Source organism: Scaptodrosophila lebanonensis, unplaced genomic scaffold (assembly GCF_003285725.1).
Source record: "Scaptodrosophila lebanonensis strain 11010-0011.00,11010-0021.00 unplaced genomic scaffold, SlebRS2 tig00000138-arrow-arrow-pilon, whole genome shotgun sequence".
In the NCBI taxonomy this organism is placed as follows: Eukaryota; Metazoa; Arthropoda; class Insecta; order Diptera; family Drosophilidae; genus Scaptodrosophila; species Scaptodrosophila lebanonensis.
The window spans coordinates 42,927-169,313 of NW_022060587.1; the positions used below are offsets into that span (position 1 = coordinate 42,927).

Below are 126,387 nucleotides of genomic sequence, written 5' to 3' on the forward strand. Positions count from 1 at the left end.
TTAGTTAGTTATTATGTGTCCGTATGCCAAGTTTCACTACGATAGACCGATTTAATAAGAAGTTATAGCCATAAATATATTTGCTGCTGCAGCGCTGCTCAAGTTGACTGCTAACATATGTATTTACACAGACACGAATAGGCACATACGTGCGCATAGGCATACATACACTCACACAGACGCAATTGCTATGTAAATGTGCAATTATACACCCTTTACGTGAGTTCGAATACCGAGAGAGGTAAAATCGATTAACATTTTTTTTTTTTAATTTTCTTAATTTTTTTATTTTCTATAATTATTGTAAACATATTTACAGAGTATTTCAAAGTCGGGACACCCGACTTTAGCTTTTTTACTTGTTTTGTATAAGTAAAAGTTTCAATAGAAGCATTCCGTAATAGTAATGGTATTTTTTGTGAGATGCCTTTTCGTGAAATAAAAATAGTTAATAAACGGCAGTTATAGTCAACAACCAAAGTAGATTATAATGTTCTTGTTCAGGTGCTTTTTTTCTTCTCAAATACAATACATATGTAATTTACTACTGTAATAGTCTGCAGGTGCTGCCTGAATATGAATCATTTATTATGTTGACACATTCAAAGGGTACTCGTATAAAAATAACAATTTTTTGACAGAATGCGATTCTAAGTTCCTCTGATTCTGACCCATAATAAGAATATACATATGATTGTACATACAAGCACATGAACCAACTGCTGATATATTCCCGTTATGAGGTTCTCATTTATACGATCATGTTTTATTTCTTCTGAATTTCCGGGCATAGTTTAATATCGCACGTGTTGCGTCTAACCAAGAATTGTTTGAGTTTCGACTTCATTGGCAGTTCAACAGATGAATCTGCAGATGATATGAATAATGTTCAGGTAAGTAAATTATAATACATTATTTTACCTTTAACACTTCATATAAATTACTCATTTACAGATACCCACAGCCTGGCGTCCCGCGTTCCTTGACTCAAACACACTTAAACTGTTTTTTGATTTGTACGAAATTTTACCTAACGGCCTAGCTAGTTATTCACTGTCGTGTTTGGTGCAAATAACATCAGTTCGGCGCTCGCTATTTAGCAACTCTGAGCGCACGAAATTCCTCACACACCTTGTAGAAGGTGTTAAGAATATACTCACCAACTTACATGTAAGACCCAGTACCTTCGTATCAAATGTACACATTCGAAAGAATACAATTTACTGCTTTGCGGTGTATGAAGGCGTAAATTGTGTTGTAAGCAATATATATATATTTATATACATAAGTACTATATATACATAAATATATATATATAAATATATATATATTATTATAAGGTGGCCGCCCAAAAAATTACTTCTAAATATTGATAAACGTTCTTTAAAAAAGTGCTTCAAAGCTTAATACTCTCCACTTTTTTTTGATACAAAAATGGTTTTATAGGTATGGGCTATTTACATATACATATGACCTTTTGTGTGTGTACCACCGTGTCTTATCCAATAAGGAACTTATATTTTATTGCGGAGTATAACATTTTTGGTAACTTTTAAGAAATGTCAACATACTGTTAAAATATTTGTATATGCTCTGTACCTAAAAAATCAAGATATATTTGGTTTGTGCAAGCTAATATCCGCCCATCTGTCCTTCCGTCTGGATAAACGCCTGGATTTCTGAAACGACCGACAAAACTTGGTAGCACGGGGTGTTTTTTATTATACCCTATACTATGTACTTTAATGCGAATGTCATGTGTCACACATAGAATATATATAATAGTATTTTTATCGTGTCCCTCTGCCCGACATCTGGTGACTCAAGCACTTACAGATACTGTCCTGAATTGAGACTTGTCGTGCTGATAAAAATATATATACATACATATGTACTTATTTACTTAGCTGAATCTGCTATACGTATCAGCATTTATAATGTTGCAGAAACTGAATGCCTTCTCTTAACCTCCGGGTACAGATTATTGACATATCGTACATACATGTGTATGTATATTTGCTTCACAGCCTTGGTTTAAGGAACTGCTTCAAAACTATGAGAGAAGAAGCAATTTGGACAACAGTTGTTTTTGTGTATGATCCTATAGTTAAGATCAACCGTGTTTCCGTGAACTTTGAACAACTGACATCTACTTACATACGTACACACATATTAATCAAAGCACAAACCGTAATGAGAGTTTCCAAATCGACGGAGAAACGCTACCGAATAAAGCAATGTTACGCTTTCGTTGGTCACATACATTACATACGTATATACTCTATTACTTATCATATCACTCTATTACATGCATATCACAAGCATTGCTTTAGGGCGAGTTTCCAGATCAACGAACCATAATTAATTTCCTTGATAAACTGAGCTGTTTTTCAATTTTATTAAACTATTGAAAAAAAAAGAATGATTTGCTGTTTGGAACAATGAATATTTTTTGTTTAGAAAACTTTACAAAATGCGGTTAAACTAGTAGTTGTACCTTTTAGCGCATTCTTTTACAATTCATCAACCTGATTTACTAAAATACCACTAATAAGTACTTGTAAAGTACATATGTATATTTGTCCGAGAGCACTGTTTTCAACTTAACATAGAAATTCGATACGTCGGCATGTGTGTATTGTATCTTTTTTGTCGATATGGAAATAACATTTCGATACCGAATATCTTGCAGCGTTTCGTATATTTGTGACCGTATTTTATGTTCATACGTAGTATATGGAATATTTCGGTAAATGAGCGTTTCGTCGATCTGGAAACAGTCTAATGCACAAACTCTTTTTTTGTTTTTTGAATAAGATTATGAATACTTGCGAAAAAAAAACAAACACAGTAATTGCTAACATAAAATTGCCGTTGGGATTACAGGGTCTCAGCGATCCGGACAATTATCATGAGTTTTGCCGCTTACTGGCACGGTTAAAGTCAAACTACCAGCTAGGTGAACTTATAGCAGTGCCCTGTTACCCAGAGGCTATCGAATTGATAGCAAAGTTTACGGTGCAATCATTACATGTAAGTGGTTTTAGTTTATTCGACTCAAATTTATTAACATCTTTAAGCTGGTTTGTAGATGTGGCTTTTTGCTCCAAACAGCGTCCACTATCTATTGACACTGTGGCAGCGTATGGTGGCTTCGGTACCGTATGTTAAATCACCGGATCCCCATTTGCTTGGAACGTACACGCCTGAAGTAATCAAAGCATATATCGAATCGCGGCTCGATGCTGTACCCGTAATTGTACGTGACAATTTAGATGATCCTCTTGATGATCTTTGTATGGTGCAGCAACAGTTGGAGCAGTTATCCGTCATCGAACGTTGCGAATACAATAAGACTTGTAATCTGCTTGTACAACACTTCGATCTGAAAGCGCGAGAATATGAAAACCTTGTGCAGACGCCAAATGTAAACGTAATAGACATCACAGTGCATGAGCTTCAATTGACCTGGTTAGTGTATATAATTGGATCGGCTATTGTGGGACGACTTTCCGTGACGACTAGTGATGAGCACGATACGATGGATGCGGAGCTGGTTATACGTGTCTTACAATTAATGAGTTTAACGGACGCACGCTTACCACAGGCTGGTTGCGAGAAGCTCGAGTTAGCTATATTAAGCTTTTTGGATCAAGTGCGGAAAATGCACAGCAGCGAGCAAGCACAAAAGGCGAACGTATACAAGCGGCTGAGTGAAGTTTTCGGCTTGAGTGATGAACAAATGCTGTTAAGTTTTATTAATCGGAAAATGTAAGTATCTAGTCTTTAACAAATATTTCGTTTATCATAAAACATTACTTACTTGCAGCATAACCAATTTAAAGTTTTGGGGACGATCTGAGCAAATCATTACAAAAACTCTTATGTTACTTTCGGATCTTTCGGTGCACTTCAACTCAGTGCGTAAGCTTGCCCGCCTCGAGGAGGTGCAATTTATGCTGACCCATCACACGAGTGAACATTTCCCCTTTCTTGGAACGAACTCTTCGTTAAGTGAAATGCGGTGTCGAACAATGTTCTATACGTCATTGGGGCGGCTGCTTATGTTCGATTTAGGCGAAGATGAGGAGCGTTTTTACAACTTCTTAACACCCCTAACTAGTAAGAACCACGCAGCTACAGCTCTGCGTACTTGTGCAAATATACTTAATATTTTCTCATTCTCTCATTTCTATAGATCAATTCGAGTCGCTCGGAACAGTGCTCATGGACACCAATGGGTATCCTAATGAAGAGGCGAAGAAGGCCGTTATTGGATTGGCACGAGACTTGCGTGGCTTGGCTCTGCCATTAAACGCACGTATTCAATATACTATGTTCTTTGAGTGGCTGTGCGTTCATTTTTTGTACACCGTCCCTTTTATGAATGATTCGATTTGCTTAGCTTGTAAAAATTTATTTGATTACAGATATTATACGGACTATTTGCCGATATTACTACGCGCAGTCGAGTTGTGGGCGCACGATCCGGCCGTCACTACACCTGTTCTTAAACTATTCGCTGAATTAGTTCATTGTCGCACTCAACGTCTAGCCGGAAATGTGTCCAGCCCTATGGGCATATTACTCTTTCGAGAGGCATCGAAATTAATTTGTATCTACGGAAATCGTATTTTGCATCTAGATGTACCTCGTGATCAGCTCTATCCAATGCGACTGAAAGGTATTTCAGTGTGTTTTCTGATCTTGAAAAATGCTCTAGGAGGTAACTATGTTAATTGTGGCGTGTTTAAACTCTATGGCGATGATACATTAGATAACGTCCTTGGCATTATTGCCAAGTTAATACTGTCCATACAACAGAACGACTTATTGGTAAGTCAATTGAAAATCAGAATAATATACTACTATGACACAAATTTGTCATAATTTTTGTCTTTTGTTTTTTAAAGGAATACCCAAAGTTGGCGTCAGCATATTACAACTTGTTAAACTGCCTATCCCAGGACCATATTACTTATTTTGCTGCTTTGGAGCCCCCTGCATTTTTATATATATTGGAAAGTCTGACGAAGGGCCTTGCCGCGTTAGGTAAGTATCAGGCTGTTACACATTTTATAATGATTTCAATCATTTTTATATAATTACAGATTCAACAATTTATATTAGTTGCTGCACCATATTGGACAGCATAGTTTCATACATCTTTAAGCAGCTACAACTAAAAAGTAAGTAACTTTTTTAATATTTTATGACCCTTTTTATCAAATTATTTGTACTCTTTTAGTTTCGACATTTCCCAATAAGAAACTCCGCAGCTTGACCCAGGAGAATGCACAGTTTCTAAAGGTGTAGTTGGATGTTTATCATTCGTGTGTTCCTGCTTATTTAACATACCACGTTCTACACTTTCAGGTAGTAGAAATGAACTCTGAGCTGCTGCAAAATATGATGTCGTCATTGTTGAACAACGTACTTGCAGAAGACTGTCGTAACCAATGGTCTATGTCACGTCCCCTTCTAGTGCTTATACTTCTTTACGAGGACTACTATAGGTAAAAACGCTTCTTTTTTTTCATTTGTTTCCGGCTGACAAGTCTTTTATAGATCACTTAAGGAAAGCATCATTAGAGCCCAGCCTGTGGAAAAACAGCAAACAATGGTACAATGGTTTGACGATCTGATGCTTGGTATTGAGCGCAATGTATCTAGTAAAAACAAGGAGAAGTTAGTATGAACCATTCTTTATGTATTAGGCATATATCGTATGGGTATTCCAGCAATGTCTAAAATTTTTGTAGTTTCCTTTATTTATGTATAAAACTGTAAGGAAAAGGATCAAATCCAAAAAATTTTTTCTAATATATAAATTCATCAACAATGGAAATATTTAAATTGGCTTAACGATTTCATAACAGACGGTTGTGCTTTAGGTGTTCAATAGTTACTTGGTTGAAGGGCAAACTAATATTATTGAATAGCTCTGAAATAAATTTGATAAGAACAGAAAGTTTAATATGAAGATGCTGTATTAGGTCCTTAAAAATTCTAACCTAAATAACATAACCTAGTCAAAGTTATACCGCTTCGACAAACGCTTTAGGCATTGAAGCCAAAACAACTACTAGTTTTCGCGGTCAACCCAGCAAAAGTTTAAAAATATTGTGTTTGCTAATATTGATCAAACTTTGGTCAGTTCGTTTGCTGCACCGCTGCTGTTCTTCCACGATTGGCAATGCCATTCACTACTATCTAATAAAGAAATCCATTCCTATGTGCTCGTCAATTCTTTGTCAGAGAGAGACAAACATGCGATCTTCAAAGTGGGTTTGACTCTGGCCACCTTTGCACTTACCCTACTCCTCCCACCACTGATTGTGTTTCGTGAGAGTAATTGGCCCGTTAGCTTTGATTTGTCTCATCATGTTGATGGTGCATGTTTAGTAGCTACATCGCGTAGTGTTGCATTATTCCTTCTGTTACACACCTACATATATATTTGAACATAACAACTACTTGACGCAGAAGTATGAACGTAAGCGGAACTACGCCACCAACATAAGAAAGTCTCATAATTCGTCATGACTCAGTATACTCGTATAAATACAATTTTAAATGTATATATGTATGTACGTATTACCAATAAGGCGAGGCAAACTGTCAGTATATCTTTTCGGAAATACATAACTGCTTATACTACTATATAGTTTTTCGATTTTTGAAGAATCTTCTAGAAGCTTCACTACACAATCGATAGTAAACCCTTTTAAACCTACTATACCTACATCATGGGTATGAGTATAAAAACATAAGCAGGAAACTATATGTATTTGAAATATAATTTGATCCTGAAGCGTAACAATTGTTTTAGTAGTAGCTTCTTAAATTGAAAAAGTATTTGTTATATACTTTAATATTCATTATTTATAATAGATACCATTTATTCCATTTTATTTATTTATTCTAGATTTACACAAAACTTGTCGACGTTCCGGCGTGATGTGGTAAATTTACCTAAGACGACGACCTATTCAACCGGTTTGTAATAAATTATTATACGACACAGCTCGAATACTGGCACTTAGGTCGTAAAGCTTATTCGTAAATTTTTTATTTATGTAAATAGAAATGGAAAAACCAGCGAACATTCGCATACGCATCTTTAATTGTTATTCGTTTTTACTCAGTATATATTAATCTAGGAGACTGTTCTCCCCGGTTTATATAGTTTTGTGAATACAACTTCCATCTGAACTGAGAAAAGAAAAACATATTTTCATCGCTTTGAAAGCTTCGCCTACCCTTTTGGATATGGTGGAACTAGCCTGATTTTTAAATGTCCGGCACGCGTTTAGTATTCAACCACAGCGAGAGCTGCCTTTTTGCAATTATGTTCATAAATCCCTCTAGGATGGAGGCATTAGCCAGGCATTTCCAGTGTGGCTGCATTTGGGTGTAGAGACTGCTTATTACACAGAAATAATGCGAAATGTGGGAGTTATCGAACCACGTTGTACATAGCGGGCGAATTGGGGCGTATCGGAAAAGGAAACACATTTAGGATAATTTTTTTTTGAATGGCTATATAGTTTCATTATTTTACAGATTTACTTTGCGGGTCTGCTACGCCTGATTATGGAACTTATATATAGGTGCAAAAACTTAATCATGCAATTTATTTGGTGTGTGCGTCCGAATAATAAACCAATGTCTGAGCCGTAGACGTGTTGTGAAATGCTTCTGCCGAAGGTTGCGTGCCTTATATTAAACTGACTGTTAAGAGTGAGGGCATTAAAACAGTCTAGACGAGATACGAGATTAACGCCGATTTAATATACTACTATATACCTCAGGGAAATATTCATATGTACAGTTTATTCCCGACTCTACTCTTATTTTTACGGCGTTTTTATGTTGCTGAGATTTCTTGTGTTATCTTTATTTTGCTACTTGGAATACGTTCCTTGATCTTCATCGTTAGTACTATTATCAAAACTAGTACAAAGGCATAATTCTTGGGAAATATGTATATGTCAAAATGGAGATTAGTGTGTATATTAATTATTAATGTGGGTGGGTACATCAAAGTTAAGGAAACTTGTGATTTTTGTTATATAGAAAAGAGCATGCGAGAGGTAAAAGTAAAGACTCTTTTAAAATAGCAATTACAACTAATTTAAGTTTTTACGTATAAATGTCATGAGAAACGGATATCTCAGCTACTTACAAAATCGGCTTAATAACAGATTAAGAAAAACTGACATCAAAATTGACCATATCGCTTGCATATTTAATCGATGCAGAAACAATATTCCAAACACCTTCAAAAACCCCGAAAGTTAGGGCTTGACAAGATTTCTAATATCAAGAAAATAATATCAAGAGGCTTAGCAAATCGGCAAATAGCAAAATCACATGACGAATCACCGATGATTCGGGTTGCAGTCTCCATTTCGCTGCATACTTGTACTCACACTGATCACCAAAAAAAATGTTGACATGCAAAAATGTTTCCTTTGTTTGATTTAACTTATAATATTTTAAATGTTAAAACCTAAAAAAATTGTAATTAAAGCGTGTTACATGTATAATTTGAAAACATTCTACTTTTCATTTCAAATGTACATTCGTACTTTTTTAAAAAAAAATTTTAATAAGAATAAATGATATTTTGATATGATTTCTCTCAATCTTAAAAAAATATGTGACTTTTCTTCTGGGTTAACGGGTAAAAAACATGACCATATGGACGGTCCTTTCCTCTAAAAGAACGAATGCGCATCAATATACATATGTACTTTAAATATGTATAGGAACAACAGTTCAAAGCATTCGATGTAAAACACTTAAACGCACGTATTCTTTACCGCAAACGGATTTATTTCCTTCGACACAACAAAGATCTCCGTAATTTTGTAGTCTCGTAGTCTTGCTTGCCCTATTTACTTCGTCAGGAGGTTTTCATAAGGACTACTTATACCATCTTGCTTTGCTCGCCAACTAGCTGCTCTCGTTTGCCTTCTCGTCGTCAAGTCAAAGTTATGTTCCGTTAAACATTGTAGCCACTCTCCAGGTAAGACCAGTGGGTCCAATTCTCTGACGTAGTGGCGAACCCCAGGATTTTCCAATTGATACGAGCCACTACAACAAAAAATGGTATGTATACTCTTCTGATTGAGTTCTATCTTATGAGCCGACTCTGAGTTGGTTATCATATCATTACCAGAACACAGCCATGTTCGTTACAGAATATCCTAATGCTATCCAGGGGTACGGGGTATTTAACTGTAACACCCTGTCCTCTTTTGTTTTTACCTTCATTCGTAACATGATATTCAATTACTGCACCATAACCTAAAAAAGTTAAAAAAGACATTAAAAAATCTTAAACATGAACGGAATGCAGACCCAACTCTTATATACCCTGTACCCAATACAACAACAAAATTTTTAAAAATGTATGTAATTTTTAAACCCTGAACCCAAAGGGTAAAAAGCTCTACATACTAGTTTAGTGCGAAACCATGTAACACATATAAGTATATATATTCGTGATTAGCATGACAAGACGAATCGATATTTCCAAAAATCTGCATGCGTTTGTCGATATGTATTTTACTGTTTCATAAAAATATAGTGCCTGGTCTTCATGGCCTATTATGCAAAATTGTTAATCAATTGAAGTCATAATTGCAGAAAATACCTATTTTTAAATTTTATATTTACAAATATTACATATTTATATATATATAGTTTATTATTGTTACTTCTCTCCCAATATTAATAATTCGATCGGTCCGTTAAATCAGATTACTTCCACACAAACCTTCGCTCGATGTTGAAATTGGTGTATCTACTAAACATATGTATGATTCAATTTTTAAAGTTTATCTCGGACCGAAAGAACCCGACCAATGCCCATGTCTAGTTGATATGTGTTTAAAATTTCTGCTATGTTTCAAATCTTACTTTATCGTTTGTTGGTCTTGGAAGAACTGACAAATTTCTACACCAATTGAGCTCAGGATTGATTTAATCTACTATTGTGTCAATCAGAAAACACTTTGTATTCCATATCCAAGTGGTCTCTTGCTATTCTCCCAGGCTCTGCCATGTTCAGGCACTTGCCGAGGAACCAACAGAAAGACGAGCAGCCACTGCTAGGCCCTAACGCTCAATAATGAAATCGAAGGGATGTGCTGCGCCGGCTGAAACAACAAACAAAACTGGAAACTCAAAGGACAAATTGTTCATGCTCATACAAATTTTCTACTCCTGTTCCCATATGGCCAACATCAATTCTTTAAAATCGATGAAAATAACTACGAAGTCAAAGCACGCTGCAAAATCTTCCGCCGTAAAATATCCATGCTACTTGAAGGGAACAATTCGGGCGTTTATCTACGCGGACGAAGAGCACGCTGGAAAAAGGGTCCGGGAGATAAAATGCTTAAACTATAGACGAAGTGGCAATTCTAATATAGTCGTAAATAAATTCCAAAGGTCGCCGAATTTTTAATCACACCTAACTCTGCTTCGAAGAATACTCTTACATGCATCTGCGAGATGCAAACGTCGACAGTCCACGTCGTATGTATGGATGAGTAGGCTCAAGATGTAATTGCATACTTGTATGTCTTGCATCTTGTCTGTCTTGTTTGGGACAAGATATATCAGTTCTAATTTCCTGGTTAATCGACGATTGGTAGGCCCTCACAGCACCTGTTTTTAATTTCATTACGCAAAAGATATTTATAATCGATCGAAAGAGCATTTCCTAACATTCAAATGCATTATATGAATCTCGATTGAAGCAAATGATGCGGATGATTATCCAATAGAATTTTTTAACTTACCTGACCTGCCAGGGATTGCATTACCAAATCTCTGGAACGGCATGCGACTTGCAGTCAAAACAAGAAAATAATGCTAAAGTCGAGCAAGCTCAACTCTTAAATACCCTGTACATCCCACCAAAAAGGAAAAAATGAAAAAAACAATTTTTTTTAATAATTAAAAAAATTATATTAATTAAATTATTTAATTATATTAAATACATGTTCATGTACAGTTTCAACAACATACATTTACATCAGAATCGTGCAGCACAAAGTTAAACCCCAGCAGCAACAACAACAACAGCTGCGAGCAGCGCTGCGGGCACCGCTACAAGCAGAGCATGGGCAGCGATTTTATTTATGGCTATAACTGTCTTCAGAATTGACCTATCATGATGAAACTTGGCAGACAGGCACATAATCACTAACGGGATGTAGTTACCAAATTTTAGTTCGAACTATTGGAGTTATAGAAAAAACACGAATTGCGGGGGAGTTGGGGGCGGGGGGGAGGGGTGTATCAGAATAAAAAAATAAACTTGACCTGCCTAGGGCTTATGGGAATCTGGATACCGAGTTTGGTTATTCTAGCTCTTGTACCTTCTGAGATCCTTGCGCTCATACAGACGGACGGACGGACAGACGGACATGGCTATAACGACTAGTCTTGTCATCCTGATCAAGAATATATATACTTTGTGGGGTCTGCCACGCCTCCTTCTGTGTGTTACATACATTCGCCCAAAACTAGTATACCCTTTCACCCTTTGGGTACAGGCTATAAAAATTATATGCAACGTTTTTGACGGGACCTTTCAAGATGATGATGTTCTCATCTATCGAATGACATTGATCACGACCGATATGCTCTTGCATATGATTGAAACTCCCAATTCGATTGGCTTTGGAATTGTGCGTTTTAGATTTACACACGGATTGTTTCTCACACGGACAACCATGTAGTATGTTGCATGTACGGGTATCTACGCAAACAATGGAGAACAAGTACAGAAGCTAAAGTCGGGTCTCCCGACTTTGAAATGTGTCTGTGTATGGCTTGTGTGCCTGTGCAAAGCAGTAACCACAACAACATCTGCGGGCACTGCTTGATGATATATGTATGTATGTATACATATATGGGTATAACTTCCTGTTAAATCGAGCTATCATTATGAAACTTGGCATACGGACTCATTACTGGAGAGATTTTCCGAATTTCAATTTGAGTGAAAATAAGTGAATTATGAAAAATCAGTGATTGCTGGGGGATGGGGCAGGGAGGGAAATTCAAAATACACATATTTTGCGTATTCACATAAGTCATCTGGGACTAAAATTTGGTGTCCCTAGGTCTTATAGTCTTCGAGATATAGGCGACTATACGAATGGAAAATCGGGTAATCACCCATAGGTGAAACTTGCACAGAGTACACACATAAGGCATCTTTGTGCAAAATTTGGTGTCTCTAGTTCTTTTAGTCTCTGAGATCCAGGTGTTCATACGGACGGACAGACAGGGCAAGATCGACTCGTCTTGTCATGGTGATCACGAATATATATACTTTGTGGGGTCTGCCACGCCTCCTTCTTCCTGTCACATTTTTCAGCTCGCGCAAACCTGATATACTCTTGTACATTTCATATACAGAGTATAATAAGAAATACGATATTGCATAGGTATTTCGGTATTTCATACAACAAGTATGATTTATTTTATTTCTTATCCATACAATAAGAATTAGTCACAGCGAACCGTGGCGTATATATAGTATTGATTTCAGGCATTTAATTTTGGGGTTTACATACTACTTAACTGATTACTTTATTGACAATTTGTACATATGTATATACAGTAGTGTAGATTTTTTTCTGTATTTAAAGATTTTTTTTGAAATATTTTTCATTTGTCCATTAAAGCTTCTGACTACACTTGGCTGTGACTCGGGTCATCGCCGGCCGAATGCCAAATAAAATTCCCCCATGGATTTGATTTTGCCTACATAGTTTTTTATACCCTGTACCCAAAGGGTAAAAGGGTATACTAGTTTTGTGCAAATGTATGTAACACATAGAAGGAGGCGTGGCAGACCCCACAAAGTATATATATTATTGATCAGGATGACAAGACGAGTCGATATAGCCATGTCCGTCTCTCCGTCCGTCTGTATGAACGCAAGGATCTCAGAAAGTATAAGAGCTAGAATAACCAAACATCCAGTTTTAGGATCCAAAAAAGAACACGTTTGTGTTTTTTTAGCCTGTTAGTCCATTTGAGTCCTTATTTCAAGTTTGAACTCAAAAGGAAGTTATTGCCATAAATATATATAGTATGTATATGGATTATCTTTGCCCATGCTCCTCCACCGGCTGTTGTTGCTGCTGCTTTTACTCAACTCTGTACTGCACATACATATAGAAAAACACGCATAGGCATACATGGAAGTAATTCCAATAAAAATGTATGTTATTGATACATTTTTTCTACTTTAATAATTTTACATTTATTTTTATACCCTGTACCCTGTATATTAGTTTTGTGCGAGTCTACATGGTACACACAGAAGGAGGCGTGGCAGACCCCACAAAGTATATATATATTCTTGATCAGCATGATAAGCCGAGTCGATATAGCCATGTCCGTCTGTATAAAAGATGGCGCACCCTGTATGTACAAGTACACCAACACGAATAGAGACGATTCTAATGTAAATGTATGTATGCATGTATGTAATATTTTAATTTAATTTAATTAATTAATTAAATTTTTTTAATAATTTTTTTTTTTTTTATGGTGAGGTGGTACAGTGTATTTAAGAGTTGAGCCTGCTCGACTTTAGCATTCCTTTCTTGTTTTTTAATCGATTATCGATTTTAATCGAGTTAATTTGTTGCATGGTTATTGGTTATAAGAGATCGTCATCATGGCCCGGATAGAAACATTTCCGACTGCCCTCGTAAAATGGAGAATGTTTTAGGAGGTTTGCATATGATATTAGTAGTAGTCCAGCTTAGTTTTAATTACAAAGCACATTATATCACAATTTATAAAACAATTAAATTTGGTTGATAAACCAAGAGAGATTTTGTTCCTTATTCCCCAAATTAACAGTATCTGTACAATACAGGACATCGAAAAAAAGAAGAAAAGTGTTAAAAGGATGTGCGCAGTTGTTCGTGTTTTGAATATAATTGGGTGTAGTAGATTATGCACATATGTATAGTACTTCAAGACAGATTACGCCAAGCACCGGCATGTTAATTTGAGTACCTATTGTCTTTGCTTCATACATAATATGTATGTATGTACGAGTATATGCAGCATATACATATAGATAAGTTCATTTTATTTGTGAGTGTAATTCTCGGAACTTAAGCATAAGAGGAAAGCTTCCTTTTCCCAAATATTTCTTCCTTCAGTGATTTATGGTCCATCAAAAAAGGATTTAACTAGTAAGCGACTGATCAAAAATTGGCGCAAAACTAATGGAATGATTTATTTTTATAAATGAGAATGTGCACACCAACACTTAAGGCGATCGGATAAGATGTTCACGCTGTTATGGATAAATTATCTCCGATCAATTTATTTATTTATTTAGTAAATCAACAAATAGTGCTTTCGAAACATATACAAAAAGTATGATTTATATTATATAATATTATAAAATAAAATAAAGACATTTAATATTACAACGTTATAATTTCAACTTAAAAGATAAGAAAGCCTAAGAAAAAACTACACAATAACGTCTACTAATGCCTCCGACCCGTTGGGGGAATTTTACTTGCCATTTGGCCAGCTATGCCCTGAATCACAGCCATATGTGGTCAGAGACATTATAGACCTAACAGGCTAAAAAAAGGTTTTTACAAAAGGAAAAGTAATCCTACTTAACAGCTAATTAAGCATAAAGAGAAAGAGGAAAAGTGAAATCTCCAACCCGGTGGGGGAAATTTTGAAAGCCAGTGCGGCAAGCTATCAAACAACAAAGTCTTAGTCTGACGTTTGCATTGTCAGCGAATGGCTCCCTACTCTTTTGAAGAATGGTACCAGAGCTTCCTTGCTGCTAGATCTGCCACCGACAAATTTCGTAAACCGGCTTTTGGTTTTTTTGAGAAAAAAAAAATCAGAAATGGCTTGATATGCCGCCCTTTCACCAAAATTTAATAAGTAAGTCAAAAATGGGTCTACCTATGAAAACAGTTAATATACAAGTATTTGTCGACCCATACATATACAAGTACTTGGTCTTACTTGCCGTCACTGTGCACAAAGTAGTAATACATAGTGCAGACATTATGAACTATGTAGTTCTTCCTTTTGGCATGATGTGCGAAGAAGCCCTTGAAGCCAGGAATAAAGATTTCAGGGCAAAACCATTACCGTAAGGACAAGAGATGTACAAGTAATACGATAGAAGATGTTATGAATGCTTTATAACATCTTCGTCAAAAACATCAAAAATATCCAAAAATATTTTAAGAAGTTAAAGTTGTTGCTGGGTTTCTTGATAATTTTAAAATACTTTAAATTATTAGGATTCACCGGATTCTGATTAATTTGATAGTTGTAAACACATGTTAATCTTTTTTGGGCTTCATATACTAATAAGAAAGGAATGCTAAAGTCGAGCAGGCTCAACTTTTAAATACCCTGTACCTCCCACCAAATAGGAAAAATGAAAAAAAAAATTGTTAAATAATTTTAAAAAATTATATTAAATAAATTATTTAATTAAATTAAATACATTTTCAACAGCATACATTTACATCAGAATCGTGTCTCTGCGTGTTTAAAGGCGTGTATGTATGCAGCACAAAGTCGAACCAAAGCAGCAACAACAACAGCTGCTGGCAGCGCTGCGGGCTATAACTTTCTTCAGAATTGACCAATCATGATGAAACTTAACATACGGACACATAATCTGGATGTATATGCCAAATTTTAGTTTAAAATACCAAGAATTACAGGAGTTATGAAAAACACGAATTGCGGGGGAGTGTGGGGGTGTATCAGAAAAAAAACACAAACTCGTCCTTTCTCGGACAAAGGAGAATCTGGATACCAAGTTTTGTTATTCTTGCTGTTGTACTTGCTGAGATCCTTGCGTTCATATAGACGGACGGACGGACATGGCTATATCGACTCCTGATCAATAATATATGTATATACTTTGTGGGGTCTACCACGCCTCCTTCTGTATGTTACATACATTCGCACAAAACTAGTATAGTCTTTCATCCTTTGGGTACAGGCTATAAAAAAAACAAACTTGGAAATTTTAAATAAGAATTTAAAATATTAAATGGGAGCTATGAGATATAGTTGACCTATAAAATTGAAATTCAGATAATAAGTGATGAATGCGTTAAAAACTTTAAGATCCAATGTTCATTAAAACAGCAGAGTTGTTTGGCCAACTGTGGGACATGAGTAATAACTCATCTCTTCATACTGATCCAGAATGTATACGTATAAATTAGGGGAACAGATGCTTTTTCCTTTAGTTACATATCTATTGTGTGTCCGTTTGGAGAAACCTAATAAGCTCTTTATCTCATCGGGTACCGGGTATAAAAATGTCGGAACTCCCAGAATGCACATACCAAGTTTGGTGATTTTGTTCCTCTACTTTCCAAAATGCTTGGACAAGGCTATATCGACTTAGATTATGGGTATTACTATATTCTATGCCAGTTATGTGTGTATGAGTATGTTAGTATAAATCTAAAATTCTGTTATCTGGCTGACTTGGTTCAAATCACCACACATCCCACAATCACAGCTTCTGAAGACCCGAAATTTGAAATGAAAGTCTCTCCGATGGCGAAAGAAATTACTTTTAGACTTCAAACTCTATAGAAGAATATTTAAATTGTTCTGAGGACACCACAAGAGACATATTACCTATCCAAAAGCCGAAAAGAAACAAACAGCAATGACGGTCCAAACGCCAGGTACCCGTAGTAAGGCACCCATGGACATGCGCAAATACGTGTCTTGGTGTTCTCTTCCACGAATGGACGAAGAACGCAATAATTGTATGTACACAGTTCGTGTTCTGTGGGAAAGATACAGCGTCCAGCGCGTGTTACTTTAAACAATCGAGAGCTAAGCGAAAACACGAAGAAAAGTGAGAGCTCTCATGTACGCATACACATCTACACATGTAGTTTGGCACGCATGTATGTACATATGTATGTGCATGCATACGTACATGTATGTGTGCATGTGTATATTATGCGCGCTTACTAAATCGCATGTATTCTTCATATTCAACATGTGACGTACATGCGCAGTGAGAGTAAATAAGCCGGACACTTGAAGACCACACCTTTACTTGTACGCGAGTATCATACAGCGTGTTATCGTGGTATGAAAAAATTAAATGTATATACATATGTATATATATATATATATATATATTTAAATATATATATATATATATATAATTTACACAGTAACTTACTTATTTACATACATATGTATGTACATACATTCATTACGAATGCCGGGGGGTTGGACCTACACACATACATATGTATGTGCATATTAAATTTAGTCATGTAAATATGTGAGTCTCTATACATATACATACATACGTACATATGTACACACATACAGACATACATACATATGTAAGTACTTATAGGAGCGTTAATTTCTTAGCCTGGTTTGTAGCCTAATCTATTAGTTATTGGCGTATTTAACATTTCTAAAGTGAAGTGCTTGTGGTAATTTCATCTAACATCTGTCATGATGATGAGGGGGATGGGGGCGGAGGACGGAGGGCAGAGGAGTCAATCACGGAGCACCAAGTGTTGTCGCGGTTGTGGATTTTTGTAAATGCCATTGTTTTTGTCCATCACATTTGCTATGTTGTTGGTGTTGCTGAGAAGTGTTGGCCTTGTGTACGTTTTTTTTTTGCTGTAGATTTTCACTTGTTGTTTATTGTAGCACAGCGAATTTGCCGGTTTCTAAGAGAACTTCGAAACAAACAAACACCACCGATTTGTATGTTTTGGTTTCTTCTTTTTCTTTGTGCATTATTCGTTTTTTATGTACAGTCAAGTGCGGTGGTACTCATAATAATTTATTTTAGGTGTTTTGAGTAACAGCTTAGTAGTCTGCCGGTTGCTGTTGGTCTTTAAATCGTATAACAGCGTATTTAAATGTATTGCCATTTCTAGGGGCGATTATCTTTCATTTGTGTCCATCTCAATCGCGAATCGACTAAATATACAACTTTAATAGAACTACCTTAAGCAAACTATGCATGTACATACATACATACATACATATGTATGTAAATATATATAAACTCGTACATATGTATGTACGTATACGTATCCATGGGGAAGTCTGCGATGCCTGTTACTTAGGGTTTAGACCTTCTAGTATACCTTTAACCTTTAAGCTCAGGGTATGCATACGAGTAATTGTAATTGTTATATGAAGTTTCCCGCAAGTTGTAGCTTCAGCTGACTTCGCTAGAGATTTCTCATACGTATGTATGTATGTATAATTGTTTGTAGTTTGGCAGCGCTCTCTTTAATTACTATACATGATCTGGTAACCAGTGTCCTTACATCCGCTGTTTGTGAATGCAATTTAAATGTATACAAATTTAAAGCAAATACAAAGTTTGAATAAAATTTTCAATGTTTCCGACGGACTTTCATGTGCAGAATAATTAGTTGCCAATGTAAGGATAAGCTCGCGGTGCATACTTTTTATTAAAAACACAGGCCCACGGTCGGTATAAGGCCTCTAAGGACGGTCGAGAGACCGCTATAGAATTACATACATACATACATACATTCATATATCGTTGTTGATGACTTTCAACTTTTGAAAAATGTGGCGTACAAGTACTTGTATGTTTAAATATGAATTTATAACTACAAGCACAGCGCAGGCATCGTCACCTAGAGAGATTTTATTAATTCATAAATTGGAGAATTGGTTACTCTATTTGTCAAAAAGTTTCCTTTTGGACTGAACTTTTGGAGAACATCATTTCCAAATTTATACATACTTTATTGTTACCCATTCCATTTAGAGTAGAAACTCAAAATCTGATTGCCTTTAAATTTTTATTAGTTTGTTTTAGAAATCGAATTGGTTTAAAAATTAGTTTAAATATTCCACATTGAACATTTTTCAGCGTTGTTGTAGAAAGAAAGACAATTTAAGGATTTCGATTCTATATTTTTAAAGATGCTATGAAACACTTTTATTAGAATTGGCCCTATGTATTTGTATAAAATTTAAAACAAACGTAGATTAGAATATACATATCTTAAGAGTGTAAAGTTAGGAAATACGAAAGGAATGTGAATTAGAATGATTAATATAATGCGAATTTTGTTAAGTCCAATCATCCTTTAATATTTAGTTGTATTCTGTGTGGGAAACAATTATGGGTGTTCCCATTCAACGACAATTAATCACTTGAAATTTCAGATATTTTTTAATGCATCGACTATGTTAGTGTGCTTGGTTTTATTGACATAAATATTCTCTATCCTAAGAGTTTTATTTGTGCAAAACACATACGAGTATTTTCAAACACTTTTCTTGATATGCCATTTTAAGTTGGTGGCGAACAGTTGTTACATAACTTTTTTACACAGGCCTGTCTCACTGCAATTAGATTAAATTGTTTTTTATGGAGTAAGTTGGGTACAAGTACTTGTACTTTTGCGTTGTGCACATATTGTTTCAGACATGTTCATTTCCTTTTTTTTAACTTATTCTACACTTCTTCCATGGCTCCCCAGATTGCACCGGAATTCAATAGTTGTTGATATGTCAACATCAAATGCTACGAACATTTCGCTAGCGAATATTTTTCAGCGCTTTCATAGCTTGTACTCGAAAGGAGAAAATGTGAATTTGCACAGGAGGAAATGAAAGAAACTATCTTCTTCAATTTTAAAGAATATTATACGATAATAAAAACTCGGACCAAACATTTTACATATTATATATAATCGGTTCGTCGTCCTTTAACAAGTTTCTTATTACAATCGACTAATATTGAGAAAAGCTATTTCGGAAATAGAAAATTGAAGGGGAACACAAATTATTTATTTAAATATTTTAATTCATAATTAATTACAAATAAAACAAATATTATGCACCTGGAATTATAGTACATCAATAAGCAACTGCCTTCTGTATATGTTTTCTGGGCTGCACAGCAACACAGTTATGTTAAGCTCATGTCAGCCAGCCCTGTACCCACCCTTCTCATCGCTACTACTTACTATTTAACTAAAACAAACTACTAAGAGTAGTAGATGCTGAAAAAGCTATATGAAGTCTTGTAGTCAACCGATTCCTCTGCAATGTATATTACGAGTATAATAAGGCACCTTAATACGTTGTTGAACAATAAACAACATTTTTAACAAAAAAAAAAAAACACTTTAAACAATTCTTATACAAATTAATATGCGCTAAAAAGTAAACAAATAGTTGTGTATTCTTCTACAACGATGTAGGTAGAATTATTGTTATTTTTGGAGTCGGTGTCAGAGGTCGCGCGCCACGCCAGTCAAGAGAAAGAAGCGATACGAGTCACTTGCTTACGAACCATTTCAGATTCTTTTCTCCTACTATAAGTAAGTATTTACAACGTCATTCTTACGGTAATGCCTTGTGTTTAATGTTGGCTACTTTTCGTATCACCGTTCGCTAGATTATAGTATGTCTAAGCATAGTGTAGTATTGAATTTCGTTTCAAGGTCGCAGATATTGTCTCAGTATATATACATACATACTTACATAGGTATACGTGTATTGTCGTATAAAAGTTAATTTGGAATAGGGTTTAATTGGGTATTGCTACTTTTCTCGTTGTAAAGTCGCTGAGATTGTCACAGTATATTGTCGTATAAAAGTTAATTTGCCAATGGGTTTAATTAGGTATTGATATTCTGCCACAGTATATTGTCGTTCGTATAAAAGTTAATTTGTAAAAAGATAATTCTTTAAGTATTCTCATATTATTATTGCAAGGTATATTGTAGTGTTTCCTCGGCTGACACCGACTCCAAAAATAACAATAATTCTACCTGCATTATTGTTGAAGAATACACAATTTTTTGTTTATTTTTTAGCGCATATTAATTTGTGTTAGAATTGCTTGAAGTCGAATTATTGTTTATTTTTTGATTTTTAGTGAATGTAACTAATTTGTCTACATGGGTAGACCTACTAATCGTGCTGCTCATATGAGACAGTGCCGTCTAAATGAAACGAACGATATCAGGGAAATACGCCTATTTCAACAGAGGAGTCTTGAGAACTTTTCATGTCCTAACGAATTCGTCGTGGTTATGCTAAGACAATATTAGGGTGTGCATATTCGAACGCAAGGCGAATGTTATTGCACTACTGGTTTGTTGGCTCTCTCTGTCGCGTTCTCTGAATGTGTCTTTATTCAGTTTACGCGCAGCTCTCGTTCTCAATATATTTTGTCGCAAACGTTCATCACGTTCTTAAGATTCTCGTCTGTGAATATCTTTTGTCTTGATTTGTTAAGCTCCGATTCTTGTTGCAGTTTATTCTTCTGACTTTTGAGCTCTGAGTACGCTACAGTCGTGTATTTTTGGTACACGTATTGTTTCGGTTAGATTTTTTCGACGACACTCATCTACCGGATGCCTTCGCACTATATCCGAAACCCATGAACATTTTGTATGTTTTAAGAATCATACGATTTTCTCATGGATGCCATTGCCAGAACTGGAGTAAATTGAAATGGGACCATTCGGGAAGCACCAGCTTTAAAATGGTACAAGAATCATCAAAAACGGTTCACCCAGTTGAATATACCGAGGTAACAACCATAAAATAAAAACAAGTAAAAAAGCTAAAGTCGGGTGTCCCGACTTTGAAATACTCTGTACATATGCTTACAATAATTAAAGAAAATAAAAAAAATTAAGAAAATTAAAAAAAATTGTTGATCGATTTTACCTTCTCGGTATTCGAACTCACGTAAATGGTGTATAATTGCACATTTACATAGCAATTGCGTCTGTGTGAGTGTATGTATGTGTAAGCATGTTCGCAGTCAACGAAAGCACCAGCATCAACAACAGCTGCGGGCAGCGCTTGAGCAGCGCTGCAGCAGAAAATATATTTATGGCTATAACTTCTTGTTAAATCGGTCTATTATAGTGAAATTTGGCATACGGACACATAATAACTAATTGGGGGTATTTGCAAAATTTTAGTTCGAAATTCCAAGAATTACGGGAGTTAGAGAGGGGAGGGGGGGAAATTCCAAAATATACATTTTCTTCGTATTCACATAAGGCATCTGGGACTAACATTTGGGGTCCCTAGCTCTTATAGTCTCTGAGATATAGGCGATTATACGAACGGCGTTACGGAAAAACCCCCATAGGGGGGAAGTGGGCAGGAAAATCAAAAAAATAAAACAAACTCGTATAGCGTACTTACTTAGTTATGTGTATAAGGCATCTTTGTGCAAAATTTGGTGTCTCTAGCTCTTATAGTCTCTGAGATCTAGGTGATCATACGGACGGACGGACCGACGGACGGACCGACGGACGGACAGACGGACAGACAGACAGACAGGGCTAAATCGACTCGTCTTGTCATGCTGATCAAGAATATATATACTTTGTGGGGTCTGCCACGCCTCCTTCTGCCTGTTACATTTTTCAGCTCGCGCAAACCTGATATACTCTTGTACATTTCATGTACAGAGTATAAAAATGCAGACGAATTGATAATTGATTCTTTTTTCAAATCGGTTAAAAAGATTTTCTACTAAGAGTGATTTTCCACCGATGAAAACTCGACATGCTGATTAATAATTTATACACTTAAAGCCTCCATCTGTCTGTTTGCACAAACCAAATGTACCCTTTTTATCTTAGGGGTACAGGGTATACGAAAAACCTAAAAACCTATCATGCTTGGTTTGGTAGCAGTGGGAGATAGATAACAGACAAAAGGGGTTTCTTATTCAAGTGGCGAGAAGTGTATGTTGTTTTACGATCTTAGTAGTTGCGATCTTTTAGAAAGAGACATAGAGTAAAACCTCGTCGCATGCTAAGCCTACTCTGAATGCGAGATAATAAGTTTTATCTAGCAAAACCAATAGATGCATGCTAACATACTTAACGAATGGTTTTATTCTTCACCGGACTAAGTGGATGTTCTTAGTGTACTTTGTGATTCAAAGCTTCGCTCTTAATATTCGTTAATATTAATAGATTATTAGGACCTTTCTAAAGCAAATAGAGCTATGCAATTCACAAAAGTCACTAACAACGACAACGACACTAAACAACTCAATGGAGGTATCTTTATGGCCAACTCTCCAACCGACTATTTAATTACTTACAGCCTAAGGTAGTCAGGGACGTTGTTTGCAGCTAACTGGAAGCAATGAAGAAATGAGTAGACAACATCATATCAAATGTAAAGAAATACTTTTTATAATATGTTCGTATTTACAGATTCCGTATTTTTATACCCTGTACCCGTAGGGTAAAAAGGGTATATTAGGTTTGTGCAAAGTATGTAACGTGCAGAAGGAAGCATCTCCGACCCCATAAAGTATATACATTCTGAATCAGCATGACGAGAGAAATCGATCTAGACATGTCCGTCAGTCCGTCTGTCTGGATGAACGCCTGGATTTCGGAAATGGCTGATCGTACATAAACCAAACTTGGTATACAGACGCTGCTAGTCCCTAGTCTATACGAGTTTATTTTACTTTTTTTCCCTCCTTCCCCCGCTACAGAATTTCTTCTATACTGTCCACACATAATTTTTATATAATTATCTACTTTCGTTTCAAATTACTTTTTAATCGGTTATTTCTAAGAGAAGTTATTAGGGAAACAATTTCACTCCGGTATTACGCCCACAAGCTTCTTCTTCCACTTTTCGCTTCTGCTATGGGTGCATATAACTCAGTGACGGATGTTTGTCTGGGTGAGGGTATTTCACTGTCGGGCTTGCTCGACTGTAGCGTTGTCTCTTGTTTCTTTCTGCAATCAAAGTAGAAACAACGAATTTTTGTCAATGTATGCAGCCCACAAATATATGAACATTTCATTGAAATATGTACATAGATGCTTGTACTCACAAGTATAATTTTAACAAGAGAGAACGCTACAGTCGAGCAAGCCCGACAGTGTAATACCCTGTACCCAGGTAAACTTCCGTCACTTAGTTATATGCGCCCATAGCAGCAGTAAAAAGAGGAAGAAGAAGAGCGAACTTGTTGCTGCAGTTTGTGGGGGTTGTACTGTCGAGAATTTGTTTCGCTAATAACTTTTCTCAGAATTGACCGAATTGGATAAAATTTAAAACAACAGTAGACAATTATATATAAATTATGTGTGCAAAGTTTGGTTTAGGTAGCATTTGAAATGTGGACGCTATTGACGAAATTCTGTAGCGGGGGAAGGGGGGGGGGGGAAATTAAAAAAAAAAAATAAACTCGTCCTTACTCGGACCTAGGAGAATCTGGATGCCAACTTTGGTTATTCTAGCTTTTATAGTTTCTGAGATCCTCGCGTTCATCCAGGCGGACAGACGGACGGACAGACGGACGGACAGACGGACGGACAGACGGACGGACAGACGGGCGGACGGACAGACGGACGGACATGTCTAGATAGATTTCTCTCGTCATGCTGATTCAGAATATATATACTTTATGGGGTCGGAGATGCTTCCTTCTGCATGTTACATACTTTGCACAAACCTAATATACCCTTTTTACCCTACGGGTACAGGGTATAAAAACCCAATAACGCAGCTGATCAACAAATCGGATGCTTAAGTCGTGCGTTGTCGACAAGTACTATGTACTTACACATACATATATGTACCCTCTACCCAGGTTGAAAAACATATATAAATAAATACTTATATGTGTACTCTTATGCTGATATATTTTTATACTCTGTACATAAAATGTACAAGAGCATATTACGTTTGCGGGAGCTGAAAATGTAACAGACAGAAGGAGGCGTGGCTGACCCCACAAAGTATACAAGTATATATTCTTGATCAGCATGACGAGACGAGTCGATCTAGCCCTGTCTGTCTGTCTGTCCGTCCGTATGAACACCTGGATCTCAGAGACTATAAGAGATAGAGACACCAAATTTTGCACAAAGATGCCTTAAGTCGAGTCGAGGGGAAAATGAACAAACTCGTCCATTCTCGGGCTCAGGAGAATCTGTATACCAAGTTTGGTTATTCTAGCTCTTATACATTCTGAGATCCTTGCGTTCATACAGACAGACAGACTTTGGCTACAGGGTATAAACATAATGCCTGGTCTTCATGTTCTATTATGCAAAATTGTCAATCAATTGAAGTCATAAATGCAGAAAATTCTATTCCTATTTTAAAGTTTTATATTTACAAATATTACATATTTTTACATATCGTTTATTATAGTTACTTCTCCCCCAATATTAATAATTCAATTGGTCCGTTTAATTACTGGCATACAAACCTTCAGGTGATATTGAAATCGTACATACATCACATCTAGCCAATGCCCATGACTAGTTGATATGTGTATAAATGTTCTGCTATGTTTCAAATCTTACTTTATCGTTTGTTGGTCTTGACAGAACTGAAAAATTTCTACACCAACTGAGCTCAAATTTCAGCACATTATTAAATTCAGTGTCAGGATAGATTTACTCTACTCTTGTGTCAAGCAGAAAACAATTTGTATGCCATGTCCAAGTGGTCTCTTGCTCTTCTCCCAGAAAAACCCAAAATAAAGCGTTCCGAAAAACTGAATTTAGCTTATACTCGAAACGTAGAATTGAGAAGATAATGTATGTCGAATCTGACTGAGGAAGAGCGGGTTCCATGCAGATTCTTGAGGATGCACGATTGCAAGTACGGCAATCACGTTACGAACGCGGCCGGCGACTCTGCATGCTGATGCAATCGTCAAGCTTAGACTGTTTGATGAGTAGATTCAAAGTCTAAACATAGAGGTTCGCAATATAGTAGAATATAGATTCTTTTATATATTTGGTCATATAAATATATAGCAAAGATTATTTTCGTCGCAAGTGGACGATTTAAAATGTTGTCCTGTGTATATATTTTGTGACGTCTGCCACGCCTCCTTCTGCCTGTTTCATTTTCCACCTCCCACTAACCTAATGCACTCTTGTAAATTTCATGTACAGAGTACGAGTATAAATATGAGAGGCTTAGAGGAAAGAGCAAATGCGAAGGGGAGAAAGCATTTAACCACAAAATGAGCACAAAACAAGCGGATTGTACAACAAATTATAACAAATGCCCCCCATTTCGGTTAATTAGTCGGCAAACGTCGAATGACATGGAATCGCTTTTGAATGGTTAATTTGGAACTTAAATGATGTGGGAATTAGTTGTGAAAGGAGCAGTTAATTTATGAAACTCGAATACTATCATTTAGGCGACTAAAGGCAATTCGAAACAAGAAAGGAATACTAAATACCCCCTGTATAAGAACAACAAAATTAAAATTTTGATTAAATAATGCACGATGCATTAAAAAAATAACTTATGCATATGATCAATGAAAAAACTTCAACAAATCCAACTCAGATCCATTTTAAGGCGAAATAATGCGTCATAATAATGAACGTGTGGTCGACTTTATATGGCAAAATTTTTTCTAGCCCCTGCCTACGCCCTTGCTCGTCATTTCTCGGACTTGGGAGAATCTAAATACCTAGTTGGGTTATTCTACCTGTTATAATTTTTGAGAGAATTCGCACTAAACTAGCACATCTTTTACGCTTTGGGTACAGGATATGTGAAATAAGGAATATCTGACGTAAAAGAATTGAAGGATACAACTCCTGGACCCCATAAAGTATATATAAAAGAAAACGATCTAGACATGTCCGTCCATCCGTATAGATGGATAAACGCCTGGACTTCGGAAACGACTGAGCCTACATTGACCAAACTTGGTATGTAGACTCTCCTAGTCCCTAGGCACTGTTTCATCAAACTAGGTTGATTCTAAGAAAAGTTCTTACCCACAAACGGCAGGAGGATGTTCCTTCTAATTCCTTTTTTTGTTTCTGCTATGAATTGATTAAATAAAAAAACCGCAACAACAGCCCATATAAAGATATTTATAGTTCTGTGTTCAGTGCATAGTTGAGCTAAAGCAGGAACAACAACAAAATCAGCTGCTGGCAATGCTTGGGAAAAGATTTCATATCCCGCTATATTATTCTTTGGAGTTGAAGACACTAATCGTATGTGACTGCCGAATTTGGAGGGGAAATTAACTTGATTTTTCTCACACCTAGGTGAACCTGGATTGAAAATTTGTTTATAGTAGCTCTTGTACTTCCTGAGATCGCACAAACAAACAGACAGACATACGATCGAACATGGCTATATCGATTCGTCTCTTGTGCTGATCAAGAATATATTCATGCGCAAGTTGCTCTACTTTTGAGATAGCTTTTGTTCCCAAAGCAGGCCAGAACATATTTCTGTAAAGTAGAAATGTATGTATAGTAATATTGTACAAGTACAAGGGTATAGTATACCCTTTATCCAATTAGTGTGTCAAAAATGTAAAGCAATAAAGAGTAAGAAGAGAATTACCGCGATATCCAGACTATACAAGTACTGGAAGCCTGAGCATATGCGATTTTAATTAACTTATCTATGTACATACATACGTACTATTCCTACTTACATATGTGTGCACGAGTATGTATTCATTTAATTTGATTTCAATAGAACAATCGTTTCAAATAAATGATAGTTGCACGAAGAACTCCTGATGCTGTGTTCAACCACACACCTTTCGGCAAACGTTTCTGATTAAACAAGTAACAAAGCTGCTGCTTAAGCTTTCTTCGAGTGTGTGTGTCTGTGTGTGTGTGCGTATGTACATACATATGTACATGCGTAGGTGCCACAAGTGGGTTCATACATACATACATATATATATATATATGTATCTTTCCTACAGCTTGCGCCGACACTCATACTGAGTTATGACAAGTTATAATTATTATTGCTTCTGGGCGTCGAGCAACAGCGTTCAGTTCAATGTATTCTATTGGAGAAACTCCCGATAGATGAGTGAAATAAATAAGTAAGCTCCTGGGATTTTCGAAGTGCGCGAAATCAAAATAATTTCCTTATTAGGTTGTAATAACTGCATATGGTATGTATCAGACTCAAATAAACTCAATAAACTCAGACTACAAAATGTACGAGTAATAGACATACAAGTAGACACAGGCAGGCATCGCTGAAGGAAGCAGCTTCAAGTGGAGGAGCATTTTTGAATATGGTAATTAAATAAATAACTACTTATACGTGCATATTAATATAGTATGTATAGGAGGAGAGTATTAAGGCCCTATAATCGAATTAGTCTCCTGTAAGGCGACAAGTGCCATTATGCCCAAGATACAAGTGCCATGCCAAAAGCGAAGGAAAACCTTTATTTCCTCTTCATGCCAAATTTGCAAACTGTTATACGCCCTTACATACTTGTAGTACCCGTAGCAGCACTTACGAGATATTGTAACTAAGAGCGCCAACTTAAGAGAGCGCCGCTTGCCCAGAAGGGGTTCTCGCGCATCCCGACTGCTTATCAGCAAAGGGCAACAGGAAACACGTTGACAATGAAGCGGCCTGACAATATTACGGCTGGTAACATCCCCGATTCGGTCTATGCGCAGAACAACATCAGCATAAGCTGCTGCTGCCCGGAGTCTGCTTACATTTAGGCAGAAGTCTGTCAAAAAAGTCTGTACATCTACACGTATGTATATATGTATATATTTGTGCATATAAAAATATATCTATATTATATATTATATTATATGTACACTTTTTTTTGGCAGAGCGAGCTTTGCCTAGATTCGCCGTCGCATACGAGCCGCAAAGAGCAACGGTATTCGTTTTTTGAAACTGCGCGCTTCGGCTCCTCCTGATTGCGTGCCTGTAACCGCCTTCGGTTTGGTGATGGCTCGACAGTTGGTTATGAAATCTCAACGTGTTCGTACGTGGCTCCAATGGCAAGGTCTGCCAAAATCAAAGCGAACAGCAGGCAGCCAAATAAATCGCAATACTTGTAGTAGCATAAAACATACTTGCACAAACAACTGCCCACAAGAGCAATAAATGGATGGATGGATGGATGGATGGTCATGGACTGCGCGCTATGAAAAATAAAAATAATGATAAGCCAGCTCCTCAGTGATTGCTCATGTTCGCATTCAAACTCATTGCAACACATCCTTTGCTAATCTCTAACGTATTATTCAACAAGCTGCGTGTCAAATCAAAAGAATTGTATTCAACCGTCGGCAAAGTTTTTGTTGTGTGTTCTTAGTTGCGGAGTGTGTCACCAGATTTTTTTTTTTCCAGTGATGTGAAGTGTGTATTTGGCAATCGAATTAAAGTTTGAGAGCCAACAAATTAAAGAAGGAAAAAATCTGATATGTGTGTGTGTGATTAAAAATAATCACATTTGCGTGCACGAAAAGGAAACGGCAAGTGTTAATAAGAAAATATACTCGTAAATTCACGGGATTATCGCATGTCTCGTGCTTTGTAAGTATTGCGTATACGTACGAGAATGTGCGTGTAGTGGTACTCTTTGATTTGAATGATTTTAAAGCGCCTAAGCTTACGCAGCCATTCGAAATTATTTTATTCCAGGCAAACATGTAATAGAACTTACAGTTTTTTTTTTGATGAAATGAAACATTTTGGGCAAATTTGCAGGTGGGTGGAGGCGAGCCTCAAACTCTAGGCTAATTAAAATTAGGCAGTGTTAAGAAGGAAGGCAAAACGTGGTCCCCATGGACTTGAATGTAATTTTTAAGTTGCGTAATTGTTTTTACTTTTGCACATTGGGTACATTTTTGTTTCCAGTGATTCATAGAGCCATTCTGGAAAAGGCTCTAAACACAGACACAATATCTAAACTGAGGCAGCATCATTGGAATGAACATCACAATCTTAGTTCAGACACGCTGTGAGTTAAAAATATACTTTCGCATGTAGGCTGGCTTTCAGAGCAATGTGTTATTTTGTTTCATACAAGACGCAGTAGTACGTGTATATAGTGAAGCAGAGCTTTCTGTATACCAAATAAACGGAGCTTTTTGGGAGTTCCTTAGACGTGTTGGCTAATGCATTTTTAAGACTTTCAGTTATCACAAATGTGAAGTTGAAGTGGCAATCGAATTACAATTCATTTATTCAACTATTTGAATTTTCAATTTATTCAACTGTCTTATTTACGAATACTATAGTTCGTATACTCGTTTACTCGCATGTGTATTCTTTCATCCGCTCCTCGCTCCCCGCTCCTCGCCCCTCGCTCGCCAGCATCGCCGCAAGTCTCTTCAACGGTGTTAACGTTTCACTCAGAATCCTTACTGAGGCTCAACAAATGAAACTTGTGTCTGAGTTTCAGGGTTATGCTGTCAATGGGCTCAGTTGTTCGTTAGAAGTGCTCGTCGTTACACAGCAACACTTAAAATGCGTGAGAATATTGCGCAACGAAGGGGAATAGCTGTGGGAAACTTACTATAAACTTCTGCCCTCGTACCTGAGTAATCGTCGTCAACGCGGCTTATCATGCAATGTCACCAAATTTTGACTTCTTACACGCGGCGTTATCATTGAAATATTGCTGTTTTCCATTAGCACTAATGACCTGGTTAGGGTACTGTACTGTAGAAAACTGAGTTTCAAAGGTTAATGCAAATGTATCTGAGTAGTTTTTTTTTTTTTTAGTCAAATATGTACATATGTAATGCAATGATGTTTGTAGGAGAAAACGGGCTATGACTTCATCCGGCAAAATGAAAATGCAAATTAATTTTGAATAAAATCTACCCATCTAGAATTTGTCAAAAACTTCAACAAATCAAAGCTAGATTCATGCGGGCTCTCATTTACCCTGCACCCAAACGGCAAAAGGTTGAATTAGTTTTGTGCGAATGTAACACAACGAAGAAGGCGTGTAGATATATTCTTGATCCGACAAGACGAATCGATATAGACGAAGGATCTCAGGAAGTACTAGAGCTAAGGAGAATAACCAAACTTGGTAGCCAATCCGGCGATCCCTAAGCCTGAGGCAGATTAACTTTGTGTTTTTTTCTTCTCCCCTCTCCACTCCCCCGCTATTAGTGATGTTACATATGTATCTCCCGTAATTCTTGAAAATGTGGTTGTTGTTGTTAGTTCATTGGCTCATTTCTGTACACGCACACACAGCCACACGCATTGACACGCATGGACACGCATGGACACACATAGGCGCAAGCCCGTTGTCAATTGATGCTAAGCATGCATTACATAAACATAAGTGATATAATTAAATTAATTAATTAAATTAAATTTTTAAATGCTTTACACTATCTAGCCTTCCATTATTGTTTTAACTACTGAGCCCTTAGGACGAATTCCGTGAATGCAGAGAATTTAGTTAAAATCGAATGTGGGAACACACATATTATTAGGTTTTCTGAAAAGTCTCTTCGACCTATTGAAAGAGGTATACAAATTTATGTTTTTCATTGTCTATATGTATACATATGTATGTATGTATGTAGATATCACAATCTAAAAACAATCGAGTGCTTGTGTTTTTTTCATATCGTATGAGCTAGAAAAAATACAATACATATATTTTTGATACGGATGGAACGCAATTATATTTTTCAACACACGATTTTTTCATATCTTGACACAAGGGCGTACGCAGGGGGCAGGGGGCGGGGGGCAGTTGGCCCCCACTAGAAAAATTTTTTCCATATAAAGTCGACCACACGTTCATTATTATGACGCACTATTTCGCCTTAAGATGGATCTGCGTTGGATTTGTTTAAGTTTTTTCATCGATCATATGCATAAATTATTTTTTAAATGCATCGGGCATTATTTAATCAAAATCAGATAGCCAAGAAAACGTAAACTAAATCTAAGGAATGGAACATATTCATTTGTTTAAACCATAATTGCAAAATTCACATCAATATAGCTCCTACTTATAAAATTTGTGAGTCCGCGGAAACTTGAGACCGAAAACATCAGTTAAACGAGATGCTGAGTTATTAATATTACAAAGCTCTACTAACAGTGATTTAAATTTTTTATACATACCGGTACATGACACACATTTAGGCATGAGTCCATTCTTATCTGTATAATGCTCATACACAAATTCCAATTCGGGGAGTTCCCCTTTTCTTAAAATGTCGTAATTAATGATGAAACTAAACAGGCAAAAAGAGAGTAAAGTTCTCGCAATTAAAGATAAAATGAAACTGAATAATGGCTGTTGGAAAGCTACAATGAAGGGACTAATTTAAAGGAATTTTTTAAATAAATGTTTATTTTATGGAATACTATAATATATTTATGTACTATATGTACGTGTATTTGAATATTCATATGTATATGTATGTACATATGTTTATGGGTGCTGATTCACATATTATTGTTATAAATAAATACACAAATTTTGAATGATCATAAATGATTTGGGATGTATGTAAGTTTTCCTCTAGGGCAAAGGGGGAAGGAGCAATTCTCAATCAAATTAATCCCATTGGAAACCGCACTTTTCGAATTTTTTTCTCGTTAATGGCAGCCCTTTTTTTCGCCCTTTCTGTATTTCTCGTAACATAAACAATAAAATATTCCACATGCTCAACATCTCCTTATGATCCATTATTTATGTATGCTCGCATTAATAGCAAAAATGAAGTTCATTAGTTACTGATTGATATTAAGTTTTCATACTTCCAATCACAATTTAACTATCAATGCACTATGGTTTTAATCTCCATCCAAAAATAAAGGTATCAGTTTCACAATCGGCACAAAAGATATTAATGTTATTAATATTTTTTTCATAATTTATACGACATAATAATGTTGTTATAAGATTTTATGCAAGTACTGAAACATTTCTAAATCATTATAATAGTAATATAAATATAATGTATATATTTTTTTCATTCTTCAACATCTATCTCGAAATATGTTGGGTTTTCATTCTCACAATAAGATTCAGAATCGACTTCTGATATTTCAAAGAGTTCAATGACTTCTGTTGGTAAATTATTGTAACGCCTTTGTCTGTTGTTGAGAGACAAACTAGAAGCGTTTGAGGTATCCATCGCTTTATGAAAACATGGGACTAATATTTCTGGCACAAGAGCGACCCTTATGCGCCTCTTAAGCATTTTCCCCAAGACAACCAACAGGAATGCTACTTATTATCTGTGAACCATGAAATTGATTATAGTATGGACATTTTTATACTCTGTACCTGAAAGGTACAAGAATATATTAGGCTTGTGCAAAGTGAAAATTTATCTAGCAAAAGAAGCGTGGCAGATCCCAAAAAGTATATGTATATATTCTTGATCAGCATGACAAGTCAAGTCGGCTGGGCAATCTCTGTCAGTAATAACACCTAGATCTCTGAGACTATAATAACTCGAGGTACCTAACTTTGATGCCAGATGTCCTAAATGTGGATGCTATGAGTTAATTTATTTTTTATGCACTCTTCCCACTCCCTTGCTATTAGTTATTTTTCATAGCTCCTGTAGTTCTTGGAATTTTTGACTCAAATCATCCGGTTAATACTTATGTGTACGTATATTAAGTTTCATCGTGAAAGGTCAATTCAAAACGAAAGCTATAGTACGTAAATGTATTTCAAGGCCTGGGTTTTTCCATTCCTTGGAGAAAATATATTGAACCTGTGCCACAAATTGGTCAAGACTGGCTAGATTTTTGATCAGTTAAGATATTTTGTATCGGTCGAGATTCTTCTTGGTAGATTCAATTTTACACTCTTCATTCATTTACGAGTATATTGGTATCATATACGTTACAAGCAAGGATTGGTCCAAAGCACCAAACTTCTTTTCAAGTTTGTATACCTTTTGCAACAACTCTGGTTGGTTAATCCATCAAAACCACAGTTTGCAATAAATGTTACATCAGTGATTTGGAGGAAATGATTGAAAATTGGTTCGCTTAAATCCATAATTCTTGCAGTTTTTCCTGTGAGTTTCCATTTCAATTTGTCACATCCTGGGTATATATTGCAATTATGTGTTTACTTATAGTTGTGATACTAATTATTATATTGCTTTTACTTAATCAATTTTCAATTAGAAACGCTAGCACTTCATAGAAGTCGCATTTTTTAAAGAAATTTGTTGCCTCGTCTCACCAGAAGCGTGTGATGAATTTGAATTTTCATGTTAAACAATTTTTCGTCCTAATTCTGGTCCAGCTCTTTCAGATCTCAGTTGAGGACGCCCACGTTTATTGGTCAACTCTACTTAAGACTGACTCTACTTAAGACTTCGCAGATAGACATGAATCGGGACAAGGTCCCATTGCATTTAAAAAATAGAGACACAATTAGAAAATTAGAAATCTTTTTAAATTTCTCTTTCTACAAGTAGTCCAGTATTCCGTCCATATTTTCTCAGTTGTAGTGGATGAACCCGATAAACAATGTAACATTTTGCCAAGTAAAGATAAAAAACGAAAATGCGCCATTTTCAGTAAAGTAAGTAGCTGATCATACTCCTGAATTTTAAACGCTCCCAAAACTCAGGGTTTCCACTACACATCTGTTTTGATACCCTGTACCTGTAGGGTAAAAACCCTAATTATGCAAAGTATGTAACAGACAGAAGGAGGCTTCTCCGACCCCATAAAGTGTATATATTCTCAATCAGCATGACGAGACGAATCGATTTCGTTCGTCTGTCTGGAAACAGCTTGGCACTTATTGACCAAACTTGGTACGTACATTATCATACTCCCTAGGCAACACGAGATTATTTTATTTTTTATTTCTGGTTAATTCTGTCTACATTTTCCAAGCTTCATAAACCAACCTCACGTAATAAAAATATAATTTTCTACTCTTCTTTTAAATTTCGTACAAATCGGCGGATTCAAACAAACGAGCGTGTTCGCCACTTTCCTTCTTGTTTAGGTGTAGGGTATTTTACTGTCGGGCGTGCTCGATTGTAGCATTCTCTCTTGTTTGAATTGCATTTAGCTAATATCTTTACTTCAACAAAAATTCAAAAAAAGCCCGAAAATTTTTTGTACCTTTTAATTTTGTAGTCATAAATAAATATTAGTAATATTTTGTTCATTGTTCTATGTGGCCAAGCCTTAGTAAATACTTGTTCTTGGAATTGCGCACACATTGAGCGGTCCAAATTGTAAATAGCTTCTCGGTGTATATATAAAAAAAGAAGAGACTTGTTGGTCGATTGACTGTCGGTGCAAAAGCAGATTTTCCCAGCCTGCGGATGGCACTTCGTGCTGATAGTACTATGTAGTCCGTTCGTTTTTTCACATCGCCATTCGCAAATAAAAATGTTGGCCACAAGGTTTGTTGCAAAAGGTATACAAAATAAATGAAGGTGCTTTAGAGAAGCAAACAGTTATTTGTTGAGTTAACGACATAGAGGGTGGATTCGTTTTCGAAATTTTCTCGTACATGTATCTAGCAAAACGTTTAAACGAGGTGAATGACTAGATTCGAGATGCCAAAATATATGTATGAAACAATACACATTTTCTGTCACGATGTCACGATTTATACAACTATATCAATTTATATTAAATTTTATTATATGCTGTTTTAATTAATTAAAAGTAGTAATATTTTAAGATAAGATAAGGAATGGGGACCAGGGCAAATACAAGTATATCTAAACTAATTTTAAATTTATTTTAGGCGTCTGCCCAGTAGGCGAAACAATGAAGAAAATCTGGTCTCGAAACTAATTAATATTCAATCCGCAACCCGCAGCGCACATGCAGGCCCTGGACTCTGCTTTGGTCTTCACGTGGGTGGGCTTCACACCCCCTCCACAGCCCTGCTTTGTAATTCTACTATACAGTCACTCACTGAGTGCTCTGCCCATATACACGTATGCACATACATACATACTTGTATATGTATGTATATACTTCGATGGGCGACATTTTATTATTTTCGCTACCGTTTGCCGATGTTTTTTACGGCGTGGCATGGCGTGGCGTGGCGTTGCGCTGCTTTCGTCCGTCCCTTCGCCCGGGTATGCCCGCATCTCTATTTCACGTTTGTCTTGCGCCCCCTCCCCTTTTATCGTTTTATTTACAAAGAGCCGCATACTTTACGCTGATTGCGCGCTCGGCAAACATTTTCTGTTGCTGTTGCTGTTGCTGTTTCTGCTTCTGCTTCTGCTCCCTACTTCTGCCTTTGGTTCCTGCCTATCGACCACATTGAACGTGGGCTGGGCTCAGGTCCTGTCTGTTTGCTGTGGGTGGCTTTTGTTTTCAGCACACACGTAGCGCTTGTGTCGATGCTGCTTGGCTAGGGGCATTGATATTATTGAGTTTATTGGTACTTCCTTTCTGAATTACGCTTGTTAGTCAGATAGAGATAAATTTGTTCCCTGCATGCGGCCTTAGATGCGGCTGCGAAACCTTAGTTACAGAGTTCATTAAGTGCTTTTTGTACGCTTTAAAATATGCTTGTTGTACATATGTATGTATCATTAGAAATTTTTTAAATATTTAAATAAGGACCTATTGTCATATTACTCGTTTAGTTAGTTATTTCGCCTGAATAAGTCGCGTGAATTAGCGGAAATCGGAGCACTTAACCACTTTGTTGCGGTCTTGCCTTTTTTTCTTTTAAATTTGAAAAAGTTTTTCAATATCGATACAATTTTATTATGTTTGTCGTTATGTTTTTCAAAATACTGTTATTAATAACACAAATTTTTATAAATATACTAGATACTCCCTATTAACGACATCATTTTATTCTAAGCGCGTAATTACACATTCGAGTATTTAATTTAATCGCTCCACTCTAGATTTGCACATTTTTAAGGAAGTTTTGGCAAGTAAGGGAGATAGGCTGGATTTGGTAACATCAATAACAGTACTTTTTATACGACTCCTGTTTTGTTTAGCTGTAATCATAATCAATACAAGAGGCTCTTGACCAAGAAACTTAGTGGCGTAAGACACAATTGCTGTTATCCATTTTTGCCAAATGATCTAAGTCCATTATGTTCTATAAGAAGAAGATGAATTATTATAGATGTATACAATTTTCGTTTTAATCAATTATAATATAATTTTGCACATACACCTATTAAATTAATAGTTCTGTACCATCTGTACTATCATATTCAATGCAATGCATCGGCTGGCCTTCTGAAAGTTACATACATATGTACAAACATATATTCGGAGCAATTCCACTACAATACCACTATAATGCCTAGACATCCTCAATACATCGATATTTTCTAAAATTACCTTTTCGTAGAAAGAAACTCAACTATTTGACAATTTAAAACCTACACCTAAATCTGTTTTTAAACGATAGATTGGTTCCAGACAAAACCGTGTAAAAAAAATAGATTGATCGTATGCAAAAATACATAGGTGATTGGTTCCTTATCGCTAAAACCTATTAAAATTAGTGAAAAAACAAGACATTTTTTAAGAACAAGTATTCATGGTTATTTTATTAAATCACAAATGTAATGTATACTTACACAAGCATAGTTATAAAAAAGCAGTCTAAGCTTAAAAGTATGTAATGTAAATTAAATGTATGACAAATTCAGGAACTAAAAACAATTATGTAGGCATGTAAAACAGCTATGTTGTTCACAAAAATAATAGGTTATTCAGTTTTTGATGTTTGAAAACAATTAAATGATAATCAAAAATACAGGAACACAAATTTAATTGCTGTCATCATCAGTTACTCGAATTTGCTCGAAATAATTTTGAACTGAACTTTCTCTTGGTCTTTCGGCATCTACATTATCAACAGTTAACTCTGTTATGAGCCGTTGTTGGCCAATTGTTGCTACCTCTTTGTAACGACCCATATAAGAAGGGTTTCTAGCTGTTTGTGAGCTGTGTGTGTTTTTATTTGTTTGTTTTGTGTTATTTATCGTGCTAAATGAAATAAAATCGTGTAACAACTCAGATCATGTAAGAATTAAAAGTCGAACAGACTTCAAATTTGAACGCCTACATCCAAAATTATATTTTAATCTAACATCGAGGTCGCATTAAAGTAACTTAAATTGTTAATCATTATTAATGGATCAATTATTCATAAAATAATGATTTAATAAATTATACGTTTATTAAATTTTAATATCAACCCAACAATAAAATATTTAAATAAATAATAAAATTAATCTTAAAAATTAAAATTTTTAAAATATAAAGATTCATGGGGTCTTTTCGTCTTTTAAATAAATTTTAGCTTTTTGACTAAAAAATAATATTCTATAAAGAAAATTTATGAAACAGTTAATATTTCAACTTAATAAAATCACGAATATTTAAAAGATCAAAATTACCCATGCCGATGTTTGCAAACTAATCGTGAAAAAAGTAAAATTGAGTCGTGAGTTATTATTTTGAGAAAAATAAGGCAATACAACTATAGTTAGATTGACTATTTATCAGGGTTCTATTTTTCAACCTGTTGAAATAAATTAATGTGATTTTGAATGTGGCATGAACAGACTTAATTGTTCCAAAATCAAGTCCGTTTTCAACTTAGACATACTTGTATGTACATATTTCCATTAATGTCTTTATTTTGAACGAAGATTTGAATTTTTAAAAAGCACCAGTCTAAAATCATTCTAGGAGTTTTGCTGCCCGCCCAGACATGTTAAGATAGAAGAAGTCGTTGTAGAATCAGCACAAATAATGTTTCTATAAGTAAACGATGGCAAGAATGAGGCTGCGTCTTAGCTTCAATTATGCAAACATAACCCACTTGAGTTCTACCCTTTTCTGCCATTCTTCCAATTACATAAAATCTTATGACCATTTTAGTTGGCAAGCGAAGCCTATTACTCGTACTTTTTTATTGTCCCTTAATTTGACGGTTTGAATGGCTTTGAAGTCGATGTATATATATAATTTGGCACAGCCGAAAAATAAAAATCTGGAAACTTGAAGGAACTCAAAGAATTCGATCAGCTTTCAAAGTAGAGTTCGGGAAAAGAGCCATTCAGTTAGCAGATTGTGGTTTCTGTGTCTCCTGTTGCTGTCGCAACTTCTCTGACGGATTCGTAGCCTCGAACGCATTTATCCAAAGTAGAGTGGCGAGTGCCGTCATTATGGTGCCCATTATGGCCCACTCCCACTCCTGATAGAACTGCGGCGTCATGCCATAGCGCTTCAGCAGATGCTGCAGCCCCAAATGGCAAAGATGCTCAACGTTGCACCAAAGCCAAAGCGCAAAAACCTCCATGACAGCGATTCCAAGCACCAGTTCTATAAGAAAATAGGCGAGCCAGCTCATGCGTCGCTGATACCGAGTTGGCATCAGTTCCATATCGTACAGAAAGTGCAGCAGCGCACAGTAGGCGATGTGTCCGGCGTAGGCGGTGCCCGGAATATGAGTAAATCGCTCTATATTCAGGAAACACGAACTGCGTAGCCCAAAGTGCACGAAACTTGCAATCAACACCACTATAGGAGAGGCCATGACTGCTGCGATATCGGTTAGCATTAATAAGGAAGAAAGGTATCTGGAGTACAATAATTGCACTCACCAGTACTATATATGTATGTACTATATAAGTATGATGCTATAGCTCAAGAAAAATTGAACGTTTTAATTTTGTGAGACGTCGATTCCTCGTATAGCCTGCAATACTTTTGAAGACCGAAAAGTTAAATAAAATAAAATTATACAAATTATTTTGCTAAGGCCAAAAGTTGTTGTCGTTTGGGATTTTTCTATTGAAGTGAAATTTATGTTTTATGACAGCCACGAAACATTTCGCCGGTCTATATTCAAAACTTTTCCCATGGCTTACTGTGCGAACACAAAAGGCGTCCGAATAAATTAAAAAGTAAAGGCATACATTAGCTCCGGATCGGTGCGCGGTAAAGTATGTATATATGTATATACATATTTTTGCAAATGTAAATTCTTATAAAAGCATATAAGCATATCGCTCATTTACATTTGCATTCCCACAAACTTCCCCGTTCCCGCACTTGGAACGTAAGCAAGGGCGTAGGCAGGGGGGGAGGAGGAGGAGGGCAGTTGCCCCCCCTAGAAAAAATGTTGCCATATAAAGTCGACCACACGTTCATTATTACATTTCGCCTTAAAATGGATCTGAGTTGGATTTGTTGAAGTTTTTTTCATTGATCATATGCATAAGTTATTTTTTAAATGCATCGTGCATTATTTAATCAAAATTCTAATTTTTTGGCTTGTCGGCTTGTCACCCTGACCAAGAATATACATATATACTTTGTGGGGTCTGCCACGCCTCCTTCTGTATGTTACATACATGCGCACAAAACTAGTACAGCCTTTCACCCTTTGGGTACAGGCTATAAAAAGGAAAGATGTTCAGGGCGCTCTGTTAGTTTCCAATAACCATCAGTGAGTGGTCAAGTCGAAAGCTGCGCACTCTTGGATTTAGCTCTTGCCTTTCCCCACTGCATTGGCAATGACAAGATACCACTGCATCAGCATTGCGGTGCATTGTGATTGCAGAACGTGTCTTGGTTACATATTTGCCATAAACCGCATGTTCTTCCAGTCCAGTCTATTGAACATTCACTTTGCTCTTTTTCCTAATTGCAAGCATTTTTCACACTTTTTAAAATGACTTTTTTAATTGAGACAACCAGTGTTGACCATACTACCTACGAGTATGTGCCAAACCGCAGAAAGGCACAGGCGACAAATTTAGTTCCTTCGGTTAGGAGGAGTAGGAGTATAGTGGAGGAAATATTCTAGTAAAGCGCGTACTAAAGAACTGATTTGGATTTTTGTTCCAACGGCTAATGAACCTTAGGCTTAGCCTTGTATTTATATTTATAGCTAACAGAAAACTGCTAATCTTGCAAAAAAACAAAAAAAAAAAAAACAATATAAATATAAATAATAATTATAATAACGTTAGGACATTTTAAGTCCCTTCTGATAGTCAAGAAAGGGGAATCTTTAAAAAAATTAAATGCATATGGTACGTGTCTTGTTTTCCTAATTTCATGATTTGGTTAGCTTAAATACATTTGCTTAAATATATTTGTACAGGAACAGGAATTATCCTAGTGTTTTTTCCCGTTTGCGCCAATAACACGCAAATTGAATCGTTATCTGGGTATCACCATTAACAAGATTTTGTCCTGGAGTGATTGCGTATTCAGGGCTGCGGAAAAAATTATGGCTTATTGAGACAACTTTCGCTAACTAAGCAATTTTTGCCCATAGGTATCAGATTATTAATCGCTAAAACTAATCTGACACGCTTTGTTATGGTATCGAAATATTTGGTAACTGTGATAGTGCTTCTAAATGTAGCATAGAATAATATAGAGTCTACATTATAGACAGATACTTATGTATTCAATGTTAAAAGGGGGGATCACATGTCTAGTTTGGCTGACACCATTTCCCATATGAAGTTTGGAACATGGGTAAATTTCTGATATCTAATTATGTTGCATAAAATTATATATACTTGCACAATGGAATCTTTGTTTATGGAATCTTTCTTTATTCATGCTATTTGCCTGTGGAATCATCTACCTTTACATTACGCAATTTACGCAATTAGGGAAAAATTAAATTTGTACTTAAAAAATAAGTAACTGATAAATATAGAATGTTCGAAGCATATTATAATCCATTTAATTAAATTCTAAGTACTATAGCTTGGTAAAATTGTTTTACATTTTTTTAAAAGAAAATTGTATTTTTGTGTGACTAGTGCTTAGTTTATAAGAATTTTCTAGGGAAATTCTAGCAATTAATAATAAATAAGACCATCCTATAAGGAGCTAAAACTGCTGGGTCACAAATACTTGAGAGCGATTCAAACGGAACACTACTTAGTCTTTAAGTAAGCTGTTTCACGATGCACAGAAAAGATAAATTTAGAAATTCAGCAGACAGCCTTGAAATAAATACATGCTTCCGAAAGGCTGTTGGTGTGCGAGAAGGTGGATAATGCCCGAGGCTACAGAATGGCGTTCGTACTACGAGCACGAGACTCAGGATAATCAGATGAAGGGAGGAGCGGTGCTGTTCAATGTTCGCAGGTGGGATAACCATCAGGGCCGTTCACACTTCAATCGAGGGTGGTAACGGGAAAGATTCAAACAGAGTACCTGAAGAGGCTGACAAAGACAGCATTGGTTAGCAGCTTAAGTTCAAAGCAGTTGGCGCAAGGATGGAATGGGCCTTGCCTAACATGACGGCGCTGTTGCTGGCATATTTCAAAATTAAGTCTCTAACCAGCGCATAGGTGAAGACACAATTATTTCACAATTATTTATCACGCTGTTAATTATACATACATACATGCACTGTACGTGCATACGGGCCAAGACCACCTGAAATTGCTGACGTTTTTATACCCTGTACCCAAAGGGTACAAGGGTATATTAGTTTTGTGCGAGTGCACATGGAACACACAGAAGGAGGCTTGGTAGACCCCACAAAGTATATATATTCTTGATCAGCATGACAAGCCGAGTCGATATAGCCATGTCCGTCTGTCCGTCTGTCCGTCTGTCCGTCTGTCTGTCTGTCTGTCTGTCTGTATGAACGCATGGATCTCCGAAAGTATAAGAGCTAGAATAACCAAACTTGGTATACAGATTCTCCTGAGACCGAGAAAGGACGAGTTTGTTCATTTTTTCTGATCCACCCCCCCACTCCCCCCCTATTAACGATTTTCTATAACTCCCGTAATTCTTGGAATTTTGAACTGAAATTTGGTAGACACATCCAGTTAGTAATTGTATATCCGTATACCAAGTTTCATTATGATAGAATGATTGGAAAGAAAGTTATAGCCATATAACCAGGCCCAATGCACACATACATACATATGTACAGTACACAAACACGCATAAGGCACGATTCTGATGTAAATGTAAATGTATCTATGCATGCATGGAATATTTAGTTAATTAATTAAATTAATTTAGTTAATTAATTAAATTAAATTAATTAATTAAATTAAATTAATTAATTAAATTAATTAAATTACTTTTTTGTGGGGTGGTACAGGGTATTTAAGAGTTGAGCCTGCTCGACTTTAGCATTCCTTTCTTGTTTTGGTTGGGCTTGGCGATGATCTTAGTCATCAAATCCTGTGAGGCAAGTCCTGCACACCAGCAGCTGATAAACTGCAGTTGGCCACAATAAGAAGCATCTTTAAATGTGCAAAACTTTGGCAGCACGGCATTGTTGACCCACAAATTTTCAGGGTTAAGTTAGAGAAAAAACAAGTTGAGGTGCGCGAGGAGCGAGAAGAGCAAAGCACAAACAGTAATATGGCACAAGAATGTAAAAGCTGTACGCACTTGAGCTGTACTGCACTTAGCAAAAGCTCTAACAAATATTTGCGAGAGCGAAAGCAACATGAAAAACATGTACATGTATTTGTATTTGTATTTGTATTTGTGCGATGCGAAACAAGAGTGGAATACGAGTACTAGAGAGGTGCGGGCCCGACTCTAAAAACCCTATCTGTGTCCACTTTAAAAAGGCAGAAAACAAGTGGGAAAGCTGAAGTCGGATGTCCCGACTTTGAAATACTCTGCATGCCAATGCGTGCCTGTGTGTCAGCATGTCACCAGCAACAACAACAACAACAACAACAACACCAACTGCGTGCAGGGCTTGGGCAAAGATTACATTTATGGCTGTAACTTCATTTCAACCTATCATGATACAACTTAAGGGGAAGGAGGAAAATTTTGAATTGGTTCCAGAAAAAGTCGTGTAAAAGAAATAGAGAAGTTTATGAAATTTTACTTTTCAAACCGTGTTAAATCAAAACAATGTAAAAAACGACCGCGTTAAAACAGAATTAAGTGTACACTTGTTCTGTATATGTGTATGTACGAGTATATAGTATAAGGCATCTTGAACCAACATTTTGTGTCTCTAGCTCCTATAGTCGCCGAGATATAGGTGATTATACAAACGGTGTTACATAACATCACAAATCGCAGGGGAGTGGGGATGCATCAAAAAAATAAAATAAGCTCGTAGTGCGTACATAAGTACATAAGGCATCTGTGTACAACATTTTGTGTCTCTAGGTCTTCAAGTTTTCGAGATCTAGGACAGAGAGACCGACAGCGCAAATAAACAAGCTGATTGGAAAAGCCATAAATATTAAACAATTAGGGTATAAAATGTTGTAAAGCCTCTGAAAATGTTACAAAAAACGCGTTCAACCCGTTCACAAGGAAACTCTCTTTTGAGCTTTTACCTCCAACTTCCGAAGTTTCTGAACTTTTCTAGGGCAATATTCACTCTTTCCCTAAAGTATGCCTTTCTCCATTCCTAATAAATGCTTTGACTTCAGTGTTAAACTACTTGTATTGCTTTTCATTTTAAAACAATGGCTCGTTTACCACGTGGTAGCACAAAGCGATTGAGTTAGTAAATATGTTCATATGTCTCGCTAATTTAATTTATAAAAAGATCAATCCATTGTGTTTAATTTAATAAATATTTCTTCTTAATATTCGTTTCTGGGTATAATTTAAAATGTTGTTGGTCTTCTACTGTAAAACCTTGATTTGTGCTCACTTCAATGACATTTCGCTGGTTATCTCTTTTAAATTTGAAGCACGCCTTGAGACAAAGTCAAGACGCTTGGTTCGAATTTAAGGCTGCCATTTTTCTTGCAGTGTACACATTATATTCTTATACGATAGTAAGCAGAAAAAAAACTGCTGCTTACTTTTATCTTACAACTAAAAAATTCCAAGATTAAACACGGTTTTAAGTTTCTAGCCTGCAGCAAAAGTATTCTAAGATTAAACATTGTTTTTGGCTCTTATGTGCGAAATGAATAGCTGTTTTTATTCAAATCACCGACATACTCGCATGTACATACATATGTATGTATGTATATAGTCATAACAGGTCAAGAGGCAGCGCCTTCACGGGCCCTCTTCATACTGGAAAGCTCACTTTTCTTTACTTGCATGGCGTGTGAAGGAGCTTTAGCTTCTTTAGTAATATGGCCTATTTGAGTACTCCATAAGCCTTTTGGTCAGCTACTTGTTGAAAAACATATGCACATATATATATATACATATATATATATATGAGTATACATATGTACAGTGGCTCACAACTTATTCGCCGAACATATATGTAGTAAACATTTTAAATGGGTATAACTTTTAAACTAAAAGAGATATCAACACAAATGAAAAGTATAATGACTTCAATTTTTATTTATCTTAACCTATTTTATAATTAGGGAGAGATCCTATAACACTATTATTATTATCAGAACTGCCACTTTTGTGCCGTCTTACATGAAAAATACGTATTCATTATCACTAGGTCCCAGATAGATTGCAATGGAAAGCAAATGGCTATACATGTATAACACCACTCTTAACATTTAATTACAACACTAAATCGGACGTACTTACTATACAAGTAGAGCAGTTACACATTGAAAGCCTCATGTAAAATGCAAGCGGCGAGGCCAACTGCATCTAGAATCACTTTTCAGTCGCTGCACGGCAGAGCGCCGGTAGACGAGCTCAACAATTTCAATCAGAGAGCAGCAGCTGAATCTGTTGACAATCGAAAAACACATAAAATATGAATGCAGCCGACATAATAGTCTTATATGCTGTGACTATGTTGCAAATATGTAAATATCATCAATAAATATTTTAGCTTCCTCGGCAGTTAAGCCGTTTATGGTAAGTATATTATACAGTAAAAAGAGAGAACGCTACAGTCGGGCAAATCCGGCAGTGAAATGTCCTGTAGCCAGCCAAACTTCCGGCACTGAGTTATATTTATTTATTAGTTCCTAGTGCAACAAGTAGAGTTACTTATGCATATGTAGCAGCACTAATCATTCTAGCAACTCAGGCGTTAAACCGAGCTCTACATATGTATACTATATTAGTTAGGATTTATTTATCGATTATATATTTTGGAAAAAAGGAACAAAGAAATTTAAGAAAAAAACAGTTCTTTTTATAGCCTTTACCCAAAGGGTGAAAGGCTATACTAGTTTTGTGCGCATGTATGTAACACACAGAAGAAGGCGTGGCAGACCCCACAAAGTATATATATTCTTGATCAGGATGAGAAGCCGAGTGGATATAGCCTTGTCCGTCCGTCCGTCTGTCCGTCTGTCTGTCCATATGAACGCAAGGATCTCAGAAAGTATAAGAGCTAGAATAACCAAACTTGGTTTCCATATTCTCCTAAGACCGAGAAAGTACGAGCTTGAGTTTTTTTTCGATGCACCCCCCCACTCCCCCGCAATTCGTGTTTTTTCTTATAACTTCCGTAATTCTCGGAATTTTGAAATCAATTTTGGTAGGTACATCCAGTTAGTACTAATGTGTCCGTGTGCCAAATTTCATCATGATAGGTCAATTCTGAAGAAAGTTATAGCCATAAGTAAAATCGCTGCTCATGCGCTGCCTGCAGCTCTGTCGGCAGCGCTGCCCGCAGCTGTTGTTGTTGTTGCTGCTTTGGTTTAACTTTGTGCTGCATACATACACGCATATAAACACGCATAGGTACGTGATGTAAATGTATGCTGTTAAAACTGAACATAAACATGTATTCTAATTTAATTTAATTAATTAATTAATTCATTCATTTTTTTAATAATTTAATTTTTTTTTTAATTTTTTTTTTTTTTTAGTTTTTCTTTTTTGTGGAGAGTACAGGCTATTTTACTGTCGGGCTTGCTCGACTGTAGCGTTCTATCTTGTTTTAATTAAAAATTTGAAGCATTAAGTAAGCTTAATATTTACTTATACTAATTTCGTAAATATTTGATTAAAATAAATCGAAGTTTTTATGTAGAATGCGAAAAGCATACATGAACAAGAGAGAACGCTACAGTCGAGCAAGCCCGACAGTGTAATACCCTGTACCCAGGTAAACTTCCGTCACTGAGTTATATGCGCCCAAAGCAGCAGCAAAAAGAGGAAGAAGAAGAGCGAACTTGTTGCTGCAGTTTGTGGGGGTTGTGCTGGCGAGAATTTGTTTCGCTAATAACTTTTCTTAGAATTGACCGAATTGAATAAAATTTTGAACAACAGTAGACAATTATATATAAATTATGTGTGTAAAGTTTGGTTTAGGTAGCATTTGAAATGTGGACGCTATTGACGAAATTCTTTAGCGGGGGAAGGGGGGGAAAATTCCAAAAAATAAAATAAACTCGTCCTTTCTCGGACCTAGGAGAATCTGGATGCCAACTTTGGTTATTCTAGCTTTTATAGTTTCTGAGATCCTCGCGTTCATCCAGACGGACGGACAGACGGACAGACGGACGGACATGTCTAGATCGATTTCTCTCGTCATGCTGATCAAGAATATATATACTTTATGGGGTCGGAGATGCTTCCTTCTGTATGTTACATACTTTGCACAAACCTAATATACCCTTTTTACCCTACGGGTACAGGGTATAAAAATTGCCCTTCAGCCACTAAAAGCCTCTGTCGCTGGCATGCTAAGTTTAGCGTTCTTAGTGATGGTGAAAATTAAAATTTATAAAAGCAAAAAGAAGAGAAGTTCGCCGATGCTGCAGCTTGTAGGCGTATATAACTCATGTAAGTTAAAATTTGGCTAGGTACTAGAGATGGGCAATGGCAGGCTTTTTTGACCCGACACGGCACGGCCACGAAATTAAATTTTAGAAACACGCACGCGCACGCACGAAGACAATTTTTCTACGCACGGCCCAACACGAACCTGTTAAAGGTAAAAACGAAAAATATATCCATTTAAAGCACTTCAAATTTGTATTAAGAAAGATTGTCTTATCTATATTTGAGCTAAGCCGAGTTCGTCGCTCGTTCCAAATAAGTCCAGAAGTGAAAAAAACTCGTTCACTTGTTTGCGGAGCTAACGGGATATTGAGTTCTATGTCTTAATATTTGTAGCTTTCCAGTATGTTAACGCACAAATTCCTGGATCAACAGCACTACCTATATAGTTATATATTTATATTCTTTCCCTGCCCAGAATAATTTTTGGAATTATTAGAGTCCAAAAATGAGGAAGGTCGTGTTGACTATTAGGTACTTGGTTTTCTGACTCAAATATTAACTCGCTATTGAAGCCCTCATTCCTTTTTTCTCGGAATTTAAAAAATTCCTATTCTTAAAAAGTGGATTTAAAAATAACTCCAACATTCGTTTTTTATTACTTTTTTATTTTTTCTTTAGTTTTCAATTTAGTTGCTAATTTTGTTTGTGGTATATTGCTCGTGTTTGCCTCAACACGCACACGCACGGTCACGCACGAAATCGGAATTTGAAACACGAACACGCATGCCCACGCGTGGCACGAAATGCCACTACTGAAAACACGTCCCGTACCCAACTCTACTAGGTATACAGTCTGTAGAACTGACCTATTTGGAAAATATTTGAAACAAATTAGATAATTGTAAATTAATTATGTGTACAAAATAAGATCTTTTTTTGTAGCTTTCGAAATGTGGACAGTGTTGACTGAATTCTATAGCAGGGGGGCGGAATTTATTGAAGAAATTCGTATGCTCTAGTTTGTGCGCATAGTACTGGACTGAATTTTTTCTCTCTAATAACTTTTCCTAGAATATTGTGTTTTTCAGAATTTAAAGAAAGGCGCGACAAGTCTTTCGTATAGTGAGAGCATAAAGAAACATATTATAAATAACAAAATAAGCAAATTGTAAAGCGCGACGTGGAAAAATTAAACACAAATTTGAATAAGTGCACGAGACGGTGAGAAAGAATAATTTGCATACATGCATACATATGTACATACATATGTACATAGAAACGTGAAGTGAAGCGTCAACTGCCCCAGCGTGTTTTGCGGCAAATCACACACACGTACACAAAGACGAGCTCATCAATTTAGTTTGTTTAATGTTTGCGGCACTTACAACTACAAAAATTTGTCTAAACAACATAAAAAACTTCAAATGCCGCAGCATTTTTGCTCAATGTCAAAATGATTTAAAAATAAATAAATATAATAATTAAGCAAAACACAGTGATCATTTTTTGCATTTTATACTAAAACAAAAACGTAAGAATAACAAGAAAGGAATGCTAAAGTCGAGCAGGCTCAACTCTTAAATACCCTGTACCACCCCACAAAAAAGTAATTAAATTAATTAATAAATTTAATTAAATTAATTAACTAAATTAATTTAATTAATTAACTACATATTAACTAATTAAATATAAAATATTCCATGCATGCATACATACATTTACATTTACATCAGAATCGTGCCTTATGCGTGTTTGTGTACTTGTACATATGTATGTATGTGTGCATTGGGCCTGGTTATATGGCTATAACTTTCTTTCCGATCATTCCGATCATAATGAAACTTGGTATACGGATATATAATTACTAACCTAATGTGACTACCAAATTTTAGTTCAAAATTCCAAGAATTACGGGAGTTATAGAAAATAGGTAATAGGGGGGGAGTGGGGAGGTGGATCAGAAAAAATGAACAAACTCGTCCTTTCTCGGTCTCAGGAGAATCTGTATACCAAGTTTGGTTATTCTAGCTCTTATACTTTCGGAGATCCTTGCGTTCATACAGACAGACGGACAGACGGACATGGCTATATCGACTCGGCTTGTCATGCTGATCAAGAATATATATACTTTGTGGGGTCTACCAAGCCTCCTTCTGTGTGTTCCATGTGCACTCGCACAAAACTAATATACCCTTGTACCCTTTGGGTACAGGGTATAAAAACCAAGTGCATCAACGCAGCGAGCTTAAGCAATCGTAGTACGACTAGTAAAAGACACCACAAATTTAATTTGAGAAGAATTTGAGGGAAAACACGGGTAAGCCAACAAATAAAAGACACCCATATCGTACATGAACCACTTATGATACATAAAGCAATAACTGCAAACTAAGAAGGAAACAAGACAAACTGCAACCATCAAAAGGCAATTTATTGAACTGTAACGCCGATCTTTCCAAAAGCCAAAACACCCAACAAGAGCAGAGGCAGGCATATATACATATATCAATGGAAGACAATAACACAAGCAGCAGTGCGAGAGGAGCACCCGTCAAACACGAGGATCCATCGGTGACACTCACTATAAGGCTGATTGTGCCCGCCAGTCAATGTGGATCGTTAATTGGTAAAAGTGGATCAAAGGTGAAGGAAGTTCGTCAAACCACAGGCTGTTCCATACAGGTGGCTAGTGAAATGTTGCCAAACTCTACAGAGCGTGCGGTACTTTGAGCGGCAGTACTGAGCGAATAACCCAATGCATCTATCAGATATGTCTTATCATGTTGGAATCACCACCACGCGGTGCTACCATACCACATCAACCAAAACCGCAAGTAACTGGCCCAGTCATATTGGCCAATGGACAAGCCCTTACCATACAGGGCAAATATGCTGTACCCACCCAGGAGGTTGCAAAAATCCATTGGCCAGCCTTGCTGCCTTGGGTCTTGCTGGCATGGCACCGGCAAACACTGGTGGACTAAACCATACAGCCCTCGCCGCATTGGCTGGCTCCCAATTGCGCACGGCTAATGCCAATCGAGCTCAACAGCAGCAGCACGAGATGACCGTTTCAAATGACTTAATTGGCTGCATCATTGGCAAGGGGGGCACCAAGATCGCCGAACTACGCCAGGTCTCTGGAGCCATGATTCGCATCTCCAATTGTGAGGAACGTGAGGGCGGCAACACCGATCGCACTATAACCATCAGCGGTGATCCAGACTCGGTGGCCTTGGCCCAATACTTAATCAAGATGAGTGTTGAGCTGCAGGAGACCAATCTTCAGGAGGCGGCCAGCAACTGCGGATCTGCAAGTGGTGGTAGTGTTGCTAGCGGTGCTGGCACAGGTGGTGTGGCAGGTGGTGTCAATGGCAATGTTTCGAGTGCTGCAGTTGGCACGGGCAGTAACAGCAGCCTTGCCTCGGTGCTCAGTGGCAGCAACAACAGCAGCTGTGGTAGCAGCACCGCCAATTCGGGCAACGGTAATGGCAGCGCCAACAGTAGCGGCACAACCTATGCTACCAATGGCAGTACGGAGGCAGGCAAAGTTAATCACATGCATTGTATTATATGATTTGTCATTAAATCCCTTTACCTACATTTGATCTATGTAGTATGTAGCAGTAAATGTATTGCAAATAGGCTTTAAGTAAGAAAACAAACCATTTGTTGTAGAGGCTTCTTAAAGAAGTCTAAACACAAATTCCAATCGCACTTGTTGGCTTATTTAGTTCAGGCTTTTGGGCACAACGACTTTTAAGGACCAATTCGCTCAAATTAACGCAATCTACGCAATGAGCGTACAAAATAACACATACACATACATACGACGGCAAAATTCAAAATTAAGGCAACAATCTATATATGTATATAAAACAGTTTGTCCTGACTGACTGACTGATCAACGCACAGCCCAAACGGTAAAGACTAGGAAGCTGAAATTTGGACTCAAGTATCCTTTCATTGTCTAGGTGCCCACTAAGAAGGGATTTTGGAAAACTCGAGCTATATCTATGTATATCTACATATGTATGTATGTATAATCGTCTTACACTGACAGAGCAAGAAATGTTAATTAATTGAAAATTATATAACATTTTTAAAAGTAATTATACCCTGTACCCAAAGGGTACAAGGGTATAGCCATGTCCGTCTGTCCGTCTGTCTGTCTGTATGAACGCAAGGATCTCCGAAAGTATAAGAGCTAGAATAACCAAACTTGGTATACAGATTCTCCTGAGACCGAGAAAGGACGAGTTTGTTCATTTTTTCTGATTTTTTTTTTTTTTTTTTTTTTTTGTGGGGTGGTACAGGGTATTTAAGAGTTGAGCCTGCTCGACTTTAGCATTCCTTTCTTGTTTTTTCTTTGTTTAGTGCATTTGGCATTAGGGTTTTCATTAATAACTTTATGCAGCAACAACAAATATCAAATAGTTGGGGACATCACATACACACACTCACACACACAACAAGCAACAGTTCGTGTCTATGTGTGCGGTTCTCTACGTACGGTTGAAAAAGTAAAGAGAAACATACATATGTATGTATGTATGTATGCCTGTGTTTGAATATAGCATGTATGTACATTCGTATTAATGTATACATTGGGCAATCGAACACAGTTGTTTGATTGTAAAAAAAATAATGCTCTAAAAACAACAACAACTGCAAGTCATTGGCTCGCTCTTCTTTTGTTTTGACCATTTAATGTTAATTGCAAAGGCAAAACGCCTAAAGTTTACAGTTACCGTCGCTAGGCAACGACTGCGTAAGCAATAGTAAAGCAGAAACCGAATAACGGAGCTACGCATATTCTGCTTCGCATTGCGGGCAGATCTTATTGATCTCAATAAATAATTAGATTTTATTATTTAAATATTCTGCTTATTGCATTCAAACTTCGATATTTTGATGGTATCGGTGGCTTCAACTATCGAAAGTTTTACTCTAGCAAATTGAGATGAGAATTGTCAGTGCTTTTTGATCGTGGCTCATCGCTGCACGGCATTGACACGAGTGCCGTGTTTCATATTCCGAGATTGTGCGTGACCGTATTGACTCAATATGGCACGAAAAGACTCAAATGTATATAAGTATAAAACAGTTTGTCCTGACTAATTGGTGATCAACGCACAGTCCAAACGGTAAAAGATGAAATTTGGACTCAAGTATCCTTTCATAGTATCCAGCTCCAAAGAGGGGAAAACGAGCTTTAAAAAATATTAGTTATAGTGGTCATGTTCGTTTATCGAAATAGTTTGGCAAGAACAAAAATGTAACGGACTACTGAACAATTTTTTGTCAAGAACAGAAAATGTTCATTTAAATACCTTAAATGCCTTCCTACTGGTAACTTATAAGGTGAAAACATATGGGTAGGTTATGCACACACAAAATAAATACAATTGGAAACATTATATTGAGCCGGGTTAAGACGGTCAATACCTGCTAGTCGATACATATTCGAAGATATAAGTATGTTAAAAGTATGTTATATATAAGTATGTTATAGTTTCTGAGATCCTTGCGTTCATCCAGACAGATGGACGGACGGACATGTCTAGATCGATTTCTCTCGTCATGCTGATTCAGAATATATATACTTTACGGGGTCGGAGATGCTTCCTTCTGCCTGTTACGTACTTTGCACAACACCCTTTCACAGGGTATAAAAAACAGCAATCTTGTCAATGCTCACCCAAAGGTTTTGGAACACAGTTTCATATTTAAAACAAGTTGACCATAATGGAATTTATATTTTATGCGCCGAATAATCCTGCAGGGCCTTAAGATATGTGTTTGTTCTGCTCGATTTCATTTAAAAACCCTATGTGCACCGAAAGTATACTTACAATAAAAAAATGTTTGTTGTGTGACTTTCAAAATCTGTAATTTGTTCTTGTATAACCCATTGTTTCATGCTCCAATTTTTGTTTTAAAAGCTACATTTTTAATGAACTGTAATATGCATGACACTGTCCTTGCTCTACCAGCAGCTGTTGTTGTCGTTGTTGTGAGTCAGGTGCGTCCTGCCAATGGACACACAGTCACACATATATATGTATATACAAGTATATGTACTTACATATATTATTGTTGTATTGTTTTGTAGTTTCAATGTTAATGAATTGTAAATGATAAATTATGGAAAGAGCGGTAAATTAAAACAAATTGTTAATATTAAACACAATTAATTACTGGACCGGGTGCTGACTATACGAGTACATATAAGAGTTGGGGGCGCAAAACAAGCATTCAACGCGTTTTTTTTTGTTTTTGTCAGTAGTATCTTTAGGTGATTAAAACAGATTTATTTGTTACACTGGATATTATCAAGATTAATTCGAGTATTAATCAATGTGTGGTTTTGGCTTTACAATTTTTAATACTTGTATACTTTTCATATTTTCCAGAGCTAATTAATTTTGGAGAGCTGATTTATTAATTTTCTACCTTTCTTTTTTTGCCAATCAAATGAAATTAAGTCTGAGAGATCAATCAGGGTTATGTCCGGCATACTAACTTGTCTTCCTTCTTGATTTTTTAGCGTCTTATCTCTGTTGCTGGTTTTTTAAGAACTTAGGCCAACGGATAAAAGATTGTACCAGTTTAGTGGGCTCACAAAGTTTATAAATAGATTTTGTAGGACGAGTTGGGTTCCGGAAGAGCAAGAGCTAGAATCAGCGGATTTATTATATAAAGGTGGAATTAAAAAAAGGAAAATAAAAAAATGTGTTTCCGAGGAACTAGGAGAATCTATATACATTGGCGCAACCGTTTCCGATTTCCAGGTGTTCATCCAAACAGTCAGACAGATCGACATGCTGATTAAGAATATATATCTTTATAAGGTCGAAAACGCTTCCTTCTTCCTGTTAACTGTGAAGTGTATTTTTTTATGACAGTTTAACTTGAAATCTTTGACCATAAATGCTTTGTTAAATTTTGTTCCCTATTATAAATAATCTTTCCGTTTTATTTTACAGAACAAACTAATTGAAGGAGCTGAGAACTAAGAAGAGCTGGGTGAGTGTTTTTTGCTGTTTTTGTATGTACGTACATTCATTTCCACATAGTTTGTATTAACTTGTACAGCACGGCTTGAACGTAATTCTCGACAGTCAAATGTTCGACAAGACAAACCCATTTACACATGCGTTTTACAAATGAATGTACGAGTAGTATGTATGTATCTAATGTCCGTACATACATATGTATATAATGGCATATTTTGGTATATGAGTACACAGACACACAGATGGATAGATAGACGGGCTGTAATTGTAATTTATACATATGTACTTGTATATACGTATCTCTTAGTATCAGTGTTGCCCATTTGGCTTTTTTCCCGACAAATCTGGTTATTTTTTAAATGAAATTGCGGGCAGTGGGAATTCTGGGCTTTTAAAAATACATTTACTTTTCCCGCTTTTTGTAATTTTGCCAACATTCATGAAGAAAAAAGTGGAAACGAGGCAGCTTTATCATTATTATACTCTGTACATGAGTGTATTAGGTTTGCGCGAGCTGCAAAATGTTGACCCACAACAAAATGCGTAATTATCATTTAAAATGTTCGCCAAGATGATAAATAAACCTTGGAAAATACATTTTTCTAAGCATTTCTTAGCTTTATTCTTTATTATTTTAAGCTTTATTTCACTCCCATTCCCGTCAAAAACAGCCTTGTTTCCTTCTTAAAAGTTGGCAACACTACTTAGTATGTATAAAGATGTGTGTATGTATACTATATATGTATGTACTGGTGTGTGTTGTATATTTCTGGTGTTAATATACATATGTATGTACATGTGGCGCAAACAGCCACTCGCAGTGTAAATGAATGCAGTTTCCAAGCCGTGTCTGGCATAGTGTCAAGGGGGCCATAAAATGCAATTGATGGCTTAAATGGCCATCATTCCTTGCACGGCATTTTAGCAAGTTCGATGATGACATTTATCGCAATTGCTTAGGTCTTAACAATGCCAATGAATAAATAAATATAATAGGCATTCTCGCATTATTTTCATGCTCGCACATGACGGCAGAACATCAACTTAGCTGTGTAAACAAAACAAAAAAACAACAACAAAAACCCAATTGGTGGAACATAGTTTTCGCATAACGCTGTAGAGCTTGGGCCTCATGCGCCTAAAACACGCACGGGCGTGCTAGACATCCTTCTGGGTGTTATAAATATTGATATTAGGCGTCGACTGACATTCTTATATCAAATTCACTGATGAAATATATTCCAGTTGTTCACAGAGATTTCATTGCCAACGCAAGGGGATTGGCCAAATCGCCAAGACTTACTACTGATTTATTGGGCGTGGTCCACTTAATATTTTTGTCAGTCGTAGTGCATGTTAAATTTGAAATTAAAGGGCTAACTTATGTATGTATGTACATATATGCCACTTAAACGTGTTAGCTATGACAGAAGATATGTACTCGTATATTCGGATAAGTGATACCCTGAGTATTTTGTGTTTCTTTGTTGTCGTAATTTTGAGTTTTTTAATCAAACTGTAATACAGAAACTAGTCCTGATGGAGTCAAACTAAGGCTGGAGCTATTAATAAATATAAATTTTCAGGAAGGGCCAATACCCATAAGTAATATGGTACTGGTATGGGGTCATCCAACCTGAACTAAAATTGATTGCTGTGCCTGAATCGCAAATCACTTTTCTTCTACAAACTGTTCAGAACTTCAATGAATTCACTTGTATCTATCTTATTATAATAAATGTGAAAATACTTCATCTGAATTGGAGAATTATACCCTTTCCTTTGTTCACTGTACATGAATTACTCCGTTCTCGATAAGTAAGTATGTTTCTCCCATAGGCACGCCATGGCCCTTTGTATTTATAGAATCGGAAAGTTTGCAAAGTATTTGAATAATTTGTAAGCTTGCCCTTTGCTCAATTGTCAGAAGAAAAACTGCTCACTTAGCCAATTCTGAAACAATCGTGATTTGGCTCAGACCCGAGCAAATATTTTACACTCATTTACATATGGTCTGTATCGTCAAATATTGTGACACAAATGCAGGCGCTTGTAAAAGATCTGCGTTAATAAACTACATACCAGTAAGTAGAGGAATAGACATTGAATTGGAAGGTAATGACAAGGAACCATTTTTACAAAATGTGGCAATAATTTGTTAACAAGATTTGTACTTTTTCTGTATATACAAGTATACGTATGTATTTTTATTCATATGTATGCTCGGTTTATGTGTTCACCCTTTCCAGGCGATTATTTATAGCCGCAAAGGAAGCGCAAAAAAATATAAATAAAAAACAAGCAAATTACATACACCTCAGTTGCCTTGGGTACGTGTCGCTGTGGATACTCACTCCTTACTCCACTCAGCCTCGCCGATGGTCACAGTAATATCTGAGACTACAAACCAAACTGCAGCATTCTTCATCGTGCAAACAGGCTCGACGCAAGCCTTTACATGCCTATATATATATACACATATACATATATATATGAGTGGGAAGTCTTAAAGTCGTTCTTAGGTTACCCGGGGGCTAATGTCCTGTCCTCCTTTGGTGAACCCAATACTGCTCAGCACCCCCAAAACTGTACAGATGTGAATGTACTTCATACTAAACGGCTAAGCGGTGATGGTGATCCAGCTCTGCTTTTAATTTGAGAAAATTTCGTTTGCAAACAATTCCAACAGTTGCAGTGGTGAGATCGTCGACGACCAAACTGTTCCAATTATAGCGACGCTAATTAAATTAAGCCTCGGCCTGACCAATGTACATATGTACACGTACATGCATGAAGTGGCAGTAATGCTTGGAGCTGTGTATTCCACATCATCTAAACTAATAAACGAAATGGCAAAACGCGTTTAAGTACAGTCGAGCTAGCCTGGCCGTGAAATATCTTAGTCCTAAAATAACTTTCGCCATTGGTGTATTTTACAACGGTGGACAAAAGTAGTAGTAGAAAACTAAAATTGTTATGGAGATTTTTTATGATTTATTGAGTTTACAAATTTTAATGACTTTTTAATTTATAAAAAATATATTAAGCTTCTCTTATTCAAAAAATGTATCACTGTTTCGAAACTAAAGTCAACCTTCTATAAGTGTATTATTAAAAATTAAGCCCTCCATTCATATCAATGACCTTTTGTAAGCATACAGGAATTGATTTGAAGCACATGTACCCCAAGAACATTACCAATCCTCCACCATGTAATCCCCATTCACACATGGGCCTGATTTCTTGGCAAATATTCTTTGGCAACGTGCAATAAATCTTTTCCTTCGTTCCATGATATTCAAAAGAGCTTTTGAGCGTTTGTCCATAATACTTGTACCCAAACGATTGCGACTTGTTTATTGGAATTTGGCGAATATTAACCTTTTTAGATTATTTTTTGTTGAAATTAAAGGAATAGGACGAGCTATATATGCAAAAAATCGGCCTCGCCTAGCCGTATTTAGATAGTTCTTCTACTTATTGATATTTTATGGTGCTTCTTGAGCTCACTCGACACTGCTTTTGGTGTATTCATCACATTTTCCTTAAGTTTCCTCAACAACCGAGAGTACCCGTTGCAATATAGCCAAAATTGCTGACATGGCGTCTGCAATGTTTCCGTCGCCGAGACCAAAATTCCTTAGAACTTGAAGATCGCACCACTCGCTAACGTTGCATTGTCGCCGTTGCCAAGCTTAGGGTTTGTATAGATTGTATTTAAGTTACAGTGCCATTCAAACATTCAAATAAACAAGACATATTTTTTTTTAAGTTCTTATTTTATTTAAATTAACTTTGTGCTTAAAAAGGACATCTGTAAATTCCTCGCTTTCTCAAAGTTATTATAAGTAAATAATTTTTTCGTTAAAAAAAAAAAACAAGATAATCATCATTTGCGGTCCCTGGAAAAAAGAATATCTTGTGTCTATCTGTAGTTTGAAGGCATTAATTATTGCTGGTATGGATGACAATTTATTGGGGCTACACTTGCTTACCAACTACATACAAGTAGAACTCATGACTAAGCTTCAGGAATTAGGAGGTGTCATATATGGACAAAGGCGTATCCGAAATGTTATACGCTGCTAGTCACCTAACGGATTTAAAAGTCTTGCATGTTGATGTATGTAGTGTGTGTGTAGCGGTATGTTCTTCACATACCTTGAAACGTTTGGATTTAGCTTTACAGCGTATCGTGTTTCGACCCGAAACAAACATGGACGGCATTAAAGAATATTGCAATAATGTTGTTGGATCTTTGGATAGAAATGGACGACCACTACAACTGGACTACAATTGCCCGCTCACTGAAACTAAGAAATTTATGCATCAATGGAACCCAAATCAAAATCTTCAATCTTTTTATCATCAATCAGTAAAGAAAAACTGGGACAGATAGAATGTTTAGTTATTGGTGGATCGACTGTTGTCAAACCATTGCTAATATGAAAGGCCTAAAACATTTGACATGTGAATTTCGTGATATGAATTTTCTGGAGTTGTTAGCTCAACTGACGCAGCTGAGAGAACTTTGGCTTGATGTGAAATATGTATGACAACGAAACACGCCAAATTCTATTAAAAATACTTGTAATACAAGTATAATGTAACGCGCAACTTGAATATATGACTATAGTCAGTGATGTAACATCACTGATGTTATATACAACTAATACAAATTGATTCAAAGTATATAAAATTAAGAGAGAGATAACTCGCATTACTGTTATGACGAAACATCCAGTATAGATGTCGATTTCGGAGGAAATTAATAGAATCAAATGTTAGAAATAATAATAAAATTAAAGAAGTAATAATATAAATAATAACAATATAAATAATAACAATATAAATAATATAAAATATAAATAATAATAATATAAATAACTGGCAGGTCTTGCCCGTCTTTGTTGGGCTAAGTAAAATGTGCTTATAATTATAAGTTTATTTACGAGCCCTAACCACTATTAATTGGTACGGCACGGTTTTTTTCGACAGTGCAACTTTCAATGACTCATATTTATTTGTAGGCGATGATTGCCCAAACATATTTATACTTTTTAAAAAGGTCATTGAATTACCTTTAATTTCATATCAAAACATGCACGAGTTTCATATCAACAAAATGAAAAAACTCAATTTAAATAAAACAACTTTCATACTACACGAAATATTTTGACCATTATTAATTGGTACGGCAACATTATATATTCATTAAAACTGAGTAACATCTTCTTTATTTTTAATAACACCCTGAATTCTCTTCTGCATGGTATTTACTAATTTTAGGCATTCTTCTGGAGTTATGGAATCCCAAATTTCCTGAATTTTTGATTTTAGTCCTGACAGAGTACGCTGTGGGTCATTCCTCAGCTTTCTTTTGATGATTGCCCACAAGTTTTCTATTGGGCTTAGATCTGGGCTTGATGACGGCCAATCTAAGACATCAATTCCATTTTCTTGAAGCCAATTTTTGGTTGTTTTTGCGGTGTGTGGTGATGCACCATCCTGTTGAAAGGTATATTCCCCACACTCAGAAAGCTTTGGTATTGATGGAAGGAGATTACTTTGAAGGATACACTTATATTTTTCTGCATTTACAGTTCCATCTATAAAGTAAAGTTGTCCCACACCTTTGGCTGACATGCATCCCCACACCATTGTGCTCGTTGGAAACTTGACTGTACGTTTAAGACAATCTTTGTGATATGCCTCCGTACGTTTTCGTATTACTCGTTTTCGAGCATCACCGACACACACATCAAATTTGGATTCATCGCTAAAAATTATAGAATGCCAACGCCTCTGTTCCCAATTCTGCCTTTGTCTTGCCCATAGCAATCGTTTTTTCATCTGCAAAGCTGTGAGCAATGGTTTTTCTTTGGCCTAAAAACACCAACATATATTAATTGTACAGAAAAAATTATCTGTTATGCTAAGCAGGAACCGCAATCATACCTTATAGAAGCCATATCCAATTCTTTTCATTTGCTGTCGAGTCCATTCTCGTTTCACTGTTTTCCCAATTTTTGCAGACCATTTTGCCGATATATCTCTCACAGTACTTCGCCGATTTTCCTTTATTATACTCGACAAACTTCTTTTGTCACGCGAAGTAACTTTTGAGACTCGACCTCTGTTTGCTGTATTACAGTGTATATTGCCATTCTTTCTGTAGCTTTTCACTATATTTTGAACTGTAGACTTAGAAAGCATAAGACTTTTCGATATTTCACCATAGCTGTTGCCCAAATTTAATTTTTTTAGAATTTTAGCTCGAACTTCCTCACAAACTGGCTTGCCACGTGCCATCGTGCTCATAAATCAGGGAATAAAACTAAAACTACAACTAAATGTCATATGTTTTTACTTTTCCTTCATCACAATATTCTATTTACCGTTACTTGTCCAGTTTTTGTTTACATTTTACATTTTTCACCGTTTTTTTAACAAAAATAATGTTGCCGTACCAATTAATAATGGTCAAAATATTTCGTGTAGTATGAAAGTTGTTTTATTTAAATTGAGTTTTTTCATTTTGTTGATATGAAACTTGTGCATGTTTTGATATGAAATTAAAGGTAATTCAATGACCTTTTTAAAAAATATAAATATGTTTGGGCAATCATCGCCTACAAATAAATATGAGTCATTGAAAGTTGCACTGTCGAAAAAAAACCATGCCGTACCAATTAATAGTGGTTAGGGCTCGTACTATATGATAGTCTTCTTTCGACGCTTTTTAAAGTTTTTTAAAGAGTTCATTTTCCAAATAGCAAATATAGTACAATAAGTACTATGCATGGTTATACATACATACATATGTACATATCTTCGTTACGCACCGGGCGGACTGCCAGTCCTGACTTAACTGTGTGCTTCCTCAGCACGTTGTACACACGGTCGAGTTATCCCCGAAAAGTCCGACGCGGGACATCTAATTTTGATTTATAAATCGGGATTTATAAATTGGAGTGTTCGGCAACACTGATATGTACATACATTGAAATTTTTCATGCAGCCGTATCCACCTATATACATACATACATACATATGTACATATATAAGTATGTATTACATTTTTTAATTCAACGCTACTTTGTGTCTTCAATTCCAAATATGATTGTTGTGAATGTAAATCGCATGAATAAACTCACAAAATAGGCTTAACGGTAAATGACTCTTAGATTTGTTCAGAATACATTTGTAGCGTTGTTAGCTAACACTAAAACGGCAAGTCGCTGTAAATATGCGATCAGCTGAGATGCTAGAGATGGGCATGTGTCGAATGCTCTATGTGTTAGAGCATCAAAACTATCGATAGTTGAATCCGTCGATACAATCAATAATTCCATCGAAGTTTGAATGCAATTAACAGACAATTTAAATAATAACATCTTATAATTTATTGAGATTAATTAAAACAAATCATATACAAACATATATATGTACATCTGCCCGCAACGCGAAACAGAATATGCGTAGGTCCGCTTTCGGTTTCTGCTTTACTATCGCCTACGCAGTCGTTGCCTAGCGACGGTAACTGTAAACTTTTGGCATTTTGCCTTTGAAATTAACAGCCGTATGTGATCAAAGCGAAAGAAGAAGAGCGAGCCAATGATTTGCAGTTGTTGTTGTTTTCCGCACACATAGACACGAACTGTTGCTTGTTCTGTATGCGAGTGTGTGTATGTGATGTCCCCAACTATTTGATATTTGCGTTCTTTGTAATTTGTTGTTGCTGCATAAAATTTATATTTAAAATTTATATTATTTTATATAAATTATTAAAAACAAAGAAAGAATGGGACGCTTGCTCTTAATTTTTTAATGCGGAAAATGCGAACGATTTGGCGACAAATGTGCTTATATTTAGTTCTATTTTACAACTGACTTCAAATTAGGCTTACATGCTAAACTAAGCCTAAGGCGGCGAAAAAAGGGCGCGAGGCGACGTCCGCAAACGGCCGCTCTCGCGCTCTCTTTTCGCCCTAAACTAAAATTCAAATAATTCTCTTAAACTATCTTAATCTAAAGCAGCATCTGCGCCAACACCGGCCCCCTTGGAGGGACATCGTCCTTCAACGGGCAATGGCGCCAGCCGATGAATAGCCCTCCGTAGATTGCCACTACTCGTGGCGACGTCGGCCACCCGCACCTTCCCGTCTGTCCCGGCGTGAGTTGTGGTGACCCTGCCAAGTATCCACTTTTGTGGCGGCACGTTGTCTTCGGCCACCACGACGAGTTGTCCCACGACGACGTTGGGTTCTTCCTGGAACCACTTCGCTCGCACCTGGAGGCTCGAAATGTACTCCCGGGACCATCGCTGCCAAAACCTGTGCTTGAGACACGAGGCATTGCGCCATCGCCTTAAGCAGGTTTGGCTGTCGATGTCCGGGAGCGGTGGAGCTGGAGTCGCCAGAAGAGGCCGCCCGATCAGAAAGTGGCCCGGGGTTAGCGCCTTGCCGTCGCTGGGGTCCGCGCTGAGTGGTCCCAGTGGCCGAGAGTTCAGCACGGCCTCGACGCTCGCCAGGAGTGTTCCGAGCTCTTCTGCGGTCAGGAGCGCATTGCCCACCGTCCGTAGGAACAGGTGCTTTGCAGACTTGACACCTGCCTCCCATAGACCGCCGAAGTGAGGCGCTCTGGGTGGTATGTACGCAAACTCGCATCCTTTTCTTGATGCGAATTCGCGTACGCCTTCCGCCTCCTTCTCCCATCTTGCTCGGAACTCCTGCAGCTTCCTGTCGGCTCCCACGAAGTTCGTTGCGTTGTCGCAGTAAACTTTGCGAGGGACGCCTCTCCTGCCGACGAACCTTTCAAAAGCCAAGAGAAAAGCATCAGTGGTTAGATCTGATACAAGCTCTAAGTGAACCGCTTTCGAGGCAAAACAAACGAAAAGAGCCACGTACGACTTATACGGTGGCTTGCCACGGATGCGGAGCGTTGTGCTTATAGGGCCACAAAAATCAACACCACATACTTCGAACGGGTGGAACGGCTGGAGCCTGTCTGCCGGAAGATTTCCCATTACTTGGGAGGCCAACCGGGGCTTCCATTTGAAGCAGAGGATGCACGAACGTACTGTTCGGCGACACACTTCCTGAGCGTTAACCAGCCAAACTCGCTCACGAAGCAGGCTCACCAGCGATCTAGGGCCAGCATGGCAATTTGACACATGCAAATAAGATACGTACGATCTTATGAATTGCGACTTTTTAGAAAGCAACAACGGAAACTTGGCTTCATACGGGATAGGAGCATTTAATAATCTTCCCCCCACTCTCAGCAAGGAAAACAAGAAACCGTCTTCTCTAAACTCATGTAGAAATGGACTCAGACGCTGTAAGTTAGCGTTAAGTGTTCTCTTTTTTCGAACCTTGTCGATTTCGTCACCGAACTCATTGTTCTGGATGACTTGAACAATTTTGTTGAATACCAAATTGAGTTCGCTTGGCTTGGCTATAGGATCAAAGGGCTTCGAGACTTTTCTGCACCTTTGTATAAATCGAAAAACCCAAACGAACACCCTCAGCAATTTTGAATGTGACGAGTAGCTTTCGATAACTTCGAGAATATAATTGGCTTGCCGATCTGCGAGTAAAACTACAGCAGACTTACGAATTTCTAGGGCAGCTGAATTTTTAGGCGGCTCGAAGTGAGCATTCACAGGCCAATTTTCTTCCGATTCCATGAGGAAGGGTGGCCCTGTAAACCAAATGGAGCTACGCAACTCGTCTACATTACATCCTCTGGACACGATGTCTGCTGGGTTGGATTTCGTTGGGACATGTCGCCACGTTGCATTCTCGGACCACTCTTGGATTTGAGAAACCCTGTTTGAAACGAAAACTGACCATGCCGACGGATGCGACTTGATCCAGTGGAGCGTTATTTCCGAGTCAGTCCACATAACTATCTTGTCTATTGGAGAATTAAGCAACGGGCGGACTTGACGAAAAAGATCTGCGAGAAGGTGAGCTGCACACAGCTCAAGACGAGGCAAAGTTTTCGTCTTGAGTGGAGCTACTTTGGATTTTGAGGTCAAAAGTGACACTTTCCAACCATTCGCAGTCGAAACACGAACATAAATACAGGCGCCATAAGCTCGCATTGAGGCATCGGCGAACGCATGTATTTGAATGGGTGACTGCGTATCTGTATGGACGAATCTAGGGACTTGAATATCGCTGAGGTTCAACAAATTCTGCTTAAATGAGTCCCAAACTGTATGAAGATTCTCAGGGATGGATTCGTCCCAATCTAGTTTTTGTAGCCACAAATCTTGCAGCAACATTTTTGCTTTGGTGATCAGCGGGCAAAGAAGGCCCAGAGGATCGAAAAGCCTGGCAGTCACCGATAATATGTTCCGTTTTGTCGAGCGGAGATCTAGGAAGGAATTTTCCAACTGGAACTGAAATACATCTTCCTTCGGCAACCACATAACGCCGAGCGTTTTGGTTGGGTCTGAGTCGACTGTGGCTACTGGAATAACTGTGCTATCAAAAGCGGACAGTTCCGAGCAGTTCGAAAACCACTTTGCCAATTCGAAGCCTGCACTTTGAAGAACGTGCGACACTTCTGCTCGAAGCTTTTTTAGCTGTTCAACGCTTTCAGCACCAGTTAACATATCGTCGACATAAAAGTCGCTCCGAATAACTTCAGCAGCTGTTGGATGTGAGGAACGGACCATTTCACTCAGCCTTGTTAAACACCGCACCGCCAAGAACGGAGCTGGCGACGTGCCATACGTTACAGTGTTTAACCTGAAGATTTTCAAAGACTCAGACGGATCTCTTCGCCACACTATGAGCTGATAGTTTCTATCTGCTTCGTGCACCATCACCTGACGGTACATTTTTTTAATGTCTGCCGCTAAGGCGAACTTTCGCAAACGAAAACGAAGCAGCGTAGAATAAAGCTCCTCCTGAATTGTTGGACCGACCATTAAGGTATCATTCAACGCAATCTGAGTGGACGTGCGGCAAGAGGCATCGAAAACGACACGCAACTTGGTCGACGTGCTTTGAGGCCGCAGGACACACTGATGCGGAATAAAATAGTGTGGAGTATCTGGAATTTTGTTGTCCGTTGAGGACATGTGACCGAGCGAAACATACTCGTCCATAAATTCCAGATACATGCTTTTCATTTGAGGGTCTTTTGACAACCTCCTTTCAAGCGACAAAAAACGACGTTTCGCAATTTCATACGATGAGCCAAGATTTTTTGGGTCAGATTTAAAAGGTAACCGTACCTGAAATCGACCAGACGACAAGATTTTTGTATTATCAACAAAGTGTTGTTCACAAAGCTGTTGCTCAGGTGAGAGAACTTTCGAATTATTAGGCAAGTCCTCAATGGACCAAAACTTTTGTATCGTTGAGTCTATCGAAAGTAATTGTTCTTCTTGGCAACTTAAATTCACTGCTCCTTCTATACTCGTTGTAGGTTGAGTAGAGCATCTGCCTGACACTATCCAGCCGAGAAGCGTTTTTTGTAATGTGGGAGACTCAGGGCCTTGCTTTATTTGGCCCACCGACAATAAGTCGAAGAATGACTCTGCTCCAATTAGCATATCAATTTTTTGCGGCTTATGGAATTGAGGATCGGCCAATTGAATATTTTTGGGGACCCTCCACCCGCTGGTGTTCACCGCTTGATCGGGATGATAACCAGAAATCGATCCCAAGATCCAAAAATCTGCGGAAAACTCGCTACAATTGACACGCGACTTCACCACTGTATGAATTCTTTTCTTGGCACGCGCATTGGTGTCTCCAATGCCGCGCAAGACCATACACGTATCCTCTCGTCTGAGCTGTAGCTTTTGAGCTAGATCCTCAGTCACAAAGTTGACTTGTGACCCAGAATCTAACAATGCTCTTGCTAAAACGAAATCGCCACTTTTCGTTTTAACGCTCACGACTGCTGTTGCAAGAACCACTCTATCCGAAGCAGTCGCATGCATGGCATGCGAAGTGGAAGAGCTATCTTGAAGATGTGGTGGCTGAGAGGGTGGTGGTAACGCAAGATTTGTGCTAGCAGTATAAATATGTAGCAGTGTGTGATGAGAACGTTGGCACACGCTACATTTCTTTGCCTTACACTTCGCTACTGTGTGGCCTCGTCGAAGACAGTTTATGCACAAAGGCGCACCTTTAGCGAAGTCAAACCTTTGCTGCACTGACAAGGCAATATATGCCTGGCAATTGCCAATCGAATGGTCAGCTGAATTGCAAAATTGACAAAGGTTATTCTGTTCGTTTTTGGCAGCAACGAACGAATGATTTATCCTGCTAGCATTTTTTACTTTTTGAGTCTGAGTGTTATTGTTCGACTGGCTGCCCTTCGCTTGAGCTTTACTAGCTTCTTCAGCAACAATATGCTGGTAGCGTCTGTTAAGAGCAGTCTCACAATCTCGCCATAGTGGGAGCGTTGTGTAGTCGAGCTGCTCTTCCCACTTCTTTTTTGTGGTAGGATCGACTTTGCCCATAACTAAATAAATCAAAATGGCATTAGCGATTTTCTTGTCGTCACCAATTGACAGAAGTGAGTCATAGGTGGCCGACACTGTGTCGATCAGGCTTCTCAAAGCTGACGCAGATGGCTGGGAAATCTTTTGCAGATTGAAAAGTGTCGATATGTTATCGAAAAATATTAGGCAGTCATTATCGTACACCCGCTTTAGACTTTCAAGGGCTTTGCTATAATTGTCTTCCGTCACTTGGAAGGCGCGAACTGTGCCTAAAGCGTCACCAGCCAAACATGATATTAAGTGATTGAATTTTTCAATATCATGCAGTGTGTCATCATTGTGAACAAAAGTTTCAAAAAGACTCATGAAATTTTTAAATTCAGAATGCTTGCCGCTAAAAGTTGGAAGAGCGACCGCTGGCAATCGACACCTTGGCTTTTTTGAAGTAGGCGGTGCAATACCGTTTGCCGAACTTGAATTGTCGATGCTTTTTCTTCTTAGTTTTTCCAGCTGGCCTTTTAATAAGGATTTGGTCATAATGCAAGTTTCTTCCAACTCTTCACGGTAGTCATCTTCTGTATCTTTTGCTTCAATTTTGCTTTGCAATATATTTGCAGTTTCTATATGAGTTGTTAGAAGCTCTAACCTGCATTCTAACTCGATTGGCTCTAACGAAATCGAGCCTTCTTTTAATTGCCGTTGCATACGACATATACTCCTCATACAGCCCTCGCGCTTCCTTTTAAGTTCTTCGATCAAGTCCTTACTCATATTGATTTAAGGTTTTAAACTTTGATCGAAGGAAAATTGTCGAGTGACAAACGAGAAATCGAAAATAATATGCTGTTCTCAGCAAGTGTAGGGGAGCGCAACAGATGGTCGTCTAGCAGTGCGAACGAAAACGAGAAGAACTGCAGTTGACTGACCGTCGAAGGCAACACTTTTGGAAGCAGCAGCGAAAGTGGCGACAAACGAAAAGAATAATTCTAATACAAATGCCTTGTGTGCGTTAGCAGAACAGCTAATTCTTATGCATGTATTATGCGAAGCGCAGGCAAACAAAAAAATGCAGCAGCTTAAGCGCGAACACGACAGCAATGTATTAGCTATGTTATGTATGCGAGTATGTCGGTATATATTTACATATGTAATAACGACAACGGCGAATTTGATGAGAACAACGAGAGCAAGCAACAAACGAAAACTGCCGACGGTTGGCTGAGATTGACGTGGGGGGGATGCCGTGTGTAAAAGTGGCTATGTATATTTATGTATGTATGTATGTATGTATGTATGTATAATAAAATCAAACGACAATAAATTGGCACTTTAAATAATTGCCTATAGCGGTTCACTTTTATTTAATATTAGTACGACATGCGATTTATATTTGTGTTAATTATGCTCAACTATCTACCGTATTATATTATGGTCACGTATGTGCCAAAGGTTGAAAGTTGAAGGCCGAAATAAGCAATTCGCTGGTTAAATTCCACTTTCAAACTTTAGCACAGTACCTGTGAAGTCGACTTTGGCTCAGGAACTTCCCTTTGGTCGACTTGACTCATCCTCCAATAATCCAGTTGACGTGACAGCAACACACACACTCCCCAGTGCAGCAACAACAACACGACCGACGCGGTTCCGCACAAATTAAAGTTTTTAATTTAAAAAAAACAAGCAAGTCCCTGCTCGGGCGCCAATGGTCGATTTCAGGTACGGTTACCTTTTAAATCTGACCCAAAAAATCTTGGCTCATCGTATGAAATTGCGAAACGTCGTTTTTTGTCGCTTGAAAGGAGGTTGTCAAAAGACCCTCAAATGAAAAGCATGTATCTGGAATTTATGGACGAGTATGTTTCGCTCGGTCACATGTCCTCAACGGACAACAAAATTCCAGATACTCCACACTATTTTATTCCGCATCAGTGTGTCCTGCGGCCTCAAAGCACGTCGACCAAGTTACGTGTCGTTTTCGATGCCTCTTGCCGCACGTCCACTCAGATTGCGTTGAATGATACCTTAATGGTCGGTCCAACAATTCAGGAGGAGCTTTATTCTACGCTGCTTCGTTTTCGTTTGCGAAAGTTCGCCTTAGCGGCAGACATTAAAAAAATGTACCGTCAGGTGATGGTGCACGAAGCAGATAGAAACTATCAGCTCATAGTGTGGCGAAGAGATCCGTCTGAGTCTTTGAAAATCTTCAGGTTAAACACTGTAACATATGGCACGTCGCCAGCTCCGTTCTTGGCGGTGCGGTGTTTAACAAGGCTGAGTGAAATGGTCCGTTCCTCACATCCAACAGCTGCTGAAGTTATTCGGAGCGACTTTTATGTCGACGATATGTTAACTGGTGCTGAAAGCGTTGAACAGCTAAAAAAGCTTCGAGCAGAAGTGTCGCACGTTCTTCAAAGTGCAGGCTTCGAATTGGCAAAGTGGTTTTCGAACTGCTCGGAACTGTCCGCTTTTGATAGCACAGTTATTCCAGTAGCCACAGTCGACTCAGACCCAACCAAAACGCTCGGCGTTATGTGGTTGCCGAAGGAAGATGTATTTCAGTTCCAGTTGGAAAATTCCTTCCTAGATCTCCGCTCGACAAAACGGAACATATTATCGGTGACTGCCAGGCTTTTCGATCCTCTGGGCCTTCTTTGCCCACTGATCACCAAAGCAAAAATGTTGCTGCAAGATTTGTGGCTACAAAAACTAGATTGGGACGAATCCATCCCTGAGAATCTTCATACAGTTTGGGACTCATTTAAGCAGAATTTGTTGAACCTCAGCGATATTCAAGTCCCTAGATTCGTCCATACAGATACGCAGTCACCCATTCAAATACATGCGTTCGCCGATGCCTCAATGCGAGCTTATGGCGCCTGTATTTATGTTCGTGTTTCGACTGCGAATGGTTGGAAAGTGTCACTTTTGACCTCAAAATCCAAAGTAGCTCCACTCAAGACGAAAACTTTGCCTCGTCTTGAGCTGTGTGCAGCTCACCTTCTCGCAGATCTTTTTCGTCAAGTCCGCCCGTTGCTTAATTCTCCAATAGACAAGATAGTTATGTGGACTGACTCGGAAATAACGCTCCACTGGATCAAGTCGCATCCGTCGGCATGGTCAGTTTTCGTTTCAAACAGGGTTTCTCAAATCCAAGAGTGGTCCGAGAATGCAACGTGGCGACATGTCCCAACGAAATCCAACCCAGCAGACATCGTGTCCAGAGGATGTAATGTAGACGAGTTGCGTAGCTCCATTTGGTTTACAGGGCCACCCTTCCTCATGGAATCGGAAGAAAATTGGCCTGTGAATGCTCACTTCGAGCCGCCTAAAAATTCAGCTGCCCTAGAAATTCGTAAGTCTGCTGTAGTTTTACTCGCAGATCGGCAAGCCAATTATATTCTCGAAGTTATCGAAAGCTACTCGTCACATTCAAAATTGCTGAGGGTGTTCGTTTGGGTTTTTCGATTTATACAAAGGTGCAGAAAAGTCTCGAAGCCCTTTGATCCTATAGCCAAGCCAAGCGAACTCAATTTGGTATTCAACAAAATTGTTCAAGTCATCCAGAACAATGAGTTCGGTGACGAAATCGACAAGGTTCGAAAAAAGAGAACACTTAACGCTAACTTACAGCGTCTGAGTCCATTTCTACATGAGTTTAGAGAAGACGGTTTCTTGTTTTCCTTGCTGAGAGTGGGGGGAAGATTATTAAATGCTCCTATCCCGTATGAAGCCAAGTTTCCGTTGTTGCTTTCTAAAAAGTCGCAATTCATAAGATCGTACGTATCTTATTTGCATGTGTCAAATTGCCATGCTGGCCCTAGATCGCTGGTGAGCCTGCTTCGTGAGCGAGTTTGGCTGGTTAACGCTCAGGAAGTGTGTCGCCGAACAGTACGTTCGTGCATCCTCTGCTTCAAATGGAAGCCCCGGTTGGCCTCCCAAGTAATGGGAAATCTTCCGGCAGACAGGCTCCAGCCGTTCCACCCGTTCGAAGTATGTGGTGTTGATTTTTGTGGCCCTATAAGCACAACGCTCCGCATCCGTGGCAAGCCACCGTATAAGTCGTACGTGGCTCTTTTCGTTTGTTTTGCCTCGAAAGCGGTTCACTTAGAGCTTGTATCAGATCTAACCACTGATGCTTTTCTCTTGGCTTTTGAAAGGTTCGTCGGCAGGAGAGGCGTCCCTCGCAAAGTTTACTGCGACAACGCAACGAACTTCGTGGGAGCCGACAGGAAGCTGCAGGAGTTCCGAGCAAGATGGGAGAAGGAGGCGGAAGGCGTACGCGAATTCGCATCAAGAAAAGGATGCGAGTTTGCGTACATACCACCCAGAGCGCCTCACTTCGGCGGTCTATGGGAGGCAGGTGTCAAGTCTGCAAAGCACCTGTTCCTACGGACGGTGGGCAATGCGCTCCTGACCGCAGAAGAGCTCGGAACACTCCTGGCGAGCGTCGAGGCCGTGCTGAACTCTCGGCCACTGGGACCACTCAGCGCGGACCCCAGCGACGGCGAGGCGCTAACCCCGGGCCACTTTCTGATCGGGCGGCCTCTTCTGGCGACTCCAGCTCCACCGCTCCCGGACATCGACAGCCAAACCTGCTTAAGGCGATGGCGCAATGCCTCGTGTCTCAAGCACAGGTTTTGGCAGCGATGGTCCCGGGAGTACATTTCGAGCCTCCAGGTGCGAGCGAAGTGGTTCCAGGAGGAACCCAACGTCGTCGTGGGACAACTCGTCGTGGTGGCCGAAGACAACGTGCCGCCACAAAAGTGGATACTTGGCAGGGTCACCACAACTCACGCCGGGACAGACGGGAAGGTGCGGGTGGCCGACGTCGCCACGAGTAGTGGCAATCTACGGAGGGCTATTCATCGGCTGGCGCCATTGCCCGTTGAAGGACGATGTCCCTCCAAGGGGGCCGGTGTTGGCGCAGATGCTGCTTTAGATTAAGATAGTTTAAGAGAATTATTTGAATTTTAGTTTAGGGCGAAAAGAGAGCGCGAGAGCGGCCGTTTGCGGACGTCGCCTCGCGCCCTTTTTTCGCCGCCTTAGGCTTAGTTTAGCATGTAAGCCTAATTTGAAGTCAGTTGCAAAATAGAACCATATACAAACACAATTGTCGCCAAATCGTTCGCATTTCCGCATTAAAAAGTTAAAAGCAAGCGTCCCATTCTTTCTTTGTTTTTAATAATTTATATAAAATAATATAAATTTTCAGTTACTAATGAAAACTCTAATGCCAAATGTACTAAACAAAGAAAAAATTACTTTTAAAAATGTCAAATAATTTTTAATTAATTAACATTTCTTGCTCTGTCAGTGCAAGATGAATGAACATACATACATACATAGATGTGTACATGTACATAGATGTGTACATACATATGTATGTGTGTACATTCACATATTAGTGTCTCACATTTTGTTTTGGCTATTTCAATCGTTTGCACGCAACTACACGAACAGCTGTTTGTATGTGTGTGTGTGTGTATACTTAGTTGTCCCCAACTGTTTGATATTTTGTATTGTTTGTTCTGCCTGCATTTGTAGAATGCATATTTTGAAAATCCTTGAAGGCAAAGTTATAGATTTAGTTAAGTAGATTATATTATCCAAATTTGACCTCGATCGGACGAAATTTATAACACAAACTTTTCATTTTAAAAAATGAATACATATTAAAACCCCAATAATTCAACCTCCAACACACATTTCAAACAAGTAAAAAAGCTAAAGTCGGGTGTCCCGACTTTGAAATACTCTGTACATATGTTTACAATAATTATAGAAAATAAAAAAATAAAAAAAAAATTGGATCGATTTCACCTCTCTCGGTATTCGAATTCACGTAAAGGGTTTATAATTGCACATTTACATAGCAATTGCGTCTGTGTGAGTGTATGTATGTCTATGCGCATCAATTCGTGTCTGTGTAAGCATTTTCGGAGACTATCTCGGAGACTTTAACACCTAGGAACACCAAATTTTAGTCCCAGATGCCTTATGTGAATACGCAGAAAATGTATATTTTGGAATACCCCTCCCTCCCCCCTCTACCACGCAAATCGTAACTCCCGTAATTCTTGGAATTTCCAACTAAAATGGAAATACTCCCAGTTGGTTATTATGTGTCCGTTTGCCAAGTTTCATCATGATAGACCGATTTAACAAGAAGTTATAGCCATAAATATATTTGCTGCTGCAGCGCTGCTCAAGCGCTGCCCGCGGCTGTTGTTGATGTTGTTTGGTTGACTGCGAAAATGCTTACACAGCCACGAATAGATGCGCATAGGCATACATACACTCACACAGACGCAATTGCTATGTAAATGTGCAATTATAAACCCTTTACGTGAATTCGAATACCGAGAGAGGTGAAATCGATCCAATTTTTTTTTTATTTTTTTATTTTCTATAATTATTGTAAACATATGTACAGAGTATTTCAAAGTCGGGACATCCGACTTTAGCTTTTTTACTTGTTTTTGTATTCTTTTATAGATTATAAAAACCAAATTTGAAGTTGATTGGTGGAAAACTGAAGATTTTTCAAACAAACTTTGGAGCTCGTTTTCCCCTCTTTGGAGCTCGAGTTTTCCAAAATCCCTTCTTAGTGCGCACCTACACTATGATAGGATACTTGAGCCCAAATTTCAGCTTCCTAGCTTTTACCGTTTCGGCTGTGGGCTGTTGACGTGGTTTCCTTTTGTGCCCCAACTTTTTTTTTTCAGGCCCCAAGAAAAATTTCAAAAAACCAAGTATGCAGTTTTACTTGGAAGTTTGAAGTTAATCAGATGTAAATTGTAGATTTTTATACCCTGTACCCAAAGGGTACAAGGGTATATTAGTTTTGTGCGAGTGCACATGGAACACACAGAAGGAGGCTTGGTAGACCCCACAAAGTATATATATTCTTGATCAGCATGACAAGCCGAATCGATATAGCCATGTCCGTCTGTCTGTATGAACGCAAGGATCTCAGAAAGTATAAGAGCTAGAATAACGAAACTTGGTACACACATTCTCCTGAGCCCGAGAAAGGACCGGCAGAAGGAGCACGATTGATACTCTTAGCGACGAGGAACGCCAGCTCATGCGCATATTGGCAGACAGATAGAACGTGACAAGTTCCCGAAAAATTTTAGTACAAGTGTTCCATTTTGTAAGACAGCTTCTGCAATTTGTCAGTGGGGAAGTCCGAGTTGGCCATCACCAACGCCATCTCGGTAGAAGAGAATGCGTTCCTGCAACTCACCGTCGTGCTCCCGATATGCTTCTAAAGGTAATGTGATGTTCATACATTTTTTTTTTTAATTTTATTCTTTTATTTAACAGTTGAGCTGACTCAACTAGTATTACATTTGGTTTTAATGCAGAAATAAATGAAGTAAATTCAGAAATGAGGAATATATTTTATTTCGTTAAAATTGGTTCGAACCATCGAAATGTTGAAATAATGGTAAATCATATAAAATCATAATAATCAACTTCATAGCCATTGGCCGGCCCTGTTGTCAAAATAAATTCAATGGTTGGCATACATATTATTTATGTAATAGTAGGTCCTTCGATTCTAAAGGAAGTAAAGCTGGTTCTCTAGACCGGATGAAGGAGCACGATTGATACTCTCGGCGACGAGAAACGCCAGCTTATGTGCATATTGGCAGACAGAAGGAACGCGACAAGTTCCCGAAAAATTGTAATACATGTGTGTCATTTTGTAAGTTAACATCTGCAGTTTGTCGGCAGAGAGGCCGATTTTGTTATAAATTATGTTATAATTTGTTGGGGATACGGTGCCTTGGCTTACGGACTGCGACACCAGGAAGAAGTCGTAGCGATCTGGTAGGGTTATTATGTCATCAACAATAGTGCCTGGGGCGGGGTTGCGCTTATTCACAAAATATCGAGTATTAATTCGTTTCGTTACAACAATGAATGCTAAACGGCACCCTTCCGGCTTGCCAGCTGCCTTGTAAATATCGTCCAGTTTGGTCTGCAGCAGCTTCACTTCGATGTTGACAACCTGATGGAGTTGGCCATCACCAACGCCATCGCGGTAGAAGATAATGCGTTCCGGCAACTCACCGTGGTTCTGTCGATATGATTTTATGGCTAATGTCATGTTCATAGCCATCTGATCCGACAACTCTTGGCCCTTCATGTGCTCAGTAACCGCTGAAAAGAAACGCCCTGAGGTCCTTATGTCCATGGTGGCCACTAATGCGCCGTATGATTTGCTTTTGTTTTTCGAAGAGTGGCAGACATCAAAGCCGACAGTCATTAAGCCGCGCAGCGGCAACTCGACCAACCACGGAATTCCCATCAATTTTGCATTCATTTGAATTACGACTTTAGTGGCAATTGACATAAGGCCGCCGCTTTTCTCTTGACGTGGGGCAATAACTCTTAAGGTAACAACTTGTGATGGCACCGGACGGTCCACACAAGCCCGTTTTTTAATACAGGCATACCTACGCAGAGAAAAAACAGTTGGCAAAAAACAAACAACTTTGAAGTGAAATTGCTTCATACTTTTCCTCATTGCTGGTCTTCAGCACTATCATCACAATCTCAGGGTCCATGGATGCAGCCTTATCAATTGCCTGGGAATATGAGCTATTACGGTCATCCTGAATCTCGTGGCTGTAAATATTAATAAACGCAACTGAAAACTGTGAAGCTATGCTATGTATGTCTTCACTTCAATATCGATACGTACTACCGAGGTTCACTAATCATCATTTTCATGCCGGCAGCTGCACGAATACAAAGCTTCACGAAGTGTTGGGTTTCCCGCAGGTTACGATTTGGTGTTATCACAATCCAACGCTTAATGTTAACGTGTCTAAACATCGCGTTGTTGCGGAACTCGCCTGTCCAATCAGCGCGATGGTCGCAAAGGTATTGCTTCTGGTTGCCAAAATGAATTCTCTCGGGCATCAGAACGCGAGCGGGTACCTCAACTAGATTCTTGTCTAGATCTATATTCCATGATTTCAAAACATCCACGCTCTGCGCCGATGTCAACAAGCGCCGATTAAAAACACGCAGGCGCTCAATGCGCCTCTCAGGCGTCAATCGAGTATGTTCGCTCATTGCTCTCATTAATCTGGTAAAAGAAACATTGATAATAGTGACAGCTAATAGGTGCGTACCAATTTGACTAACCTGAAATCAGCCCGCATTGCATCGGTCATGCCGGTAGCCCGTGCCAGCTCTGGGATCAACATAATAAGTTGATCCAATCCTCCACGAATGTTCTTATCGGTTGGATGAGAAACAACAAGCGGTTGTTTAAGGTCCCGTATGGTGATATTATAGCGCTAAAATGACACTTAATTGTGTATTTGAGGTTTAACTTAGAAGAAAAATATATGGGAAACTACTTAAGACATCTCGATAAGACTCTGTGGCAACTCAAAAATCTATTTTTTTAAACAAAAGTGTTGACATATTAATGTGGAATACTTTTTATGGGGAGGTTTCCTAGGTATATTAAACATGGTAAGATATAATGAAGCAATGCATTGAATACCTTTTTGTAATATTGATCATATGAAATATCCCCATCCTTAGTGGAGAATACAGACAATGGGGAGGCGCTATAATCCACATCGTCCACACGATACGTCTTGTTATTGTAATCTGTCAACACAACCATTCCTGCAATGAATAAATGAAAAGAGACACCAATTTTGATTTGAAAACAAGAGGTACGCTACAGTCAAGCAAGCCCGACAGTGTAATACCCTGTACCCAGGTAAACTTCCGTCACTGAGTTATATGCGCTCATAGCACAGCAAAAAGAGGAAGAAGAAGAGCGAACTTGTTGCTTAAGTTTGGGGGGGGGGGGGGGGGGGGGTTGTACTGGCGATAATGCTAATAACTTTTTTTTAAATTGACAGAATTGAATAAAATTTTAGATAATTATATATAAATGATATGTGCAAAGTTTTTTTTAGGTAGCATTTGAAATGTGGACGCTATTAACGAAATTCTGTAGCGGGGGAAATGGGGCGAAATTCCAAAAAATAAAATAAACTCGTCCTTTCTCGGACATGGATGCCAACTTTGGTTATTCTAGCTTTTATAGTTTTTGAGGTCCTTGCGTTCATCCAGACGGACGGACGGACATGTCTAGATCGATTTCTCTTGCCATGCTGATTCAGAATATATATACTTTATGGGGTCGGAGGATGCTTCCTTCTGCATGTTACATACTTTGCACAAACCTAATATACCCTTTTTACCCTACGGGTACAGGGTATAAAAAGTAACCTGAACTTGTAACGCTAGGATAAGGTTAATAAATAAATAAATTAGATTTTCGTTGCGCGTGCCTATTGCAATTAACTGTGATATGCATCAGAGTGGGAAGTGCCTCATGCTTCAATGAATGAAATATAAGAATAAACATTTTTGCAACATATTTTTGGAATACAACTACGTAAAAAATTCAAATTACTCGTTTTTATAGCCTGTACCCGAAGGGTAAAAGGCTGTACTTGTTTCGTGCGAATATTTGTAACAGACAGAAGGAGGCTTTGCAGAATCCACAAAGTATATATATATTATTGATCAGGGTGACAAGCCGAGTCGATATAGCCATGTCCGTCCGTCTATATGAGCGCAAGGATCTGAAAAGATACAAGAGGTAGAATAACCAAACTTGGTATCCAGGTTCCCCTAAGCCCTAGGCAGGAAAAGTTTATTTTTTTATTCTGATACCCCCCCCCCCCCTCTCCACAATTCGTGTTGTTTTTTATAACTTCCGCAACACGCATATGATATTTTGAATATTACCAGGAGGGGATGGGTTGGCGTACGTTTTTATTACACCATACTTTAGTCGTTTTCTCGGACATATAAACATATTTAAACACTCACCCACTACTTCTTTGCGGAAAGCACTGCGAAAATCCTCGTAGTCACGGATGCAATCCGATAGAATGTGGTACAATGTGTCAATTCTCATTACTTTATGAGCGACTTCAGTGCACAGTAAAATGTCGGTTTCGTGCTGACGAATCGAAGTTTGATAGCCAGGCCAGATCTCCATGCGGTAGTTCTCCAAAGTAATCTTCGAACATAAAAACATTAATTAGTGCTAACGCAATTGGAAACTAATTTTTCCAACATACCTTTGCCATAGGGTCGAAAAAATTGCGCGATACAAGTTCAAGCTTCAATCCCTCCATAGCCCGACGAAGAATCAAATTCAGCACTTGGAACTGCTGAATATCGGCCGTTTCAACAGTGCCAGCAGCTTTAATTTTAATGTAGATAGTTTCGTCGGCTCGATTTTTTGTCACCAACTCCAAAGCATAAACACTATTTTGAGGGCATTCAAACTGCTTGACACAGAATAGAATAGAGCCGTCAAAAATATATCCACCTAACAGGGAGCGATGCTCGTTCAAGTAGGCACGACGCAAACGAGTGTTATCGACGTCCGGAGAAAAATCAACACGGTATTGGTAAATTGTCCATTCTGGACGCTTCAAAATTTTAAAGTAATTAGTTTGCACAGTTATTTGAGTCCCAGAAGTGCCCGATTTAGTAACAACGTCACTGGGACGGGAAAGGACAACGTCGGTAATTACACGTCGGCCACGTACGGAGCCGCGAGAATCACCAGCCATTTCTGTTCAAAAGAGAATAAAAAACAGAAGTTTTAATTTTTAATTGCGACAAGAACAAACAGATCAGCACAACTAGCCTTCAGTGCGCTGGGGCCCAGGTGCGCATGCTTGAACAGTTTCTGAACGGGACGAACCCTGTGAGTTTCCACTTGAATCTTTTTCTTGGCGATCTGAACATCGTATAGTTTCCCCAGATTGAGGACCTTGCCCCTGCAAAAGTAAAAGCAAAACACCCAAATTATATACATTTTTATGAAGTAAATTCAAAATAACTATCAAATAAAAGAGACAATCTATTTATTTGCAGATTCAATTGAATTAATACTCAAAACCTTAAATTTTAATTGTTTATAAATACAGCAAGTTAATACTTTCCATGCAACATATTGGAATAGTCACAAATCCCTTAACATGGGCACCACTTATTCAGGCCTTTTAGCTCATGAAAAATATTGTATATGTATTCATTATGGGTTTGAAGATTCTTCCTTCTGCATGTTACGTGCTTTGCACAAACCTTACCTTTCTGGGCATTAAGAGGAGGTGGAAGTGTATTGCCTCGGCTGCCAAACACACGGACATCATAACAACATGAATAAGGAATTTAAATAAACGCAATAACGTAAAAGCAATTGAAACAAAAAAGACCGTCTTATTTCCTGCAGGCATAAAGGATACCAACTTCTGACAAATCTTTACAGGAATGTTGTACCACTATTTTCCCATAAAACCTACAAATTCATAGGCAGATCAATGAGATGACCCTAAAAGTTCGTAACAAATGCTCTCAAACTAGGCAAATCGATGGAAACACGAGGAGTACCAATAAAGACTTTAATACTATAGTACCCGACAACCGCATCGTTGCATTAGCTGACCGCAACTGAAAAAAAAAGTTCTCACACCTATTATTCCGTCCAGGTGTGTATTCATACAAACATACATATATATGTACATGTTTTAATTAATTGCACAATCTAGGGACGTAATGTGAATTTTGTTGTCGTTGGCTTTTCACATGACCTTCCTTTAACTATTCTACTTGGCTAAACATTGTAAATCGTAACACAGTAAAGATTTGTACATATGTATGTATGTATGTATATACATGTATATACATATGTACACACACATATGAAAACGTCAAGTTGGATTCATGGTATGTATTGATATTTACATGCATACATATGTATGTATGTATTTCAGGAACTACATACATATGTATGTACATACATATATACATACATACATATGTACGTTTAGACTTTTTTCGTAGGCTGTAGCTAGCACTCGCAAGAATTATACAGCGATCATACAAAGTCACACACATGTACATACATACGAGTGCTTTATTTTATGATTGCGTGAAGAAATTTTGTTAATATATATGTATGTATGTACATGCATATGTAAATGTACATACGTACATATGCATTCACATATGTAACTGTTAAAAATGCCTTCCCTTTGTACAAGATGCTGCACATATGTATGTATGTATATGTACATGTGCACATGTGTGTATATACCATTCAGCTTAAACGTGCATATTGACGGCAATTAACGGTTGATACTCTCTATTCCTCCATTTTCTTTTATTTCACGCTGCGTGTCGCAGGAATTTCAAGAATAAATAAAATCTTTGTGTGGTGTGAATTATTTAAACACCGGAATAACCCCCATACATACATGCTATACATATATATAAATATATATGAACAGGACAATTGCTATTAGTTTTATAATACATATATTCTAGTAAAGTAGATTTCTTGTTCGTATATTTGCTTACCAAGTTATGAGCAAGCCCCTGATTTCTTTCCTTCCTTCGTTTATTCCCGCGGCCTGCGCCTCGAGAATACCCAGCGGTCGAAGGAAAATTGTTCATTCTCTTCTATAACTTATTTAAACTTTCAACTGAAACTCCTCGCACAACTTTTTACTTGGACATCCACGCCGAACAACGAATCAAATACCAATGAAGGAATCAAAGTCTAGAAGTAGCGATGAAAACTGAAACGGTTATTCGCTTTTTGTCAATTAGTCGACGTCTTGTTATTCTCACTCATTTATACCCTGTACCCAAAGGGTGAAATGGTATACTAGGTTAGTGCGAATGTATGTAACAGGGAGAAGGAGGCGTGGCAGACCCCACAAAGTATATATATTCTTAATCAGGATGACAAAACGAGTCGATGTATCCCTGTCCGTGTGTCTGTACGAACGGAAGGATTTCAGAAAGTATATTTATATTTATTTTTCTATTTATTCTATTGAAATTGTACATGTCCACTTATGTATGTATGTATGTTTGTGTTGAATATTTTCTATATAACTTAATTAATTAATGAACTTTTTTAAATAATTTTTTTATATCCCTTTTTTGTGGAGAGTACAGGGTATTTTACTGTCGGGCTTGCTCAACTGTAGCGTTCTATTTTGTTTTGTTGTTGGTCTTCACATGATCTTCCTTTGACATTCTATTTCGTTGAGCATTATGTAGCGTAACACAGTATACATACATACATATATACACACAATCATGCATAGGAAATCGTCCATTTGGATGCATGGCATGGGCGTAGGCAGCTTTACCAAAGAGGGCGCCAAAAAATTAAAAGATTGATTAAAACGGCCTTCCCTGCCGCACCCCCTGCCTACGCCCTTAATGCATGGTATGCGTTAATATGTACATACATATGTACATGTACATATGTATGTACTTGTAGGTACGTTCAAACTTTTGGCGTGGGCTGTAGCTGTTACTAGCAAAAAAAACTATATTCATACATACATCGGCAAACATACATACATATGTACATATGCATGTATATACACGCATGTATGCATGTTTCCTTGATTGCACGGATAATTTTGTTGATAAATATATGTACATTCATGAATACACACATACATACATATGTATGTATGTACATTCGAACAACTGTTAAAAGTGCCTTTACTCTTGACTATGTATGAAAGTAAGCACATAATGTTACATACATACATACAAGATACTGTACAAATGAATGCCATGCCATTCAGATCCAACGCGCAGAAATGACGGCAAGTAACGGTTGTTGTTAAAACACGTTGAAAAAATACATAAACATATATGTACGTACATATTTATATATATGTACATATGTATGTACGTGGACAATTTTATAACAAAGCCTTCACAATAGTTGTATTTTTTGTAGTTTGCTTACCAAAGTATGAGTAAGCGCCTGATTTCTTTCCTTCCTTTGTTTATTCCCGCGGCCTGCGCCTCGAGAATACCCAGCGGTCGAAGGAAAATTGTTCATTCTCTTCTATAACTTATTTAAACTTTCAACTGAAACTCCCCGCACAACTTTTTATTTGGACATCCACGCCGAACAACGAATCAAATACCAATGAAGGAATCAAAGCCTAGTAGTAGCGATGAGAACTGAAACGGTTATTCGCTTTTTGTCGATTAGTCGACGTCTTGTTATTCTCACTCATTTATACCCTGTACCCAAAGGGTGAACGGCTATACTAGTTTTGTGCGAATGTATGTAACAGACAGAAGGAGGCGTGGCAGACCCCACAAAGTATATACAGCTGTTGACAACTAATTAACAACGATGGTGCCGGTTGAGAATTTCATCATTTTTCTCCTTTTTATAATGTGCTTCATAAAATGTTTACATATTCTATATGTGAGACCTATGAACTTAAAAACAAACCACAGTTGAGTTCAAATTTCTAACTCAAATATTTTTTATGAGTGATTTCCTGCCCATACCACGGGTTTGACCGAGACAACTAATTAACAACGTACACTTAATTAGTAAAAAAAATATGAAAACTTAAGGAAAAATTCAATAAAATTATAGTTTTAGATTTTACAACATTAATATTTGGTGGGAAAGCCTTTCTGCTTTAATACAGCTGTTCATCGGCGCTGCAATGACATTATAAAGCTCTAGCATCTTATCCTTAATTTTTTGGAATGATTTGTTCAAATTTGTTGCATTCTGGTGGGGGATCACTTTTTAACGTTGTTACATAAATGTTCAATGTGATTTAGATCAGGACTGCACGATAGCCATTCAAGAACCCTAACAAAACTTGTGTCCAAAAATTATTTTGTTGGACGCGCCGCATGTTTAGAGTGATCTTGCTTATAGGCCCAAGCACCCGTATTTTTATAGCCTGTACCCAAAGGGTGAAAGGCTATACTAGTTTTGTGCGCATGTATGTAACACACAGAAGGAGGCGTGGCAGACCCCACAAAGTATATATATTCTTGATCAGGATGAGAAGACGAGTCGATATAGCCATGTCCGTCTGTCCGTCTGACCGTCTGTCCGTCTGTCCGTCTGACCGTCTGTCCGTCTGTCTGTATGAGCGCAAGGATCTCAGTAAGTACAAGAGCTAGGATAACCAAAATTGGTATCAAGGTTCCTATAAGCCCTAGGCAGAACGAGTTTGTTTATTTTTTCTGATACACCACCCCACTCCCCCGCAATTCGTATTTTTTCTTATAACTTCCGTAATTCTCGGAATTTTGAAATCAATTTTGGTAGGTACATCCAGTTAGTACTAATGTGTCCGTGTGCCAAATTTCATCATGATAGGTCAATTCTGAAGAAAGTTATAGCCATAAGTAAAATCGCTGCTCATGCGCTGCCTGCAGCTCTGTCGGCAGCGCTGCCCGCAGCTGTTGTTGTTGTTGCTGCTTTGGTTTAACTTTGTGCTGCATACATACACGCATATAAACACGCATATAAACACGCATAGGTACGTGATGTAAATGTATGCTGTTTAAACTGAACATAAACATGTATTCTAATTTAATTTAATTCATTATTTTAATTAATTAATTAATTCATTTTTTTTAATAATTTAATTTTTAAAAAATTTTTTTTTTTTTAAATTTTTCCTTTTTGTGGAGAGTACAGGCTATTTTACTGTCGGGCTTGCTCGACTGTAGCGTTCTATCTTGTTTTTATTCGCCTATGCTATTAACATCCCAAGTCACAACCAAACGACCAGCGATCGCATCTTAAGATATTGTTGCATCGCTTTGATACCAAAATTCATGCTGGATGGCTACAGATCCCCTACGAGGATCCAAATTACCCATTCGAACAACCTTGCTATCCTTGTGCTCCGATGTTTTGCGTGGTCTCTTTTTGCGTGGCATATTTTATATTGTGTCATACTTTTGCAAATGCTTACGATCATTGAAAACCATCGTTTACCATTTTCCATGATTGATTATATTTTCTATTGACCAAATTTGATTAAAATGCGTTCTCAGAACCATAATCTACAAAAACTTACTTGATTTGTATAAAAATATACCGAAAAAGCAAACATTTTAACCTTTTTTGAAGTCGTTGCTAATTAGCTGGCACGGCAAAATCACACAACTCAACTTAAAAATCTAAATTAATAATTGAACGTTGCCGTGCTTTTTAAAACTGCGACACATTTATAAAAAGGAATAGTTGAAGAAGATATAAGTGGTGATTATGTACCGTTAGATCAACTGTTGTTATTATGAGAGTCGAAGAATCCTTTCAATTCTGCGCTGCCCGCAGCTGTTGTTGTTGTTGTTGCTGCTTTGGTTCAATTTTGTGCTGAATATATAAACGCATAGACACGTGATGTAAATGTAAAACTGCACAAAACATGTCTTCTATGTATGTATCAAATAAATTTTCTTTATTAATTTAATTAATTAATTAAATTTTCTTTAATAATTTTTTTTTTTTAATTTTCCTTTTTTGTGGAGAGTATTTTACTGTCGGCCTTGCTCGACTGTAGCGATCTCTCTTGTTTTTCCTTGCGTCAAAAAAATACGTTGCTAAGCAATTGTTGAGTTCAAATGGTGGCCGATATAATTTCGAAATCTGTAAGAAGTAGACAAGTTCAAAGCCCTGAGAAGAAGCAACGATTTTTTTTTTTTGGTGTAATCTGTACTTTTGAATGCAAAAAACAGCTGCATACTCGGTTTTTTGAAATTTGTATTGGAGCTTGAATTATTGGGTTTTAATATTAATTCACTTTTTCAAATGAAAAGCTTGAGTTATAAATTTTTTCCGATCAAATAATACAATTTGTTTGATTTTGATTTCAGTTTTTTCTTTTTTTATCCGGAAAACGAATAAGACTCAACTATGTATTATGCGTGTATGTGTATTTGTGTGTGACTGTGTATGTCTCGTGTGCCTGAGCAAAGCAGTAACAACAACAACGGCTGCGGGCACTACTTGGTCTTATGTACATACATATATGTTAAATCGGTCTATCATGATAAAACTTGGCAGTTGGACCTTTAAAAACTAAATGGAGGTAATGGAGGCCAAGTTTGAGTTCGATTTGCGGGGGAGAGGAGGGAGAGAGGGAAATTCCAAAATACACATTTTCTGCGTATTCACATAAGGCATCTGGGACTAAAATTGGACGAATGGAAAATGGAAACGCCCATAGGGGGAAAATGGGGGGGGGGGGGGGGATAAAACAAACTTGCACAGCGTACGCAGATAAGGCATCTTTGTGCAAAATTTGGTGTCTCTAGCTCTTATAGTCTCTGAGATCCAGGTGTTCAATAATATATACACTTTGTGGGGTCTGCCACGCCTCCTTCTGCCTGTTACATTTTCAGCTCCCGCAAACCTAATATACTCTTGTACATTTTATGTACAGAGTATAACAAGTAGAGAAGCTAAAGTCGGGTGTCCCGACTTTCAAATACTCTGTACATATGTATATAATAATTATGTGTATGTTTGTGTGTCTGGGTATGTCTCGTGTGCCTGTGCAAAGCAGTAACATCAACAACAGATGCGGGCGCTGCCTGGTCATAAATACATATATGGCTATAACTTCCTGGTATTTTTCGATTTTAAATGAAAAATTCCAAGAATCCCAAGCTCGCGCAAACCTAATATGCATTTCATGTACAGAGTATAATTAGGATGTTCTCTTATAATCATTCCCCTTTTTTGCACGTAGTCTATCTTAAAACGTTGCGTTATCTCTATATATATCAAACAGTTTGTCCTGACTGATTGGTGATCAACACACAGCTCAAACGGTAAAAGCTAGAAAGCTGAAATTTGGACTCAAGTATCCATTCATAGTATCCATTATAGTTTAGGTGCGCACTAAAAAAGGCTTTTGAAAAATGCGAGCTCCAAAGGGGGGAAACGAGCTTTAAAAAATATTAGTTATTGTGGTCAAAAGTTTATTTAAATACCTTAAATGCCTTCCTACTGGTAACTAATAAGGTGAAAACATATGGGTAGGTCATCCACACACAAAATAAATACAATTTGCTACATTATATTGTTTAACGGGCAATACCTGCTAGTCTTCATACATATGTACATATAAAGGTGTAAAGGACTACATCAAAATAATTATTTTTTAAGAAATAATGAGTGTGCCTATTAGTTAAAAAGAGCATGTGCTTTGAGCTCTGAAGAAATAATAAAGGCACACCATGCATCTATCTATTATTTTTTATGCTAACCATATATGTATAGTATGTACTCGTGCAACAACAAAAATCGTTTCTTTCTCTGCCAAGCATAGTGTCGAATCAGCGTTCACGCGCTCCTGCGACTGAAAATTGTCGCCGACTTGCAATCGCAAAAAAAGGGGATAGCTTGACGCATGTCTGAATGTACGAAACGCACACACACCGCCCTGTGCCGAGTATTTATAGTATAAATATAAATATATCCATGCGGCCAATGACTAAACTTCTGGTTCATTGAAGCGTATAAAATGTTCGAATCATTTTTTTTGACGCTTGAATAGATTTTAAGCAATAAGCGGTTTTTTTTCTTTCGATTTTTTTCGTATGCTCCTGTGTACATTTTCATGCCAATAGCTTCCGAAGTTAACGCCTCAGAAAATCATATACATACATACATATGTATATATGTACATATGCATGTTTTTCACAATGGTACTCGATTCGTGACTCTATTACAAAAACTATGTACAAGATTATATACAAGTACAAGTATAATATGACGGTAGGAAAATTCTTGCGACCAGACCTTTCTAACAAAACAAGTAAAAAAGCTAAAGTCGGGTGTCCCGACATTGAAATACTCTGTACATATGTTTACAATAATTATAGAAATTAAAAATATAAAGAAAATTAAAAAAAAAAAATTGGATCGATTTTACCTCTCTCGGTATTTGAACTCACGTAAAGGGTGTATAATTGCACATTTACAAAGCAATTGTCTATTCGTGTATGTGTAAACATGTTTGCAGTCAACCAAAGCACCAGCAAAGCACAACAGCTGCGGGCAGCGCTTGGGCAGCAAATATATTCTAATTTAACTTCTTGTTAAATCGGTCTATCATAGTGCAACATGACATACAGACATATAATCACTAACTGAGGGTGTTTGCAAAATTTGAGTTCGAAATTCCAACAATTACGGGAGTTACGATTTGCGTGGGTGAGAGAGGGGGGGAGGGAAATTCCAAAATACACATTTTCTGTGTATTCATACAAATTTTGGAGCCTGTTTCCCCCTTTGGAGCTCGAAATTCCCATAACTGGAAATCCTGGAAGCTGGTCCTAATTTCGGCTTCCTAGTCCTTACTGTTTGATCACCAATCAATCAGGAAAAATTGTTTTATATTTATAGATACCCGAAAGTAATAGTAAAATTTGATCAAACAAACTCCAAGAATTGCGTCAATTATGGAAAATTAGTAAAAGTAGGAGAAGAAAGAAAATGTTGGCATACTGCGTACACGTACATATATATGTATATATACATATAATAGTTTGGAGCCAAATTTGGTGTCCCTAGCTTTTATACTTTGCATGGTCTAGGTGTACATGCAAACGAAGTTGTGGAATACCACTAATATCAGAAAAAAAAAATCTTAATGTACCAACTTTGATTATTCTACAGCTCAAACAATTTAAATCTATATTAAGTATGTAATACTATATATACACTTTGGTGGGTCAGCCATGCCCCCTTGTATATTGTATATATCGTTAGCAGGCTTTGGGAGCAGGGAATACAAAGGAGCATTCCTTATCGGGCAGAAATTTTCAGTTTCAGTTTGTGCGATGGTCATTAAAATTCCAAAGGGCTACACATACAGGCCATACCTAAAATATTATTTTGTGTAGTCGGCATACATAGTTGTACGTAGCTATGTTGCTGATGCTGCAAAAGTCAACATACCAAGTTACATTGTGCAAAGTGCAAAATGTATATACATACTTGTATTTTTTATCAGGGTGAGGAGCTGAGTCGATATAGCCGTGTTCGCCTGTCTGTTTGTCTGTACGCAAGGATCTTAGAAAGTATAAGAGGTCGAATAACCAAACTTGTATTTCTGTTCAAAATTCAATTTTGAGGACATAATGTGTATCTTCTAGAAATCATAGCACAATGTGCAATGATTTATTAAAAAGCTAAAGAATTTATCGTTCAAACTAAACTGTTTCATGACCTCTATATGTATGTACATATATATTTTGTTATTCGTTGGGGAGCTATGAATTTGCAACGAAAAAAGGTTCGAAGTGGGACCCACTGTGCGAAGTCGGCGCTGCCGACAGATGAATCGGCAGCTGAGGTTTCGGATTTCCTTCAAGTGTTGCGACGCAAAGTTTTGTTTATTGCCGATTTTCCAACTAATCCTATGAATTGTTTACATTATCGATTGTTTACTTTAATTTGGCTGTGGTCACTGTGGGAATAAAGTAACTACATTGTTTCAGTTAATTACAACATTTATGTGAGTTAGAATCCCTAATGAGGTATAATCGATCAATTTGTTTATATTTTACATAATTATTCTAAATTTACGTAGGTACAGAGTATTTCAACTTGTTTTTGCCTAAGAATGGGCGACCTTCTAGGTACTTGATCACCGGGCAGCCCCTATAGCTTGCAGTGTTGTTGCCACCGCAGTTATTCGAATGGGACTGATGGGACTTTTTATGTGGCTCAGGTGGCGGAATTATGTAACTCAGCGCGCAGTGTGTACAAGGCCATTTATTTTGTGTGGTCCATTCACAGTTATCCCACTATGCAGCAGGTATTGCAAATTCTTTCCGTTTTAGACATGCACTTTAGTTTCGCAAATATTACCCCTAGTAAGTGAGAACATATACAAAGTGTAAGTACATACCAATAAACTAGGTGATTCCTTCTACGGGAGCGTCTGAGTTTTGTTCTCTTACGCAAGTTGACGGACGTTTGGCCTTACTTAGTTTTGGCCAATCGATTTGAATTGGATGGCGATGCAGTCTCACCTCGGTGTGACCTGTGATTTTTTTTTGGCTTTCTGCCGCTTTGTGTGTTTTGAGGACTAAGCTTACATTTTATTTGCACTGCCGCACTCTAGAGTTGGTTGGCGGAGACCGCTGCAGCTGCTGATTGCTAATTGTGGTTGTTATCGATGTGCTGGGTGTTGGACAAAATGGCTATCATTGTTCCCACCATGACATGTTTGAGCAGTATTTGCTTTTCGCTCGTTTTCTTTAAATCAATGAAGCTTTTCAATTCTTTTCGATATTAAAAGTACCATTTTCTATAGATGTATGCAGTTATTTCGCTTGAAATTGCAATTTTTTATACGCTGTACCCGTAGGGTAAAAAGGGTATATTAGGTTTGTGCAAAGTATGTAACATACAGAAGGAAGCATCTCCGACCCCATAAAGTATATATATTCTTGATCAGCATGACGAGAGAAATCGATCTAGACATGTCCGTCCGTCTCGATGAACGCAAGGATCTCGGAAACTATAAAAGCTAGAATAACCAAAGTTGGCATCCAGATTCTCCTAGGTCCGAGTAAGGACGGGTTTATTTTTTTTTTTTTAATTTTCCCCCCCTTTCCCCGCTACAGAATTTCGTCAATAGCGTCCACATTTCAAATGCTACCTAAACCAAACACACATAATTTCTATACAATTATCTACTGTTGTTTAAAATTTTATCAAATTCGGTCAATTCTAAGAAAAGTTATTAGCGAAACAAATTCTCGCCAGTACAACCCCTCCAAACTGCAGCAACAAGTTCGCTCTTCTTTTTCCTCTTTCTGCTGCTGCTATGGGCGCATATAACTCAGTGACGGAAGTTTACCTGGGTACAGGGTATTACACTGTCGGGCTTGCTCGACTGTAGCGTTCTCTCTTGTTATACTCTGTACATGAAATGTACAGAAGAATATTAGGTTTGCGGGAGCTGAAAAATGTAACAGGCAGAAGGAGGCGTGGCAGATCCCACAAAGTATATATATTCTTGATCAGCATGACGAGGCGAATCGATCTAGCCCTGTCTGTCTGTCTGTCCGTCTGTCCGTCCGTATGAGAGACGGAGATAGAGACACCAAATTTTGCACAAAGATGCCTTATGTGTGTATTCTATACGAGTTTGTTTTATTTTTTTGATTCCCCCCCCCCCCCCCCCCCACTTCCCCCTATGGGGGTTTTCCCGATTTTCCATTCGTATAATCGCATATATCTCGGAGACTATAAGACCTAGGAACACCAAATTTTAGTCCCAGATGCCTTTTGTGATTACGCAGAAAATGTGTATTTTGGAATTTCCCTCCCTGCCCCCTCTACCCAGAAAATCGCGATTTTCTCTAACTCCCGTAATTCTTGGAATTTCGAAATACCCCTAGTTGGTTATTATGTGTCCGTATGCCAACTTTCATCATGATAGACCGATTTAACAAGAAGTTATAGCCATAAATATATTTGCTGCTGCAGCGCTGCTCAAGCGCTGCCCGCGGCTGTTGTTGATGTTGCTGTTTGGTTGACTGCGAAAATGCTTACACTGACACGAATAGATGCGCATAGGCATACATACACTCACACAGACGCAATTGCTATGTAAATGTGCAATTATAAACCCTTTGCGTGAGTTCGAATACCGAGAGAGGTAAAATCGATAACATTTTTTTTTATTTTCTTAATTTTTTTTATTTTCTATAATTATTGTAAACATATGTACAGAGTATTTCAAAGTCGGGACACCCGACTTTAGCTTTTTTACTTGTTTTCATTCGATGAAGTCCCGCTACTGGCATCCTTTTGCTTTTCATACTTTCGAGCACGATTTAACTTAATTATATTTACATTTGTTTGGAAAATACGTTTTCTTACGCCTATGCATTTTTTATCTTTTCACAACCATCTTATCTTTCACTTCCGTGCCCATGAAAACCCACTTAGCATCCAATTGAGGTGTCTGTATCTCTCTTATTGCCCCTTAGCTTAAGGTGCGTTTTGTTAGCTTCGATGCGCTTTCGCCAAGTCCAGGTGGACTTCAAGGTAAGCGACATTTATTCAGACTGAATTGCGTACGGTTACGTTTATTTACAGTATTCGTAAATGCACCTTGTTTGGATTTTTGTTCGCTGACTTGTTTACGCCAGTTTTTAAAGCTGCCAGGTGGTATGCTAGCTTAGGTTAGCTTACTGGGATAGCGGCAGTTTTTGTCAGCCGCAAATAATGACGACGCAGCTTTCGTTTGGCATATACGGGAAAGTCTAAAGTGTATGTGCTATTGCCAATTTCTGTGCCTACAGACAGTTCGAGTTATTGAGGAAACGCGGTAGTTCCATGTTTTTCTTGGATTTCAGGCTGGTAAGATGGAATAATGCTGTAAGATTTACACACGTGGGCAAAAGATCTCTGAAGTTTTTTAAACAGCTTTTTGTACGGCAGCACACCTTCACATCATAGCAATTTAACATTTATTTTATTTAATATAGAGTTAAATAGCATTTTGATATAAATTACAGAAAGATCGGTTATTTCTTATCTTCTTTATTGTTAAACAACTAAAATCACTTTTTTGGCAAAAATTCAAAAAACAAATTTGGATGCTTATATTTTAGTACGGTTTATTCTAATGACATGTAAAACAACTATGAAAGATTTTGGACCGCTCTGACCACGCCCTCTCTTACCGCCCATATAAGGTGTCACCTGTTTTTTTCAAATAAGAGATGTTCACGTATTAATATTATTCTTGATACACCCCCAAAATATTCATCCAGTGATCTGAAGAAGTTCGAACATTGCTTATCTGTTATTGCTGCGCCACTGAATGGTATACTTGTATAACAGGCAGAAGGAAGCATCTCCGATGCCATATATTCTTGATCAGCATGACAAGAGAAATCGATCTAGGCATGTCCGTCCGTCTGGATGAACGCGTATATTTCCGAAACGGTTGAGCGCACATTAACCAAACTTGGCATATAGATGCTCCTAGTCCCTAAGCTAAACTAGTCTGTTTAATTCATTAAATTTTCTCTCCTCGCTACAGAATTTTGTCAATACTGTCTACATTTCAAAAGCAATATTAACCAAACTTTGCACACGTCATTTGTATATAAATATCTACTTTAAAATTTCATCCACATCGGTCAATTCTAAGAAAAGGTTTAGCGAATGTCGCAGTTGTACATTAGCTCTCCATTCAGAGAGTTGGTTAAGGATTCTATGAGCACTGATTCTGCCAAAGGCTTTGGCAAAGTCGAGGTGAACTAATCTGATGTGGTTTTTTCTGGAAATTGATCTTGCGTCAAAGAAGGCTATCAATAGTGGACTTGCCTTTCTTAAATCCTGTTTGGCTATTGTATTTACGTTTATTACGCGTGATAGCCTTTTAGCTACAATTCTATCCATTACTTTAGAAAGGTAAGGATTGAGAGAGAAAGGCCGGTAGAAATTCATTATTACTTGCTGCCTTAAGGATGGTAATGACAATGTAATGGCTTGGACTTCCTTATAAGGTGGGTTTCTGCAATTTCGTTACCCGAAGGGAAAACTTGACTGTTGCAATTTGTGGCGGGGAAGGCCATCAGCATTCCAAAGGGCTATGTTCAGTGAAGCCATTTTGTGCAGCAAGCATTTGGTTCAGCGGGTTTTGATTACGCATAAGTTCTTCCATTGTGCACTGCATAAAGTCCATGAAATTAATTATGCTTTACTGCATCGATGCTCTCATAGTTTAAATATTATTTTGTGAACTCGCAATATATACTTTGTTGTGCGAAGCGGTGTTGCTGAAGCTCGATAAGGCAGGTAGAAGGGGCAGACTGGATTACTGGGGTAGCACAATAAGCACATGTAGTGTTCCTGCGTTACGGCTTCCTATTCCTGCATGCAGATCAAAACCATTGTATATTACAGCTGCCAGAGAAACTATAGAAACTTTTGGGTTGTTAAAGCTCTCTAAAGCGACATGTGGTGGTCTTATACTTATAATGATGGAACAACTACTCTTTAATGTGTGGATGTGGCTGTACTATATATTTCGATATTCTAGCCATCGCTTTTTCACCACAGTGTGTTTTAGTAAATATATATTGTGCACACTTCGATTTCAGGCCTAATATCAAAAAAATAATTTATTTATTTAGTCACAAGTGATAACGGGCAGGGGATACATATGCAATATTTTTCCCACTTTTTGTCTACACTCTTCTAACAACGTTTCTCGCTATTTACAGGCTAGATTCATATTGAAGAATATTGAAAGTCGGAAATAGCTGATTGAATATTGAAATATTTGAATATTTGAAATATACTCAATGACCAAGGATATCGGTGCACTTGGGAATTTTAGTCAATGTTTGTCTCTATTTTACGAAAGAACTATTACAAATATTAAAACGTAATATATTTACTTGTAGTATATTAAAATCAGCTAAAAAAACGTTGAATTAATGTTGAGAAAAATATAAAAATGTACTATGGAATATATTAAAATTAACTATTTGGTATTTAGAGTGGGCGCAAATTAAAATTACATAAGGTTCAACTTTTAATTGAACATGACACTTTAATGACAAAGGTGTACATTTTGTTTTTAATATTATTCATATTTAAATGAGAATTTGAATAGGTTTTTTAGTTTAATTTACTTTGTGACGTTTAATTTAATTACGAAATATTATAACATTGAATTGAAAATGAGAATATTAATTATTACTATGCAATTTTTTGTTGAGTGTATAACGATGAAACTTGGCATACGAGCATACTGAAATATGGGAGTTTTCCTGTAAAAAAAATGTTGGGGCACAAAAGGAAACCGCGCCAACAGCCCACAGCCCAAACGGTAAAAGCTATGAAGCTGAAATTTGGGGTCAAGTATTCTATCATAGTGTAGGCGCGCATTAAGAAGGGAAAATTCGAGCTCCAAAGGGGGGAAAACGGGCGCCAAAGTTTGTTTGAAAAATCGTCAGTTTTCCACCAATCAACTTTAAATTTGATTTTTATAATCTATAAAAGAATACAAAAATGCATACTCGGATTTTCGAAATTTTTGGTGGAGCTTGAAGCTTATTGGGGTTTTAATATTTATTCACCTTTTCAAATGAAAAGTTCGTGTTAAATTTAAATTAAATTTTGTCCGATCGATTTCAAATTTGGGGACTGTAATCTACGTAACTAAATCTACAACTTTGCGTTCAAGGATTTTCAAAATATGCATTCTACAAAAGCAGGCAGAACAAACAATACAAAATATCAAACAGTTGGGGACAACTAAGTATACTTGTACATACACACACACACACATACAAGCAGCTGTTCGTGTAGTTGCGTGTAAACGATTGAAATAGCCAAAGCAAAATGTGAGACACTAATGTGTGAATGTACACACATACATACATATGTACATACATATATACATATGTACACACAAAATTATTTAACATTTTTAAAAGTAATTTTTTCTTTGTTTAGTACATTTGGCATTCGAGTTTTCATTAGTAACTTTATGCAGCAACAACAAATTACAAAGAACGCAAATATCAAATAGTTGGGGACATCATATACACACACTCACACGCAGAACAAGCAACAGTTCGTGTCTATGTATGAAAAAGTAAAGAGAAACATGAATGCATATGTACATACGTATGTATGTATGCCTGTGTACGTATATATTAGCATTTATGTACATTCGTATGTACATACATATGTATACATTGGACAATCGAGCACTTTTGTTTGATTGTAATAAATAATGTTCTATGGTTTTAAATCAAATTGATTGTATCGACGGATTCAACTATCGATAGTTTTGATTCTCTAACACATAGAGCATCCGACACTTGCCCATCTCTAGCATCTCAGCTGATCGCATATTTACAGCGCCTTGCCATTCTAGTGTTAGCTAACAACGCTACAAATGTATTCTGAACAAATCTAAGAGTCATTTACCGTTAAGCCTATTTTGTGAGTTTATTCATGCGATTTACAAAAGCAGAAACACACCTTTTACATTCACAACAATCATATTTGGAATTGAAGACACAAATTAGCGTTGAATTAAAAAATGTAATACATACTTATATATGTATGTATGTATGTATGTATGTATATAGGTGGATACGGCTGCATGAAAAATTTCAATGTATGTACATATCAGTGTTGCCGAACGCTCCAATTTTGGCGGGACGTCCCGATTTATAAATCAAAATTAAATGTCCCGCGTCGGACTTTTCGGGGATAACTCGACCGTGTGTACAACGTGCTGAGGAAGCACACAGTTAAGTCAGGACTGGCAGTCCGCCCGGTGCGTAACGAAGATATGTACATATGTATGTAAGTATAACCATGCATAGTACTTATTGTACTATATTTGCTATTTGGAAAATGAACTCTTTAAAAAACTTTAAAAAGCGTCGAAAGAAGACTATCATATAGTAAATAAACCTTTAATTATAAGCACATTTTACTTAGCCCAACAAAGACGGGCAAGACCAGCTAGTAATGAATAAATTAAGTTTGGTTAAGGTAGCTTTTGAAATGTGGACGGTATTGATGAAATTCTGTGGCGGGGGAAGGGGGGAAAACTCCAAAAAATAAAATAAACTCGTCCTCTCTCGGACGTAGGAGAATCTGGATACCAACTTTGGTTATTTCAGCTGTTATAGTTTGTGAGATCCTCGCGTTGATCCAGACACACGGACGGACAGACGGACTTGTCTAGATCGATTTCTCTCGCCATGCTGATTCAGAATATATATACTTTATGGGGTCGGAAATGAAAAAATAGTTTGCAGCACTTGCAGCACCTCTGTAAATCTGTCATATCTCCGGCTCCACATGGTTTCATAAAGAGACGGTCTAGTACGACCAACTTGCTGGAATTTACTTCTTTGGTAAATGAAGCATTTACTCTAAAAATGCAGACTGATGTCGTTTACACTGACTTCAGTAAAGCATTTGACTCTGTGAACCATGATCTTTTGCTCTTTAAGCTAAGTCGTATAGGATTTCCCTCCGCTTTTTTGTGTTGGATTTCGTCTTATCTAAAAGACAGATCCCAACGGATCTTGCTTAGGTCGCACATTTCTAAGCCCGTGTTTGCATCATCAGGTGTGCCTCAAGGTAGCCATCTTGGCCCCTTACTTTTTACATTATTTATTAATGACCTCCCCTCTACCTTGTCACACTCTCATATTCTTATGTATGCTGATGATGTGAAACTTATTCTGACTTACAAAGACCATACTCATTTTCATCGCCTGCAGGATGATCTGAACTGCATGCAATCTTGGTGCTTAGCTAACCACTTGCACCTCAATTGCGCTAAGTGTAAGTTCATGACATTTCACCGAACTTTGCCTTATTTAGGGACGTATACGATTGACAATGTGCCATTGCAACGTATATCGACTGTTGAAGACCTTGGGGTTCCTTTTGATTTCAAATTGAACTTCAACCTTCACATATCTAGTATTGTCAATAAGGCCAAGGGATTACTTGGATTCATTAAAAGTCGGTCCAAGGAATTTAATGACCCTTATACCACTAAGCTTCTTTACACTGCTCTAGTACGCCCTGTGCTTGAATACTGCTCATGCGTTTGGTCTCCGCAGTATAGAAAGCATCAGGAAAGTATTGAGTCTGTTCAGAAGCAATTCCTTCTTTTTTCTCTACGTGGTTTAAGCTGGGATCCCAACCTCCGCTTGCCATCGTACTCTAGCAGGCTGATGCTTATAAACCTTCCTTCCTTAGTACATCGTAGGACGGTTCTTGGAGTTGTTTTTCTCCATAAGTTGGTTATTGGTGAGGTTGACTCCTCTGCTCTCTTAGGTCGCCTTAATTTTTCAGTTCCTTGTAGACCAACAAGGAATTATTTGCCATTCGTTTTGCCTAGGTGCACAACCGATTACGCTTTGCACAATCGTTTTCGGGTCATGTGCAGACATTATAACGATCTTTAACATTTACTTTCGACAGGGCTCTCTCTCTCTGTTCTATCAAATCTATTCTTTATAATTATCTTCGGGGAAATCTCTGACCACTTACTGCTGTGAGTTGGGGCATAGCTTACCGGACTGGCATTTAAAATTCCCCCCACCGGGTTGGAGATTTCCCTCTTTTTCTTTTCGTCTCTCTTTCTCCCTTTCTCTTTTTCTGTTTCTCTGACTCTCTTTCCTTCTTTCTTTTTCTCTTTCTCGTTCTACTTCGTACTTTTTCTAATTAGTTGTTAAATAGAATTAATTTTTCACCTTTATCTACTTTTTTCATAGTTTTTTAGGTTTAATGTCTCTGACCGCATATGGCTGTGAATCGGGGCATAGCTGGCCAATTGGCAAATAAAATTCCCCCAACGTGTCGGAGGCATTAATAGACGTCATTGTACAGCTTTGTGTTGTGTTTCTTATCTTCTATTTTGTTTAGTTTAATTTGTTATATTAAGTTTTATAATATAATCGACAGTATTGTTGTTGATATTTTGAATAAAATAAAAAAAAAAATTAAAAAAAAAAAATTAAAAAAAAAAAAATTATGCATGTCACCTTGCACAAACCTAATATACCCTTTTTACCCTACGGGTACAGGGTATGAAAATTTCAAGAACTATGGGAGCTATGGAAAATCATTAAGATCTCGGTAGTGGGGGGAAGGAGGCAAATTTTGAAAAACACTTGTACTGCGTACATCTAAATACATGTTTTACCAAAAAACAATACAAACCACCAGCCATCATACAAATTTCACATATCACACATAGTACCTGCATATGCCTAGGTGGCACAAACGAGCGTTCGGCTTTTGCAGGCCGGCTCGTAAGACTCTCAGTTCCTGCCAGACGGCTCACACGACCCACGGCAGTGATCCACGCCTACCCAAGGCAGCATTTTTCGTGGGTCCGAATGGGTCGTGCTCGTATTTTACGAACCCTGTTATATAATAAAAGAGAGTGGAATGTATTTTTAAATTTAAATTAAAACACAAAAACACAATATACTTTTCTCCGTTTCTAAATATATTTTAAGCAAATCGTTCCGTTGACTGGTATTTCGAGTTATTATTTAATTTAGTCGCCCCATTTTGGGGGTTTCTAATATCACACCTGTCGCTTTTTACCTTTTGAGAGGATATAATAAATTTGATATTTCGGTTTAGGCAGTAAATTAAAATGACTGACTTCTCCCTCTTTCTCTCTCGTTACCTCTTTAGTGAAAGCGAACATGCAGTGGGCGTTTGGAACTTGGAGTGTGTTGTGTTACACGTCAGTGAGATGGCGGTACAGGCACTAGAGCAGATCGGGGCAGAACTGATGTTGACAGAGTGGCACGAGATGGCGGTGGCGACTGATGTTAATCGCACGCAGGAAACCACGACGAGGGTCGACAGCCCGACACCTACTAGCTTCATGAATTTGTATAACGATGTAGCCAATGCGCTGGACTATTCTGTGGTGGACCCGGACGCAGATGCTGATGCAGATGCAGAAAATGACAGATACGCGCTGATCGATGATATAAGCGAGTGGCTGCTGGGCACTGTAGACAACAGCAATGACACCACCAGCAACATGTCGTGGAAGGCCGCAGAGAGCCAAAAACAAATAAACAACACTAATGTTGTTGTAGGCTTCGGTACGAATGACACGCTACTGTCCAGCATGGGTTGGCTGACGCTGGACTCTGGTGAAGGGCTCAATAGCACACTGCCAAACGGAAATACCAGTGGGATAAACAGCAGTAATAATAGGACCAGCGAGAATGACGCCAGTGGTGATTTTTATGCGCTGCGAAATTTTGTAAAGAAGCAAATGAATGGAGATTCTGATGACGAAGGCATTGCGTTCATCAATAGCGCCGAGGAGAACGCCCTGGACAACGTCGACAGCAACTATGAAATAGTCGGTCTTAATGGCGGCGGCAGCAACTCTGAGATGCTGCAGCACACCGTAGTGGCAGCGACGGCGAATCCGGCAAGCACGAATCGAACCATTACGTTCGCTTACGATGAAAACCCCGCTTGGCTGGCCAGCACCGAAACGGACACAGAAGATAGCACAGGGACGGACGCTGGTGGAGGAAGCTCATTTATGCTACTCCTGGAAAACTTTAACGACTATTTTCCAAACTATAACGGTACCTTAGTTTCGGGCACAACCGCCGGCGGTATTTTGGACCAGGCGACAGCAACGAACATGAGTTTGTACATGGAGAACTACCGCAATAATTGCACAAATGCAACTGCGAACCTAACAACTGAATCCTGTCACGAATTTCGAGTTGGTAAGTTAATGCTTTTTTTGTAAGTAAGAAATTAAGCAGTTTGCAAGCATTGCTCAACTGTGATCAGAGCCATAACCGGGCACTGGCTAGGAGGCACCCATGCCGCCTGACTAGGAGGAGGATGAAACAGTGACCCACCTCTACTACGACTGACCGGCCTAGTTAACGGCAAGACATCGAATTTTAGGAGCTAGACTTCAGTGTATTGATTTCTATAGAAGCTGTAGGAACGAGGAGGAGGAAACAGTGAGCCACCTCTACTACGACTGACCGGTCTTACTAATGACAAGATATCGAATTTTTAAGAGCTAGACTTCTTTAAAACGATTTCTGTAGAAGTTGTAGGGACGAGGAGAAGGAAACAGTGACCCACCTCTACTACGACTGACCGGTCTTACTAATGACAAGATATAGATTTTTAGGAGCGAGACTTCATTATAACGATTTCTGTAGAAGCTGTAGGAACGAGGAGGAGGAGGAAACAGTGAGCCACCTCTTCTGCGATTGCCCGGCCTATTCAACGAATGTGCTCTTGAGCATGGTTTTGGCTCCATCTAAGTTCATCTATTTAAATGCTGGGATTTTATTTTGATCCTTGAATATGGTTTGTTTTACATATTATTATAAATAAAAAAAATTATATCTTACTATATTTTTCTCATGCTCTCTTTCTCTTTTCAGTGGACCACAATTATTGGGCACTTATATTGATACTGTTCCCAATTTTAACACTGTTCGGAAACATACTCGTCATACTGTCTGTGTGTCGAGAGCGCTCGCTGCAAACAGTAACGAATTATTTTATTGTATCATTAGCCATAGCCGATCTGTTGGTTGCCGTAGTTGTAATGCCATTTGCTGTTTATTTTTTGGTAAGTACCTATCTATGTCAATCCCAATTTCCTTGACATTGAAACTAAAAAACAACATCGAGTACCACTTGAAGCTGACTAAACTACTATATATAACTGTTGTCCTTAATCCTTATGAAACAGACAAAATTACAGCTTGAGTTTTATTTTTGATAAAAAAAAACTCAAAGAATACACATTATTTTAAAAGTTTGTTTTTTTGTTTGCTCAAAAATAATGATTATTGGTTACATTTTAAAGTAGAACTCAAAATGAATCATTAAATTTTGAGGGAATGAATAAAATTAAACAAGTAAAAAAGCTAAAGTCGGGTGTCCCGACTTTGAAATACTCTGTACATATGTTTACAATAATTATAGAAAATAAAAAAAAAAAATAAAAAAAGAAAAAAAAATTGGATCGATTTTACCTCTCTCGGTATTCGAACTCACGTAAAGGGTGTATAATTGCACATTTACATAGCAATTGCGTCTGTGTGAGTGTATGTATGCCTATGTGCATCTATTCGTGTCTGTGTAAACATACGTGTAGTCAACCAAAGCACCAGCATCAACAGTCGCGGGCAGCGCTTGAGCAGCGCTGCAGCAGCAAATATATTTATGGCTATAACTTCTTGGTAAATCGGTCTATCATAGTGAAACTTGGCATACGGACACATAATTACTAACTGGGGGTATTTGCAAAATTTTAGTTCGAAATTCCAAGAATTACGGGAGTTAGAGAAAATCGCATTTGCGTGGGAGAAGGGGGAGGGAGGGGAATTCCAAAATATACATTTTCTGCGTATTCACACAAGGCATCTTGGACTAAAATTTGGTGTGCCTAGGTCTTATAGTCTCCGAGATATAGGCGATTATACGAATGGAAAATCGGGAAAACCCCCATAGGGGGGAAGTGGGGGGGGAAAATCAAAAAAATAAAACAAACTCGTATAGAATACACACATAACGCATCTTTGTGGAAAATTTGGTGTCTCTATCTCTTATAGTCTCTGAGATCCAGGTGTTCATACGGACGAACAGACGGACAGACAGACAGACAGGGCTAGATCGACTCGTCTTGTCACGCTGATCAATAATATATATACTTTGTGGGGTCTGCCACGCCTCCTTCTGCCTGTTACATTTTTCAGCTCCCGCAAACCTAATATACTCTTGTACATTTCATGTACAGAGTATAAAAATAATCATTAGTTTGTAATTTTCTTAATAACTCTTATAAGGATTGCAGTCCCTGATAATTACACCTATGCTCCTGCAGTTTGTGGGCGTAGTACTGGAGTGAAATTGTATTGCAAATATCTTTTCTTAGCAGTATTGAGTATTGAAATTCTATATCAGGAGGAGGGGCGGTAAAATCAAAAACAAAACCAAGTGGAGAACCTAAAATCGGGTGCCCCGACTATCTTGTATATTGTTTAAATAATTAAATTTTTTTTAAAATATTTTTTTAAACATTTTTTTATATTTTATTCCCATACAGGGTATTTAAGAGTTGAGCCCGCTCGACTTGTTTTTTTGTCCCCCAATTTTTTTGTAAATTAGCGTTGACAATTTCTTACCGCCCTTTAACAAATCAATTACAAACAATTACTGTTACATGTGTGGACACATAGTTCAATTTTACGTAAAGGACTGCTGATACTATTTATAGCTGGGCCTAATCTACGTACATGTGGTCTTCCCATTTGGGCAGGTCGTAAACATACATACAAGTACATACACGTATATGGTTGATTAACTGAATGACCGAGAACACCGTTGAGCATGAATTTTCACAGCTTCATTTTCATTTATTTATTAAGCATTTCACTAGTTAACTATTTTATTTACTATTGTATGAGTATTAGCTGAATGTATTAAAATGGCCTTTAATTTTCTTGTTACATACTTAGCATAAGAAAATTGCGGTCTTCAACAATATGTGCGTTTCATTGGCGCCATTAGGAATGTGAGAATAACCAACTTGTAATTATACTTAGTATACGTGTACCTTACTCAAATGTTAAAAGGCTATACTAGATTAATGCGCCTGTAAGTATGAAAGGCCCAGAAGGGCAATAACAAACCCCCAACTTCAAGAACAATGATTGCAGTAAAGTTCATGGGCAACAATTCGCCAACATCAACATTTGCTGGCGAAGTGTTATTCCCTTACTTCCTGCACATACCAAGTGGAAGTCGCGTGCCATTTCGTAGAAGCAATCATTTGGCTAACAACGTGTCGCTAACGTCAAGTTAGGATTAGGCAGAGTTAACTTTTAGTCGTAAAATTGCCTCTCCACGGGCCTATGAACATACAAGTGCTGTTTTTTTTTTCATTCTTACTTGCTCGAATTAGCAACAAATTAAGTTATATTGCTGATTAGTATGAGCAGACAAAACAAAGATTCTGAGCTTGTATTAAGAGAAAGGAGAAGCTCGTGTTATTTACAAGTATTATGATTATATAAATTTGATATCAGAAATTGTGTCAAAAGTTCGTTTTCGCTGATGCCGCCTCTGTCTACTCGTACTTGTACAGACAAATTGGAAAACAATTACTTGAGTACTTAATTTGCATTGTTCGTATATATAGTACTTATGCGTAAGTATGCGAATGAGGAATTTCATGTCCCCGTCACAAATTTGCTATCAGAAAATTCATGAGCTTGTAACGGCTAAGCGACAGACTGACTGACGCTCATGTTAGGCACGCTTTGAGGTTCTACTCTGCCGCCTCGACAAGTGGAAGATGTCCTTTGTTCCTCTCCCATCCATACGTGTGAGTTGCCTCAAATAATATTGTTAAAATACGCGTGCATTGAACAAGCAGTTAAGCAGCCGGGAGAGTACTCAGACAACTTAAGACATAAGAAAACATAAGACATTAACAATGTACTACAAAAACACAGTAACTACAGCGGAGCAAATAATTAGGGAGACACTCGCCATTCGCCCCCACCCTAGCAGGGCCATTGCGCGTGCCAATAAGGAATCACTAGAGATAGGAGAGACTGCAGGAAACCCTTTTAACTGTAAATGAACTTCACATTTTCATGCGTGCACATCTAAGCTCTACGAACTGCATACCCGCATACAAGGGCGTAGGCAGCTTTTGCCAAGGGGGGGGCCAAAAAATTAAAATTTTGATTAAATAATGCACGATGCATTTAAAAAATAACTTATGCATATGATCAATGAAAAAACTTCAACAAATCCAACTCAGATCCACTTTAAGGCGAAATAGTGCGTCATAATAATGACTTTATATGGCAACATTTTTTCTAGGGGGGCCCGTTGCCACCCCCCCCCCCCCCCCCACACACACACACACACACACACACCCTGCCTACGCGTTTGCCCACATATGCATATATCTATGTTTGTATGTACATACATATATACCCGCTAGTTTGCTGCAGAAGCAATAATACCAAGAGCACATCAATAGTAACAATTCCTGGCATTTTAAAGTGTGTGCACAAAAACCATGCATAAATCAATTTCTGAAAAAACGTATAATTTGTACTCCAGTACTACGTTTGAAAGGGAAATAAAACTGCAGAAAAATGTTTATGTTCATATAGTACATATGTATATTTATGCGTGGGTAAACCGTTGTCGGGGAAGCATAGACAAATTTAAGGCCTGAATCCACAATAAGCGAAAACTGAGATTTATACAACTATACACTTGTATGTATGTACATACTGGTGCATAAGATGTGTTGCAAAACTATAGAACCACTTAAAAAATTGCGTTTGCTTTAAAACGAATGACGGTACTTGGTAAGAATTTAGTGTACATTTTTAAGAAATAGGGGAAAAACGGATTTTGCTGTTGCATTACTATAGAACCACTTGCGTACATTTTCTATATTAAAACGAATAATAATTTTTAATGTATTTAAATGGCCTGAATTTATTAAATAAGGCTTCCTTTTTTGTTATTGTCTCAAAAATGCGATTCTTCATACTTGTAACAAGAGTTTTGAGCAAATTTGGTTCCAATTGCTCCCATTCTCTTATTATTGCCCTTTTCAATTCATCAACATGTACATGCATGCATGGTTCCTCACAGTTACTTAATTGTGTTCTCGGTCTAACACCATTAAAAATTTGTTACCTTTTCTCTTTTAACGCGCTGAAAACCTCATTCTTACACAATTAAAGTTCATGCAATAAATACTAGCTAAATCTGAATGTTAAAATAAAAGTTGGCACTTTTAAAACATAATATTACGAGTATTTTAGGCGATTAAGATTTCGGATGCAACTGAAACTATCTCCATCGATGTAATCAGTACTGGAAAGAATTTCCTATTGCCTTCAATTGTTTTTATTATCTCTAAAAGAGCTTAAGAAGGGAACATTGAATGGGTATTGGTAGAAATTATGACCAGCAGTTGTTTACATTCGCAAAACACTTTCTTTTTCAAGAAGTAGGACCACCACAAACAAGAAAATGTTTACCAGAAAAATGGCTTTTAATTTGATTACAAGTATATGCCGATGGGGCCAAATGGTTCTTTAAGAGGAAGCTATTTCCGAGGAAACTTCTCTTTGGAACGAGAGGTCCTTAATTGTTTAGCGGACTCAGTTCCAAGACGTCTTCAAAAAGTTATTGAAGCCAAAGAAGGGTATACATTTTAATAATCTAAAATCAATCTCTTATGTTTTATTATTAAGCTATATTATTCTAAAGTTTAGTATAAGGCATTGTTTTTTATACCCTGTATCCAAAGGGTACAAGGGTATATTAGTTTTGTGTGAGTGTACATGGAACACACAGAAGGAGGCGTGGCAGACCCCACAAAGTATATATATTCTTGATCAGCATGACAAGCCGAGTCGATATAGCCATGTCCGTCTGTCTGTCTGTGTGAACGCAAGGCTCTCAGAAAGTATAAGATAAGTATAGAATAACCAAACTTGGTATACAGATTCTACTGCGTAATAACTTAAAAGTAATCTCTTACTTGTAACGCTAGGATAAGTTAATAATAAATAGAAATAGGACTTACCAGGTCCAATGCACACATATGTACAAGTACACCAACTCAAGTAGACACGATTCTGATGTAAATGTAACTGTATGTATGCATGAATGGATATTTTATATTTAATTTAATTAATTAATTAAATTTTGTATAAATTTTTTTTTGGTGGGGTGGTACAGGGTTTTTAAGAGTTGAGCCTGCTCGACTTTAGCATTCCTTTCTTGTTTTTTTTTTTTTTTTTTTTTTTTTTTTTTTTTTTGTTAATATGCATTAATAAAATACGTATGCCAACCCATGAAAATTAGCTTGGCTAATAACTTTAAACGATTATATAAATCTACTTGTATATATAAATCTATATATATATATATATATATATATATATATATATATATATATATATATATATATATATATATATATATATATATATATATATATATATATATATATATATATATATATATATAAATCTATATAGTCATATTATCTATGTAGTGAACGTGTCACCATACTTATTCGAGCCACTATAATGTTTTCCTTGCTTGCCGGCATCACAAATTAGCAAAGGGTATTAACATAATGACATTGATTTTGTTTGGGCCAATGCGATGTTGTTGTGGTGGTAGATTGCGCCACGGAAATTATTCACGCATATTTGCGCACCATATAGACTTACTATATATACAGTAGATTTAAAACTATCACGATTTAATTGGATGCTGTTATTTTAAGTAGAGCATTGCGCTGTATATAAGCTATTCAATATTTACCATTGGCCAGGAGGGTGATGAGGCGTGTGCGGTTTAATGCGCATTACCGTGCTAGTCAATAGCGATGGGATTAATGTAGTTTACATTTTATTTAATGGTTGATTTAATGGCAGACAAATTGATTACGGGCATGTGATGAATTAAGTGAGACCTTAGAAGTAGAGCGAGGAATCGTAGTCAGAATGGATCGGGTTTAGCCACATTGATTGCCTTCGAAAATGTTTGTAGCACAATAGGAAACTTTCATGTGACAAATGAAATAAAAGCAATATAAGTTATAATGAATAAACAAAAAAAAGGTAATTAAATAAACAGGTACTTAGACTAAAGTATTAGCCTACAAGTGTAATTTGAAATCTTTTCTTACATGTTGTTGCCTAAGACTTGAAAGGTATCGTCTCCTGTACTCTTAATTTTCTAGACAATCAAAATAAGGATCATGAATAAAGAATATGCTAACGAAGTTTTTTCTTTTATTACAGGTAAATGGCGCATGGGCATTACCTAATGTTGTTTGTGATTTCTATATAGCCATGGATGTGATATGCTCTACTTCATCGATATTTAATTTAGTTGCAATATCAATAGACAGGTGCGTAGCTCGTCCGCTAATTTGTCTCCATTCCATTGTCTGCATTGCATTGTTTCATACGAGTATGCCCGTTGTCCTTCATCTTGCAGATACATCGCTGTGACGCAGCCAATAAAGTATGCCAAACACAAAAACAGTCGCCGCGTATGCCTTACAATTCTGCTGGTCTGGGCAATATCGTCCGCCATTGGCTCGCCCATAGTACTTGGCCTGAATAACACGCCTAATCGCGAGCCGGATGTGTGCGCCTTCTACAATGCCGATTTCATTTTATATTCATCGCTAAGTAGTTTCTATATACCGTGCATCATAATGGTTTTTCTCTATTGGAATATATTCAAGGTAAGTGAACTGCCCATGGGCAGAAGCAGAATCAGCTACAAGCATAACTAATTCCGCAAATCACAATGGCCCTGTGCTTCTGCTGATAAAAAATTCCCATTAAGCTACTATTTGCTTACATAAATAGGCCGAGGTAGCAACCGCAGAAATTCTACTTATATACTATTACAGTAAAGTTGCGTTATGCTCGTAAAAAAGAGGACCATTATAACTTGTTTCTTCTCTTTTTCCTGGGGGCGTTGGGTGTCACTTTGGATCGATTTTCAGACCACCGACCGACTCGTTCCCGACAGGTCAACCAGCACTTTTTATACCCTGTACCCGTAGGGTAAAAAGGGTATATTAGGTTTGTGCAAAGTATGTAACATGCAGAAGGAAGCATCTCCGACCCCATAAAATATATATATTCTGAATCAGCATGACGAGAGAAATCGATCTAGACATGTCCGTCCGTCCGTCCGTCTGTCCGTCTGTCCGTCTGGATGAACGCGAGGATCTCAGAAACTATAAAAGCTAGAATAACCAAAGTTGGCATCCAGATTCTCCTAGGTCCGAGAAAGGACGAGTTTATTTTATTTTTTGGAATTTTCCCCCCCTTCCCCCGCTACAGAATTTCGTCAATAGCGTCCACATTTCAAATGCTACCTAAACCAAACTTTGCACACATAATTTATATATAATTTTCTACTGTTCTTTAAAATTTTATTCAATTTGGTCAATTCTAAGAAAAGTTATTAGCGAAACAAATTCTCGCCTGTACAACCCCCACAAACTGCAGCAACAAGTTCGCTCCTCTTCTTCCTCTTTTTGCTGCTGCTATGGGCGCATATAACTCAGCGACGGAAGTTTACCTGGGTACAGGGTATTACACTGTCGGGCTTGCTCGACTGTAGCGTTCTCTCTTGTTCATTCTAAATAAGGCAAATAAGTTGCAGGAAGAAAGACATAGAAAGAGCAAAGCACGTCGAAAACCAAGTAAGAAGAAGCACATGGCATTGCAATTTTTCGCTGTCCAATTAAAACGAATATAGTACGTACATACTCGTGCACGTACATACGTATATAAGTATGTATATGCGCAAGCAAAATCTGTAGCGGCATTAGTTCGTCGCAGTCCTGCTCTAGTCCGCTGGGTTGCAAAGGTTATTAACAGAATTGCGCAATCTCTAATACAAAATCAAAGGGCGTCTGAACGTGCTTCTTTGCACGTACGAATCTAGATTTACTTACTAGTTTCGCAATGATATCCTTAAAGCAAGTTCAAATCTTTGTTTCCTATTGGGAATAAAGGCGTACCTATCTACGAGTATATGACTATACATATGCCTCTACTTTAAGCAATAAGAAGAGAGAACGCTACAGTCGAGCAAGCCCGACAGTGTAATACCCTGTACCCAGGTAAATAAAAAAAAAAAATAAACTCGTCCTTTCTCGGACCTAGGAGAATCTGGATGCCAACTTTGGTTATTCTAGCTTTTATAGTTTCTGAGATTCTTGCGTTCATCCAGACGGACAGACGGACGGACATGTCTAGATCGATTTCTCTTGTCATGCTGATTCAGAATATATATACTTTATGGGGTCGGAGATGCTTCCTTCTGCATGTTACATACTTTGCACAAACCTAATATACCCTTTACCCTTACCCTACGGGTACAGGGTATAAATATATACATACATAGTGATTGAAAAATGTTGCGTGTGACTCGTTCTGTGCTAATGCGCTTAAAATTAAATTGCAAAAAATATATAAATCATTTTTGGGTAAATTCAAAACCATTTTTAACCTTCTTGAACTAGTCACATTGATATATTGACACGGGTTTCGCCGAAATCGGCATTTGACAAGAACTTCTGAGTCTGCCCTGTGGGAATGTCTTGTTTTTTTGCAATTATCTTGGAAACGAAAAGTTGCCCAAAATCAACCAATTGGCTTGGCACCAATTGTAGGGCTAGTTAAGCCCTTTATAAATAATTATAACCAATTATAGTGTAGTGGGACACAATAAAAATTTGTTTTCACGCCCATATACATGTATACATATATGTACATATATATTTATGTATATGTATATTCTCAACATTATATCTTCACAGCAACATAGCTCATCAATTAAGCGCCATAAAATGAATGTGTCTTTTGTTGAGCGATTTTCATACAATGCGGCACAAATTCAAATTTATCATCAACATTTTTGTTCCGTTCATATCCTTCAGCTGCCCTCTTTGCCACCCCCTCCCTTCTCCCTCACTACGGCCATGCCCATACACAAGCACACATGCATATCAATGAATGAGTCCTTCACTTTTACCCTTTGGGTATTTTGTGAAAGGATAAACAAATTGAAGTCTGGGTATACTATACGAGTATACTCGTAGCGACAAATATAACAGGGTTGCTGTACTATCTTTCTTGGGCCTTCTTTTCAGGCGCTGCGCAGCCGTGCGCGTAAGCAACGAGCTGCCCGCAAGCCTCATTTATCGGAGCTTACAGGCGGCAGCGTCATCGAGAACATTACACAGACGAGGCGCCTGGCGGAGACTGCGTTGGATAGCAGTCGGCATGGCAGCCGCATCATGCCCGATGAAGCAGCCACAAACACTGCGAGCGGCTCAAACGAGGAGGATGATGAGAATGCAATAACGCCCGATATCGACGACTGCCACGTTATAGTGAACGATAAATCCACTGAATTTATGCTAGCCACGGTTGTCGAGGAGACAGGCAAGTAAGTAAATTAAAAGCCCATGCGGCTGGCATGCAGTGTCAATGTACCATTAATGTGATTAATGACGACAAAATTAATACCCGATACAAATAAGTATTTCATAAATTTAGCACTTAGGAATATCAATTCTATTTTATTTGGTATCGGCCAAATTTGGCAGCATAAATACACAAACCTATTTTTTATGGTGGCACTAAACTTAAGTCGAGGCGAATGCTAGCGTCGCGTGCGCCAAACTCTCTCTCTCTTCAATGTCTAATACCATGTACTATATAGCTGGTTGGAAGGACTGTGCATTATATTTTAAAAGCTGCTGGCAGAGCATGTGCAGAGATTACATTTCCGATTAAAACCTCATTAACATTTAATTGGAGGGTGCATCGAAAAAAGTTAAACATAAGCTTGTACTTTCCCAGACATTGAAGAACTTACAGTTGGCTTTTATACTTCGGAGATTGTTGTCGTCTTCTCATTTTCGTTCAGTACAGAGTTCAGTCATTGCAGGAAGCCCAACAACAACAACATGGGCAGCGACTATGGCTATACGTTTATTTAGAATGAACTAAACACTATGAGTAAGCAGTAACCTGGATAAAATTCGAAGCACTGTGCTAGGGCTGGTTGATATCTATTAACTGCAAAGCCCAGGAACCCCGAACGCGCAGTATCCTGTACTAAACAATACTCCAGCCCTTTGTGTTCCTAGAGAACTTTCGAACAGAAACATGTATTTTCAAGTAACAGGGGAGCGTGCTTGGACCGACACTGTACGTGTACATCATATACACAGCAGATATATATATATGTACATATGTATATATGCACCGACAAATAGTCTTACAACAATTTCGACATTTGCTGACGATACAGCTTACTTGTATGTCCTATTTCGCTCCAAGTGCCCAACAAGAGCAGCAGAACTTTTATCATTACATCTCGTGGCCTTGGAGAAATGGCTAGCAGACTGCCGCATACATGTAAACGAGCAGAAGTGCATGTCCCCTTTACCCCAAACAGACAAACTTGCCCTCCATTGTGTCTGAACAACATCAACAAACAAACCGAGATAACATACCTGGGTGTCCATTTGGATAGCCGGCTAACTTGGCGTAAGCACATCGAAGCGAAGATAAATCAACTATAATTAAAAGCTAGTAATCTACGTTGCCCCATTAAAACTGGAGAACAAAGTACCCTTGTACCATGCAGTTATCATGTTATGGGGAAACGCTTGCAGAAGTAACTTGGAAATAACCCAAAGAGCTCAATCGCAGATACTGAGAACTATCGCTGGGGCGCCATGGTACATACGGAATGAAAATATCCGTAAAGACTTACATAAATGTAAGATCTGTTAAAGACGAAATCGCCAAGGTGAAAGCAAAGTATCAGTCCAAGCTTCAGTCGCATCCTAATAGAGTTGCCGCACTTTAAATAATTAATACCAATTAATTAAATAAATATATTAGATTAAGATTTGCTTATATGTTACAGCTCGCTATGGGTCAAAATTCCGACGTGCATGATGATAGTCAGACAGACGGATATGGAATGCTTGTGATTGCATTCAAGAAAAGGGAAAACAGGCCTGATTCTATAATATACTTGCGCTAAACAGGCGATTTAGGGACACGTAATTCTTTTCGGCACTTCACTATGTTGCAACCAGTGGGAGCCAAAATACTCGAGTGGCATTTTAACTTGCAAATTTTGGTCTCGCATCTTTTGGAGTATTTGAATACCTTCAAGTGTTACCGCCGTTTTTAGAGCACTTTTGGGGTGTTCTTGGCATCACTAAAGCGTTTTTACAACACACTAAAACAGCATTCCTACTCTTATTTCATTCAGTTAAAAGCCTTTTTAATGAATGCTCAGAGCACTTTAGCTGCAAGTGTGAGGAAGACTGAGTTATGCCTAATAATTTAGCATACGCGTATAGTGTCATTTCGCAGCCTAATTGTCGATTTTAACAAATCATTCCCCAATCACAGGAGGATTGGAAATGATCGTACGCAGCAGCAAGATTAACTGATAAATATTGTATTATATTGGCAGACTGCGCGGTCGGGCAAGCAAAGTCAGATCTCAGAAAGTATACATAGTATACAGATTCTCCTATGTCCGCGTCTTATATGCCCTCATGTTAAGTTTTATAATGATTGGTCAAATGTAAAAGAAGTTATAGTCATAAGCGTAATCTCTGCCAGCAGCCATTTTTTTTTTTTTTTTTGTATCTGCTTTGGCTGTCACGCACAGAACAACATATATGTACACAATATTAATGTAAATCATAAATATTCTATTGAAACTGTGCGTACGTGTTATATATTTATTATTTTATTAATTTTTCTTAATAATTTAATTTTTAAAACTCTAGTATTAAATTGTTTTAAAAGATTTAAACTGGATTAAACCACATTGTGATATCACTCTTTTACCCACAAAATACACACACGTGTTATATATTTATTATTTCATTACCTTTATTTAATGAATTTATTTTTAAAACTCTAGCCTTCTATTCTTGTTTTAAAAGCTTCCACTGCTGTAAACTCAAATGTATTTAAAATAAAAACCAATATTAGCTAATAAAGGGGCATCTAGATTGGAGGAACACCCACTAGCAACGATATCGTCAGTACTCGATAGTCATTAGATTTCAACCGCACATGGATAAAAGTCTTAGTTCGAAGCAGCGATTAGTGGTTAACAAAGAAGAAGAGAAAAAAACCGTTATAGAAGTCAGCGGGCAGTCGTCGAAGCGGCGTGCATCGTTACAATCTAATACTCGTATATCTTGGAATCATACCTAATCATACTAGTCGTACATGAATAAAAGAAATACTAATTAACATTAGAGACTAGTTACATTTTGTAAGCTAAGCATCAGAGAACTGCAGCGGTGCACCGCAACAATAAGTACACCGCATACCTACTTAGAATATTTTACTCACGATCACACAAAACACCGCATAAAAAATGATGCGGTGTTGGTTATACTCATGGCCTTCTTATACTTAGATCAATGCAATCACAACAAGACTTTTCGCTATCCTCTTCACTCATTTTTGTACTTATGCGGTTGGTGATTGCAAAGAAACTTGTGAGAGTAAAAACCACCACCAAATGTTTGCGATCAATTGAGTATTGGGTTTTCTCGCACTCGGCAATTTTTTTACTCTGTCTTTTTGAGTGTTCGCTCTGCACGATCAATTCAGATGCGGTGCCTGCAATACTTGTACTTATGAAAGTATGATTTGCGATGTTGACCTTGGATATTCAGTGCACATGTGTTTACACGTATGTACATATGTATGTAGTAGAACATGTATGTATGTTCTTTTGTGTGTACACTGTACATATTCCGCTACGATTTTGTTTTGGCTATATCGCTAAGAATACAAACATAAATAAGGCAAGGTAAAAAAAAGATGTGTACAAAATTAAAAGGATTTATTTAATTCATTTTTTTGCTCTTATGAATACGTTCCTCTATGATCGATTCAACACTAATGAGGCTTATGCAGCAATTAACTATACCCTTCCATATGAAGCAGAATGCAGAAAAAAATAATTTACAGTGCATTATGAGCATACATAAAAAAACGCCGTTATGCACATGCGTTGTTTTCAGTACTTGGTCTTTGCTTCGCTTCGATTTTCATATGCGGTGTTTGCAGTACCCGGTCTTTGCTTTGCTAATCATCACATTGATTTTGTCAACTCTTCTCTCATCGTTTCTTGCGCACGCAATATTTGTATTGTGCGCGTATGAGTATAAGTACGATTGCAGAAAACGACAACAAGAATGTGCGATGAAAAAGTAAAGCAGAAACCGCATACACCCATGATCGAGTACGAAAGTGATCCAGTCATAGCAATACAAAAATGCCTTTTGAGTAGGTCACTGAATTGACAAAATAGTATGCGGTGGCGATCACACCGCAACCGCTTTTTCAGTAAGTATACTTAGAGTCACAAAAATAGGCACTCATGCAGTTCTCTGCTAAGCATATTTCGTGCATATTTTCCGCCACTATGTGAACGTGCCCGATTGTTTGTTTTTTTCCGCAAAAGGCTTTGTTGATAGATAAATATGTAAATGCATACATACATACAAATGTATGTATATATGCATGTAAATAATGTATTTGTAGCATCGTTGAGAATAATTTAAATGTGGACTGCACATTTGTTATGGCAGTAAATTAGCAGGACGCACTTTAATGAGCCAATAAAAACAATAATGCAATATATGTATGTATATACATACGTGGACATACTCGTACATGATTAAAATTGAAAAATTGAACAATCAGTTAACGCGTTTTTAACCACTACACACTTTTTCTCTCTTTTCTTTCGGAACACAATTTCACCCCTCCACTCACGCTGCTGCTCCCACGCTCACGCTCACGCACTTGTCTGTTTGCTTAATTGATTTCTCGTTGTGACTAATGAAATGATTTGTAATTGCTGTACGAACGCGTCTGCACTTACATATGTATGTGTGGGCAGCAGCGTTGTGGCACAGATCACTACACATCCGCAGCTTGTTGTGGCCGACCCAAATGGTAATCATGATTCTGGTTATGCTCCATCAAACGTTGACGATGTCCTTGCAGGCGCCGCTTTATGCAGCAGCACGCCACCAGATAGTCCGGTGCCAAGCAGTGGCACGTTGCAGCGCTCAAGCGTCAGCAATCGACGCAACACAGCGGAGGATTCACCGAAGATCGGCGAGCCGGCTCTGAGGTGAGTTGCGTTCTCGCACGTTCCGTTTCTATAGCTTATGCTACACCTTTCTATTTGACAGTGTTTCCATGAAACCGTTTCCCTTCGGACGATACGGAGCACAGGAAGCCATGACTTTGGCACGCAACGACTCCACGCTATCAACAACATCGAAAACGTCGTCGCGCAAAGATAAAAAAAACTCACAGGCATCAAGGTAAGAAACGAATGTCATCACGCAGACCTTCGTTATATTTTGCGTATACCTTTCAATCTGGCTCCACTACATACGAAAAATCCCTATTATTCATCGGCGTAGATTTACAATATACAAGGTGCACAAGGCTTCCAAAAAGAAACGAGAAAAATCATCGGCAAAAAAGGAGCGCAAGGCCACGAAAACACTAGCGATCGTCCTGGGTAAGCTATTTAATTATTTCATTTAATTGTCTTATTTAATAGGTTCTAACATAATTGCAACATTCTAATTATTTATTAATTGCAAAATTTAGCTCCAACTAACAAATCTTTGCAGTGGTTCTTAGCAATACTACTTGTATCTATATATATAAAACAGTTTGTCCTGACTGACTGACTGACTGATTGGTGATCAACGCACAGCCCAAACGGTAAAGGCTAGGAAGCTGAAATTTGGCCTCAAGTATCCTTTTATAGTCTAGGTGCCCACTAAGAAGGGATTTTGGAAACCGCAAAGGGGGGAAAACGAGCTCCAACGTTTGTATGAAAAATCTACAGTTTTCATCTGATTAACTTCAAACTTAGTTTGTATACTCTCAGAACAATTCCAAGAAAAACAGTATACTTGGTTTTTTGACATTTTTTTTGGGGCCTAAAATATGGGAGTTTTCCTGTAAAAAAAAATGTTGGGGCACAAAAGCAAACCGCGTCAACAGCCCACAGCCCACACGGTAAAAGCTAGGATGCTGAAAATTGCGCTCAAGTATCCTATCATAGTGTAAATGTGCATTAAGAAAGGCTTTTGGAAAATTCTAGCTCCAAAGGGGGGAAAACGAGCTTTAAACAATATTAGTTATAGTGGTCATGTTCGTTTAACGAAATAGTTTGGCAAGAACAAAAATGTAACGGACTACTGAACAATTTTTTGTCAAGAACAGAAAATGTTCACTTAAATACCTTAAATGCCTTCCTACTGGTAACTTATAAGGTGAAAACATATGGATAGGTTATGCACACACAAAATAAATACAATTGGAAACATTATATTGAGCCGGGTTAAGACGGGCAATACCTGCTAGTCACATTATAATAGTTTTCTGATCTGTTTGGTATAAAAATAGGATTAGCGTAGAATTCAAGAAAATTGACCAAACACTTCCATTTATGAATTTGATGACCCAAAATCTTTTATCACAACGTTACAAAACAAATAAATTGTTACTATTATCTTAATACAACCGTTGGTGTTTTTTGCAGCCCCCAGTTTTAAATTCTGTTGTCTGAATGCAAATAAATGTATTAGAGCACAGCTTTATTAATAGAGAAGAACATCTGGAAGACCAGGTGGAGAATGGCACCGAAATGTCAGCTTACCGTTAGTCAAATCTTCTTTGGTTGTGCAATGTTTTCGAGCTGGCTAGTCTTTAAGGGAATCCTTTATAAATACGAAATTCTAAAAAAAAAGAATATTATAAAACACTTGGAATAGTCGATTCCGATAGGCGACGCTAATATCCATCCATAATTTGCATTGCTAAACCGAAAGGGAGCTCTCCCTCTCATCTCCCCTAGTTCCACTTTTGTAGTTGACCTTTTATACTTTTTTATTTGCTAATTCATTTCATTAAATTGACTGTTAACATCGATTTCATCATTCTTTATGGTATACTTGTAAGCCCTGTAGCCAAAGGATAACATTAAAAAATAAATATATATATTTATACTCTGTACATGAAATGTACAGAAGTATATTAGGTTTGCGGGAGCTGAAAAATGTAACAGGCAGAAGGAGGCGTGGTAGACCCCACACAGTATATATATTCTTGATCAGCATGACGAGACGAGTCGATCTAGCCCTGTCTGTCTGTCTGTCCGTCTGTCCGTCTGTCAGTCTGTCCGTCTGTCCGTCCGTATGAACACCTGGATCTCAGAGACTATAAGAGCTAGAGACACCAAATTTTGCACAAAGATGCGTTATGTGTGTATTCTATACGAGTTTGTTTTATTTTTTTGATTTTCCCCCCACTTCCCCCCTATGGGGGTTTTCCCGATTTTCCATTCGTATAATCGCCTATATCTCGGAGACTATAAGACCTAGGAACACCAAATTTTAGTCCCAGATGCCTTATATGAATACGCAGAAAATGTATATTTTGGAATTTCCCTCCCTCCCCCCTCTACCCCACAAATCGTAACTCCCGTAATTCTTGGAATTTCGAACTAAAATTTTGCAAATACCCCCAGTTGGTAATTATGTGTCCGTATGGCAAGTTTCACTATGATAGACCGATTTACCAAGAAGTTATAGCCATAAATATATTTGCTGCTGCAGCGCTGCTCAAGCGCTGCCCGCGGCTGTTGTTGATGTTGCTGTTTGGTTGACTGCGAAAATGCTTACACAGACACGAATAGATGCGCATAGGCATACATACACTCACACAGACGCAATTGCTATGTAAATGTGCAATTATAAACCCTTTACGTGAGTTCGAATACTGAGAGAGGTAAAATCGATCAAATTTTTTTTTTTATTTTCTTAATTTTTTTTTATTTTCTATAATTATTGTAAACATATGTACAGAGTATTTCAAAGTCGGGACACCCGACTTTAGCTTTTTTACTTGTTTTCCACTTCTATCGTGTAAGAACGAGGTTTTCACCGTGTTAAAAGAAAAAAGGTAGCAAATTTTTAATCGTGTTAGACCGAGTTCGTATTAAAAGAGGCATTGTTAAGCGAGGCTAGGTGTACTTTATTCATAAGACATTATTTGTTTCTATAGTATGGATACAGTATTTCCTACAGTTTGCGTAGAATATGGTAATATACTTTTTGGATTACATAGATAGTTACAATACGATAGACTGAAAACGTGTGCATCAATGAGGTAGGAATGAATCGAAAGAACCTGTGAGATTCATGAGATCTATGAGATCTTCCTTCAGACAGACATCGCCACATATGTACATTCATAATAATATGGAGTTGTTTGGTTGTATACTACGTATGTTTATAAACACATACATTTTTTATTGGGTCTTTTGTTCTAGGTACTCTAATTTAATTAATTTAATTAATTCACCTTAATAATTGGATACACGGTATTACATTAGAGTACAAATAAAAAAAAGCTATAAGAATGGGCTCTGCTTATACACAGGACTCCGCAATAACTCTCCCCAATTCTAAAATATTACGAACACATCCTCAATGGAATTAACCGCCTTCCCTGCCCGTCCTGTGGGGAAGAATTGAGTACCGACGGCATAGCGACATATCTCCGAGGACATATATCCGCCTAGTACATTTTTGTGGCGGAGATATCTCCGATCGGATCTACGTCAATTGGAAAGCCCAAGGGTCAAACTTTTCGGCTCTCAGTTTCGCTCTTAGAAACTCCCTCAACTATCTAAATAGCTAAAATAAACAATTTTATAAAAGAAGCATAAATTATAATGTATTCTTGTAAATTAAAGATGAAAGAATTTAACATCGAGTCGAAGGTCCTGGTAGCTAGCTTCGTTACTAAATACTAGATTTCATTTGTTGAATAAGTAAATGAAATTTTATATGGCTTGGGGACATTTTATTTGGCTTACCAATAACTATAGAAAATAGTATCAATAGTTGATGATATATAATTTTAAAAGTAACAATAGTTAATAATATATAGCTTTAATGTAATTAATAAACTGTTAATTATTAAATTATAACTATTTTCTCCATTTCACTTGCTTTTCTTCAACAACACAGGTGTCTTTCTCTTCTGCTGGCTGCCGTTCTTTACTTGCAACATTATGGACGCTATGTGCGCAAAGTTCAATAAAGACTGTCGACCGGGTCTAACCGCTTTTATGCTGACCACTTGGCTGGGCTACATCAATAGTTTTGTTAATCCCGTTATATACACAATATTTAACCCAGAATTTCGGAAGGCATTCAAGAAGATCATGCATATGGTATGATTAAGGACAACAACATCCGCAGCAGCAAAAACAGCAACTAAAAAGTGTATAAATAAAATAGACTAATAATGTTCAGTAAGATACTCAAGCAAATTGATAATGTTATATGTGTGTATGTTTTTTTCAATAGAGTGCGAGTAATACCTGAAATACACGAGGGATTCTTTTTATGCAACTTTTTGTGCCTTTTATACATTGCACCCGAACGGTAAAAACGTCCATTCGACGCCCCAAGCTGCAGCAGCACATTACATTCATGTCCTCCCTTTTGCTTCTTTACTCCAGGCGTATACCACGGATCAACGATTTTGTTTTGTTATTGTTGTTTTGGTGGCTACAGGGTATTTCGCAGTCGGGTTAACCTGATTGTAGCATTCTGTCTTGTTTTGTTTGTTGGCAGGAGGCAAGCAGGGAGGTTTATTTAGGGTCCTTAACTTCCCTGAAAAATTAAAAAGACTTAAGAGTTTTTGTTGTGAACTTTGTCAAAACCGAGAAAATAGAATGGTAGACTTGTTATATAAGTACCATGTCCATGTCCATAACAATCGGCATGATGGGACAGAAATGACAAAACTAAGGACAATGGGAAGAAAATGAATAAATAATAGCAATAATAATAATAGTATTGAGTATAAGTATAAAACAATAAAAATATAAATAGGAAAAGTGTATTGCATTTTGGAACTCACGCAGATAATGATGATGCGGGGACAGACCAGATCAGACAACCGCACCAGCTTAGCCATGTGATTTAAAAAGAAGTCTTTCTACATAATACTTTTTTATAAGTTTTTATACCCTGCACCCAAAGAACAGAAGGGTATACTTGTTTAATGCGTTTGTAGCATGCAGAAAGGGGGGATTGTAACATTTTGATGACTAGATAAGTCAATATATCCTTGTCCATCTGTCCGTCTAAGTGAACGTAAGATTCTTGGGAGATGAAACCTAGAATAACCAAACTTGGGATACATATTCTTTTAATACGTACATACATATTCTATTAAGCAGGACCAGTTTTACGATGTTCCTCCCACTTCCTAGCTAAAAGTGATTTTCCAGAACTTAAGAAAAATGTGTTTTTGCTGTGGGTAACGGATCTGTATTTTCGTTTAAAATTACTTTGATAATTATTAAAACAAATATATATACATATTTATAAATATATGAATAGAATGTTAATCAGCATATGCCCATGTATATTTTCAATTGCATAAGTTCCTATTTAGATAAAGCTTATATCTAGCATGAATATTTAAAAAAAAAGCGTATCTCTCTCTTAAATTAGGGCTTAGGAGAACATTTAAGCCAAGTTTGATTATTATGATGGTTTGGAAACCCATGACCAGGAACTGCTTACATTTCTATTTTCAATCACTTTTAATACAAACTGTCTGGCTTGTAATTTTTGTAGAGTGATTTTGGTAGCTTTATGTGGCCTGTTATGGGAAATAATTGAAGGAGAGGACTATGGCTTGTCGAACTGATCAGTATTGTGCGTACAAGTATGTATATCTGCACTGATCCGTATACTATATATGGTCTACCATTCTTCAGTCTGGGTTTTACGAGCTTTCACTTCAGAAAAAGTATACCATTTCACGTTTCAATGAAGGGTATGAGGAGAATCGAAATAAAGACGCTGATTGATTTTGATTCAAAATCAAAACCTTGAATTTGCTATGTAAATAATCGAAATGAAATATAAAAAGTTGCAATTGACTATTCCACCGTGTATAGTCGAGCGGGATGACGCAGAAACTTCAAAAGAAAATGCGCGAGAATTCCCAGTTGAAAGCTTCTCGTGTAGATCTAGTAGTATATGTAAGTGTTGTATGATCGAGCATTTGAACTTTTATTTATATTAATTAGTATTCCAACATCCAAGATAGAGAAGTTAGGGCTGTATGCTCCTTCTAAGTTCACTGATACAGATTATATGTGCATGCATATCTCCACCTTTACATTAGTATATCAGCCTATAAGTACACCTACGTAGTAAACGCCCCTCATAATACAAGTACACGTACTCGTATGTATTACAAATGTAATTAATTGCATACATACCCGTACATGAGTGGCAATTGCTTTAGCAAATCTTTTAATACATACATACATACATACATGCATACATGTAAAAGAATAATTATACTGTATAATAAATAAGTGCAGATAATGCCGCTGGACTAGTGTGCCATGCAGCCAAATCAAAATATTTATTCCTAATTTACATATCACATGCAACAACCCACGAAATAAAAGGAAGTGAAAAGAACTTTTGTTATTGCTTAGGTTTTACAGTCAATTTTTTTGTTTATCTCTTAGCTCTAAGTTCCGATTAAAATCGAACAATGCCAGAGCATATCTTTCAAAGCAAAAACTACAAGAGCAATGTTGAATTATTTGATCGCATCATACAATATAAAAATATAACAATTACAAATAATAAACGATCATAAGTATGTACTTTTTGATAGAAATGCTGTATCAGGTATTTAGCGAAAGCGTTTGTTACTTAGCCCAATGTTAGGGACTACATTATTCTATAGGTTTATTTAGCTTAAGGGCAAAATTCAAGAAACGTTTTATAATTATCCGATACAATGAGCCCCGGAAATGACAAAAACCACAATACACACACACACATGTTATTGTTTTCAAAAAAAGATAAAAGAAAAAAAACTATTTCAACCTTTGTAATACAACAGCAGGGCTTTATAACTAATCTATGAACATATGTACATATTGAGATAAGTTAGGGCATGATATAGTAGCTAAATTAAAGTATGATATAATCATCTAAACATAATGTTCTTAGTACACGCAAAAACTTATGTGAAGACCAAACAACAAAATTGAACAGTAAGCATTTGGTATTAAATTGTAACAGAGCTAAGATTATTTGGTATTAGAATGAAATATATAGTATACATGTATTGTAAGTATGTATAACGGAAACAAAAACAAAAAGGTAGAAAATACTTTAATAATTAATTGTGCTAAAAGTTTCATCAGGGTATTCAAAGTATAGGTTAACAAATTTCAGTAGTAATCTTCCTGCATAACTAATATTTTATTTACGAGTACATACTACGAGTATAAGCAGAAAAGAAATTAAATTAATATCAAAACTCTATTTGATACATGAACCAGACATCTGCCAGTGAATGATGTTGCCTTGAATTTGATCAACAGTTTTCGCGCGAAAGTCTTTGCATTTGATTAATTAAAATCATTTAGAAAATCTACATACAAACTTTATTTTAGAAATTTCAGTGTACAATGTAGCGAGGGCATTGAATGAGAAAATATACATACACGTACATGCTGCATACGAGTATTTGCATATACATAGGTATATAAGCATTATAACACACATATATAATGGATAGGCTCATAATGTCAAAGATGTTTAAAGCCTATCCAAGTTGTGGTAGTGCTTTTATTTACGAGGCTTTGAGAATGTCCTTGGACGCGAGTCGACAATACTAATTTAATTCAAGGCATCATCGTTGCATCTTTTTGGTTCCTGCGTTTGATGACCGTCCTTCCAATTGTTTCTATGTGACAAATAATAAAAGTTTAATACTTACATCAAAACTAAATGGTAATTGAATACGTCATAGTTATGTATGTAGATTTTAAATGTATGTATAAGTACGTTTTTCAAAGAGAGAACATTGTGAAAAAAAGAAGCTCAAACATTTTGTACTACTATGTACATATAAGTATATTACAAGGAAACTACTGTTTAAAGAAAATATATAGTAAATATTTTTTTCACATAGCTTAAAGTTGGTTGAATTCAAAAGCATATTCAAATATATGTTAAAAAATCAAAATACTATATATGTTGAGCTTGTATATCATTATGGAGCATACATTTCCATGCTTCGTCGCTATGAAATAATTTTCGAGAGTTTAAATAACATTAGGCTCCGTCGCATAGTTAAGTTCTTTCAAAAGAAAACCGATTTTTAATTAGAGAGTTTAAAAAGAAGAAATGCAAGGTAATACATATGTAAATGGTAAATTGGGGAAGAATTTAACACAATTTAAAAATTAGATATTGTGGGTTGAGTTATGTAATATTTGTACGCTGTATAAAAAATAAAATTTGGCACCGTTTATATAAAATATAATCCAAAAATATATATATATATAAAACATACATTTTAAATTAACTATTACCAAGACAAACTTTTTTTGCCTACAAGTTATATATTTAAATTATATAATGACTATATTAATGTAAGGTTATCTACATAACTCAGAAAACGTCAGTTGAGTACCTATCATAAATGAAGAGCCAACCTTTTCACCTTTTTGGAACAAGAATACACAAATACAGTAGCATTAACATACAAGTAAAAAAAAGACATGGAAAGTAAGAAAAAATATCAAATAAATATTTAAATTTAACAGAATATGTGAATTAAATTGTTGTTTTGACTAAATGTGGAGCGCGTAAAAAGTTTTGCAACCCCGAGATTTAACATTACAAAATGTTAAAGTAAAACAAAATTAAATAAATAAACCATAAAGTTTGAAATGAATTGGAATGAAACTAACTAACAAAAATCAAATAATTTAGTTTTCTAGGAAGTTTTAAGGAAGTCCCTCCCTTGCTGGTTATAACGATTCAAATACTTCTTTACAGCACTATTAGCACACGTTAACAATTCACTTGGTTTGGTTTTTTATTTGTTTTACAGCCGGTATTAAAATTTACACCTATTCCACTATACATATTACATTAACTTTTCTATTGTTTAAAGCAACACGCGGGTTAATAAGAAATTAATAAATGAGTAATAAATAAATTAATAATCAGCAAGCAATGATTAAAACAACGGGAAGTCTCCATAACATTGAAACAAAAATCTATGTATTTATTTAATTGAGAATCTTCGACCCAAAAAACATTACTAAATATAATGAATTAAAAAAAGAAATTCCATTACTGATTTCCAGCTAATTATTTTCTAAGCAACATGGAGTCTATATTGGTAAGTTTGTAGCCTATGTTAGCAATATCGATCGGACGTCGCTCGGGTGTTCTAAAAGGTACTAACCAATACTTCTAGTACGGTGAGCATTGGCGTCACATCCAACAACAAGATGATTTTTATTTCTGCGGCAAAAGTTGATCAATTGGTGAACTTCCATCAGTGGTGCCCTAATTCCCTAATACCGCGTGTTCTGTTGGCCATGGTTCTGGTTCATCACATGCACAACTTATTATTTTAACGCACCTTCCTTGATTAATTCCAAATTTTAAAGCACCGGGAGTGGCTGTTACGGTACTTTCACGTTACCTGAGTGTTGGTCCTAAGGATTGGTATGAGTGATGTTTTTAACAATAAATAACAAGAAAGAAATGCTAAAGTCGAGCAGGCTCAACTCTTAAATACCCTGTACCACCCCACAAAAAAGTAATTAAATTAATTTAATTAATTTACATTTACATCAGAATCGTGCCTTATGCGTGTTTGTGTACTTGTACATATGTATGTATGTGTGCATTGGGCCTGGTTATATGGCTATAACTTTCTTTCCGATCATTCTATCATAATGTAACTTGGTATACGGATATATAATTACTAACCTAATGTGACTACCAAATTTTACATCAGAATCGTGCCTTATGCGTGTTTGTGTACTTGTACATATGTATGTATGTGTGCATTGGGCCTGGTTATATGGCTATAACTTTCTTTCCGATCATTCTATCATAATGTAACTTGGTATACGGATATATAATTACTAACCTAATGTGACTACCAAATTTTAGTTCAAAATTCCAAGAATTACGGGAGTTATAGAAAATCGTTAATAGGGGGGGAGTGGGGTGGATCAGAAAAAATGAACAAACTCGTCCTTTCTCGGTCTCAGGAGAATCTGTATACCAAGTTTGGTTATTCTAGCTCTTATACTTTCGGAGATCCTTGCGTTCATACAGACAGACAGACGGACAGACGGACATGGCTATATCGACTCGGCTTGTCACCCTGATCAAGAATATATATACTTTGTGGTGTCTACCAAGCCTCCTTCTGTGTGTTCCATGTGCACTCGCACAAAACTAATATACCCTTGTACCCTTTGGGTACAGGGTATAAAAATGTAATTAATCACATGCAAAACGCGATTTTCCAAAATATTTTTTGTTGGAAGGAAGAATGGAAGAAAATGTCTCCAGCATAAAATCGAAGTATTACGGCGACCTTGAAACTGTAGTGAATTAATACAAGCCAAGAGTAATGATATATATTTTAAAATGCGCCAAACAAATACCCCATGTATTGAAATCCTTAAAAATGCCCACATCGACGGCACGTGGTCAAAAATTTGTACACAACCGACATTTCTTTACATATTCCAATATAGGAACTTTTTAGCTGAATTATTTATATTGATATGTTAAATTTTTCATTCATTTTTTATGATAACTTTATTACTATAACTAATACTTAGTAACACCGTCCTTCGCATTAATAACTGCCTGCAACCTGGCTGGAGTAGACTCAACCAAGTTTCTGGCAAATTCAACAGTCAATTTGAGCTAAATTTTCCTTATTTCATGTATGGTATCATTGCGATTTCGATTCTTGGCGATAGTCCTTTGCTGTTTTATGAATGCCCAAACATTTCAATGATATTTAAATCTGGGGAGGTCATTGAGGAACAGCCTTTGTCTTTAAAAAATTTTGTGAGTATCCAACCTTTATGATATGGAGCATTGACGTGTTGTAGAATCAAGCAATTGGTTGGAAAGAAGGGTTTCCCCGAAGTAAAAGCATGCTCATTGATAATTCTAATAAAACGTATTGATTTAAAATGCCTTTTATCGGAACCAAATCACCAAATACGTATGACATATAGTACAATATACGTACATAGTACATTCGTCACAGCGCAATCTCCAACGTTTTTAAGTGGGTGTACTGCTTTATTTTTCTGGTGCTGTCGTAGATGCATATAGTTTTTACCAAATGAACCCTGGAACTGAAATGCGGACTCATCTGTCCATAACACATTGTGCCACATTGTTCCAAAGCAAATGGCAACATTTGCTTGGATTGTTGGGGTAATATTCAATATTTGCGTACAAAATACGTATTTATAACAACATCTTTCAACCTGCAACGCAGTGTGGCATCACTAACTTTTTTCCCAATTATTTTTTCCGATGATACTGTAACTTTCACAGGACATATTGTACGTTTTTTTATGAATGTGTGGAATAATTTTCTGCATTCAATTTGGTTCAGGGCAGGATTTTGCCCACATCTTTTTATAGCCTGTACCCAAAGGGTGAAACCAAACTTAATAATTTATAAATAAATATCTACTGTTGTTTAAAACTTTTTTCAATTCTGTCGATTCTAAGAAAAGTTATTAGCGAAACAAATTCTCGCCAGTACAACCCCCACAAACTGCAGCAACAAGTTCGCTCTTCTTCTTCCTTTGTTTGCTGCTTCTTTGGGCGCATATAACTCAGTGACGGAAGTTTACCTGGATACAGGGTATTACACTGTCGGGCTTGCTCGACTGTAGCGTTCTCTCTTGTTTTCTATTGTTCGAGTCAGTGTCGGAAGTTTACCTGGGTACAGGGTATTTCACAGTCGGGCTTGCCTGCAGTTTGGTTTAGGTAGCATTTGAAATGTGGACGCTATTGACGAAATTCTGCAGCGGGGGAAGGGAGGGAAAATTAAGGAGGAAATTCTGGTCCTTTGGAACCAACTTTGCAGCAAGACGGCGGAAACCCAAATCTATAATGTCCTGAATTGATCTATAAAAAATGTTTAAGACCTCTGCCAGCTTTCTGATGGCCAATTAGCAATTGTTGACCAATGCGTCTTATGCACAGTGGCTATTCCTAAAGATAATTCTCGATTTTAAATGCAAACATTCGAAACAAAAATACTAAATTGCAATCGATATTAATGTAATTATACTTGACCTCGAGGCTGGAATACCGGCATACTCCTATGTACATACATAGGTAGATATGTATGCACACACTATTTATATACATACCT

The 126,387-nt window shown here is 37.4% G+C and overlaps 4 protein-coding genes, 1 long non-coding RNA gene and 1 pseudogene across 9 annotated transcripts in view; 3 read left to right on the forward strand and 3 right to left on the reverse strand.

The window, feature by feature from the left end:
* The window catches only part of LOC115629273 (ran-binding protein 16), a 13,054-nt gene extending 4,539 nt beyond the window's left edge, over positions 1-8,515 (forward strand). Inside the window, exons 4-17 of one of the 2 annotated variants that reach the window (XM_030525698.1) lie at positions 794-893; positions 955-1,170; positions 2,887-3,033; positions 3,092-3,771; positions 3,830-4,122; positions 4,199-4,352; positions 4,431-4,836; positions 4,914-5,052; positions 5,112-5,189; positions 5,249-5,310; positions 5,377-5,516; positions 5,569-5,688; positions 6,929-6,999; positions 7,567-8,515. In XM_030525698.1, coding sequence (XP_030381558.1) covers positions 794-893; positions 955-1,170; positions 2,887-3,033; positions 3,092-3,771; positions 3,830-4,122; positions 4,199-4,352; positions 4,431-4,836; positions 4,914-5,052; positions 5,112-5,189; positions 5,249-5,310; positions 5,377-5,516; positions 5,569-5,688; positions 6,929-6,999; positions 7,567-7,613 — 2,653 coding nt within the window. In that variant the 3' untranslated portion in view covers positions 7,614-8,515. Of the gene's footprint in view, positions 1-793; positions 894-954; positions 1,171-2,886; positions 3,034-3,091; positions 3,772-3,829; positions 4,123-4,198; positions 4,353-4,430; positions 4,837-4,913; positions 5,053-5,111; positions 5,190-5,248; positions 5,311-5,376; positions 5,517-5,568; positions 5,689-6,928; positions 7,128-7,566 lie in introns of those variants that run through there. The other variant, XM_030525699.1, reaches the window with a different exon arrangement.
* A 30,236-nt stretch (positions 8,516-38,751) lies between these two features.
* On the reverse strand, positions 38,752-39,644 carry LOC115629234. 2 transcript variants are annotated; one of them, XM_030525648.1, is made up of 2 exons: positions 39,483-39,644; positions 38,752-39,417 (listed from the first exon to the last, which is right to left on the reverse strand). In XM_030525648.1, exon 2 carries the CDS (start codon positions 39,413-39,415, stop codon positions 38,936-38,938), a length of 480 nt encoding a protein of 159 aa, XP_030381508.1. In that variant the 5' UTR covers positions 39,416-39,417; positions 39,483-39,644; the 3' UTR covers positions 38,752-38,935. The 2 variants fall into 2 exon arrangements, with proteins under 2 accessions (XP_030381508.1, XP_030381507.1); XM_030525647.1 differs by having other exon boundaries at positions 38,752-39,420.
* A 10,336-nt stretch (positions 39,645-49,980) lies between these two features.
* On the forward strand, positions 49,981-51,049 carry LOC115629298 (annotated as a pseudogene).
* A 5,613-nt stretch (positions 51,050-56,662) lies between these two features.
* LOC115629235 lies at positions 56,663-57,119 on the reverse strand. Of its 2 annotated transcripts, XR_003995873.1 has the most exons (3): positions 57,019-57,119; positions 56,846-56,953; positions 56,666-56,732 (listed from the first exon to the last, which is right to left on the reverse strand). It is a non-coding gene; the product is annotated as an uncharacterized LOC115629235 (long non-coding RNA). The 2 variants fall into 2 exon arrangements; XR_003995872.1 differs by having other exon boundaries at positions 56,663-56,953.
* A 17,233-nt stretch (positions 57,120-74,352) lies between these two features.
* LOC115629233 (protein aubergine-like) lies at positions 74,353-81,965 on the reverse strand. Of its 2 annotated transcripts, none has more exons than XM_030525646.1 (9): positions 81,818-81,965; positions 78,683-78,815; positions 78,105-78,607; positions 77,851-78,043; positions 76,499-76,626; positions 76,132-76,286; positions 75,683-76,072; positions 75,496-75,606; positions 74,353-75,434 (listed from the first exon to the last, which is right to left on the reverse strand). In XM_030525646.1, exons 1-9 carry the CDS (start codon positions 81,911-81,913, stop codon positions 74,534-74,536), a joined length of 2,610 nt encoding a protein of 869 aa, XP_030381506.1. In that variant the 5' UTR covers positions 81,914-81,965; the 3' UTR covers positions 74,353-74,533. The 2 variants fall into 2 exon arrangements, with proteins under 2 accessions (XP_030381506.1, XP_030381505.1); XM_030525645.1 differs by lacking the exon at positions 81,818-81,965 and adding an exon at positions 80,398-80,545 and having other exon boundaries at positions 74,534-75,434.
* A 16,319-nt stretch (positions 81,966-98,284) lies between these two features.
* On the forward strand, positions 98,285-118,739 carry LOC115629253 (dopamine D2-like receptor). Its single transcript, XM_030525669.1, has 9 exons — positions 98,285-99,159; positions 99,841-100,031; positions 106,267-106,376; positions 106,466-106,718; positions 109,149-109,447; positions 113,966-114,202; positions 114,264-114,398; positions 114,501-114,601; positions 118,131-118,739. Exons 1-9 carry the CDS (start codon positions 98,286-98,288, stop codon positions 118,340-118,342), a joined length of 2,412 nt encoding a protein of 803 aa, XP_030381529.1. The 5' UTR covers position 98,285; the 3' UTR covers positions 118,343-118,739.
* Positions 118,740-126,387: the final 7,648 nt, after the last annotated feature.

Bases quoted from the DNA above. Each gene is read 5' to 3' on its own strand.
- LOC115629234 (XM_030525648.1), bottom strand. From the start codon at position 39,415: ATGGCCTCTCCTATAGTGGTGTTGATTGCAAGTTTCGTGCACTTTGGG.
- LOC115629233 (XM_030525646.1), bottom strand. From the start codon at position 81,913: ATGAACAATTTTCCTTCGACCGCTGGGTATTCTCGAGGCGCAGGCCGC. The intron at 76,627-77,850 runs GTGAGTGTTTAA...TATTCATTGCAG, and splicing joins TTTCCGCAAAGAAGTAGTGG to GAATGGTTGTGTTGACAGAT. The intron at 75,435-75,495 runs GTATGAAGCAAT...TTCTCTGCGTAG, and splicing joins AAGACCAGCAATGAGGAAAA to GTATGCCTGTATTAAAAAAC.
- LOC115629253 (XM_030525669.1), top strand. From the start codon at position 98,286: ATGAATTTGTATAACGATGTAGCCAATGCGCTGGACTATTCTGTGGTG. The intron at 106,377-106,465 runs GTGCGTAGCTCG...TTCATCTTGCAG, and splicing joins GTTGCAATATCAATAGACAG to ATACATCGCTGTGACGCAGC. The intron at 114,399-114,500 runs GTAAGAAACGAA...TCATCGGCGTAG, and splicing joins AAAAACTCACAGGCATCAAG to ATTTACAATATACAAGGTGC.